The 107,082-nt window shown below is 37.0% G+C and overlaps 5 protein-coding genes across 5 annotated transcripts; 1 reads left to right on the top strand and 4 right to left on the bottom strand.

Annotated features, from left to right (window-relative positions):
* Positions 1-295: 295 nt before the first annotated feature.
* jpt2 (Jupiter microtubule associated homolog 2) lies at positions 296-10,549 on the bottom strand. The gene is made up of 5 exons (XM_059348243.1): positions 10,375-10,549; positions 8,307-8,458; positions 7,580-7,731; positions 5,138-5,174; positions 296-3,556 (listed from the first exon to the last, which is right to left on the bottom strand). Exons 1-5 carry the CDS (start codon positions 10,425-10,427, stop codon positions 3,285-3,287), a joined length of 666 nt encoding a protein of 221 aa, XP_059204226.1. The 5' UTR covers positions 10,428-10,549; the 3' UTR covers positions 296-3,284.
* A 4,944-nt stretch (positions 10,550-15,493) lies between these two features.
* Positions 15,494-51,221, top strand: cramp1 (cramped chromatin regulator homolog 1). The gene is made up of 20 exons (XM_059348227.1): positions 15,494-15,687; positions 16,070-16,449; positions 19,350-19,555; positions 20,402-20,555; positions 22,335-22,418; positions 22,598-22,646; positions 24,819-24,904; positions 26,710-26,833; positions 27,999-28,080; positions 28,796-29,731; positions 31,281-31,458; positions 32,923-33,092; positions 33,417-33,491; positions 40,997-41,078; positions 41,324-41,434; positions 43,723-43,880; positions 45,075-45,261; positions 46,197-46,364; positions 47,400-47,545; positions 50,008-51,221. The coding sequence occupies exons 1-20, from the start codon at positions 15,638-15,640 to the stop codon at positions 50,119-50,121; spliced, it is 3,540 nt and encodes a 1,179-aa protein (XP_059204210.1). The 5' UTR covers positions 15,494-15,637; the 3' UTR covers positions 50,122-51,221.
* Positions 51,222-54,526: 3,305 nt separating this feature from the next.
* dhrs7b (dehydrogenase/reductase (SDR family) member 7B) lies at positions 54,527-60,728 on the bottom strand. The gene is made up of 6 exons (XM_059348257.1): positions 60,544-60,728; positions 59,455-59,573; positions 57,903-58,113; positions 56,647-56,739; positions 55,875-56,027; positions 54,527-55,534 (listed from the first exon to the last, which is right to left on the bottom strand). Exons 1-6 carry the CDS (start codon positions 60,695-60,697, stop codon positions 55,329-55,331), a joined length of 936 nt encoding a protein of 311 aa, XP_059204240.1. The 5' UTR covers positions 60,698-60,728; the 3' UTR covers positions 54,527-55,328.
* Positions 60,729-68,219: 7,491 nt separating this feature from the next.
* tmem11 (transmembrane protein 11) lies at positions 68,220-71,905 on the bottom strand. The gene is made up of 2 exons (XM_059348246.1): positions 71,777-71,905; positions 68,220-69,367 (listed from the first exon to the last, which is right to left on the bottom strand). The coding sequence occupies exons 1-2, from the start codon at positions 71,821-71,823 to the stop codon at positions 68,851-68,853; spliced, it is 564 nt and encodes a 187-aa protein (XP_059204229.1). The 5' UTR covers positions 71,824-71,905; the 3' UTR covers positions 68,220-68,850.
* A 5,458-nt stretch (positions 71,906-77,363) lies between these two features.
* On the bottom strand, positions 77,364-81,392 carry natd1 (protein NATD1). Its single transcript, XM_059348250.1, has 3 exons — positions 81,181-81,392; positions 79,057-79,175; positions 77,364-78,910 (listed from the first exon to the last, which is right to left on the bottom strand). Exons 1-3 carry the CDS (start codon positions 81,278-81,280, stop codon positions 78,794-78,796), a joined length of 336 nt encoding a protein of 111 aa, XP_059204233.1. The 5' UTR covers positions 81,281-81,392; the 3' UTR covers positions 77,364-78,793.
* Positions 81,393-107,082: the final 25,690 nt, after the last annotated feature.

Raw genomic sequence — 107,082 nt, 5'->3', positions numbered from 1 at the left:
AGCTGTGGAGATATAAATGTGGGCCATGTGTTTTGGCTCTGCCCTAAGATCGCGAAATTCTGGGAAGATGTTGATTTAGCTATAGGCAGAGTTTTGGGTTATGTTGTACCTATGTCTTGTACATTGTTGTATCTTGGTATCATGACGGGTAATGTTGTATTAAAAGACGACAGGTACATAATGAAAATTATGCTAGTAGCCTGCAAAAAGGCAATCACGAGAAGGTGGTACAAGACAGACCCACCAACACAAGATTGGATGAAAATAATGGACGAAATACACATTATGGAACAAATGACTCATAAAATAAGGATTCAAGAGGATCAATGCTGCCGGAAATGGGAGAAATGGACAGAATACATAAAAACGACAGGGCAAGGACTATCACAGTGACATTAATACAGGATCTAACTGTAGAAATATAATGATCCAACATGTTCCTTTTTTGATGTTAGTTTTTTTTGTTTTGTTTTATTTTACTTGTATGTATAATGTTCTACACTGCTTTAAGGGAGAAACAATAAAAAGAAAGTTATAAAAAAAAACAACTGTAAAATATAAGGAGAGTTAGTTTTGTGGGCTGCCTGGTATCACACTAATAGGGCCATTTCTGTGTCAGTGTATATTTACAGAACATGATTTCGTCTGCTCTTTCAGACTGTTGTTGTTGCTGACAAAATGAAAAACATTACCGCAGATTCCAAAGTGTATTGCAAAGCTAAAACTACATTGTCCTCCCGGGCATAAAGTGGCCATTTTGTCTCAGAACAAGCAGCTTGCACATAGTGCTGCCAACGGGCAAATCAGGACAAAAGCATCAGTGTCAGTGATTCAAGAATGAAGTCTAAAACTAGAGCAGACAAAACTTATTCTGTGAGTCACATTTACACGGATCCAAACAAACATTTAACAAGATATGCATGGCCTTTCCGTTTTTGAAAAGTAAAAATCAACCTAAATATTTAACTTTGATTAGTTATTATTAACGCTATAAAGCCAAGTGTATCATATTAGATACAGTAATTTTTGAGACCTCTACATCATCAAAAACCTGATGTATACATGTGTTGAAGATAAACAAACTGAGCAACAAATTGCACAAAAATACCAGATGTAGCAAAAATGATATGCAGGTTCCACGAGCGGATCATTCATTGCTGCATTAAAAAACTTCATATCAGCAGTATGATGTTGTGTTATATGGAAAAAATATGTATTTTGCATGTTTGAGGAAAAAGGAAAAGTTAAAAATGTTGTTGTTTGATGTTTTTGTTAGTTCAAGAAAAACAAACTGTGAGCAACAAATTGCACAAAAAGACCTGATGTATCAAATATGATACAAATTAGAATTCATATATGCAATTTATTTATTTTTAAAAATTCGTCATCAAGTTAATAAGCACTCGGTTTAAAAAAAATTTGAATTTTCTGGCAATTATTTCATGGTTCAGGCTTTATAGGGTTAAATGTCCAAAAATGTTACTGCTACATTTTTACAGGGTTCGTACACTTTTTTAGCAATGGTTTTCCATAACTTTTCAATGACTTCTCCATAACCTTTCAATGAATTTTCAAGACCAAAAAATTAATGCATTTCAGTCGGACCACTGTAGTCGGTGCCTCAAAATCAAACCATTTTTTGATAAAACCTGCTATGTTTTAATTGCAACTTGAATTCTTCTTAACACACATTTACATGGATTGAAGTTAAAAAAAATCGTCTGACTGAAATTTTATTTTTGCAGTGTTTGAAACATGTTCCAGGTTAGGTTACTTAACACCTGCTTAAGAAATACTAATGCATAAGAATTCGGCAGGCCTATTTTACACATTCTAAATATTAACTATAATAACTTTTCAAGGACCTAGAAATAGCATTTTCAATTTCCGTAACTTTTCCAGGTTTTTCATGACCGTACGAACCCTGTTTTTAAAAAAGTAGACAAAATAAGCAAACTTTAAATGCAAAACAACAGTTTTATTGCAATACACAGGAGTTTCTTCTTCTGCTGCGCTCATTGCCTGCCAGGCACATCAACACACGGGGGACAGGCTGGCACCAGAATACCCTGAATGTGCGTCATGAAGTGGGTGAAAAGGTGATTATCAATGAGCCGACCTGGACTCAGGTAGGCCACGCGCTTGTCCAGAGTTCACTTGTCTTCAGCCGTTTTAATTTAAAACATAAACAGAGGCCTACCCCAAGCAACAACAAAAAAAAGGCATGTTCTCAGATAAAGCAAGCAATGAGGACAAAGCAGAAAAGTACCTGCATAATATATCTGCATACAATCAAAATGGAATTTTCTTTAAAGGAAGCAGAAACATTTAGGTGTAAAAAAAAAAAAAATGCATTCATCTAGAAGTCAATTTTTGGCATCTTTCCTTAAAGAGTTTGTACTCCGACAGCAGCTCATTAATGTTAGCCATGTGTTGATATGAAGGGGTTATTAATGAGAAGGCAAGAAAGATCATATAAGGCTTTGATTATATAGTCGTTAGTTGTAGACCGACAGATGTAATATTCTGGAAAACTGATAAACAACGAGGTTTAAGTAGTAATCCAGCGAGGATTCGGCAATGCATAAAAAAAGGTGGCACTAAAGGAACTCCCTGAAACATTTTACATATTACGTTGGTGAGAAGATCTATTCACCCCCTCGTGATTGAAAGTCTACACATTAGAGTTTAAAACAAGCACTTTGAAGTTTGCGCAAAAAGAGTTTTACGCCGAAATTTTCTGTGACAGCAAATAATTTGACTCAAGGACTGTTGAAAGCTAAACTCACTCCGACGTCTGAACCATTGTTGAGATGCAAAAACCTTTTAAAGATAACAAACTTGTGCCTTAAACCAAACTATTTTACAAAAACACAGAAACAGTGAATAGAGTAACCGCAATATCTAGATTGAACAGTCAAGACAGTAAAAAGTGATTAGCTAGCCTGTTGATTGATTGATTGGTTGGTGATTGAATGACTGCAGGTTTCATTGAAGAAGAAGAAGAAGAAGAAGAAGAAATAGAAGAAGAAGAAGAAGAAGAAGAAGAAGAAGAAGAAGAATTGGACAAAGAGCAGGAAGCCAGAAATAGGGCTGAAAGTGCAAGAAGTTGAGGACAGCAGATTTGAATAGGAATCTGGTGCGAAGAACATAAATTCCTGCTCTGTGTTTAGATGTACAGGTGAAGTAACCGTGGGTAACCGTGGGGGGAGGGCCAGTGGAATGAGAGAAGATTAACAGGGGAGGTGTGGACACAAACAGAGAGGAGAGGTGTGCTCAGCTGATCAGTAGAATACCACACTAGACTTTCCTCCAGGGGGGTTGAGGACCCTGTTGTGAGAGCGAGGCTTGGGTCCCAGGTGAGGCTCGTGGTTCTTCAGCTCTCCCGTCTCAACTGTCTTATCAAGAGCTAAGGTAGCGGGGGCAGGGGGCTCGGGTTTAGGCTCGGGCTCTGGGGGGGCCGGGGCAGCAACAACAGGCTCCTCCTTGGCTGGCATGGGAGCAGGGGGAGGGGCTTCTTCCTTCACCTCAGGTGTGCTGACTTTGGCTTCAGGTGCTTGGATAGACAAAAAAAAGTGTCTTAAAGAAATGCCAGAACAGAATACTCTAAACCAGGGGTGTCAAATTTGGCCCGCAGTGTAATTTTATTTGGCCCGCGAGGCAATACCAAATTATTATCTTATTATTGTACTATAAAAGCTGACCCGCCGGTATTATATGGCGCATTTACAGCTAATACTACAAATCCCACAATGCCCTGCTGTTGTTTTGGCGCGTCAATCAGGACAGGACCCAGAAACGCTCCTCTGTGACAGTCGTCATAGCAACCTCAAGCTAGAGCTGTCTCCCAGCTACCCCTTCCCAAAAATGGAGAAAAGAAAGGCAGAAAACAGGAGCTCAGGTGGGAGGCAGAATATCTGTTTACTTATGTAAAAGACAGACCGTTTGTCTTGTATATGAAGCCAACGTGGCTATAACTAAGGAGTACAACATTAGACGATTAATAAAGTAATCAAGTAATCTTCTTCTTCTAGAAAAGAGGCATACGATTTTTTATTTAATAAATTAATGACATTGATGTGTTTTTTATTTGAAATTTGATGTTGCATGTCTGCACTATTTAGTTATATATTGTATGTTTTATTTATTTATTTATTGTAAGTGTTGCTGGTTCCATATTTAATGTTAAAGCAAAACATGTTTGGTATATATTGAAAGGTTTATTTGTTCAATGTTGGCCCGCGATTTTATTCAAGTTTTAAATTTTGGCCCATTGTGTATTTGAGTTTGACACCCCTGCTCTAAACAGTAGAAACGCCTGAAGTACATAATATAAGTCATCATATATACATCTTTCTAAAGTCACGGTTGAGCTCTTGAATGGAATGAGCCTGCGCTCTATACCTACGGAAAAACTGCCTTAAAGTAGCCATTGTGCACACTCTAAAGGTCTTGCTTTCTTTTCAAAATTTAAGGCAACATGTGGTATTGATTTGTTAATATAACCAAATAGGTGCAACACTCTAAATATACATTTTACTAACTTTCTCAACCCCTACATTTGACTTAATGTGGCCTCCATTTTCACTGCAATTCCTTGAACTCTACAGAAACAGCACAATCATAGCTAGCAGTTATAACAGTTATAAAACCATAAATAATAATAACAGAACCAACCAAGATTGCATTTATTTGATAAGTTAATTTACAAAATTTGGAATAAAATATAATATATTCAACGCCCACTACCCACTGTTACCAATATTGCAAAACAAATTAAAACAGGGTTTCCACCTGCTTTTCAAATTAACTATTTATATTTTTGCAACCTCTCTGTGGAAACAGCCTGCTCAGATGCTTTTCTGAACATCACTGACCAAATGACATGACAAGCAACATTTATGTACAATAAATTGCTTCTGATTTTAAATTTTAATATTTTGATTTGCTTACAATTGATTTATTCAACAGAAAGAAAAACCCGGCAGTGGGTCTTTGTGGGTTTCAGGGAGTTAACCAAAGAAAAGATCAAATTATATTCTATTTCCTTTGATCTGCATAACAAGAATCTTTGACAAAGATACAGTGCGTAGGATGATGCAATACATTGAACATTTTCCTTTATGTAACAACTCACCTGGTGGTTCAGGTTCAGGTCCGACACTTAGATTGTCCTGTAAAAAGATGAGATATTATAACTGTGTCATCAATGGAAAGACGTAAAAACAGGCCCTCTTCTTCATCCTACTGAAATAAGACGAGCTCAGACTACAGGAGTGTGGGGCTGATTTATCTCTGATTCTCCTCTACTGACAACCAGAGGAGAAATCTAGTCTGGTCAGAACTAATCAGGGCTGCCTCGATCATTTCAAACATGTTTGACAGGAGTTAAAATCTGGATGATTACGTCAGTACTTCCCACACGGGACCACAAGAGAGACAAGCCGAAGCAGCTGACAGTGTTGTCGAGCCATGCTAAACAGTCTAGCCCTTGAGGATAACATTAGCAGCTAGCAAGCTACTGTTGACAGATAATAAAACTGACAGTTAAACTCTCACTTACAATTTTGGTTGAACTAAAGACAATCCGGGTTGACTGCATCCCAACCGTTGTCTCATTCAGACTTGTTTAACCTTCCACTTTGGTTGTTCTTTCCGCACTGCAGAGCATTACTACAGCAAGTTGTTGCACCATTTTGTTTATATGTGCTTCCCCATGAGATCAAGTACGGAGGTGCACTGCTCCCTATGCTACATGATCTTAATATTATCCTGTAATGTGTAATGTGCCATCATTTTCAATTCTTGTACTGCATTAGGGCTGGGCAATATGGCCCTAAAAGAATATCACGATATTTCAGGCTATTTTTGCCATAACAATATTTTTGACGATATTACGAAATACTTAAAAAGACATAGAAATGATGGGTTTTTTTAGTCTGTATAAATAAATAAAAATATAAAATGTAGTGTGAAGTGCAAATCTCAACATTTGCCAAATAAATAAAAAAATGTCTGAGAAAATAATAAAAATAACCATTTAGGGGGTTTCGGGGGCATATTTTTATTGACATTTTGTAAAGGAGAATAAAGGTTCTTGTATGTTTTATTTAAGGCATCTTATTTTGAAAGTCTTCTTGTAAGTTCTGTGGTAGATTCTGTTAACACACTGTGCTCTTATTTTGAAAGCTGCATGCGTTTAGCGACAGAGAGTAAATAGCTTTTTGTGATTAAAATTTAATTGTTAGCTAATGTTAACCTTACGCCACTACATCAAGAAGTAGGAATGTTGCCAATATCATGATATGCATTTTTTTTTAACCATGAAAAAAATATACCGATATTATCGTGAACGATACAATATGGCACACCCCTATACTGCATGCTTTGAGAAGAGAGAAGATCTGTAAAATTCCTACTTGTGTGTGAAATGAAAATTCAATTCAATTCAATTCAAAATTGAATAGCTTTGTAAAAATCTTGTAGCCTAGGTGTGGCTCCTTTATGTGAAGCGTTAACCAGGCTACAAGGCCAGATCTCTCTTGAAAAGGTGATTTAAATCTCAATACTTTTTCCTGGTTAGAATTAAAATACTGGCTTCATGCTTGTAGTCAGTAGATCCTGTAATACGGCTGAACATGTTGGTCTGTGATCATAATCACATCACATCTATATAACAAGAGCACCAGGAAGAGGATAAAATGTGTCATAGCTAGCTAATGACTATTACACACGCTGTGAGAGGTTTGACCGAGTTCAGAAATTCAAAATCTGCCAATAATGCAGATTAATGTAGGTGTTTTGTTTGTTGCTTATATAGAAAATGTGTTAATTTTTTTGGCAACAATGACATGGTCTTTGTAGGCAACAGGGTGATAAATAAGGCATAGGATGACAACTGTTTACAAGTCATACTACCACACTTTAAAGCAGTCCATCATTTTCAACATTTGCTATGGCAAAATTATGATAAATTCCTGTGATACTGACAATTGTTCTTATCAGTCAGAAAATAGGGCTTTTTCAAATGAACCCGAGCACAGTAACTTGTAAAAAAAATCCAAAAATGTTTCTAAATTCCATTTCCCCAGCCATGATAAACACCTGAATATGTTTACATGCCTAGCCAGGACTGCAAGCAAACAGCTGTATGCAATACAAACACCAATCTCAACACTTTCACATAAAAAACTGTTTAACTTAACTGATTCCTAAGAGGGCTGCTTAGAATCTAATTGGGTCACTGCTGAGATTGTTGCAATAGACTCAGCAGTCTAAGCTTACAGTACCCTGGTTGCACAAACAGTATTGACCCACGGTGGGGGAGACCGATACACCAGGGTATGTGACACATCTGTCATGTGCTTTTACGTCTGACAAGATAAAAACAGTATCAAATATTGGATAAACAAGATAACTTTTGGACCCCAACTGTAAGGCGGTGAGTAGATTATTTTAATAGCTCACTACCTGGTGAGCTAGTCAGGGGTTAGGAAGAACAACATTAAAATAAAATAATAAATAAAATCAAAATACAATACAGTCAGAGTTGAGAATGACATTTAGCTGCATGGCCTACCTTTGGCTTATTTGGGTGGCTACGACTTGGGCTTTGGGTTGGTGCACTCTCTGCAGCACCGAATATGTTGCTGGTTGGTCCACCAGGAGGTGCGGGTTTCTGTTGCCGAGCTGGAGGTTCAGGTTCTCCAAATATCCCGCTGCTCTTCCCACCTGCATAAAGTATTGCCAAGATGCGTGTTCAGTTTTGAAGTAATGCCAGTGTCATTTCCACCCACTTCACTCTCTGTGACATTTTATTTTGAGTGCCTCGTGAACTGAACTGCCCATTCAATGGCCCTGCAGATTTATGACACTGTGGCAGAATGTACTCTATGGTTATTTATATGGGATTAGAAAAATATTTTGACAGCTGAATTGACCTTTTTCATGCCCTTTAGTATTATACTATGTGCGCAAGAAAATTATAGTGTCATGCATAGCAGCAATTCACTGACCATTAACGGATGCTAATGCCACAGTAAAATATAAGAAAGTCAGGGTGACTCAGCAGTCCCTGCCTGGACACTCAGACCATTTTTCAATAGTAGACCGGCCTGAAACCTTACTTTACTATACCAGCTACTCCACAAAACCTGGAGATGGATTATATTCAGGCACAGAGAACAGTGAAAGTGTTTATACTGGAATTATCACATCACAGTTAGAGTTTTTACACCCTGGACACTGACAGATGTTTTGACTGGCCTGCCTCTGCACATCCATTAACCCTTACAAGCTGGTCTGACCTGGGGGATTGGAGCGCCTGGGAACACTCTGGGACTCCTCTGGTGGAGCGAAAACTTTAGAGGCCATCTTATTAGGTCTTCTTGATGCTGCTGCGTCGTCTTCATAGCCTCCAAACAGGTTACTGGAGCCACCTCCAGGAGGCTGCAACACCCTGCAGGAGATAAAAAAACAAATTTTTGATCGTATCCAATTTATTCATGCAAGTCTCCCTTAAATCAATGAACCTGCGCAAGTGTGACCTGGCAAATGCAGATTTCAAATACAGATAGACGATTGTTTTTACTTGTTTCCTTGACGTTCATCTTACTACGCCATAACTGCTTGTGTATACTGTGTGTAATTATTGAAATTACTAGTTGTCAGAGGATGTTGACTGAACATTATTGTTTTTTCAGAGTGCCTTTGAGTCATACGAGGTTCCGGTTTACCAATTACTGTCATTTACCCACTCTAACACACAAAGGGGGCAAGTAGAAAACAGTAGGTAACCTGGCTATAAATATATTACAGTACAGTACAGTACAGGCGACAGCTTGAGCCAAAGCAGCTAAATGACAGGCTATCTGATTATATAGCGGGAATGGCGCCATACGTCTGAAAACTCTAACATTAGCTCGTTATAAATAAAGCCAGTGGCGGTTCTACACAGGGGCCAACAGGGGCCACTGCCCCTGTGAAGAAGCCCTTGGCCCCTGCTGTGGCCCCTGTGTCAAATTAATAATAAAATGATCAATTTATAACAATGAATAACGGAACAATTCTAACCTATTTTTTGTTCAAACAATATCTCATTGTACACAAAAGGAACCCAGAATGTGGACATTGTATAATAGTTTAATTGTGCAATAAAAGTTAAATATAAAGATCATTCTCACTGTACTGCACAAAAAAGTAATTGTGCACAAAAATGAGAAATGTCATTGTCGTACAAAAATAATTGATAATGTTGGTAAGTCTCATTGCTTCAATCAATGTAGTTCTTCCAAATATGAGACTTTTGGCTAAAATAAAGGTTTTGAATGCTTAACCCTATAAAGCCTGAACCGTGAAATAGTTGCCAGAAAATTCTAAATTTTCAAAACTGGAGTTTTTGTTGAACCAGCTAACATTTTTTTTAAATTCAATATCAATTTTCATATATGAATTTAATTTGGATCATATTTGATACATCAGGTCTTTTTGTGCAATTTTTTGCTCACAATTTGCTTTTCTTGAACTCACATAATCACATAAAACCTAATATTTTTAACCAAATAAAACTTTGACTTTCCTTTTAACATTTTCCTCAAACATACAAAATATTTTTCACCATATAAAACAACATCATACATCTGCTGATATGAAGTTTTCACGCAGCAATGACAGATCCACCAGTGGAACCAAAGCAAATCATTTTTGTTACATCTGGTATTTCTGTGAAATTTGTTGCTCAGTTTTTTTTAATCATCAATTCATGTATTCATCAGGAAAAAAATATCACACTGATGATGTAGAGGTCTCAAAAACGTATGTATCAAATATGATACACTTGGCTTTATAGGGTTAAATATAATTTTTGACGATTTTCAATGTGCCCCTCTGATTAAACACTGGCCCCCACAGTAAAACTGGTCTAGAACCGCCACTGAATAAAGCTGCATCTTCACACAGTGTTAAAAACCAACAACGTGTTTGCAATTAGCAGATATGACACAAGAGATGACGCTTCAGAGCATGAAAGAGGAAACTGGACGTCCTTTAAGAACAATGTGGCCACACAAAGAGCAGCAGCCTGCAGAGGCTTCACACTTCCGCAGCAGCAGACAACGCCTGCTCGGTTAGCTCACAAAGCTACTTCTTCTCTCTTTAAGACAATGCAAACCAAGCATGCTCTACTTAAAACATCGCTATCATTATGTCGAAAGGTATAAGCAAAAAAAAAAGTGCTGGTGCAACAGTTACTTATTGCTCCTGTCACATATAATGTTAACCTACATTGAGATACTGAGCGACTGCCCACACTCTATATAACACATTGTCGGCCATTTCTTACACACATAACCAAGCTAAACGACTGATATTCTTCACCTTGAACTTGGTTTCGCACCCTCCAACCCTTGAAACATGTTAGTCGAAGTCATAGTGGTTTTGTTTCGAGCCTTTTAAGTTTCCGAAGACAACTTCGTCACTTTGCCAACTGGACGAGCAGCGAGTTCCCCTGTCTGTGTGTCTGTGTGCGCGTGCCCAAACCAGAATCCTGTCTGCGCGTGCGCGTGCCCAGCCAAAGTCCGTAGTGACGAACTTCAGTCCACCAGCTGTGACGCAGAGGAATATGATTGGTCCGCTGCCAAGCTGCTGAGAGCTGAGGTGCGCTCGATTCAATCACCCCGTTAACTGCCCTAAAAAGTCTAACTGCAGTAACTACGCAAAGGGTGAAACTAAGAAAAACTGCTTTAAAGTTTTAACGTGTTTTAACTGGCCAGCCAAATTGATTATATGCAGATAAGTGATATGACCAGTGGTGGAAAAAGTATTCAGATCTCTTACTTAAGTAAAAGTACTAATACCACACTGCAGAATTACTCCACTACAAGTAAAAGTCCTGCATTCAGAACTTACTAAAGTAAAAGCACAAAAGTATCAGCATCAAAATGTACTTAAAGTATCAAAAGTAAAAGTACTCGTTATGCAGCATGGACCCACTCAGATTATTTTATATATTCCAAATATATTATTGGATTATTTGTATTGATGCATCTATGTAAGCAGGGCTCATTTTAACTACTTAATATATTGTTATGAGGTATCATTTAAAAACAAATGTCTAATCACTTTAAATTTATCATGTTTTATCATGTTAAATCTTGATCAAAAAAGTAACTAGTAACTAAAGCTGTCAGCTAAATGTAGTGGAGTAAAAAGTACAATATTTGCCTCAAAATGTAGTGAAATAGAAGTATAATGTTACATACGTGGAAATACTCAAGTAAAGTACAAGTACATCAAAATTGTACTTAAGTACAGTACTTGAGTAAATGTACTTAATTACTTTCCATCACTGGATATGACACTTATTTCTACATGTATTGATGATGTAATTTTTATGCTAAAAAATCATGACGATTTATTTGACCTTTGAACCCAAAGACATCGTTACTGCATTGCTGTAAAAGTTTCTAATAGTGATGCAAAAACAGAGTGGAGTAACAACAATGCTTTTGTCTTCTTAAAATTTAATATTTTGTTTTCAGTGAATAAACGTTTTAAAATTGATTTTGTTATCAGTGTATTTAAAAGTGTTTAACAACTCTATTCAAATATGTTCATATTTTAGACTTATTATAAAAAAATGTTATATTTTAGTCTTATAATATCTTACTTTTTTACTTAATCACTATCGAGATAATTTCCCTTTCAAATAAACTTAGAATTTCTATTATTTTTATGTTTAAATTAGTATATATATCCAAAGCAGACCGTGGTGAGTGCAATTACTGCTTGGTTTTGAGTTCGATTTTGTGGTTTTTACATAATTATTTCTCTGAAATAAAGCAAAATTGAAATTTTAAACTTTGTCACAAGATAAAACAGACATCAAGGGGTTCATTTTTAGTTATAACTCAATTCTGACCAAAAATGTAGTTACTGCAGTTAGGCTTTGTAGGGCAGCGTACCCCTCTAGAAAAGGTGCACTAAGTGTTCCAAGGCGTAAAAGCATTTCGAGACAAAAATGTTATTTGAAAACAAGTGTTTTGAAACCATTTCCTTTTGTTTTACAACTGCTGACATACATTTTATTGTGTACATGACTTATATCGTCACACTGTTAAAATAATCGCCTATGTAATTTTTTGTCAAAATTGTATTTTTTGCCTAAATAATCTCCTCATGACGCCGGCTACCTATGTGATTTTACCCCTTTAAGATAATAGCCTATGTCAAGTGTGTGACTTAAGCAGATTTATCATGCCTAAGTCAAAATAAAATGTGACTTAGGCAATTTTTTGAACATGCCTTTTGTGACTTAAGCAAGATATGGTATCACTTTATTTTGAAGGTGTCTACATAAGAGTGACATGAGCGTGTCATAAACATGACATGGGATTTGTCATGAACATTAATGACACTTTGAAGTAACAGAAATGCTCATGATACTTGTCATGTCATGTTTCTGACAGGCTTGTGTGACTCTTATGTAGACACCTTCAAAATAAAGTGTTACCATATCTTGCTTAAGTCACAAAGGCATGTTCAAAAAATTGCCTAAGTCATTTATTTCTCTTAGGTGACATAATTTACACACAGTGGTATTACTATGCCAATAGCCATCCTTTGTTACATCCTTTTTGAGTGAAATGATCAATAAATGTCATATGTTACATTTTGGTGAAGTTTTTTGTGTTTCCTGTTAAACTTGAAAGGTTAGGCGATTATTTTAACAGGGTGACGATATATAAAAATAAACAAATAACTCCGCCCTGTTGGTTTGTGACAGAAACTTTAAACAACCAAACCCGCGTACTGAACTCGATATATGGCGTTGTTTTGCAGTGGTGGAAGAAGTATTCAGATCCTTTACTTAAGTAAAAATACTAATACCACACTGTGAAATTACTCCACTACAAGTAAAAGTCCTGCATTCAAAACTTACTGAAGTAAAAGTACAAAAGTATCAGCATCAAAATGTACTTAAAGTGTCAAAAGTAAAAGTACTCGTTATGCAGAATGGACCCACTCAGATTGTTTTATATTGTACTAAACATATAAGATTATTTGTATTGATGCATTTATGTAAGAAGTGCTTTAATTTTGTAAAAAAGGGCTAGTTTGTAGTTTTCACTACAAAATATCCAGTTATGAGGTTTAATTAAAAAAATGTCAAATCACATTAAATGTATCATGTTTTATGTTAAATCTCGACTTGAAAAGTAACTAAAGCTGTCAGCTTAATGCAGTGGAGTAAAATGTACAATATTTGCCTCTAAATTTAGTGGAGTAGAAGTATAAAGTTACATAAAATGGAAATACTCAAGTAGAGTACAAGAACCTCAAAATTATACTTAAGTACAGTACTTGAGTAAATGTACTTAGTTACATTTCACCACTGTTGTTTTGTGGCACTGGGGCACAGATAAAGTAAGCTTAGTCTGAAATTTCAACTAAATTGAAGTGCAGACGCCATTGAATCAATAGCCCTTTGTACTGTATTGAATGTGCTCTCCAGTTGGCGCGTTATAACAACAGCTGTAAGAGAGTGTGATGTTGCCAGTCAAAAATATCAGATTGTTATTCAGCTAAACCGGGTGATTTTACGGCATAAGCCAGGACTTAATTCAAGCGCTTCCTTTGTATTCCGCCCATCGATTTGATCGTCAAAATGTCAATCACCCTGTGGGAGGGACTTATTTGTAAAGCGCTCAATACCTCCATTCCGGTGATCTAATCTTTTCGAAATAACACTTTATTTCTCAGCATAAAGATTAGATTTTTATTTTTTGATTTTTATTTTTTTTAATAAACTTTATTAAGGCAGTTGGGTGGGGTGTAATACAAAAAAAATACATCAGAACATCGCCAGGGGGTTTCAATAAATCATAAAGAGGTTGTCATACAAAAATATTATAAAAAATTACAAATATTCAGAGTTTTAGCAGCAAGATTAGATTGTTGAAGCGTCAAACTGGCTTTGAACGTTAAAAAAAACACATAATGGGAAACCTTTTAGGGCGAGACAGGAAGAGGATGGCGATTGGTCCATCGCAGGGTTTCTCTTATTAACGATTGGCGGAGCCGTCTGTCAATCAAAATCTAACCGTCGTCCTCGTGTATTCCTGACCAATCAGAGGATTTGTTTTCGAGTTGTAGTGGGCGTGGCTAACGCGTGTACGCTCCAACAGCAGGAACTGTCATCTGCAACAAGCTGCACGTCCGCCGTCAGCTAGCGATGCTAGCCTGCCACTCGACTGGAAATACCCCCAACAGGCATCCACGTCAGGTAATTTCTAAATATCGATCATTGTTATCACTCTAACAATCTGTCTGAGCTTCGGCGTGAAACAGTCATTATGTTCCAAGCAGTTTTTGCAACGATATGGCTTCTTTGACTGTATTAGCGTTAGCGTTAGCTAGCCAAAAACAGCAGCCATGCTAGGTACCACGTTATGAATGGAGACGACTCTTGTATGCATGTTGTACAGTTTATTACAACGAAGTTACCAACAACTATTAGTGCAAATAACTTGTATACTAGTAAGTGTTACAACAATCCACTTCTATAGTAATCTCAAGCTTATAGTATAATAATAGAGCAGGGGTTGGTCTACTATTATTATCACTAGGCTGCTAGGATTCTAACATTACAAGGGAAATATGTAATTTAACTGTGAAGTCATTGTGGTGCTGTAAAATTTAAGTTTTACCTAAAGCTACAGTGTAACCACATTGTGACGTTGAGTATTAGTAAAAGTGTAGTTACATTAACCTTTTTAACATTACAGTAACTGTAAGTTTTAAGATTGACTTGATATTGACAAACTTCACTAGTAATTTAGGGCTTTCACTGCTGTTAGATCAGTACTACTTTGAGGCCGGTGGATGTGAGATTTAGCGTTTAAATGACACGAAACAGAAATTCAAAGGCTGTTTTGAATGTATAGAGGGAGATTTCCCTTTATACTTCTCATGTCCAAATCATATTTCTTTGTGTAGCTTTTGTTGCTGTCATACATCTTTGCTGCCACACTTTCGATTATCCAGAAACAAATAGATTGGTGTATTACAATCATGAGAGCACAATATTATAAATGTACACGTTATAACACTATTTTACACCTGCAATATACATCAGGTCTTTATGTTCACCGGGCTCTCAAAGCCTGGTCCAGCCCGATTCTAAAGTATGATTATGTATTTGTATGAGGCGTGACCAATGTAAGCAAATACAGTATTGTCACAAAGTCTCACAATTGCAGGATGTATATGAAATAAATTGTTTTTGCAGACATAATTTCTGCAGGCGATGGTGACGTAGTGACAAGCAAAGTCCACTTGCGCACAGGTTAATAAAACTATCTAGGCTTATCAATTAAGATGAGCTGAGCTGACATATGCTACAATACATTCTTCTTCATCGCACAGGGTAAATGCTTCTTTAATGTCAGTGTTGTATAGTTTTATTTCTCTTTGTAAAGAAGCATAGAGAAATGTTGTTGCTGATAGAAAACGGTTGAACTGCGCAGAGAGTTCAGCTCAGTCGAAGCAGGAGCAAGGAGAGGGCAGAAAGCGGAGACATCGGTCTCGGTTTTATTATGCTCTATTTGATCACTATTTGCCAATCTAACCGTTCGGACTCATGGTGAAGAGAAAGAAGACGTCGCCTACTAGCGAAGAGCACGAAAATGGGTAAAATAATGTTTTAAATAAACACTTTATTTAGAGGTCGAATGCACCGAGGGGTTTCGTTGTCGTTTCTGCAGGGCGCTAAACTGAAAAGCGCTCGCATTTGAATTTAGTTGAAATTAAACCTAAAATATTAGCCATTTGAGCCAAAAGACACTTGGTAAAACACTACCGCCAGTTCCTAAACTGTTTTTGGTTGTTGAATATAATTGATCTCAAGACGTTAAATGCATATATTTGGTGTTGTTTTGTCGGGACTGGAGAGGGGATTTGAAACAAACAGCGGCGGCCATGTTGAGAGACAGTGAACGTCGTCTTTAGAAGTTAATTTTGCACACCGCTTTGCTCCTAATGTGACAAATTTCCCCTGAATGTGTTTTGGCAGCATGACACTGGGCTCCAGGGAGGGGATCGGTGTCGATGGGAGGAGGAATCCGTCCAGAAAGCCCGATGGTTGCGACGAGGAGGAGAGCGCAGAGCAGGCGAGCGAGGAGCGCAGTACAAAGGGAGACGACGGAGTGGAAATTCTTAATCCATCAAGCACGGCTCTCAGCCCGGCTCCAGCTCCGGGTCTCCCCGCTTCCCCGCCGAACCGAACCGGGCTGGGCTCAGCACCCCAGCACCCCCAGACCTTAGCGGAGTCCGCCCCTCCGTGTCACGACCAGCATCATTTTCTCCGATCAAGCGTTCGACCTCCGAGCAAACGGATCCGGAAGGATTCAATCGGCTCCACCATCAATGGACATGGCGGGGCAAAATCGAAAGGTACTGTATGTATATATACTGTGACCAGCTCAGATGGAAGTGTGCATGCCCTCAGTTGTCACTATGTTTACAGTTTGTTTATCAGTGATGGCTGAACTGATGCAGGTTCTGTTGCTGGATCCTCCCTCTGGGTAGGTTGTTGTACTCCGGGTTAGGATTTGGCTGCTCCAACCCAAGTTGCAACTCCAGCATGTGAACAATTTCTGTGAGAAGGAGGAGAGAGACAGAGCAGAAATTACATTTAAATTAAGATCCGACTATTTTCAGTGGTGATTTCTTTGGAAACTTGCTATTCTGAATTTAAAAACACAGGGTTGTTATGAAGCGAGTGTAGAAAAAATAAATAGCAGATTTAGGACTTCAGTATTTCTGCATGGAAATGGGAGCAGTTCTAAGGATGCACCATCAGACTTTTTCACTCCTGATACAACACCTGGGCTTTGTGTATCAGCCGATACTGAGTATCAATACTCGTGTTTGATCAATAAGCTGTGTGGTTCCACTGTGTGGAAATGAAAGTGATCATTCAGTTATGCGTGAGGCAGACCAGAAATTACATTTAAATTAAGATCCGACTATTTTCAGTTGCGATTTCTTGGAAACTTGCTATTCTGAATGTAAAAACACAGGGTTGTTATGAAGCGAGTGTAGAAAAAATAAATAGCAGATTTAGGACTTCAGTATTTCTGCATGCAGTTCTAGGGATGCACCATCAGACTTTTTCACTCCTGATACAACACCTGGGCTTTGTGTATCAGCCGATACTGATTATCAATACTAGTGTTTGATCAATAAGCTGTGTGGTTCAACTGTGTGGAAATGAAAGTGATCATTCAATTATGCGTGAGGCAACCTCAGGCTTAACTTAAACACTGCTTTGCTAACTTTGTAAAACAAAATGTAACAATTTCTGTGAGAAGGAGGAGAGAAGACAGACCAGAAATTACATTTAAATTAAGATCTGACTATTTTCCGTTGCGATTTCTTTGGAAACTTGCTATTCTGAATTTAAAAACACAGGGTTGTTATGACTGTTGTTATGAAGCGAGTGTAGAAAAAATAAAAAAAATAGCAGATTTACTTCAGTATTTCTGCATGGAAATGGGAGCAGTTCTAGGGATGCACCATCAGACTTTTTCACTCCTGATACAACACCTGGGCTTTGTGTGTCAGCCGATACTGAGAATCAATAGTAGTATTTGATCAATAAGCTGTGTGCCTCACTGTGTGGAAATGAAAGTGATCATTCAATTATGCGTGACTTAACTTAAACACTGCTTTCCTAACTTTGTAAAACAAAATGTAACAATTATTACATGGATGTAAATTTACTGAATTGCTATTTATTATTAAAATAATAAATAATCCAACAGCAGCTTTGGTTAAAATAATCTTAAATGGTCAGGATTTAAAATTTGAGTGTAAACCTTATGCAGCAACAAACTGGTCAAAACGTAAACTTTATTATATCATATATAAACAGAATTAAATTAAAGCCCTTTTGTTCTGTTTGAGTCAGTATCCGCTTGATATCAGTGTCAGTATCGATGCATCCCTAAACAGGAGAGGAGAGCAGGATTATTTTAGAAAGTTACTCGCATTTTTATTTTTATTTTTTTCCGCAAATGGAAAAAGAACAGAATGACCTCATTGGCCTAAACAATTTAATTGTTATTTAACTGATCCATCCAGTTGGCAAATTAACATTTTGTCTTTTTAAAAAGATCATGTACACTTCATTCATACATGTAACCAGAAACAATAGCGATGCAGCAAACAACAACGAAGGCCTCAGTGGAGCATTATCATTCTAGCAAATGTCAGATGCTGTCATTGGTGAACTGAAATAGTACTGTTCATCCCCTGAGCAAAAAACTAAACCCAGAGATAAGTTAAGGGTCTCAGGCTTCACTGACGGTGAAACAAACTAAAGGATTTGTGTCGTCGATCACTGATCACAAGTAATGATAAACACTAAATCAGTGAGGAAAGGTGAGGCAGTGGGGTGTTATTTAAACGTTGCTCCACCAAGCAGAAACCTGCATGTTTGTTCCTGAGATATTTATATTTCTTTTTCTCACAGTGAGGCGTAATTATTACTGATTTGTGTCAGTGTGTATAATGATGCTGCTCTGCAGTGACAGTAGTTTTTTCTCAAAAATGGCTTTATAAATGAATCGGGCTCGAATCGACAGATCATTAACAGTTTTGTATTGATGAGTTGGTGTGCTCTTACAAGTGTGATGATTTCTTTTGTTGTTGCTTGAAAGAAAAACGCTGATTGCTTCATCAGATTTATATTTAGTTTTCCGGAGTGTCAACCAGATGACCAAGGAAGCCCTACTTATTTTGATATGATGCTAAATTGGTGCATGTCTATTTTGAAAGAGACACATCTAGGTTAGTGCCTGTGACCCACACAGAGAGTTGTATTTGTAAATGAAACATCCATTTTGGCTGAAAATCTACATTTGGCCTAAAATAGTAGAGCGACTGCATGTTACTGCTTGTGTTAAAGCCTCTGGCATTGTGCTCAGGCATCAGAGCTCACCAGGAGTTGGTTTTGGACCGGTGTACTGTGGACCTGGCCATAGGGACTGATTGCTTTTCCTGCATCCCTGCCAGAGCTGAACCGCAGAAGGGGAAGCTCTGCAGGTTGTGCAGTGTAACAGCAGTGGGTGGCTTTGTGTGCATGAATTTTAACATCTCCCAAACCACAAGCTACAATCGAATTTTTGAAAAAATCTATTTTTCCATTCCATACAAACCAACCCAGGCGGTCAACCAAAAGAAGGAAAAAGGAAAAGTCCTTTTTTTTTTTTTATACTGACATTGAAGTTTCTTTCTGTGAATGTTTCATGACTGATGCATTTGTGGGCTCCTGTCTCTGTGTCATACAGGAGCAGAGAATGGCTCTTCTTCTTCCCACGGGACAGTGGGCCAGTCGGGGCCCCTGGCTGGCTCGGCGGGGGGAGTATCGAAGGCCTCAAAGGGCCAAGGCTCTGCTGAGAAAGAGGAGCAGGCTGGTAACCAGAAGAGGGCCCGTCGGCAGTGGGAGTCTTGGAGCACAGAGGACAAAAACAGCTTTTTTGAGGGTCTCTACGAGGTAAGGGGCTGAAACAAATGGATTGTAATAGGTTAAAAATGGACACTACCTAGGGGTGTGCCATGTCGTATCGTTCACGATAATATCGGTATATTTTTTTTATGGTTAAAAAAAATGCATATCACGATATTGGCAACATTCCTACTTCTTGATGTAGTGGTGAAAGTTGTTTTAATCACAAAAAGCTACTTACTCTCTGTCGCTAAACACATGCAGCTTTCAAAATAAGAGCACGGCGTGTTAACAGAATCCACCACAGAACTTACAAGAAGACTGTCAAAATAAGATGCCTTAAATAAAACATACAAGAACCTTTATTTTCCTTTACAAAATGTCATTCACATATGCCCCCGGAACCCCTAAAGAGTCAAGAGTACATTTTTTTGTATTTGGCAACTGTTGAGATTTGCACTTCACACTACATTTTAGATTTTTATTTATTTATACAGACTAAAAAAAAACATATTTTCTATATATTTTTAAGTATTTTGTAATATCGTCAAGAATATCGTTATCGCAAAAATAGCCTGAAATATCGTGATATTCTTTTAGGGCCGTATCGCCCAGCCCTAACACTACCTATATGACACAATTTTAGCTCAAAGTTTGGGCATACATTTTTGATATCTTAGGCTAGAGCCTACTTTTTTTTTTTTTCAAAAAACACATAACTTTTTGCTATGTTTATGCCTAGTGTCCTCACTACTCCAGCATTTCTGTATTTCTAAAACTCTAAATCTTTGTGAAACGCTGCTGACCCAAATTACGTTTGTCAACTTTTAAAAAGTAAACCTATTAGTGTGGTTGTAGCCTTATACTCATCCCTATTATTATTCTGGTCTGCAGCATGGGAAGGATTTTGAAGCTATCCAGAACAACATTGCAATGAAGTACAAGAAAAGAGGCAAGCCAGCGAACATGGTGAAGAACAAGGAGCAGGTGCGCCACTTTTACTACCGGACGTGGCACAAGATCTCCAAACATATCGACTTTGCCAACGGTGAGTTTTATCCCTTTATCACTGCCACACAAAACCAGCTGGGACCTCACTAAGTCTTAGAGAAAGTTGAAGGGTAAAATAGTGATTATTTCTTAAATGTTAGAGCTCCACATAACTTTTTTTTCACAATAATAAAGTACAACTTATACCAGACCTGGGCCCGCGTGAGGTTACCAAGAAATTAGAAATCAATATAACCGCAGTGCTTTTATTTTGAAAAAAAATAGCAAACATCATTAGCACTAGAGCTAACAAGCACTTTTACTATAGTTAAGACAACAAATATAGCCACTAATATATATGACAGAATAAAATAAACTTTAACAAACCTTGTGTCCTGTCAGTCAGCCACTATAGAAGCCTTTTTCATACTTTATATCAACTTTATATGAATTACTACGCACTCGTTATTATTTACCGTTCGTTTTTTCATTTAACCGTTCTACCGGTTATTTCCTGTCACTACCTTTCAAAATGAAAGCACCCGTTTTACACTGGACGGCACCTTTTCAAAATAAAAGCATCACAACATTGTAAAACACCTTGAAAATGTACAAACATGAAAAACAAGCTATATAATACAAAAACATAAATATGAACCTTGCTAAAGGTCATTTACAGTTGTGTTTAAAATAAATGGAAAAGTGATATAGTGATTGGAGTATTTACTACTTTTTACTGCTTTATTTGATTTACTCCACATTAACAGTCTTATCATAACATGTGTTCCTATCAGTAGCAGCTCAAAACCAGATAATTTACTGTATTTTATAAAGCGATTACATTAATATTGAGCAGAATTTAGTTCCGAGTTTTGGTCCGGCCCCTGCAACCTTCGTGGTATTGGTCATGTGGCCCCTTGGGAAAATTAATTGCCCACCCCTGACTTATACCATCTCATCTGGTGTCACTTATGTTACGTCCATTAGAAATGTCAAATTAGCTAAAATAGTGTGCGTTGTTCAGGGTTTGAAAACGGCTTTAATTTATTTAATTCACTCTGTTTGTCATCAGACTTCTCTCTGATTAGTCAAATGTATTGTATATTTCAGGTCAATGTTTTTTTTTTTTTTTTTTAACAATCTGTTTATTGGATTTTACATTTTTATAAAACAAACAAACAATACTGTTCCATACACCAGTAATTGCAAGTGAATACAACATACTACAGAACAGATACCAACCCCCCACCCCCCTCCCATAGGCACCTAGCCCCAAGAAATTGGCAAATATAGTTGAAAAGTAAAGATAAACAAACAAAGGAAAAACAAAAAAAGATGGGTTGTGATAAAAGAATAGATAAAATGATAAAATAAATAACAATAATAAAAATAAGTAAATTAATAAACAAATAAAAAAATAGATAAAATCAATAAGAAATAACAAATACCTAACTTATCATATATACATATTTAATTTTAAAAAATTGTAGTAAAAAAAACAGATAACAAAAAATAAGTAAATACAATTAAAGGGAAAACAAACAAACAAACAAACAAAGGCTCAGCTCATTTCAGTACTCAATTCACAGTCATCAGACATCTTGTGCTATTGACATAAGACAAAAAGGGATTCCAGGACTTCTCAAATGAGACCCCACACTGCTGTTTATAGCATTTTGTTATGCAGGGAGACCTTGTCCCAAAACATTAAAACCTCCAGATAAGCAACAAGCCCTCAGCGTCACAGTGCTGTTATCTTTACGTAGCATACATTACACATGCCTCCTGTCTCCATGGTTACAGCACTGTTGTGACTTATGCATCCTTTCTTTTTCAGCGTACGCCAGAGTGATGAAGAAATCTTCTCAAGAACTATACGGCCTCATCTGCTACGCCGAGCTACGCAAAAAAGTTGGCGGCTGTAAGTGAAGGCTGTACATGTGTCGCCTCTTTAAAGCTGTTTTGTGTGCAAGTGTTTTTCAGCTGTTAGTTTTTGGGACACAAGGGACGTGATTAACGCTGCTCCCTCCCTGTCATGGGGGACAGCTGCTCCTCAGGGACCACCGTGTCGTAAACAGCTCTGTGTTTTGTCTTTGACAGTAATGGATGATAAGAACGTGACGAAGCTGAATGAACTAATCCAGCAAGGGTAAGTCAGTAGTAACAATACATGACCCACTGTATTACATTTTTATGATGAATAAATGGCTCTTTGTACATGCACACCTTGGCTTGTCAGGTGTGTGGTTTATGGTTTTAAAGTCCCTGTGAAACGGAAATCGAAGCATATTGGTAACACTTTACAATAACCATCATTTATAAATGGTTAACAGATAGTTTATTAATGTTTAATCATCATTTATAAACCGTATATAGGCCATTTAGAATGGCAAATAGAAAATGTATTAATGTTGAACTATAATTTATAAATGCCAAATAGAAGGTATATTAATGTAAGTTGATAGTTTCTTTACCATAAACAAACAATTACATTATAATTCTTAGTTTATTAATAGTTTTGCACTCATTATAACATTTTTAACACCATATTAAGTATGTTAATGATTTCAAAATGATTCTTATACCTTTAAGAAATTGTTTGAAAACATTTAAAGATTAAATATGTATAGAATTTTGTAAATGATTAATGATTGGTCTATAAACCATCTATAAACATCACTTAGATGGTTATTGTAAAGTGTTACCAGCATATTTAGCTTCTGTGCTCTAACTTATTTCCCAGTGAAATGTGATATTTGAGTGGTTAACAGTTACAAGAGGGATTCTGGGCTGCTAAAAGTTGGCGGGCTTAGAGTTTAGCGCGATAGAGACACAGAGGACTATTTTGGCTCCACACACACCTTCTTCACCTGTTGTGAGATCACGAGGAAGAGATGACAGGGGAACTCAGCAGACTTTAAACTGGCTTTGCTTCGCATCAGCGTGGGTAGCACACGCAGTTAAACAGCACTTGGCCTTCAATGCCGTCAGCGCCTGTAGCTCCCTGCTCTTCCACAGTCAAATTCACAATAATCTGCTCTCCAAAGCCTCCCAGACCATAAAAAAGACCATAATAGACCTCAGCTACATTATTTTGGAGATCAAAAGTTTTTGATCACTGATGTCTTTGAGGCCTGAAACGCCTGTAAAACCTCTGGGCGATTTTAAAATAAGCCCCTAAAACCTGAAGTTTTTCTGGAAATTCAACAGAAGTGTCAACGCTTCTACTTTTAATAGTTTTTTCAGCCTCTGTAGCGGATAGAAATGAAATTCTAAAAGTATTTGAGAGCTTATACAAAACGAGTATCCGCTGTCCAGGCTTCAATGGGTTAACACACATCTCTTCCTCTCTTTGCTCTGTTAGCTACTACGACCCACATTTGGTAAAGTGTGGTGTTATATGACAGATATTGCTAGTCAGTTGCCCAAAGGTTTCATTTGATTGGATTCATTTTTGTAAATGCACTTGATTGCTGGATGACTTTTTAAACACTTACAACCACTTTACTTGGTTTTACAGGAAGAAAAAAGAATGTTCTATTTCTGATTTTTTTTAAACATACAGTACAGGCCAAAAGTTTGGACACACACCTTCTCATTCAATGCGTTTTTCTTTATTTTCATGACTATTTACATTGTAGATTCTCACTGAAGGCATCAAAACTATTAATGAACACATATGGAATTATGTACTGAACAAAAAAAGTGTGAAATAACTGAAAACATGTCTTGTATTTTAGATTCCTCAAAGTAACCACCCTTTGCTTACTAGAATATAAGACATGTTTTCAGTTATTTCACACTTTTTTGTTAAGTACATAATTCCACATGTGTTCATTAATAGTTTTGATGAATCTACAATGTAAATAGTCATGAAAATAAAGAAAACACATTGAATGAGAAGGTGTGTCCAAACTTTTGGCCTGTACTGTATATTTTGCATAATATCAAGAGATAATTGAATCGTTAACACAGGGATACATGATTCAAAATTTAGAAAATGTATTTTTAATTTCACTGGGACTTTTAGTACAACATCACATCTGCAAAAACACAGATAATCTTTCACTCTTTGTATGAGGTGATAAATATCAAATACAAGAATTCTACTACAGGAACAATTATAAGTACACCAATAATATCGCTGACTTTTTGACATTTTTCAAAACATTCTATAGTTTGGTATAATTGTACTTACTTCATGGCCTCTTTGTTGTCAAATGTTTTTTATTATTTTGTTGTTAATTGTGTAGCTGATTCTGTGATGTGTATATGATGTATTAAAGTGGAGATTTCACTGCTGTCCTGTTTGTTTGACCAGGGCCACCACCGTGCGCTCCAAAGGGAGGAACTTACGAATCAAAGCACCCATGTGCCGAGCACTGAAGAAACTCTGCGACCCAGATGGTGAGCATGTGATGACAGACACCCGACACACACTCTATACATACAAAGTAAACAAATGTCATCGCTGAAAATACAAACCGTGGCGCTGGTGAGGTGCAGGGTTTGTGGGGGCGGGGTTTTGGCAATAACAATGGCAGCGTGTGGGCTAGTGGCGTTTCCATGGTAACTCTGTGGGAGCAAAGTGAGGAGGAGGAGGGAGATGATGGAGATGACTGGTCCGACCGACTGGCACCTGCCCTTCTCCTCAATAACACACTTAGAGAAAACAACTGATTTAATAAGTGTTTATTTTTGGTTCTGTCTCAGTGCAAAAAATCTTGGCAAAGGGTCTCATGCTAGTATTTTTTTTTTTCCTCCTTAGTACCACTGAGTTTCTCTATTTCAGGGGTGTCAAACTCAAATACACAATGGGCCAAAATGTAAAACTTGAATAAAATCGCGGGCCAACATTGAACAAATAAACCTTTTAATATATACCAAACATGTTTTGCTTTAACATTAAATATGGAACCAGCAACGCTTATAAACATACAATATATAACTAAATAGTGCAGACATGCAAAATCAAATTTCAAATAAAAAACACATCAATGTCATTCATTTATTAAATAAAAATTAAATAAAAATCGTATGCCTCTTTTCTATTTGCATCCTTCTGATTTAAATATCAAAATAAACTTTTTCAACAGGTTAATAAATTCTGCCTTTCTTTTCGCCATTTTTGGGAAGGGGTAGCTGGGAGACAGCTCTAGCTTGAGGTTGCTATGACGACTGTCACAGAGGAGCGTCTCTGGGTCCTGTCCTGATTGACGCGCCAAAACAACAGCAGGGCATTGTGGGATTTGTAGTATTAGCGGTAAATGCACCGTATAATACCGGCGGGTCAGCTTTTGTAGTACAATAATAAGATAATAATTTGGTATTGCCTCGCGGGCCAAATAAAATTACACTGCGGGCCAAATTTGTCCCGTGGGCCAGAGTTTGACACCCCTGCTCTATTTGTTGGCTGCTAATCATTTGGGCATGAAAGAGAGCATATTCAACCCTTAATGAAACTTAATTGCATGGTCAGCTGTATTGTACTTTGCACGTGTTACTTTTTGCAGCTCTTTGGGTTCACTATTTTATTGTGCAGGTTTGGCATTTTCCTCTGGGCAGACTTTGATTTATATGACGCATAATACCTTTCATAAAACTCTTACTCTTACTTTAAAATCACCTGACCTTTTCTCCTCCAAGATCTTTGTTCTTTTTTTTTTTTTTTTTCATATATATCTTTATTGGGTTGTCAGGACATAATACATATTCAATCAGAAAAGACACACACACACATATACATGTATACATACACATACACATAAAACCAAACAAATAATAATAATACTAAATAAATAAATAAAATAAAAAGGGACATTTAGAGGAGATATACAGAATGCTTGGAAAAAACAAACAAAAAATAGCTATAACAATTTGTATATGTTCAATCCAATCCAATCCCCCTTTATTTGTATAGCACATTTAAACAACACAAACGTCTCCAAAGTGCTGTACATAAAATCAACAATAAAACAAACAATTCCATATACCAATCAGCAATAAATAATAAGTGTATAAATCTAAAATGATGCCATAAATAAAACGATAAACATAGTAAAATAAAAGATGTAGTTAAAAGTAGTAAAATAAGTAAAAGAAATAAAAGACACAGAGGACCACAAAACTCACGCATGTTGTGCCTAAAGATCTTTGTTCTTTGTATCTCATTCGATATCATCTGATCTCACTGTCTTCGTGTCCTCCTGCAGGAGTGAGTGACGAGGAGGACCAGAAGCCGGTGCGGCTTCCCCTGAAGGTGGCGGTGGAGCTTCAGCCACGGAGTAACCACTCCTGGGCCCGCGTCCAGAGCCTGGCCCACAACCCTCGCCTCAGGTCAGCCATGCATGTTGACCACGTTCATTATCACAAACGCAATCACAGGAGTAGTTAGCTTCAAATCAGACATTTGCATTTATTTCAGCAGTGATTGAGAAACGGTTTGCATGTAGTATTGCATTTAGTCCACTTATTACTGTCAAGTTGCAACACTCAAGAACAGTTTTTGTCCCTCTTTGCACCCGTAGAAAGCTCAACACTTGATCTGTGTAGTTCTTGCTACACTTTTCAGCAGCATAGCTCAATAATGCGTTGCCTATTGGTTAATGAATGCATCATCAAGCAGTTCATTAATGATACGCGTTTGCAATTGAATCACCAAAAGACTAACTGATTGACCATTAAGATCTGTCTAAAAACTTCTGTTTAGGGGTTAGCTTAAATCCAAAGTATATATGTATGGTATATTTTTGTAGCCTCAGAGCAGTTACCATTGCTCAGAACATTACACCTAACCACATATTATATAACTAAAGAGAAGGATGATATACTACTCAATGATATTATATTAACATACAACTCAAACTAAAACATATTTGGCCGTTAACAGATAGAGTACTGTTGCAGACCTAACCTTAGTAACTAATAAAAACCTGAGGAACATCATGTACAGACTGAGTGACCACAGTCTGCCAGTAGAGGAGGACAGACACAGACAGACCTGGCTGCCAGAGAGGACCGACTGCCGTCATTGTAATGAGGCCGCTGTAGAGACAGGATTACATTTACATTACAGAAACACCATCGAGGAATTATTTCCAAAAAAAAAAAAGTCTGACGGAGAGAAATCACCTGACGTCTGTAGGGAAAGAAACAAGTGTTACTGCTAAATATGTCACTTCCTGACACTAGGATGAACTTCTGATAAACATCCTTTAGTTGTATTACTTGTTTTATATTATTTTGTTTTATTACTTATTTTATTATCATTATTATTGTTATTGTTATTGTTATTCATTGAAATGTTTTGCTGTTCATTGTACTTCATAATACCCCCTTTGCAGCTTGTTTTTTTTTTATTGCCTGCATGTTCGAAATAAAGACAATCAATCAATAATTGTGCTTTGACAACACATAATAAATGTCATGCCAAAAGAGCCTTTTTGATTAGAACTGAACTGTAAATCAACAACAATCTCTTTTCTTGTCTTTTCTAACCCAGGATGGTTGTGGAGCTCCACAGGAAAGTCTCCAGTCTCATTGAGTATCTGAAGCAGAAGTGGGCGTACCACGACCAGCGGATTGTATCCTTTAAACCATCATATTGTTGGCAACTTTGTAGAGAACAATTTGCAATTATGCAACCATTTTTCTCCTATCAGAGTATGAAATATTAAAAATGTTATTAACAAGCTATTTCATCAGTTAATGGTCGTAGAAAGTAGAATCTCTCTGCATCCAGCTGCTAATACCATGCAACATTGTGCTGCACAGTACAACATTTTTTTTTTTTTTTTTTCTTCATTGTTTTTATTGCAGTTTTTGTTTCCATTCAACAAATCAAAATTGTCTACAAAACTAGACAAACAACAAAACAAACACAAAACATGACAGCTCTTACATAAAAGATGAACATATGGCATTATACACAAGGTGGTGGATCAGTTTTACATAACACAAATGACATTCAGGTGCACATCAGACCTTTTAATAGAGTGGAGGAATGGCCAGGTCCGATATAGTCCAAAAATGGGCGCCACACTCTGTAGAACTGATCTACACTGTGATGTATGACGTTGGTAAGATATTCTAAAGGGATCAGATCAAAAATTATTTTGCGCCAAGCACAGACAGAAGGAACCTTGTCACTGACCCATTGCAAAAGGATATTTTTCCTAGAAGCAAACGTTAGAATATACAACATTTTTATTCTTTTTTTGTGAGCAGTGGTATTGCCCTTCAGCTGAAAACATGCAAATTCTGTCAGTTAAATTAGATTCCTTGACACTGACGCTTCAGCTGAAGAGTCTGATGGAGAGGGAGGCTCTGGAGGGCCACCAGTCCAGCTCAGCCTCTCCCAGTAGATCCCAGCAGGAGGAGCTCTTTCTTTTCCCAGCTGAGAGCAGCACTTTGACCGCACTGCCCGGTGTGGCACGTGTCGTTCATTCCAAAGCCTCCTGCACTGTACACTGGTTAGAAAGTGGCAAGAGTCGGCCTAATGCCAAGGAACTGCCGGCTGCTCAGATTCTGGGTATCCACACGGCTCCACCTCTCCGGACCGGGGCTAAATCTGGACGGGGAGGCACTATCGGTACTGCCGGCGCTTCAGTGACTGTGTTGGGCGATAGTCGACGGACTGAGTCTCTCAACAACCCTGAACCTTCACAAGACGGTTCTCCAAAGGGAGAGGAGAGGAGACTTCAGTCAGATTGTGTCCCTGCTTCCTCTCAGCAGACTCTAATGGAAGAGGGGACTGAGACGGGACTGTCAGAAGGAGGGAAAACCTGTGTGAGTGTGGAGGCCAGTAGTGGTTCAACAGTAGCTAAAAGCGTGGAGAAGTTGTGCAGTGGTACAGAAAGCTCATCGGAGCAGTGCAATGAGGATCAGAACAGCAGCACCTCGTCCCCAGAGGCCAACCAGACCACTCCATCCAAACCTCCGATGAGCAGCTCAGAGGAGGGAACGTCTGCACCGGCAGCCAGAGAACGAGTGGTGGAGCAGATCAGAGGCGAGGGCTGGAGCGCCCGCGACGCGGAGAACGTCACCCTGGCGGAGCTCTACCTGATGTTTGGGAAGCCTGGCAAGCTGCAGCTGGAGTACGAGTGGCAGCCTGCTGCAGCTCTCAGCAACCAGGAAAACGGACAAGCCTTAGTGCAGCTCAAGCCCAGCAGGACAAACCGCGTTTTGCACTGCCTGCTCAAGCTGGTCGCCACTGAGGTCAATCCTAAACCTTTGGTAGGAATTAACTGTTACTTCTCAGTAGGGGTGTGCCATATCGTATCGTTCACGATAATATCGGTATATTTTTTTTATGGTTAAAAAAAATGCATATCATGATATTGGCAACATTCCTACTTCTTGATGTAGTGGTTTAAGTTGTTTTAATCACAAAAAGCTACTTACTCCCTGTAGCTAAACACATGCAGCTTTCAAAATAAGAGCACAGTGTGTTAATAGAATCCACCACAGAACTTACAAGAAGACAAAATAAGATGCCTTAAATAAAACATACAAGAACCTTTATTCTCCTTTACAAAATGTCATTAAAATATGCCCCCGGAACCCCTAAATGGTTATTTTTATTATTTTCTCATACTCAAGAGTCAAGAGTAAATTTTTTTGTATTTGGCAACTGTTGAGATTTGCACTTCACACTACATTTTAGATTTTAATTTATTTATACAGACTTAAAAAAAAATCATATTTTCTATATATTTTTAAGTATTTGGTAATATCGTCAAGAATATCGTTATCGCATAAATAGCCTGAAATATCGTGATAATCTTTTAGGGCCATATCGCCCACCCCTACTTCTCAGTGTTGTTGCTGGTTACCTGATGCTAATTTTAACTTGTGAACAAAACTTCTCAATGTTATTACAAATTGTAATTACACGTCGGCTGCCTTGGCTAAGTGTGATATTGACGAGCAGTGCAACTCTGCACCTTGTACCAATAAATTGAGAATATTAAAACTTTTATACATATTTAACCCATTGAAGCCTGGACAGCGGATACATCGTTTTGTAGTATTTGTATAAGCTCTCAAATACTTTTAGAATTTCATTTCTACCTGCTACAGAGGCTGAAAAATCGATTATTTAGTAGAAGCGTTGACACTTCTGTTGAATTTCCAGAAAAACTTCAGGTTTTAGGGGCTTATTTTAAAATCGCCCAGAGGTTTTAATAGGCGTTTCAGGCCTCAATGGGTTAAAATCTGCTAAAAAATGCACCGGAGAGGATGGCACGCTATGTGCACAATATCAGCGATTATGATGTAATAAGGGCCTAACTGTCAAACATATGCATAAGGTTGAAAACTTGTGGATCCAAATTTAACTTAAAATCAATATTGTTTTGTTGTGGTCTTAATCAAATACCACAGTGCCTCTGGAAGAAAAAGATACACAATTAAGTGTACAACATAATGTTGCATTTGTACAATGTCATCTTAAATGAACTGGGAATTGTCTTCTGCTACCTTTAACCCATTGAGGCCTGAAACGCCTGTAAAACCTCTGGCCGATTTTAAAATAAGCCCCTAAAACCTGAAGTTTTTCTGTAAATTCAACAGAAGTGTCAACGCCTAATAAATAATAGATTTTTCAGCCTCTGTAGCAGATAGAAATTAAATTCAAAAAGTATTTGAGAGCTTATACAAATACTACAAAACGACGTATAAGCTTTCCAGGCTTCAATGGGTTAAACTCAATTTAAATGGGAGAATTGCCTAGAAATGTACATGTGTAGAGGAAATGATGTCAGTAATGTGTCTTCTCTGCCAGGCTCCAGAGCTGTGCTCCACAGCCACATCACCCCTCAAGACGCATCAAGAGGAGCAGAACCAGGCGCTCACTCCTCCGGGGAAAGTTCCCATACCAGGTGTTCGCAGCCCCAGCTGTGGGCGGCAGCAGGCCTCGGTCCGAGGGGCCCGGCTACACCTGCCTAATGCTGGAGTCTCAGGTATTTGTGGATCTCTCTCACATACTCTAAACCAGGGGTGTCAAACTCTGGCCCACGAGGCAATACCAAATTATTATCTTATTATTGTACTATAAAAGCTGACCCGCCGGTATTATACGGCGCATTTACCGCTAATACTAAAAATCCCACAATGCCCTGCTGTTGTTTTGGCGCGTCAATCAGGACAGGACCCAGAAACGCTCCTCTGTGACAGTCGTCATAGCAACCTCAAGCTAGAGCTGTCTCCCAGCTACCCCTTCCCAAAAATGGAGAAAAGAAAGACAGAATTTATTAACCTGTTGAAAAAGTTTATTTTGATATTTAAATCAGAAGGATGCAAATAGAAAAGAGGCATACGATTTTTATTTAATTTTTATTTGATAAATTAATGACATTGATGTGTTTTTTATTTGAAATTTGATTTTGCATGTCTGCACTATTTAGTTATATATTGTATGTTTATAAGCGTTGCTGGTTCCATATTTAATGTTAAAACAAAACATGTTTGGTATATATTAAAAGGTTTATTTGCTCAATGTTGGCATGATTTTATTCAAGTTTTAAATTTTGGCCCATTGTGTATTTGAGTTTGACACCCCTGCTCTAAAGCCTCGGGTACTAAATGTACATTTAACTTCACTCTAGCTGATTCTCTATCAATATTGTAGCTGCAGAACTGGAACAGCAGCTACTTGGGTTTTTGTGTAACAAAGTCTGTTTGGCGTTGAAATTGATTTGAAATCAATAAGATGTTCATCCAGATGTTAACTGTAGTTGCTCATGTTTGTGTGTGTTTGGAACAAGGTTATAATAGTTTTGGATTTTTCATTAGTTTTAGTTTTAATTTCGTTGTGAATTTTTGTTTTCAAATTCAGTTAGTTTTAGTTAGTTTTTAGAGTGAGTTTTCTAGTTTTAGTTTAGTTTTTATTTTTTGAAAATGCTTAGTTTTAGTTTAGTTTTTATTAGTTTTAGTGTTAGTTTTTGTTTTTTTTGTAATGGGCTATGTGTTGGGTGCCAGATTCAAAGTGGTCATAATAAATTTTGCCTTTATTTCCTTTGGTTTATCATCTCAGCCCCAATAAGGTTATTAACTGTTTTGTATTTTGGTTCTAGTGTAAACATCCCAGTCTCAGTAAACATATTCACCATGTGTTGCATGTTCAAATAGAAACACTGAATTATGAATGAAAAAAGTTGACAAAAACCAAAACTAAGGACATTTTCACTATAATTTTAGTTAGTTTTGTAACCACACAATACAGTTTCAGTTAGTTATCGTTTTTTTAAAAACTCTAGTTTTTATTTTTATTTCAGTTAACGAAAATGTTTTTTCAATTCTAGTTTTCGTTATTTCCTTAGTTTTCGTTAACTATAATAACCTTGGTTTGGAAATGACACAAAGAATGTTCAGTTACCCCTGAAATAATTGCTGTCTTCATATGATAAGTCTTACTTGTTCCTCAGGTGGACGTAACCTCCCCCGCTCTCTGCTGGGCTCGACGGCGGGCAGCGACTCAGAGAGTGTGTTTGCCGTCCCCACCACGCTGCCCCCCAACAGCTCTCGGCACAACAGAATGTTTTCCCCCAACAAGGAAGCTGAGCGAGCCCTCAAACAGCAGCTCGACTCCATCAGTGTAAGACAAATTGTTTTTGTCATTATAACTTGTTGATGTTATACATTTGTTTTTTCTATTATCAGTTTATTACTTTCTAATAACTATGAAATTTTAGGTGGAGGCTTTAAATAAATAAGCCCATCTGGGTTTTCTGCCTCTCCCTGCACTTTACATTATATGTTATTTTTGTCATTTTATGTACAGTAATTCTAACTGTGCAAATAAAATAAAACCTAAAACAAAGCAAAGCAATAGTTTTCACACCAGTTCACAAAGACTATATGTATATGTTGTCAAGTGTTAATATTATTATGCTTTTCTTCCTTTTGCTTTTTTTAACAGATGCAGTCAGATCTTTTATTTTCAAGACAGAGAAAACCTCGAAACAGACAACTACGGAAACCCCTTGTAGTCCAGGTAAGAGAATAACACAAGGGTGTTACAGTGTCACAGTGAACTTTAGCACATCTCTGTTGCTTCGTACAGGAGTATAAACTGCATTGAATAAAAAGCTGCCTGTTGAACATGTAGTCTAAAACATTGCGGCTGAAAAATGTTTAGTTTTAGCTCTACCATTGCCACAATAATTACAAATGCTCCTTCAATCTGGTAGCCCTGTTGTAATGAAGATGCAAATACAAAGATCTGAATTTGAAAGAAGTTAAATGCTAACTAATATAGTCTAGACGGAATTGTCCAAAAAGTGAAAGTGAGGAGCATTTATGGGTACAAGTCAGGAACCGGCCTACTTTACTTATTTCAAGTGTGCTGGATAAAAAAAAATGGTTCCCAAGCGAAATTTTGAGTTTTTGACCTTCACATTTGCATATAAAAATGGCGGCCAAATTGCCCATCTTGCTCAGTCGTTGGACTATTCTTTTTAAGTAGGCAATCAAAGATGAGGAAATTAAGTTTCTAGATCTATAGTCTAGAGTCAAAGCAAGGATATAGTGGAGGCTCAGTGTCTTTATACACATATATATATATATATATATATACATATATATATATATATATATACTGTTTGATCCCCGAGAATGCCCTGAAAATAGGGACTTCTGGACCAGCTCTCCACTAAGGGGTTACGTTCCATACACTATGGATTTTATCACAATAAGTGGTACAGGAACTTTATAAGCTGGTGGCGAGGAGAATTCGCCTAGCCTCACTGCCTGATGCGGGCACCTGCCCTGCTTAAGCCGGAATAGCACCCGTGGGATAACCCATAAACCACAGATACCACGCCGGCCGCGCCCGTTTGACGGCAGCTCTCCTCTAAACGATCCTTGCACTTGGTGAATTGCTAGGATGGGTTTAGTTACTAGTTTAGTAATAAAAGCTCCAAGGACAAGTTCAATTTGTTGGCTAGAGTTAACCTGTAAGAACCTTTTTAAACACACAACCTTATAATACCAAAAGATTTAGAAACCTAATGTCCACTACTTCACTTTAAATGCAATTGAGAATTTATTGATAATATAGCAAGGTGCAAGCGTACAGCATATAACATTTCAAAAGTTGATTACAGATCAAATTCAAAAGAGTATAATAATAAAAATGATTATTGTATGATTTGTTTCTTACCCTAACCCTGACTTTCCTATGTTAAATGAGGCTGTAGCTGGGATTTGAAATCCATCCGATTTAGAGAGGAAAACGGGAAAAGTTGCCTGGCCAAGCAACTTGAATCGCACTGTCCGAAAGATGGTCTTCAGCCGAGGCAATCCACTTTGTCCAAAGTCAGAAAGGTCCTCGTCCGAAACCGCAATCCAAAAACAGCAAGAACAAAGAAAGAAAAATCCATTAATCCATCTTGACAAATGTTGGAGGTGGTTACCCTTCAAAACTTATCTCTCGTCCTCATCTGTCAAAATTGGAAATCTTCCTTCTTGATGTAAAACGTCCTGAAAACCGTCTTCTTCTTTTAGTTGTAAAAATCCAAGTCCTACCACTGATGTGGTCGATCGGGTGTAGTCCTCAAATCCAGAGAGTTGTAAAAGTCTTGCGGCTCCTCGTGAGGGATGCAGCAAGGGGTAACAACCGAATTTCCTTGAGCAGCAGTTTTTATACACCACCACTCCCTATCCTTAAGGGTTTCATATTACCATTCCCCAAATCATCGTCCTATTGGTTTAATTCTTCTTCTAACTATGATTCTGCTGTTGTCCGCTCGATCCTCCTCTCACGTCTCCGTCCTTTAAGCAAGTCTCAACATGCCTCAGTCCAGCTCCGCTCTTGTTTCAATTGCTCTTTTTCTAACGGCCTCGCCCTAACTGTCTCTTAGTTTAACACAATCATCAGAATTAATGTCACAGTCATATCATCTCTTAGGAACACCTCAGTTACCACACGTACTATTATACTGATTATTATTGTATTTTAACTCAACAGTTAAATCATTTAATCACATCAACATGTTAATATTATTCCACATAAAAATCATTACTTACTTCATATAGTTCAATCATTTCCACACCCATTATGTCAGATCAACAGTAGTCAATACAACGTCATGCATATAACAGATCATCATTGTTCATAATTAAATCACCTCAGTGTCACAGTGCCCTTGTGTATTACATCATGTTGGGAAAGTACTGATTTCTCCAGCTTGCTCTAATGCTGGTAAGTCCCTTGGTTTTCCAGTCTCATACCATTTTGTTGGTGTATGGCTAATAGGGATCTCAAATAACCTCCAGATTACTTGACACCCCCTCCTTGAGATCACTCGTAGCCTCTTTTGTCCTCGTCCAAGGAGATCTCGTCGTAGAGTGGAGTGGGTGGTGCTGCATTGAACAGAGAGTCGGTTTCACTTACTTCTTCAATGGTGATTACCCCGGCGTCTTCCGTAGGGTCGCCGGGATGTACATCAACAGCTGCGACAGCTGCTTCAGTGGTCCTGGCGTCGACAATTTTGGAACCCCCTGGACTCACGTCAGGACTCAGGACCATGGCGTCCGGGCTCTTGATCGTCACAGCTGGGCTCTCGATCATGGCCACGTCGTCTGGCTCCTCTCCCAGGTCCTGATGTGAATCCACACGTATTTCCGGCCATTGGTCCCCAGGGCGTGCGTCTTGTTCTGGGCCAACGGGGGGTTTCTCAGTCGCTTCTCCCTCATCGGAATCCTTGGCGTAGGAGAGGGGTAAGTCATCGAGGTGAGCAAGATCTGCCATGAAGGTGGACATATCGACTTCCGGCTGGCCGGGGTCAACTACAGAGGTTGAAGTATTCACTTCTCGCTCAAGCAAGGGCATGCTGAATTCCACCTCATGGAGGTCTATGAGTTGCTCAGGGTAATTCTCATAGTACCACACTTGGTCCACAGTCTGGGTCTTGGTGTTCACAATGGTTGGTTCCAGCGGCGTTGCTCTGGCATAGGGCAAAGGATCCAACTTTTGCCCTATGGCGATGATTGTGCCATTCAGGAGGTGTGTAGTGACCGCACGCTCCCCATCGTCGAACCTCCAGAACACAGTGTAGGTAGGGTAGTACACATGGCGAGAGGGATACCCACGTTTGCTGCCGCTCTCTCCTGCACGGATGGAATTCCACTCCATCTGGGCTCGGGCAATTAACTCCACCATTCTTTCGTCCGGCACCTCGGGTAGGCAGACGTTGTTAAGGGTGGTGACCACTCCTGTAGCATTCCCGAGAGGGAAACAGCGGTGTTGACACGGAGTACACCATAATGCAGAGCAGATCTCCCAAAGGTATCCGGCTGCTTCCACTGTAGTCTTACACTGGGCGCAGCGTACTTCTTCCGTTGTTGTAGAGTCGATTTTAGCGGTTATTGGACCGATGAAGGTATTCAGGATCTCTGCGGCTGATAGGGAGCCCGGTGACCCGAAGTCAGGAACCGCCTCGTCCCCTTCTCCGCTCTCTTGGCCTCTGTCGAGTGCCTGACTGAGGCGCTCGACTTCATCCCTCGGAGCGGCTTGAACGAGTGGTCTGCCCCCTCCTGGGGCTCGGGTGTCCTCATTGTTGGCTCCGAAGTCACTGAGACGATCCTCGCCTGAGTCTTGGCCCGCCTGTGAGTCTGAGTCCGAGCCGGACCTTTGGGCTCCGTCGTCTTCCTCCTGATCCGACTCCTCCGACCCTGAGCTCGCTTCAGAATTCGAGTTTGCGGCTGAACCTTGCTCTGCCAGCATGTCCTCGTCGGTCGCTCCCGGTTGGGTCGAATCAGGCTGCGTCTCCTCAACCTGTTCGTCCCCTGGGTAGTCTCCCAGTACGTCCTCTGGGTTGGGTGCACCTTCCCCGTCTGAGGCATCTCCGGTAACGCTGGTACCCTCTTCTATTGGATATTTTTTCCGCATCTGCTCTCCTAGCCTTTCCAATTCATGTACCTCCCTCACGTAGTCCCCATGCCAGCTTGTCGCACGTCCAGGGTGCACGTCCAGCACACAGGTCACCTTCAGGACCTTTGCCGTCAGTTTCACAATAGAATCGTACTTCTGTGATGGGCTTATTATGGTGGTTATTAGTCCCTGCTGCCAGCTTGACAGCACGCCAATCCACCATCTCAACCACTCTTTGACTTCTTTCTTAGTTGTCACTTTACGGGGATTTGGCAAAACAACTAGTGCTTGGCCACCCATAACCGTGTCCGCATAGAAACTCTTCTTGTTGCTTAGGTCCGTTTGCATTCGTTCCCCCAGCTGGCTCTCATCTCCCATCATGTGCTGGCGGATATGAGCCGCGATACTCGGGCTCCAAGTATCAAATCCATCCCCGAACATGTACACTCGGTGTGGGAGAATACCGCTTGGCTTGAGTACTTCATACTCACGTTTCTTTCGGCACTTCAAGGGACTTGCTTCTTCGTCAAGGTCCCTTAGGTCCACTAGTGGGTACGGTTCTCCCGCTGCGCCCGCCATCCTGCGACACTTTGGGCTTCTTTCGTCGTCTCGAGTCGTCTGTCTTTCAAAGCCTCCCTTAGCGCTTCGGGTAGGGATGAATTTCAGACTTTGGGTTATTCAGCGCCGCTCTCAGGGACTCGCTCCTCTGCTTTTGCGGTCGCTCCTTTCTCCGCTTCCCCGCCCAGGGGTCACTCACGGAGCTCTGGCTCTTCTTAAACAACAAAAAGATCACCAGGCAGTCCTGCTTGCCTGCAGACTGCTTCTTCGGCTCTCTGACAGATGTCCTTTCTGCCTCAAGCCTTTCTCTTTTCTCAGGGGTCGTTCCACACGAACAGCGGCGACTTGCTCCCGCTGGGGTTCTTCCGAGGGCACGACAATCTTCTTTTTGTCACGCCCCACGTTGGGCGCCACGTGTTTGATCCCCGAGAATGCCTTGAAAATAGGGACTTCTGGACCAGCTCTCCACTAAGGGGTTACGTTCCATACACTATGGATTTTATCACAATAAGTGGTACAGGAATTTTATAAGCTGGTGGCGAGGAGAATTCGCCTAGCCTCACTGCCTGATGCGGGCACCCTGCTTAAGCCGGAATAGCACCCGTGGGATAACCCATAAACCACAGATACCACGCCGGCCACGCCCGTTTGACGGCAGCTCTCCTCTAAACGATCCTTGCACTTGGTGAATTGCTAGGATAGGTTTAGTAGCTGAGAATAAAAGCTCCAAGGACCAGTTCAATTTGTTGGCTAGAGTTAACCTGTAAGAACCTTTTTAAACACACAACCTTATAATACCAAAAGATTTAGAAACCTAATGTTCACTACTTCACTTTAAATGCAATTGAGAATTTATTGATAATATAGCAAGGTGCAAGCGTACAGCATATAACATTTCAAAAGTTGATTACAGATCAAATTCAAAAGAGTATAATAATAAAAATGATTATTGTATGATTTGTCTTACCCTAACCCTAACTTTCCTATGTTAAATGAGGCTGTAGCTGGGATTTGAAATCCATCCGATTTAGAGAGGAAAACGGGAAAAGTTGCCTGGCCAAGCAACTTGAATCGCACTGTCCGAAAGACGGTCTTCAGCCGAGGCAATCCACTTTGTCCGAAGTCAGAAAGGTCCTCGTCCGAAACCGCAATCCAAAAACAGCAAGAACAAAGAAAGAAAAATCCATTAATCCATCTTGACAAATGTTGGAGGTGGTTACCCTTCAAAACTTATCTCTCGTCCTCATCTGTCAAAATTGGAAATCTTCCTTCTTGATGTAAAACGTCCTGAAAACCGTCTTCTTTTAGTTGTAAAAATCCAAGTCCTACCACTGATGTGGTTGATCGGGTGTAGTCCTCAAATCCAGAGAGTTGTAAAAGTCTTGCGGCTCCTCGTGAGGGATGCAGCAAGGGGTAACAATTGAGAATTTATTGATAATATAGCAAGGTGCAAGCGTACAGCATATAACATTTCAAAAGTTGATTACAGATCAAATTCAAAAGAGTATAATAATAAAAATGATTATTGTATGATTTGTCTTACCCTAACCCTGACTTTCCTATGTTAAATGAGGCTGTAGCTGGGATTTGAAATCCATCCGATTTAGAGAGGAAAACGGGAAAAGTTGCCTGGCCAAGCAACTTGAATCGCACTGTCCGAAAGACGGTCTTCAGCCGAGGCAATCCACTTTGTCCAAAGTCAGAAAGGTCCTCGTCCGAAACCGCAATCCAAAAACAGCAAGAACAAAGAAAGAAAAATCCATTAATCCATCTTGACAAATGTTGGAGGTGGTTACCCTTCAAAACATATCTCTCGTCCTCATCTGTCAAAATTGGAAATCTTCCTTCTTGATGTAAAACGTCCTGAAAACCGTCTTCTTCTTTTAGTTGTAAAAATCCAAGTCCTACCACCGATGTGGTCGATCGGGTGTAGTCCTCAAATCCAGAGAGTTGTAAAAGTCTTGCGGCTCCTCGTGAGGGATGCAGCAAGGGGTAACAACCGAATTTCCTTGAGCAGCAGTTTTTATACACCACCACTCCCTATCCTTAAGGGTTTCATATTACCATTCCCCAAATCATCGTCCTATTGGTTTAATTCTTCTTCTAACTATGATTCTCCTGTTGCCGGCCAGATTACTCCTCTCGATCCTCCTCTCACGTCTCCGTTCTTTAGGCATGTCTCAACATGCCTCAGTCCAGCTCCGCTCTTGTTTCAATTGCTCTTTTTCAACAGTAGTCAATACAACGTCATGCATATAACAGATCATCATTGTTAATAATTAAATCACCTCAGTGTCACAGTGCCCTTGTGTATTACATCATGTTGGGAAAGTACTGATTTCTCCAGCTCGCTCTAATGCTGGTAAGTCCCTTGGTTTTCCAGTCTCATACCATTTTGTTGGTGTATGGCTAATAGGGATATCAAATAACCTCCAGATTACTTGACAATACATATATTTGCAAAATACCAACTTTTAAGATGAAATTAAGCATTATTTGTGTCATTTTTTAAGGCCGACATAAATATTCAATCAATATCACTTTTAAATGTTCCAGTTGGTATTTTGCATATATATATATATATATATATATATATATATATATATATATATATATATATATATATATATATATATATATATATATATATATATATATACATATACATAAAAAAGACACTGAGCCTCCACTATATCCTTGCTCTGACCCTAGACTATAGACACAGAAACTTAATTTCCTCATCTTTGATTGCCTACTTACAAAAAAACTAAGGGGAAATGGTCCAACGACTGTGCAAGATGGGCAATTTGGTGGCCATTTGATACAAATTAGAAGGTCAAAAACTCAAATGTTCGTTTAGGAACCATTTTTTTGGACTCAGCACCCTTGAAATATCTAAGGTAGGCCGGTTCCCGACTTATACCCATAAATGCTCCTCACTTCTTATAGAAGGCCTTTTTTCTGAAATCCGTCTAGACTGATAGGGTTGGGGAATTGATTGAATACTTTTACTGTAGATTTCTTTATAGTGCCTCTCTGTGCTTTGTTAATAAACTGCTCTTTCACAGCGAACACTCCTGCCCCGAACTACAGGAGATACTCCTCAGCACGTCTGCTCCTTCTCCATCCTCTCCAACTCCTCCGCCACAGGTATTCTTCACACATCACATTCCTGCAGTAAAGTTTGATGTCAGCAGAGGATAGAAATGTTTAAAAGAGTTTACTTCCCTTATAACGTAGCATGATCTGTTAACTTTTAACCTATGTCGTACTTCCTGAAAGTATGTCCTAGAATAGGCTTGTTTATGCGTTACTACTGGTAACAAATTATAATGTGTCATTTCTATTTTCAACAGCAACTCTGCTAATCTCTCACTTCCTGTTTCTTCCCCCAGGAACTGGATCTTTCCGGCCAATCCACACTCGCCTGGCTCCTTCCTCCCGGCCCCTCCTGTCCAAAGCTTCCCCTGCAGCGTCCAGCTCTGCAGCAGCCAGCCAGCTCTCCAGTATGTACTGCTTTTATTATTTCATCTATATTTCTCCTCTTTCTGTTCCAGACTACATTGTAGGTGGAGGTTCATTTATATACAGTGGCGTGCAAAAGTATTCATACCCCTTGGATGTTTCACCCTTTTGTTGCTTTTACACATGAAATCATGGTCAACATAAAATTATAAATTAACAAATTTAGGTAACACTTTACAATAACCATCATTTATAAATGGTAAACAGATAGTTTATTAATGTTTAATCATCATTTATAAACTACGGAAGCCCTGAACCGCAAGTGAAGAATTTTTATTTTAAATGTTATCTTGTTATTTCGAGATCATATCTCGTTATTTGAAGATAATATCTCATTATTTCGAGATAATAAACATATGTAAAAAAAAAAAATAAGAATTAAAAAAAAAAAATCTTCCAAATTTTTTTTTTTCTTCAGATATTATCTCATTATTTCGAGATAATATCTCGTAATTACGAGATAATATCTCGTTATTTCGAGATAACACACCTATGTAAAAAAAAATAATTTTTTACATAGGTGTGTTAAAAAAAAAAAAATTTCTTCACTTGCGGTTCAGGGCTTCCGTAATAAACCATATATAGGCCTTTTAGAATGGTAAATACATAATTTATTCATGTTTAACTAACTAAATCATTTATAAATGACTAATAGATGGTATATTAATGTAAGTTTATAGTTAATTTACCATCAACAAACAATTAAATTATAATTAATAGTTTATTAATAGTTTTAGTTGCACTCATTATACCATTTTTAACACCATATTAAGTATGTTAACGATTTTGAAATGATTCATATACCTTTTAAGAAATTGGTTGAAAACATTTAACAATTAAATATGTATAGCACTTTGTAAATGTTAATTATTGGTTTATAAACCATCTATAAACATCACTTAGTTGGTTATTGTAAAGTGTTACCCAAATGTATATCAAATTATATTGACAATGATTTAATGTGTAAAAGCAACAAAAGGGTGAAACATCCAAGGGGTATGAATACTTTTGCACACCACTGTATGCTGCACTGTTAAAGCTTAGAGTATTAGTTAGTATTAGTTATTAGTAAAGAAAAGCAATAGCACATATAGATATGCTTTTTTCTTATTTTAAAATTCCCCTTTAATTGTGTTTTAATCACATATTTTATGACATGGCTCCTTCTCTAAAGGTGCTCAACAAAATAGAAAGACTACATAAAAAATAAACAAAATAAAACAATTTAAGAGAGTTCTACATTTTTTGACCTGTCAAATTAAAACTCCCAACATTAATCAATGGCTGATTTACAGCTTGTATACTATTCTGTCCCAGTAAAAGACGTTTTACACACCACCAACAATGTACTTAATAAATAGTTTTTCTTCTGTGTCAAATTAAGCTTACACTACTGGTCAAAAGTTTAAGAACACACCAACTTTTCCAGAATTGAATTGAAAATGATGCAGTTTAATGTCTCAGTGTACTCTGAAATGAATGCACATTTGCAACATTTAAAATTCTTTATTGAGCATGATAGTGTTTTGAAAGTAAAAAAAAGATTCAAAATCACATTTTATGTTGGACTAAAGGACTAAAAAAAGACACAAAATGACAAAAAAGACACATAAAGACACAAAATGACTAAAAAAAGACACAAAATGACCAAAAAAAGACACAAAATGACTTACAAAGACATGTAAAGAATTCAAAAATGGACAAAATAGCCCAAGACTCCATAGAGTTAAGTTGTTAACCCATTTCTTGTTCCCTGAAAAAGGCCTACTTGTATAATTCTGAAATGTACATTATTTTTCAGTTTTGGTTAAGCTTACCTTTTTTTATTTACCTCTGGCAGTTCACCACTTACCTTTGTACACTTTCAAGCTGTTCATTTGACTTGAACTGCTTGAATTTCAATAAAAAACTGGAAAAATTGGGGTGTTCTAAAACTTTTGACCGGTAGTGTATGTAAATAAAGGTATTTTTGTGCAATACTGTGATTTTTTTAAAAATGTTATCCAAAATCCAGTGTGAGTTTATGAAATGATTGGGTTCTTTATTCTTTACTCCCACGTGATCTCTGGCAGTCGGTCACAAAAACTCTTTTGTGTTAAAGTAAAAAGACAAAAGAGCATTCTTCCACCTACTCTGAGTGTTTTCCCCTTCATGGTTTCAATTGTTATATTTAATCGCTGAAGCTTTATTTTCCAGTCCACTATCTTCACTTGCTCAGTCAATGTAAACATTTATCATCTTGTTTCTAAACTGTCTAATATTCTTTCAGGTGCCATTGACCTGGCAGCTAAGTCTGCAGGTATCATCCCTGCCAGTCCCCGTCGGGAGCTCGACTCTCCTGCTGTTGATGACTGCGAGCTGCTCGGCGCCACGCCCATTGTTGATGCTGAACCAGACTCTGAACTCCTGCAGGGCAACGCCCCGGAGGTCAGCAGCACACACACACACACACACAGGCTGATATCAACTGGGAGCTTTTTTTCAACAATATTTTTTATTGAAGTTTCAAGTGCATATCAAACTTTATTTCTAATATACAAACATTTTCATTTATATCCCCTCGAACATACACTACTGGTCAAAAGTTTTAGAACACACCAACTTTTCCATAATTTAATTGAAAATGATGCAGTTTAATGTCTCAGTGTACTCTGAAATTAATGCACATTTGCAACATTTAAAATTCTTTATTGAGCGTGATAGTGTTTTGAAATTAAAAAAAAGATTCAAAATCACATTTTATGTTGGACTAAAGGACTAAAAAAAGACACAAAATGACCAAAAAAAGACACTAAAAGTCACAAAATGACTTACAAAGACGACGAAAGAAAAGAATTCAAAATAGCCCAAGACTCCATAGAGTTAAGTTGTTAACCCATTTCTTGTTCCCTGAAAAAGGCCTACTTGTATAATTCTGAAATGTACATTATTTTTCAGTTTTGGTTAACCTCACCTTTTTTTATTTACCTCTGGCAGTTCACCACTTACCTCTGTACCATTTCAAGCTGTTCATTTGACGTGAACTGCTTGAATTTAAATAAAAAAATGTTAAAATTGGGGTGTTCTAAAACTTTTGACCGGTAGTGTACATTCATTCACACAGACAAAGAAAATGAGTAAATAAAATAGACAGTGACAACAAACATCAAACTAATGCATCAACTGGGAGCTTGGCTTCACTTGATGTCTGCATGTTTATGCTAAACAGCTATTGCACAAATCTCAGTTCTTATATTTGAAAATGATCAAAACTGGTTTCTAATTTCATACCGCTGCATCCATGGTGGAATGTAACTAAGTACATTTACTCCAGTTCTGTACTTAAGTACAATTTAGATTTACATGTCCTTTACTTGAGTATTTCCATTTGTGTAACTTGTGGAGCTTCTACTCCATCACAGATATAGTACTTTTTACTCAACTACATTTAGGCAATCAATTCAAAATGATTATGCATTGTTATAAATTAAATCACAAATCAGCATATTAAGTAGTTACGTTTAACCCTATTTTGAGAACATTAAAATGCTGCTTACATAAATGCATCTTTGAAGGAAATAAAAAGTTAGATTTTCTAATAAAACAGCCCACATTAAGAGTTACTATTTGTTCTTTTCACAGAATGGTCAGCCTCCTCCATCTCCTGGAGTACCGGGTGGAGGAGACTCTCTCCTCTCTCCGCCCAGCGTGGCCTCGCTGCTGGACATCTCCCTCCCCGGCCCCCCCGAAGAGGCTCTCGCCCCCGGAGAACCTCAGACACACATCAGTGACTCCATCATCGAGCTCGCCATCAACTCTGCCCACTATGGTGTGTGTGTGTGTGTGTGTGTGTTTCTATCCTCCATGCTAGCATTTACATGGAAACCTAACGAGGGCTGTATTAATTTCTTTAAAAATTACAAATTGTGCTCGGGTATTTAAGTATGTTATTAAAATAGGTTTGTTTTGGTGTTTTTACAGTGGAAGAAATCTTTTAACATCCAGGGTTATTCTAGCCTGGGTATACCCAGACTGCCTTGCGCGCTCAAATTTAATTTTGAACCTCCATCCAGTCTGGCAACCAGAGCTGTTTCTTAGCCCTGTTTTAGGATCCATTCACAGAGCGGGGAGGGACGGCAAGACGATGACGCGTACTAATCGGCACTTGGAAGCTTGTAGTTTTCTTACTGATCCAACATGGCTGCTGCAGACGCGAAACTCTCTTTAGCTGTAGATGGTGTTTTAAATAGTTTAGAGCGAAAGTTGAAAGGCGAAAGGTCTCTGGGGGCTCCGCTGTCCCCCGGCTCGTAGCCAGATCACCGGCGTTACGGTAGCGGGGCTAATAGCGCCGTGAGGCGCTAATAGCAGCTTGTTTATTGCCCATAAAATCAGTGGATGTGTGTGGCTGAATGACATGAGGGGGAATAAAGCGTGAAAATAAATAATCTTGCAGAAAGCGAGAACTGGAGAAGCAAAGCAGCAGCAACACTCTCTCACAGACACACACACAACAAACATCCATCTCTGTTGCTCTACTACGTCATCTGGTATAACTGATCTGATTGGCTAAGAGCTACCTACAGACGCTTTGATAGACATTCTAAGCGTCCAATAAACGGCTCCGGAGGATCGTAAACCACACCTCCTCTACGGAGAAATGAACGGCTGGTTGCCAGACTAGATCTCTTTTGAGATTAGTCTGGTGTTAGCCAGGCTAGGGTTATTCAACAAATGTGTGTAATTGAACTGCCTGTTGTGCTGCAGGCGAGGAGGCTGCTCTCTCTCCAGCCAAGCTGAGCAACACCGACGGCTCCAAGCTGCTGGCCTCGTCTCCCTCCGTCAGCCCGTCCAGAGGCTGGATCCCCTCGCCCAGCCACGACCCCCAGTGGTACCCCAGCGACTCCTCCGACTCCACACTGGGATGCCTCCTCTGTAAGTCTTTTTCTCTCAAATACACTTACACACATCACAGAACTTTTTTCTGGCTCTGCTGAACTCTAGATAAACCATACAACTTAAAAGTCAGACAAATTGTGACTGTGGATTAGCAGCAGTCTATGTTTCTGCCTGTCACACACTGAGTGACACACAGCTGTTGGTTGTTTTGTTTTTTGTTTGTTTTATTTTATTTTTTCTTCTTTTTTTTGCTGGGACACTTAGATTGTATGAATTATACAGTACAGGCCAAAAGTTTGGACACACCTTCTCATTCAATGCGTTATCTTTATTTTCATGACTATTTACATTGTAGATTCTCACTGAAGGCATCAAAACTATGAATGAACACATATGGAATTATGTACTTAACAAAAAAAGTGTGAAATAACTGAAAACATGTCTTGTATTTTAGATTCCTCAAAGTAACCACCCTTTGCTTACTAGAATATAAGACATGTTTTCAGTTATTTCACACTTTTTTGTTAAGTACATAATTCCACATGTGTTCATTAATAGTTTTGATGAATCTACAATGTAAATAGTCATGAAAATAAAGAAAAACGCATTGAATGAGAAGGTGTGTCCAAACTTTTGGTCTGTACTGTATATTGATTGTAAATATTGTTCAATGATTGTAAATATTGCTTTCTTTTATTGTTATTAGTTTTTCTTTTCTTTTAAAATGAATAATAGAATTATAATAATTTATTGTAAATATTGCTTTCCTTATCTTGTTATCTTTTTTTCTGATGCTTGCTTTGGCAATATATACATTGTTACGTCATGCCAATAAAGCCAATTGAATTGAATCAAATTACTGAAGGAACTTATAAAGTTACACATTTTATGTTTAGTAAATTTACACAAAGAACTCTTTGTGCCTCCAAACTTTCCTTCTCTCTTGTTAATGCACTAACGGTGACGCAGCTGCAGACTTCCTCTTGCAGCGATGTCCCATAAAGACGACTTTGTCCACACTCTTCATGTGTGCTGTCAGTTTTACTCACTGTCTGTCTCTCGTCCTTCCAGCCAGCATGGTGTCTCCTGATAAGGGCAAGCGCACCACCCTAACCCCCTCGGGCCCCTCCAGCGGCACGGCTCTGCTCGGTCCTAGCCTCCTGGACTGCAACTCCCATGATTCCTTTCAGTCCCGTGGCCTTCCTGATGTGGCGGAGGTAAGTTGGGCCCTTTTGCAATTAACCCATTGAGGCCTAAAATGCCTGTAAAACCTCTGGGCGATTTTAAAATAATCCCCTAAAACCTGAAGTTTTTCTGGAAATTCAACAGAAGTGTCAACTCTTCTACTAAATAATAGATTTTTCAGCCTCTGTAGCAGATAGAAATGAAATTCAAAAAGTATTTGAGAGCTTATACAAATACTACAAAACAATGTATCCGCTTTCTAGGCTTCAATGGGTTAAAGCTGCCTTCAGATGATTAGAAATTTGCTCTTCACTCACAGTGAAGTATACAAAAAGTCGCTACCTTTTAACAAACCTGGTAGCCTCATCTTCCTGCTGACATCTCACTGTGCGTTACTTTTGCGTTACATTTTTTCATATATATCTTTATTGGGTTGTCAGGACATAATACATATTCAATCAGAAAAGGTACAATTCACCCATTTTTCCCCCTTTTAGAACAACCCCCCGCCCCCCGAACCAGAGAGTTACATTCACATAAAATAAGCAAAAAACAATAAATAGTAATGATAATGAGAAAATACAACTCTCTCCCCCTCAAAGAAAAACAGGAGGGGTGAACAGTAGCCAAATAAACAATAATAAAAAACGAAAAATAAAAGTAAAAATATACATACATACATACATACATACATATATACATATATACATACACATAAAACCAAACAAATAATAATAATACTAAATAAATAAATAAAATAAAAAGGGACATTTAGAGGAGATATACAGAATGCTTGGAAAAAACAAACAAAATAGCTATAAAAATTTGTATATGTCGTGCCTAGAGTTTGACCACCAAATCAGTATACTAAAAACAATTACTGACCATTTAAAAGTTATATCAATTTATCTTAGTTAGAACCATCTATGTTAATCATCTAACGATGAAATAGACTGAATTAGGGAAAGAATGGGATTTCAAGTTTTATAAAAGTTGTCGGAGCACCCCCTAATTCTGTACTTGATTTTTTCTAAGTGTAGAAAACTGTGTGTTACTTTTGCTGGCAAGATCTTTTTTTTTTTTTTATTGTTGTGTTCGGGGTTGCAAGATGAGCATGGACAAAATTCAGGACAGGGGAGTTTGGGGTGGGCTCGCCTCCAGTACGTAACATTAGTGTCAACAAACAGTAAAGCCTTAATATTTCTTCTTCATTTTACCTGTCATAACGTTTTGCGACTTTAAATGTTTCTGAATAATCAAATATTCCAATTATTTCCAGGTTTATGTGAAAATATTAAAGATTTTCAACGTGGTGTCAGACTTTTTAAGACTCCTTTGAGCCAGACCAAGGGTATCGTTTCCCCAGTTCTCTACATAGAGAAACACTTTGCATAGCCATGCGTAGAGCAGTTTTACAGTTGGCAGCTTAAGGGATATGTCGTCTCCTACAGATGAGCAGTTTTGCATTTATTCCTTTACTTCGGTTGCAAACATTTCATTTGCCTGTCTAAAAATGTGCTTCCTTGTAAATGGTATGACATTGCAAATCACTTGGAGGATTAATATCACTCTTATGTAAATATGAAGCTGCAGTCAGTAACAGCTTAACAGCTAGTCTGTCTTTGTGCAATGGTAACAAAACCCTTCAGACTTTTCCTTTTAAATTGCAGAGATCCCTTAGCCTGGGTATACCCAGACTGCCTTGCGCGCTCGAATTTAATTTCGAACCTCCATCCAGTCTGGCAACCAGAGAGGTTTCTTAGCCCTGTTTTAGGGATCCAATCACAGAGCGGGGAGGGACGGCAAGACGATGACGCGTACTACTCGGCACTTGGAAGCTTGTAGTTTTCTTACGGATCCAACATGGCTGCTGCAGACGCGAAACTCTCTTTAGCTGTAGATGGTGTTTTAAATAGTTTAGAGCGAAAGTTGAAAGGCGAAAGGTCTCTCAGCGGCTCCGCTGTCCCCCGGCTCGTAGCCAGATCACCGGTAGCGCCGGCGGTCTCGCCGGTGATCTGGCTCCGAGCCGGGGGACAGCGGAGCCCCCAGAGACCAGCAGCAGCTTGTTTATTGCCCATAAAATCAGTGGATGTGTGTGGCTGAATGACATGAGGGGGAATAAAGCGTGAAAATAAATAATCTTGCAGAAAGCGAGAACTGGAGAAGCAAAGCAGCAAGCAACACTCTCTCACAGACACACACACAACAAACATCCATCTCTGTTGCTCTACTACGTCATCTGGTATAACTGATCTGATTGGCTAAGAGCTACCTACAGACGCTTTGATAGACATTCTAAGCGCCCAATAAACGGCTCTGGAGGATCGTAAACCACACCTCCTCTACGGAGAAATGCATTGTTGGTTGCCAGACTAGACCTCATTTGAGATTAGTCTGGTGTTAGCCAGGCTAGAGATCCCTAGAAAAAAAGTGTTTTTTCCCCTTGCTGTTGTCATTACTGTTGTAAAGTGAAAGCTGTGTGGTTGTGCTGCAGATGGACTCTCAGCTTGCTTGTATGATGAGTGAGAGCAGCGTGGACTACATCGCTCGCTTCAACGACCTGGCTCAGGAGCTGGCTGTGACCGAGCCCTCCATCCCACCACCCTGAGGAGACCCCCGGCCGTCTGGAGGACACGAGTCTGACGCTCTGGACTGCCGCCATGCTGTCCCTTCCTTGGAGAGAAAAGATGGCTGTGGAGAAAGACTGACGCCCTCCTCTAAAGCCACCCCTGCCCTTTTTGTAAAAGTGCAATAATACCAGTGAACCTTGACCTTTGTTCAAAGCGAGTTTGAAACTCGTCGGTTTTCACTGAACTATTCTTTAAGTTGAAATGCCCTTTAAAAACAAACACTTTAGAAAAACAAATGCGTTTACAAAACACAACCTCATGTACAGGAAAATACTATGCCATATCTGAACAAAATATTTTCACTGATCTTTTATGTCTCTTCCTGCTCTTTGTGTGTTTGTTTGTCTGTCTTCTACTCTCTCAGATTAACCCCACAAAATGTGTAAATCCGCCAAATGTGCAGTTCAGATCCCAGCCGGTTGGCAAACGGCCGCCGGAGGCTGAATTTGAAAGAAATGGCAGTGAGAAAGTGGTTGAATGTGGTGAGATTCTTGTTTCTATTCAGTTGCAAAAGTAGAGCACAACACAGCAGGGCAGGTACAAGTCAAACCCTTTGCTACTGCCCTCTATTTCACATGCTCTGGATCCGTTCAGGTTTTTATTTGGTTTGCATTTTAGGAACATAGCCTGCCATGTGTGTTGGGAATCAAACGGTCATATGTCACATACAGAATGGCAGCTTTTGTTTGGTTGACGTCTTTTGAAGTTTGTGCTGAAATCACAGTTCAGTGTCCATCGGCAGTCGCTTCATGCAGTTATCATTTCAAATATATGGTGAGATGATAATACTGATTGCAACTGTCTTCAGACTTGTTTGTTGTTGTTGTTTTTTTTTATCTTGTCACAGTAGTTGAGAGCATTTTAACTCAACTTTGCTGGTAAATAACGTTTTTTATTTACTTCAGACAAAAAAGTGAGTTGAGGTGTTTTCAGTCAAGACTGAACAGAGAAGATAGTGGAAGGGATAGTTTGGATTTATTGAGGAACTTTAGCTATAGTCAGTGTGTTACCGACAGTAGATGGTTGTCAGCGTCCCAATAGTCTAGATGGAATTGTCCAAAAAGTGAAAGTGAGGAGCATTTATGGGTAAAAGTCGGGAACCGGCCTACTTTACTTATTTCAAGGGTGCTGAATAAAAAAAAATGGTTCCCAAGCGAAATTTTGAGTTTTTGACTCTCATTTGCATATCAAAATGGCGGCCAAATTGGCCATCTTGCACAGTCGGTGGACCATTTTCCCCAAGTTTTTTAGATGAGGAAATTAAGTTTCTAGATCTATAGTCTAGTAGTGGTATTTTGCATATATATATATATATATATATATATATATATAAAAGGCACTGAGCCTCCACTATATCCTTGCTCTGACCCTAGACTATAGATCCAGAAACTTAATTTCCTCATCTTTGATTGCCTACTTACAAAAAAACTAAGGGGAAATGGTCCAATGACTGTGCAAGATGGGCAATTTGGTGGCCATTTGATACAAATTAGAAGGTCAAAAACTCAAAATTTTGCTTGGGAACCATTTTTTTTGGACTCAGCACCCTTGAGATCTGTAAGGTAGGCCGGTTCCCGACTTCTACCCATAAATGCTCCTCACTTCTTATAGAAGGCCTTTATTCTGAAATCCGTCTAGACTACATAGATAATCAGGCAGAAACACTGACAGAACCACAGCAATGTGCTGCTGTGGGCGGGGCATCAGAAAAACATATTTTAGCCATCTGACCACAAGGTAAAGCATTGAAAATATTAGAAATATAGCCTCAACTTAAATTAATATTGATTTTTTTTTTCCAAAGATGGTAAAAAAAAATTACATTTTGCAGCTGACAGTACATTTCTTTACTTTTGTGCCTGTCTGCTGACCACCACCTACTGTTGATAATATTTTGGATAAGTACCTCATCCAACCCTACATCCAACCTATCCCTTTGACCCATAATGTGACCAACCATGTGTTCACTTTCACTGAACAGACTGAAATTACAAATGCCGTGGGAACTATTGAGAGTTCCCAGCAGTGTTACACTCCGTTTCAGCTCCACAAGTGCGAGCAGTCAGAAGTATCTAACGAAATCAAACACTAAAGCCATTGTGGATGCTCCACTTATTACGTTTTTTTTATAAGTTGTGCAGTCGTTCTTTAATCACTAGTAAACCCTTCGGTAACACTTTCTATGAAGACTACATCTATAGTGCATTATGAGCGCATTCATAGTGAATTATAATGCTCATTATAATCAATCATAATGCATTATGACTGCACTCATAAACACATATAAAGCTTCATGATGCACTATATCAACAGTTATAAATATAGCTTATAATGACTTATAAATCCAAGTGTCTTATGAGTGCTCTTGACTGGTTATAAACTACAGGCTGACTGGCTTATAATACATTACAACTACTCATACCCCTCTATACACACACCTCAACAATCAATTGTTATAAGGACTCATAGGATGCCATAAGTATAAATAAATGATCAATGTATGCTTTAAGTAAAGTGAGGTTCATATAGACGCATCTATAATGCAGTATAGCTAGTCATGATTACTTAACGCCAACAATGAAACATCATGACTAGCTATACTGCATTATAGATGCGTCTATATGAACCTCACTTTACTTAAAGCATACATTGATCATTTATTTATACTTATGGCATCCTATGAGTCCTTATAACAACTGATTGTTGAGGTGTGTGTATAGAGGGGTATGAGTAGTTGTAATGTATTATAAGCCTCATCAGTCAGCCTGTAGTTTATAACCAGTCAAGAGCACTCATAAGACACTTGGATTTATAAGTCATTATAAGCTATATTTATAACTGTTGATATAGTGCATCATGAAGCTTTATATGTGTTTATGAGTGCAGTCATAATGCATTATGATTGATTATAATGAGTATTATAATTCACTATGAATGCGCTCATAATGCACTATAGATGTTGTGCTCAAAACATTAACTCTCCATTCACTAGTGATGTACCAGATGCTGAAAAAACACTATGGCTAACGTTAACATGATTCTTAACATGTTAAAGGTCAATGGATGCTTTTAAGTGCTACTCTTACTTTCCCCATGTGATTTTACCACCACGATGCATGATTTTTCAATTAACCAGCAGCATCAATATGCAGTATTGTGAGCATTTTGTCTCATCAACATGTTTAACTTCATCTCTGACTGTAAATTGTAGGAGAGCTCTTGTTGTCATTCCACCAATGGGATTTAAAATGTTTGTCTCCTTCGAGCACCTTGAGGGCTTCGACTCTATAGTGGAAAAGCTCTTATTGTTTATTCATTTGTGAAAAGGCTTCATCTTCTCACACTAGATACAATGAAGATGGTTCTTAATGAGGAATAAACAGCAGGTTTGTCTTTCAATCGGGCAAGTTTTTTTTGTTTTGTTTTGAAGGATTTATTTGTACAAATGTCAATTCCAGTATTCACTGCGCTTTTGTAACATAACGTAAATTGTTATTTGGATTATTTATTGTTAACATTTCAGAAAGTGTTTTTTGTTTTTGTTTAACTTAATAAGATGACATCTAAAAAGGAAAAACCTGTTTAAAGTTTTCAGTTTGTAAAAGGTGTTTTTATTCTGTGTATAAAGATAGTTATAAAAACCTGCATCTTTTTGTGTTCATTGTGTGAACTTTTTGATTTAAAAAAAAAAAAAACTTTTAATGCAAATGTTTACAAGGGTAGTATGTAGCCTTTGGGTTTTATCAGGGTTATTCCTGTTATGCAGCAACATTTCTGCCTCAAAACAAAAAAAAGAAAAGTGGATTTTGTGTTTCGGAAAAAATATTGGCAAACAAATGATCCTGATGGTGCCCCAGTTTATACTAAGGTAGCCTGAACTCTATGAGAGATCTATGAACACAACTTGAGAACTATCAAATGTTTTTATTAATAATAAAAACATTTTTAATAATTAAGCCTAACAGATTTAAAACATGAAGGGGAACAAACTGTCCTTTTAGTTAACTTCCAGTAAATAATTGTCTCAAATTAATGTCGACAGGATGAGAAAATTACTTCAGGAGCACATGATAAATTATGAAGATGGTGAGAAATAACTTAGTTCTTCATAATATGTCTATAATAAGAGAATTTAACAAGGCCTATGAAATAATTCAAGAATATTTTAGACACTGCTACTATAGAAGTACAGTAGTGTTCGATATAATAGCAGTCCAATGTGACTAACCAGATTAATCCAGGTTTTTAGTATATTTTTTATTGCTACATGGCAAACAAGTTACCAGTAGGTGCAGTAGATTCTCAGAAAACCAACAAGACCCAACATTAGTGATATGCAGATCTTAAGGCTGTGCAATTGGGCAATTAGTTGACAGGGGTGTGTTAACAAAAATATAGCAGTGTGGCATTCAATCAGTGAGGTCATCAATTTTGTGAAAAAGCAGGTGTGAATCAGGTGGCCTCTATTTAAGGATGAAGCAGCACTTGTTGAACATGCATTTCTCTTTGAAAGCCTGAGGAAAATGGGTCGTTAAGACATTGTTCAGAAGAACAGCTTACTTTGATTAAAAAGTTGATTGGAGAGGGGAAAACTTATAAAGAGGTGCAAACAATTATAGGCTGTTCAGCTAAACAGCAAAACGAAACGAAATCCTGCGATTTGATAGATAAAGATGTTCTTGTTAACTTGTTTCTGCTGTTGAAATGAACAACAGAAACAGACAGGACAGTAGACATACTCTGACTTGCAAAATATTATTTCCAAAATGTGACAGAATTACAAATTGAATGTGCTTACAAACAGAAAACAGCTTGAGCTTTTTATTTGTTTACCAAATTCATGTTCAAGGAGTCAATTTGCAAAACAGCATTACAGCTTTTCAGCACAGCTTTGAGTCCCTTTGTCAGTAATAGACATTTCATGTTTAAACAGTGATTTTGAGAGCCACGTTAATGTCTGAAACAGCCGATCAACACACCTTGCTAATCTGGTCAACCATAGATTTTAGTCAAAACAATGAAAAACACTCACCATAGGTCCTGTTACAACACACAGTACAGGTTTCTGGTTCGTTTGGAACTAGAGAGCTGCATTTGTTGCCTATCAGGCCTCCATGTGAAGCATTCACTCTCATGTTCTGGTCCATGTGCCTCTAACATGCTCTGTGAGCCTTTTGCTCCTGCTTTACTCCTCTTTAGGTTTCTGCTCCTTGCGAGCGCGAGACGACATGAGTTTGAAGAAGAGTGCCGGCCACAGAGTGCGGAGGTAAATGGCCACATTGGGCAGAGGTCCCGCCAAAACAACGTCTTTGCTCCTGTGACGGACGGCCTTCAGGACCGCCTGAGCCACGTCGCTGGGGTCCCGACCCATTGCTGTGGTTTTATCCAAAACTGATTCAAAAAAACAAAAAAACAGAAACATCAGTGACTACTTTTATGTTTTATCTCACTATCCTACTTCACCTTTAAAAAGACCATTTGTATACCAGCTTAATCCCCCCCGTGTATCCTTAAATTCTCAAAGAAAACTTTGCTTTTCTCACATGCCTCCAAAGTGAACAAAGAATACAAAAACTGAGAAAACTCTTGATGACTTCATGGATTCCAGGTTTAACAACAGGATGCTCCACTCATCATAAGATGCAAATGATCATTTTAGGAGTGAAGTATTCCCTCAATGTCTTTTCATATCTACATGGATATTTGTCACACTGTTACTTCACTGCCTCACCTCCGTACTTGGAGCCGTCCCCGGTGACGGCGTTGAGCGACAGGCTGGTTCTGATGTACCCGGGACTGATGACGGTAACTGGGATCCCGTATCGCTCCACCTCGGCCCGTAAACAGTCAAAGTAAGCCTGGGTGGCGTGCTTCGAGGCGGCATCTGACCAAAGTGTGTACAAACCAGAGTACTGCTTCAGATTCATCAAACTCTTGTGTTTGCTTTAATTAACCCTTTGATGCACAACATGGGTCTAAAGTGACCCGACTGAGTTTTTAATTTTCTATATCTTCGCAATAAATTAATTTCATCATTCAGTATTCCAGGTTTTCCTCAATCAATTTGTTTTTCATTATCATACATCCTAATTTTTTGTTTTTCATTTCTTACTTTTTGAATAAAAACCCATTTTGTATCACTACGCTTCTAAAACAACATGGGTCAAAAATGTCATTATGGGGGTATTGTGTGTGTATAATTTGAAGGAAAAATGAATTTAATCAATTTTGGAATCAGGCTGAAACATAAAAAAAAATGTGGAAAAAGTGAAGCGCTGTGAAAACCTTCAAGATACACTGTATGTGTGACAAAATTATACATAAACACGTTAAATATATTAAATATATGAGTGTGGAAAGTAACTATTTGAAACAAATTACTATTATTATAGTATTAAGTGATTTAATTTTAATACAAATTTGGATAAATGAGTCATTTTTGACCCATGTTATACTTTAGAAGTGTTGTGCATCAAAGGGTTAAATAAGTTAAGATGACTTACAGGCTGATCTGTACGGGATGGCCATCTTGCCCTGGACGCTGCTGATTACAACAACATGGCCGCTGCGCCGACGGACCATGGAGGGCAGCAGAGCTGTGGAGGGAGAAACAAAGAGAGAATAATGTAGAATATTGAGCTTTCCTCTCCACGGAAATCTGAAAGTGTCCGAGTTATATTTATGCCACAACCACTTCCCTTCCTTACTTTAATTCACAATCCTTTAAATCAGCTATTCTCAACCTTGGGGTCGGGACCCCAATTGGGGTCGCGAGATGATTTCTGGGGGTCGCCAAATCATTTTGGAAGTCAGCTCTGTCTCCACTGTGTTAAAGTGTGAATGTGTTTTAGTCTTTTTGGTCACTTAATGTCTTTTTTGGTCATTTTGTGTCTTTTTTGTGTCTTTTTTTAGTCATTTTGTACCTTTTTTTGATCATTTTGTGGTCAATTTGTTTCTTTTTTTGATAATTTTGTGGTAATTTTGTGTCTTTTTTAGTCATTTTGTGTCTTTTTTATCATTTTGTGGTCAATTTGTGTCTTTTTTGGTCATTTTGTTTCCTTTTGTGGTCAATTTGTGTCTTTTTTAGTCATTTTGTACCTTTTTTTTATCATTTTGTGGTCGATTTGTGTCTTTTTTAGTCATTTTGTACCTTTTTTTGATCATTTTGTGGTCAATTTGTGTCTTTTTTAGTCATTTTGTGTCTTTTTTTGATCATTTTGTGTCTTTTTTAGTCATTTTGTGTCTTTTTTTACCATTTTGTGGTCAATTTGTGTCTTTTTGGAAATTTTGTTTCTTTTTTGGGTCATTTTGTGTCTTTTTTGATCATTTTGTGGTCAATTTGTGTCTTTTTTTATCATTTTGTGGTCAATTTGTGTCTTTTTTGGTCATTTTGTTTACATTTTTTTGGTCATTTTCTGTCTTTTTTTAGTCATTTTGTGTCTTTTTGGAAATTTTGTTTCTTTTTTGGGTCATTTTGGGTCTTTTTTGATCATTTTGTGGTCAATTTGCGTCTTTTTTGGTCATTTTGTTTCCTTTTTTTGGTCATTTTGTTTCTTTTTTGGGTGATCTGAACAGTCCATGTGAGATTGTGTTCAGTGAGCGGGGGTCGCGGACAACATGCATGTTAAATTGGGGGTCGCGACTCAAAAAGGTTGAGAACTCCTGCTTTAAATAACTTCTCTCTGGTTTGGCTCCCTTGTGTATCTATATACCGCATCAGGAATACTCAGATCTGGCAACCAAAGCGATTCTCACTAACCTTGAGTAAGAGCAATGGGCCCAAAGTAATTTGTTTCCATAACATCGCGCTGAACTGAAATGTGGGTATCCAGTATGTTGCCGCGGTAACTTATTCCAGCGTTATTGATGAGGACGTCCACTTGGCCGTAACATTTCAAGATCTCTTCTGCAGCTCTGCCCACTGTGTCCGTGTCAGCCAGGTCAAAGATTACAGTGCTGGGAGTGTAAGTCTGGTGGTACAACAAAACAGAACATTTATCACGTTTTTCATTTATTAATTAACAAATTCACAACAAAAACTACAAAAGCAATTGTTATCAATGACAATCTAAGCCTACGGTTCCCCCAAGATTGTCAATTAAATACATATATTCATTGTTGTTTATTATTACTGTTTTTAATTGTTTATTGTAAGGTAACCTTGAGAGTCCTGAAAGGCGCGTATAAATAAAATGCATTATTATTATTATATCAAAAAAAGTAAATTACACAGGAAAAAAACTAAATCATTCAAATAAACATAAAATAGTGCAAGTTAAAATACAGGGATACATTTAAGTAAAATAAAGTAATAAACATTTGTGGTAGACAGAAACTGGTAAACGGTTTCAGATAATTATATGATTCTAAGAGCTTCAATAATGGCTGATATGTTGAGAAAACTCGTTTTCTCTTTTCATGGAGATTAGTGGCCGATGTCCATAATGAAAGCTTGTAAAACAAAAAAAAAACATTATCCTAACATTAAGTACCTTAAATTGTTTTTATATTTTGAGAGACAGTGATGAGTAATAGAAGATATACAGTCATATAGTGATATTAGAGACAGATCAGGGAAATAAATCTGAGGTCATCAGTGGCTTTAACGGTCTCAAAACCTGACACTACAAGGTGTAAGTGAGTGTGTGTGTGTGTGTGTGTGTGTGTGTGTGTGTGTGTGTGTGTGTGTACCAAGGTTATAATAGTTTTGGATTTTTCATTAGTTTTAGTTTTGATTTCGTTGTGAATTTTTGTTTTCAAATTCAGTTAGTTTTAGTTAGTTTTTAGAGTGAGTTTCCTAGTTTTGGTTTAGTTTTTATTTTTTGAAAATGCTTAGTTTTAGTTTAGTTTTTATTAGTTTTAGTTTTAGTTTTAGTTTTTTTGTAATGGGCTATGTGTTGGGTGCCAGATTCAAATAGATCATAATAAATTTTGCCTTTATTTCCTTTGGTTTATCATCTCAGCCCCAATAAGGTTATTAACTCTTACAGTTCTGGGTGTTTTGAATTTTGGTTCTAGTGTAAACATCCCAGTCTCAGTAAACATATTCACCATGTGTTGCATGTTCAAATAGAAACACTGAATTATGAATGAAAAAAGTTGACAAAAACGAAAACTAAGGACATTTTCACTATAATTTTAGTTAGTTTTAGTTAGTTTTGTAAACACAAAATACAGTTTCAGTTAGTTATCGTTTTTTTTTTAAAACTCTAGTTTTTATTTTATTTCAGTTAACGAAAATGTTTTTTCAATTCTAGTTTTCGTTATTTCGTTAGTTTTCGTTAACTATAATAACCTTGGTGTGTACACACCTGCCGCTGTAAGCCTGTTGAACCTGCTGTCAGCTCCTGGACCACCTGCTGCAGGCGGCCTGCATCTCGTCCACACAGCACAAGCCGTGCACCTGCAGCATGGAAAACCCGTGCACACTCTACAACCAAAAAAAAAAATACACACCTCTTGTTCATGGGAAATATCAAACCAAGGCAGGAATTTCGCAGAAAAGATCTACACTACTGGTCAAAAGTTTTAGAACACTCCAACTTTTCCAGAATTTTATTGAAAATGATGCAGTTTAATGTCTCAGTGTACTCTGAAATTAATGCATATAACAAATAAACAATTGAAGTTAAAAAAAATAAATCGTAGAATCAATTTAGAAAGGAAAATGTATTCTAAACTTTTGACTCATTGAAGTAGCACCTCTGTTGCAGAAGTTCCCTTAAATGTGGAGCAACTTGTAGGTTGTAAGTGATCAAGAAAAGTTGGGACACCTGTAGGAATTGGTAGCAACTTAGCAACTTTCAAGGCTTGATCAACCTCCGTTGCTGCAGAACTGCTTTAAGTTGTTAACCCATTTCTTGTTCCCTGAAAAAGGCCTTTTTGTATCATTCTGAAATGTACATTATTTGTCAGTTTTGGTTAACCAAATACAAATTCTTTATTGAGCATGATAGTGTTTTGAAAGCAAAAAAAAGGATTCAAAATCACATTTTATGTTGGACTAAAGGACTAAAAAGACACAAAATGACCAAAAAAAGACACAAAATGACAAAAAAAAAAGACACAAAATGACTTACAAAGACATGAAAATAATTAAAAAATGGACAAAATAGCCCAAGACTCCATAGAGTTAAGTTGTTAATCCATTTCTTGTTCCCTGAAAAAGGCCTACTTGTATAATTCTGAAATGTACATTATTTTTCAGTTTTGGTTAAGCTTACCTTTTTTTATTTACCTCTGGCAGTTCACCACTTACCTTTGTACCCTTTCAAGCTGTTCATTTGACTTGAACTGCTTGAATTTCAATTAAAAAACTGGAAAAATTGTGGTGTTCTAAAACTTTTGACTGGTAGTGTACATGTAAGCAGAAAAGAGGAAGTAATGATGTGGAGGTTGACCTTTCCCCAGTCCAGAGCTGGCCCCTGTGATGACCACCACAGCGTCCTGTAGAGCAGCTCCTGGTCTGAGGCGGAGGAGGATCCGATAAAGCAGCAAGATCCCCGCACTCGCTAAAATCAGCTGGAGCACGCCTCCTCCCATGATGCGCTCCATGTCTGACAATCACCCTGCTGCTCCACACCAGCTACCTGCACACACAAGATTTAAAAAATTGAGTGAGTTAGATAGATAGATAGATAGATAGTTAGATAGTTAGATAGATAGATAGATAGATAGATAGATAGATAGATAGATAGATAGATAGACAGACAGATTACTTTATTCATCCCCGAAGGGAAATTCGGTTCTCACAGCAGTCCGGTATTCAAGTACAATAAAATACAATAGAATAAGATACTGAGGTAGCATAAATAAAAACAACAATAGAAAAAAACACAGAATAGAACAAAGACACTTAAGAAGTTAAAAAAAAGAACATCAGTTGGTAGGATGGTTGGCAAGATGATGATAATTATACTGGTGATATGATGCAACAATGCTATAGTGACTAGACGGTATATAATAATAATAATAGTACAGTATATATTATATAATATGTAATAATAAATAAATAGTAACAATATAAAATAAAATAAAATAATTATGAATAATTATAAATAAAATAATATATATATAATATATAAATATATAATAATAGTAATGGTAATAATAATAATAAATAAGGCCGGTATAATAATATTAGCAGTATATTACAGTATATAGTAATAATAATAATAGTAATGTCAGCAACAGTATATATAATAATATATATATATATATATATATATATATATATATATATATATATATATATATAATAACAGTAGTAGTAATAATATTAATAACATAGCAAAGTGTCGTGCGTAGATTTAGTGCATTTCAGTAATGTTGGCTCTGGCAGAGGGAGATGAGTTATTTAGTCTTATTGCAGAAGGAAGGAGGAGGAGTTAGGAAGAGTTTTTTTCCAATATTCCAATATTTAAATCCACTGCTCTTGTACAGAGTCCAAAAGTCTGTTTAAGGCAAAACATTTTCACCCAATAAATCCTCTGTCAGATGTCAAATGAAGCACCACTGCTAATATTCAAAACACTGACTTCATTTCATACCAAGCAATAGGACTTCTGTGATCTATCAATAATAATAAATATTTTATTCGTTCATCTACTATTAGCAGTTTAATGTAGAGTTAGCTAAACTTCAGACTAGGTAATCAATTTCAAGACATGACACTGGCAACTTGTTTTATATGATACAAGTTGTATCACGTTTCATATAAAACTAATAGTATATGGGTGGTTGACGTGAAAAGTGAAAAACAGAATAATTCAAAAAATATATGTCAAATGACATACAATTATATTCCCTTATATGTGAATAATTCAAAACTGAATGTGTCCATTTCTAATTCTTCATATATTTAGCATATTATTCACTTTTTGGTGTGGTAGTCCTAAAATGTGTCCACCGGTGCAACAAAATAAAGAATGTCATTATTTAATTCAGAGAATGTTGGACAGATAAGATAGATAATCCCAAGGCATATTAGTCATGAATATTTTTATCAATTTACATTATTTTCAATGATCAATCAATGTAAATTGATAAAAATATTCAGATCAATACTTAAACTGTGTTGTACCAAAGGACTACCTTAAGACGACCAGTTCCAACACTGCATGGGAATAGTAATATTATGAAAATATTTGAGACAGAAGTGATCTTGTGTCCAGAGATTCTTCTGTCCTTCCTGGTTCTGGAAGGACCCCTCTCAGTAACGGGGTGGTCACATTAATGCCTGTTTTATATCGACATAATGGCGTTGCTCCAGGAGGACAAAATGTAATGTGTCATAATAACTCTACATAGGGACCTTAACACTTATATCCTCTAGATTCATTAAGTAAACACTCGTATGACATGCATTCAAGTATTTTAATGTATTTGGATTAATTTTTCATTAAATTACAGTTGTTTTAAGATAAGTAATGCTACCTAGGACAGTTGCACCGGTGGACAAATGTCATGTTCAAAACAGAATATTTGCATAGTTGAAGAACGATGTTTGCAGATGGATTAGATGTAGAAGAATGAACTGCATATTAAAACATTAATTTTAATGAAATATTGTCAAATTTTAGTAATATTTGTCACTGGGAACACAAAAGTTGAGCGTCAGGTCAACCACCCATATACACAATCAAATACATTTCATAATAAAAAAGATTCCTTGATCCTGTGGAAGTCTTTGGTTCATAAACCAATGCCAAATTTGGATTTTGAAACATGAATAACAACCCCAAAAAACACTTTAAACAAGCCACAGAGTGACCTTGACATGTGTGTTCTGTAAGCTCTCCAGCCCCGTGCCAAGGGATCGGGAATGTTTTAATGTCCGGTGCATTTAGTTAAGCCCCTCCACTTGTCCAGTCTCCAAAGCACAGCACAAACAACCTGCATGGCAACAGTGACAAGTACTACCACATAATGAGCACAAGCATTCACTCAGGTGGAATGATCAAACTTTTGAGCATCACAACTTTCTTTTACAGAAGGAAACCCAACGTGAAGTAGTCCCCTCGTACCATAGCGAGCAGAAAGACATTTTAATAATGTAATTTCCCTTAATCCATGCTGATTTTAGGTAATTTTAACATTTAAAATGATACACTGGAAATAAACAGTATGTAGAGTTTGAATATATATATCCTATGCAGTGGTGGGAGAAATATTCAGATCTCTTACTTAAGTAAAAGTACTACTACCACACTGTGAAATTACTCCACTACAAGTAAAAGTCCTGCATTCAAAACTTACTGAAGAAAAAGTAAAAAATTATCAGCATCAAAATGTACTTAAAGTATCAAAAATAAAAGTACACGTTATGCAGAATGGACCCACTCAGAGTGTTTTATATATATCAAGTATATTATTGGATTAATATTATGATGTATTTATGTAAGCAGCACAAGTAATCAAATGTAATTTGATCAAGTTAGGGATCGTTTTAACTATTTAATATACTGTTACAAGGTTTAATTAAAAAACAACAAGTCAAATCACTTTAAATGTATTTTTTTATGTTAAATCTCGACCGGTAAAGTAACTAAAGCTGTCAGCTAAATGTAGTGGAGTAAAAAGTACAATATTTGCCTCTAAAATGTAGTGGAGTAGAAGTATAAAGTTACATAAAATGGAAATACTTAAGTAAAGTACAAGTAAGTCAAAATTGTACTTAAGTAGAGTACTTGAGTAAATGTACTTTGTGTACAGTATCCCTCCTTCTGTCTCTTCTTGCAGCTGTACATTTTCCTGATTGTGAACACAGTGACTCAAGGACATGAACTTTATATTTACACCACACATTTCCAAGATTATATCCTCTGATTTGACTATATTTTAGGGCCCCATGCTGCAAACTCTGCACATGTATAAGAAAAAATCAGCTCTTTTTGAAATCACTTGAACAACTGAAACTAAAATCATAGTATGTGTTTTAAAAACGTTTGCTAATTTAATGCATGAATTTGCACATTTAGTTCAGCATATTTGATGTATTAACAATGGTGATACTGTCCACTTGTCCACACAATAGAAAGCAGGTGAAATGTTAGAACAAAACACCAGTGGTGGAAGAAGTATTCAGATCCCGTACTTAAGTAAAAGTACTAATACAACACTATGAAATTACTCCACTACAAGTAAAAGTCCTGCATTCAAAACTTACTGAAGTAAAAGTAAAAAAGTATCAGCATCAAAATGTACTTAAAGTATCAAAAGTAAAAGTACTTGTTATGCCGAATGGACCCACTCAGATTGTTTTATATATTCTAAATATATTATTACATTATTTGTATTGATGATTTTATGTAAGCAGGCCGGGTTTTAATTCTGTAAAGATATGGCTCATTTAAGTACTTAATATACTGTTATAAGATTTAATAAAATAAAAAAAGTCTAATCACCTTAAATTGATCATATGTTTTATGTTGAATCTCGACCTGAAAAGTAACTAAAGCTGTCAGCTAAATGTAGTGGAGTAAAAAGCACAATATTTGCCTCAAAATGTAGTGGAGTAGTACATATATTTAGAGAAAATAGAAACACTCAAGTAAAGTACAAGTACCTCAAAATTGTACTTAAGTACAGTACTTGAGTAAATGTACTTAGTTACTTTCCACCACTGCAAAACACTCACAGAAGAGAAAAAGTCAACCAGCCTGGCAGTGCAGGCTAGCTAACGGATAAAAGGCTAGTAGAGCTAATGCTAACGTTAGCTAACTTCCACATTGTAAACAAAGATGAACTAGCTGCTGTGTTAGTGAGTCGTTATACAATTATACAGTAGCTCACCTCAGTTGTTGTCCTGCTATTCAAAGCACCAGCGTGAGCATAGAGCGTGAGCATGAAAGTCGGTACACCACTTCCGGGTTCGTCTGACGTAGTCTTCAGGGGCTACCGGGTGTTCCCGCGAGGCATTGTGGGAGTTGAAGTTTGGTACACTAGTACCTCAAGGTCCCATTTCTGTCTGCTAAACATAATTTTTTGTCCAGCAGATCATAAGCAGCCACATAATCCTATCATACTTTATTTCTAACCCAGAAGATTTTGATAACCGGATCTAGTTAAAGTATTTGTGAATGTATTTTTAGTAAGTGAACACCCTCCATCACTGCAAACAATCAGCTGTCTGTGAGTGAGTCTTTGGATATACAGATAGTCTACAGCAGCTAACCTCAACCTTGGGGTCCCGACCCTAATTGGGGTCGCGAGATGATTTTCGGGGGTCGCCAAATCATTTTGGAAATCAGCTCTGTGTTAAAATGTTCATGTGTTTTAGTCCTTTGGTCATTTAATGCCTTTTTTTGTCATTTTGTGTCTTTTTTTGGTCATTTTGTGTCTTTTTTTATCCTTTTGTGGTCAGTCTGTGTCTTTTTTGGTAATTCTGTCTTTTTTTGGTCATTTTGTGTCTTTTTTGGTCAATTTGTGTCTTTTTTTTTGGTCATTTTGTGTCTTTTTTTTATCCTTTTGTGGTCAGTTTGTGTCTTTTTTGGTAATTCTGTCTTTTTTTTGTCATTTTGCGTCTTTTTTGGTCAATTTGTGTCTTTTTGTGGTCATTTTGTGGTCAATTTGAGTCCTTTTTTGTTTAATTTCATGTATTTTTGGGTCATTTTGTGTCTTTTTTTATCCTTTTGTGGTCAGTTTGTGTCTTTTTTGGTAATTTTGTGTCTTTTTTTTGGTCATTTTGTGGTCAATTTGTGTCTTTTTGTGGTCAATTTGAGTCCTTTTTTGTTTAATTTTATGTATTTTTGGGTCATTTTGTGTCTTTTTTTTTAATCTGAACTGTGCATGTGAAATTCTGTTCAGTGAGTGGGGGTCGCAGACAACATGCATGTTAAATTGGGGGTCGCGACTCAAAAAGGTTGAGAACTACTGGTCTACAGTAAGTCTAAAAGTGGAGCCCAGGGAGCCCCATGAGTCCGAGGCCCTCTGCTAGGAGGTCCTGAAAAGTTTTTAGATTCATTTATTTTAGTCAACACTACTTACATTTATTTTTCGGGTATCAGAGTTCAACACATATTTACATTTTTAATAATCTATAATAGTTCTTATTACACCCTCATCTAACAAAAGTATACCTATAGAACTGTAATATCTGCAAATATGTTTATAATATATTTCTAATACATTTATCTAATGCTGTTCATCACATAACTAAGACTATAGAAGTTGTATTTTAAATTAGAGTATATCAAATTGTTCCAAGGGACATACAAGACAGAGTCCCTGGTATATTCTCTCAGGGGTCCTTGGCTTAGAAGGGTAAGAAACTCTGCATATTAAGAGAAACAGATTTTTTTCTTTGGCTAATAAGTAATAAAGAAACAAATTCTGGGTAACAACTGGAGAATGTCCTAGTTCTGATGACAACTGTCAGAGGAATACTTGTATTTTATGATGTCTAGGCAAGGTTATAATAGTTTTGGATTTGTCATTCGTTTTAGTTTTAATTTTGTCAATTTTTGTTTTTATATTCAGTTAGTTTTAGTTAGTTTTTAGAGTGATTTTGCTATTTTTGATTAGTTTTATTTTTTGGAAAATGCTTAGTTTTAGTTTAGTTTTTATTAGTTGTAGTTGTTTTGTAATGGGGTATTTGTTGGGTGCCAGATTCAATAAGGTCACAATAAATGTTTCCTTTATTTTCTTTGTCTTATCCATCTCGGCCCCAATAAGTTTATTAAGTCATAAAACCAGATAGATGAAATAGATTTCATATCAACCAAGTTTAGTTAGTTTTGTAACCACAAAATACAGTTTCAGTTAGTTATCGTTTTTTAAAAACTTTCGTGCTTATTTTTATTTCAGTTAACGAAAATGTTTTTTCAATTCTAGTTTTCGTTATTTCTCGTTAACTATAATAACCTTGTGTCTAGGACATCCTTTTATCAGCAGAGCCAGCAGTGCTGCCTTCAAACGGTCAACATGCAGACGCTACATCAAGCAGCCTCTCAGGCCTGTCAGCTGACAGATAATTAGCTTGCTCTGGCCACAAATCAGTAAACTAATGAGTTTGTGTCAGGCCATTTTCTGAGCACTCATCCTTCTGCTTCAGGTCTGCTCACCACATAAACATAAATGTACGGGGAGTGGAATTATTTTTGGAAGGTTTTAGATTTATTCTTTCAGCTGCAAAGTTTGCAAAGTGAATCTTCTCCAGGTTAAAACTGAAAGCCTGTGTCCGTCCGTCTTTTTTCTGAGGTGCAGCTTCAGTTTCACTGTTCACATTTATAAAGAATCTTAAGGTTTCCCTATGTAAGCACCATTTACTGAGTTTAATAATCAAAACAAAAGCATCATATTTTAAGCCCCAGCACACCATACGACAATAAGAACACAACTACCAGTGTCAACAGCTACATGAACAGCTGAAGTCCTTTTAAATGAGTGAAATACACATTATAGAGTCCCTGTTCATTTCAGAATTTTTGACACACTATTGTAAATCAAAAGCAAGACTTTAAAATGTTTATGATAGATGCTACCAATCTCAGCTGTCTGTTGACATAATGTGATCACACTACTTACTGAAACACCACCAGTTTTCAAACCGTGAAGTAATTTACAATTTATTTGATACATTGTTTGATGGACCTTTGAGGGATTTACACAAAATTCTTTAAGAGGACTTTTTATGAACAGGTTTTAATTTGCTCCAATCCTGCTGGTAAAGTCGACAATCCTTATTCTGCTTGTAGAGGACATTTAAATAAAATGTATTTTTAATGTGGCCCTTAAAAGAATACGATCACTCTTAATATTCAGCAAATCCACACCTGAGCTCAATTGTTGCAAGTCTCTTGTACATCACAGCTCATACTTTTACCCCCTCCTTGGATCCCAAAGTTTAAAACTGCTCATCTAGTCAGCAACTCATAACAAGCACCACTGAATAAGTATATACAATAAAGTATGAATTTATAATTTGCTGTGCAATGGTGTCAAATCAGTTTATATTTTCATTTCATTTATGAGGGGTTGATGTCAATGTAATATACATTATTAAAAGCACGAGTGAAATGTGACTTTTCAAAAGTTAGTGTTTGCTTTTTGTTTCCAAAGAGGACATTGAGCCACATCATAGTCACATAAGATCTTTTTTTTTGCACTCTTTTAAACAAGAATATCTACATGAACAAGACACAATCTCAAATAAGTTGCAGCTATTTGCTCTTTTCTGGACATCATGTAGAATTCATTTAATGAAAAAAGTAAAATAAAGTACAGAAAAGTTAGTTTGAAATATCCTAATGTTTAATGAAAGGGTGATGTACTGATCAGCAAGAAAGGGGTACAGTAAAACTACGAGGGAAAGGGGGAAAGAGCTCGGTACTCAAAACATGTCGGTCCGTTTCAACTGCAATACAATTCAATTCAGATGAACCGCTGCCGTACCCTTGTGCACTTGCTTGTGTGTCAAGGATGCAGGTGGAGGGCGCGGGGAGGAGGCGCAAGGGTACTACGGAGATACGTGTGCTGTTGATGTCACATAGAAGTAAAGAAAAAGGTAAGGGAAAAAACAATTCCTTCTAGTTTTAACTATATCCCTCTGATCAAAGTTCAAAATGGAAGCACCCACCACGTGTGGAGCTAACTGCTGGGCCTGATCAAGACTTCCACTTTTCTTACATCTGGGGGTGGATAGGTTCCGTTTTTTTGTTTGTTTTTTCCTTTTTTCTCTTGGTTCTTAAACCCTCTTCAGAGTGCACTCATACCGCATAGAGTTCGTAGATCTTCTTGGCGCAATACGCCAGGGCAGCCAGTGCTATCGTATTATGGAGTCTCTTTCTGTGGACGTCATCCCTGCGTACCAATACCACGGGCGTCGAGGAGGTGAGTGTATGCAGGGGCAGCCGCGAGAGTTTTTGGCTGTCGTATTCCACCTGGTACTTGCAGCAGGGGTCAAATTGCCATGAAATCCCGTAGAGGGCGGCGCACGCCACGCTGAGGGCCCCAGCGGGCAACGCCACATAGCGCGAGTATTCAACAGGCAGTGAAAGTGGCGTCAGGAGGCAAGCGGCGCCTGACAACACGGCCGTCTTGTGCAGGCAGTTGCCCACGGCAATCCAACGGGCCGTTTCATCTCCGATGCGTGTGGGCTCAATGACAATGTATTTATACTGGGCCTCCAGTGCCTGCTCCAGCTCATATTCAAACTGGTCCTGCGCATTCTCCCCGTTGTAGATCTCGTGCACAATGTAGCAATCTGTCGCCGCCATCACTCCCCTGTTCAAAAACAGAAAAACCAGCAAGGAACAGTGAGAGAAAGGATAGAAAGTAGAGAAACAGGCTCAATACATCAAAAAACGGTTGCCTACATTTGTACACCAAGCTGACCATTTATCATGGAAAATTTTGTTTGAATACAAGTTGTGTAGAATAGCTCGGAATAATATATTTCCATCTGGTTATTTTTTCCCAAATCCTTTTCCAAAACTAATATATATATATATATATATAAATATATAGTAACTATATATATATATAGAGAGAGAGAGTAACTAAGATGTCATTTGTAACATGCAAATGACATATAAGGGCATACATGTTACCTTCTATTGGAAAATGTTGATGTAGAATTAGTGACTCATTGTTGGATTTTATTTGACAATAGAAATAAATACTGGATATGGGCTTGAAAAAAAAAATTACCATAGTGGTCATTGATCAAAGGGGGTTCAAGAACATTTGACAGAAAATAACAAACCGGAAAGAACTGGAAGTACAATTTAATGTTAATGTTTTACACCCTGTACTGACCATGCAGTTACAATCCCCATGACCAATAACTTTACAGCATTTAGTTAAAATGGTACATTCAATGAAACGTTGATGTCTATGATCTCCAGGAAATAGTATTGTGTGAGTGAGTTTGAGCACATTTTTAAAGCATCAAAAAGCCAACTTCAATTTGAATTCTTGAATGCGTCCAATATAATATACAGACATAACTGACCATTTGGACATCAATTATTTCGAATGTGTACACTTGGATTGCAAAAGTAATTTAGTTTTATATTCAGTTCACATCAGTTCATGAAATTAACTTTTTTTCCTGAACCTAAATGCTGTCAATAAAACAGTGTCTGAGTGACATTAAAAGTGTGAAATATGAAATGACAAAAGTTGTGAATCTATAACCAACAACTGTTTTACATTTAATCTTGAGAAATATATAGCAAGCGTTAATTAAGAGTACTTTATTAATCCCACAATGGGGAAATTCAACCTCTGAATTTAACCCATCCTTTTTTTTTTTACACACAAGTGAACACACCATGCAAGGAGCAGTGGGCAGCACATTACTGCGCCCGGGGAGCTGTGGAGGGGGGGGGGTTAGGTGCCTTGCTCAAGGGCACTTCAGTCCTAGACCTGTCAATACCGGGATTCGAACCAGCGACTCTCCAGTTACAAGCCCGATTCCTAACCTCTAAGCCTCTTGATCTACTAATATTTCTGTAATATTAGACATTTTCCCGGTTGTTTATTAATTATCTTATATAGGCTGGATTCAGTCTAAACATTTATACAGTTATGGTCTAAACATAGTGGAATTAACTTGTTATATAACCGTTGTGGGCAGGTTTTTGAAATTTTTGCACATAAACTCCCCCTAATGTCCATAAAATCCCCAGAAAAACCATACAGACAGGTGTCCTACACCTTTTCCAAAGTCAAATTCAAGAACTTTCAGCATTTTCATGGTGCACTTTTCCAGCACCTAACAGCTGTGGTAAATTACATATTTACATATAGTTCATATGGTATACTGATTATTTTCAGTTGATTGATCTACTAATATTTCTGTAATATTAGACATTACATATAGTTCATATGGTATACTGATTATTTTCAGTTGATTGATCTACTAATATTTCTGTAATATTAGACATTACATATAGTTCATATGGTATACTGATTATTTTCAGTTGATTGATCTACTAATATTTCTGTAATATTAGACATTTTCCCGGTTGTTTATTAATTATCTTTGAATATGACAAGCACATTATGAATGGATCAATGTCAACACTCCCGAGGCCTTTCAGTACATGTTGACACCCTGATAGATATCAGGCTCTTCTTGGCTTCAAAGGGACATTTGCAAAAAATAGTATTGGATTCGAGCGAAAAGCATGTGAGGATGACAAAGCAGGGGACACAGTGTACCTGAGCCTTGGTTAGCTAGCTAAGTGGCTCGCATGGTAAAAAGTTGCAGGACTGGCAGGCTAAGTTGAGGACCGTTTTACTTTAAAACAGGTCGACAAACACAGCGGACAGCACTGTTAGCTCTGCCGCAGCTGTGGAGCATGTGAGAGGAGGAATAAAACACCAGCGTCCGCACCCACGGACGGTAAAAACTCAACTTTTCCCACGGTTAATCGACTGCTGTGAAATAACCAAAACATCACATGAGCAGCTAGTTTGTTTCCCTGCTAACGTTAGCTAGCTGTTACACGTTAGCCCGCTAACGTTAGCTAACCCTGGGATAAAATTCCGACTTGTCGCGTTGGCATTTCACTTTAACTCCCAAACCTTACGCATGTGAATTATTATTATGAATGGCAACATCGACAAAACGATGAATCACATTAAAACATTTTGGTTTAATAGCTAAGATGTGGAGTAACTGACCTCTCCCTGCTTACTGGGACACCGCGCCTCCTTCCCAGCGACGCCATGTTGGAGATACAACCGTGATTGCAGTTGACGTATGAGAGCGCGTAGCCTTCTGGGTAATGTAGTAGTGCCAACGCAGTCGACGCATCCTGTACACCCGAATGCGGACTATAGGGACTACTATTCCCATGATGCCATAAAGCAACAGTACCTGCCTTTACGTATTTTATAATAGCGGAGAAGTTTGAGAGGTCAGACCATATTCTAAATAAATCTAACACAAACAAGCGGAGGTATGTCTGTTTAAAATAATAATAATAATAACAAGAAGAAGAAGAAGAACAATAATACTCATACTAATAATAATAATAATAATTATTATTATTATTATTATTATTATTATTATTATATTCCAAAAATGGTGAGTTTTTGAATATGATAAAGCCCCCAAATAAGCGATTCATTTGCCAGAAAAATAATAATAAACGGACCAATTTCAATAGGGTCCTCGCAACGTTAGTGCTCGGTCCCTAATAATAATAATAATAATAATAATAATAATAACAAGAAGAAGAAGAAGAACAATAATAATACTCATACTAATAATAATAATAATAATAATAATAATAATAATAATAATAATAATAATAATAATAATTATATTCCAAAAATGGTGAGTTTTTGAATATGATAAAGCCCCCAAATAAGCGATTCATTTGCCAGAAAAATAATAATAAACGGACCAATTTCAATAGGGTCCTCGCAACGTTAGTGCTCGGTCCCTAATAATAATAATAATAATAATGTGTTTACAATAAAATAAATACAGGACCTATTTAGATATTTAAATTGTTAATGTGCTAGTAGACTTCATGCATTGGTTACAACATACTGTTTATAGTAAGTTATGTAGGGTCCCAACCATCTGGTTTTGTGATAGTATTTTTATCTTTGCAGACTTGTGGGTACTCACCCATATTGTGCTCTCTCGTGCTATGTGACTGTGTCCCCGTGCTTGACTACGGGGTCTGGGCTCCCTGTCCGCTGCTGTAACCTGAGGCGCTCTGGATGTAACAACCATAATGGCTGCGTGCAGGAATGTGAGATCAGCTGAAACCTAAACGCTGGGCCCGTGACAACAATTGTAACAGCTTTAAAAATCAAAGGGGCTAAAATGACGCATGCGAGACGAATCAAAACAAATCCAACCAAAACAAAAAAATCGGATGATTGATGTTTAATCCATTGTTGTTCGACATGCAATGTCCCCTCCAGAACCTCTAATATTCAACCATCAATAATTATTTTATCTAATGTAGGTTGTATTTGGATATAATGGGGGTTTTGTGACCTAGGTAAATTGTGAAGCTATTAAAGTGTTAATTAATAATAATGAATGGACATTGTGCCATAATAATAGGACTCTAAGTAGGCTTCCTTACATGCTTGATCAGTTCCTTATGTGTGTTTACTTCATGGATCCTAAAATTCCTGATTTAAATTGCATTTTAAGCGACTTTGAGTACCTTTAAAAGCGCTATATAAATTTAATGTATTATTATTATTATTATTATTATTATTTTCATACTTCAGAGTACATTTCATTCAGGCCAAGACATGTTTATATTCCTCAAAGTTACATATCAAAAGACACTGATATAAAAATGCACAGCTATTATCTCAATTTTTGTTGGCTCCAAACCAGTCAAATATATAGGCTGGATTCAGTCTAAACATTTATACAGTTATGGTCTAAACATAGTGGAATTAACTTGTTATATAACCGCTGTGGGCAGGTTTTGGGGATTTTTGCACATAAACTCCCCCTAATGTCCATAAAATCCCCAGAAAAACCATACAGACAGGTGTCCTACACCTTTTCCAAAGTCAAATTCAAGAACTTTCAGCATTTTCATGGTGCACTTTTCCAGCACCTAACAGCTGTGGTGTTAGCACCTAACAGCTGTGATTACATATTTACATGTAGTTAATATGGTATACTGATTATTTCACTTCATCAGATTAAATTATGATACTGTGTTCTAGAAACCCCAAATTATGCTTCATGAAAGCATGCTAAAGAAGGGCGACAAATTACAGTAAAACACAACAAAGTTTCATGATTCAAAATGTTTCACCTGCTTGTAATTAGACTTTGCATTGTATATAACCTTAACCCATGAGAACCCAGACCCAGTTATCCATAAAGGAAAGTTATGGGGGATATATCACAGACCAAGTGAACCACGCAGAACATATTCATGATGTGGGTTTTTTTGGTAATTCTGTGTCTTTTTTTTAGTAATTTTGTGGGGTTTTTGTGTCTTTTTTAAGTAATTTAGTGTTTTTTCAGTAATTTTGTGTCTTTTTTTTGGTCATTTTGTGTCTTTTTTAAGTAATTTAGTGTTTTTTCTGTAATTTTGTGTCTTTTTTGGTCATTTTGTGTCTCTTTTTTAGTAATTTTGTGTCTTTTTTGTGTCTTTTTTAAGTAATTTAGTTTTTTCCTGTCATTTTGTGTCCTTTTTTTTAGTAATTTTGTGTTTTTTTGGTCATTTTGTGTCTTTTTAAGTCATTTTGTCTGTCTTTTTTAAGTAATTTAGATTTTTTGGTCATTTTGATACTGCCTCCAGCGGCCCCCAAGTAATTTGAGTTTGAGACCCCTGTTCTAGAATATTTAAAGTGTTTGTTACATGGGTGTCACCGTGGGTTCTTATGGGTTGAAGTGTTTTCAAGGGTTTCCAGCACCCATGGGTGCAGGAGCATGTACAGAGGACACGACCTCAGTGTCCTCAAGGTTGCAGGACTAGGTCACTTTCAATGACACTAATATTTGGTCATTCAAGAGCATTTTGGACATCATGAAGTTTATACACGTTGTTTTGAGTTTATAGGAAGATACCGGAGCTACTACATTTAACTGAAAGCTGGATCTTTGAAGAACTAGGACACATTCTGTTAATGTGAGTCCAGAAGACTCAGGGTGTCTCAGATAGATTTATTTGAACAGCTGCACTTTCATATGAGAGATAAGCCAGCAGATTTCTTTCCATCTCTTCTATTTGAAAAAGTGTTTGCTCCTGCATCGTTAAGGGAACACAATGTTACACTGACTTCATGCCATTTTTTGACAATGTCACTAGATGGCGCCAAAGACACACATTTTAAAATTCTTCAGTAAGAACAATATTATACCATACAATATTATATTGACATGTTGTCAAACCATGTCCATGCTGTCAGTTTTATAAATACTAGAAAAAATAACTGTCTCTAATGGGAGACAATGGAGATATTTTCTAAATCCCATACATCACCATAAAACTTCCCTAGTTTTTTATTTACATTAAGACAATATTTTTTTGCATTACAAGTTTTCTAAAATTGTGTTTAGATATGCAAATTAGGCAGGAAATAATTTAATTTGCTCCATATCTTGAAGAGGTTCATTAGGCCTACTGATATACTTTTTACACTGTTTCTCTATACAAGGCCAATATAGCAAAATAGTTTCTTGTACCTGACAAGTTTCGGCTAAAATAAAAAAAATAATCAAAAAAAAAAAAATTGCTCCAATTTGCATATATATCCAGGACAGAAATCTGAACATTGCGTACAGCAAATTTCAAAGTTATTTTATTTTATTGATACAGTATATTAGATTCAAAGTTATTTTACTGAAGGGGATTGGGATGCCTCCTGTTATAATTTTTATGAATCAGAAAATATTATCAATATTTGTCATGTTTTAGGAACAAAATGTTCTATAAATCAGGGTATGAAAGATATAGAAAAAACCCTCTGTAAAAACCTTCAGAATATAGTTAGTATAGGAATAAAACTGGTAAGTTTGATGTCTATAAGTGGAGCTGAAGTTATGATTTATGGCTGACAGCATGAGAAAAAAAAACTTACTTTGAGAAAACGATCTTTAAAGATTTCATACATTCCTAATGAAAAGGACTATTTGAAGACAAAATATTGACTAATTCATAGCCACAACGATATAGAACATGTAAAACACATAATACAAATTGCAATTAGTGAATTTAGGAGAAATCTACAGATGTAAATTAATTCAAAATAGTAAAGTTTACACCTGAATATCGGTTTTAGATGTTTTCTTTCCACTATTCTGACATGTAATCGGAGAAAAATAGCCCAAAACCTCAAAATTGACCAGTGCATGAAAAACAATGCCTACATGACTAAAAGCTAATTTGAGACCGTTACAACAAACAGCTCAGTTGCATCTTGATTAAAATGATATTGCAGTGTATAATCTTTTTAAATTTGGCTATATCTGCATTTTTCCTAGTTTGGTCATAAATACAGAGACTTGATTATGTGATGGGTATTGTTTTATTTGTAGACAACAAGAATGGAAAAAAAGTCTCAAGCACAAAACCAAATAACAAGAAAAGGTACATTTTTGGAAGAGCCACCTGCTCAAAACTGTTAAATCAGACATTTGTTTTCTTTCAAGAAAACACACAAATATAAACATAAACACACACAAAACAATTGAAATAATACCATGGCCTATCAATAGGTGTGTGACACCAAAAGGAACGTTTTACAAAGGGAAAGTGGTTTCCTGCAATTACCTCTGAGTGATTAAAGCAGTTAAAGAGAGTCTGCCTGTTGTGTGTCCTGCCAGAGTGTGTTGAGTAACCTGAGGGATTTTTTCCTCAACACTTAAGATTGTCAACAGCAAAAACTCCTGAAAAAGGGAAACCACAGTAAACCTTTTTTTTTCTTTCGGTAAAAACTGTCTTCAATGATGACCTTTACAATTTTCACATCAGCTGGTGAAAGAAGCCTTGTGGGTGCAAGAGAAACAAAGAAAGGAAAAAAAACAGCTGTGTAAGCTTCGGCCATCCAGTGTGTTTTTCCTGAACGACAGAACAAATGTAAATGTAAATGCCCTGAATATAAACAGTGCTGTTTTTCAAAATGCTGGTTTGAGCAGAGATATGAATCCATATCCACACGAAGTGTCTGACAAGCTTTTATCTGACACAATTTATCACAAGAGTCTGTAATATTCAAAAGGAGCAGTGTGTAGGATCCCTTTCCAAGTATTAGAGAACCTACAGTGGTCTTCAAACAATGTTCAAGGCCCTCTTTGGAGTTTGTTTTGCCATTCTGGGTGACTGTCAGGATTTGCACAGCCTTTGGAGAGTAAAATTCAAGCACTTTTCAAGTACCTAAACCAAACCAAAAGTTTTAGAACACTCCAACTTTTCCAGAATTGTATTGAAAATGATGCAGTTTAATGTCTCAGTGTACTCTGAATTAATGCATATAACAAATAAACAATTGAAGTTATAAAATAAATCATAGAATGAGTTTAGAAAGGAAAATGTATTCTAAACTGTTGACTCATGGAAGTAGCACCTTAACAGATAGAACAGCTGAACACTCAATGGAAATCAAATATTCTTCAGAAAGTTCTTCCCAACTCTGTTGCAGAAGTTCCCTTAAATGTGGAGCAACTTGTAGGTTGTAAGTGATCAAGAAAAGTTGGGACACCTGTAGGAATTGGTACTTTCAAGGCTTGATCAACCTCTGTTGCTGCAGAACTGCTTTAAGTTGTTAACCCATTTCTTGTTCCCTGAAAAAGGCCTACTTGTATAATTCTGAAATGTACATTATTTTTCAGTTTTGGTTAAGCTTACCTTTTTTTATTTACCTCTGGCAGTTCACCACTTACCTTTGTACCCTTTCAAGCTGTTCATTGGACTTGAACTGCTTGAATTTCAATAAAAAACTGGAAAAATGTTGGTGTTCTAAAACTTTTGACCGGTAGTGTACATTGTCACTTTGTTTATTTTACCAGCTGTTCATATTAAGTTTGATGTCCGCCATGTCAGTCTAGCTCTGGTCTGGAGCTCACTTTTTTTAAACGAACCCTATACCTTTAAGGACAAGGATTCGCTCCACACACAGATATGAAGGGTCCATTGTTGGCTAATGAAAACACAATGATTATTAGTTTCAGGTGATGGTACATCAATGAAAACAGAATAATAATTGTTATATTGCATATCTGCCAACAGATCCCCCCAAATCCTACACACTGGTCCTTTAACATGTACAGTATTTTGTCTCCAGAGTTTGACTCAGTTTGTGTTCTTTGGTTTACAAATCCCTGCACCTTTGACTGATTAATTTATTACTCCAATGATGAGCAGTACATTTCTGTGACTGGGAAGAGTTGGAGTGGATGGAGTAACACTGGATTCAATTTGACAGTTTGGGAAAATAAATGTCCACAAAATGCAGATCATATTTTTTTAAAAACAACCCATTTCCCTACTAATATATGCCTTTAACTCTTTTCAACTAGGTAGAAAACTACCTTTTTTTTTGAATAGCTGGATGTTTCAAAGATAGGTTTAGCATTCACAGTCCACCAAATTAGCATTTCAGCCTTTAGAAACACTATTTCTAAAGAGAGGAGTGAAAAGTAAAATGAAAAAAAAAACAATAATAACAAAAACAAAGCCAAAGAATATCAAAAGGAGGTTGAAATATAAAAGTCATCACCGTTTGAGTGTCAGTGAAGCCACCATTGCTTCCATCCAAAGTGTCATGGAGGAAGACAGCTGGGGCGGCCATCGTGTAGCGCTGCTCACAACCAGTGAGTCCGGAGGAGGACAGGACAGGACAGGAAATATGCAACACAAGATTTGACTCACATCTGTTTTCACTACAGATATAACCCTTTCTTCCAGTCAGTGATGGACACGCATCCTGAAGGTTTCTGCCTGAGGAAACAGGCTTCAGCTTTGGTTAGTTTGTTTGTTTTTTAAGTAGTGACCAGCTGATTCACTTCCTGTTTCTGGTGAGTGTGTAACCTTGTGTTACTGACCCATAGATGCAACGTTCAGCTCACGGATGTCTCTGCCATGAGATTAGTTGTTTACCAATGCCTGGAAAAGGTCCTCTGTTGTATGTCAGCCTGTAACTCCAAAGCATGATGCCACACAGTATTTATCCTCTGGGAGTCTCTTTGTCCTTCATGTAGGGTCATTGATAAATATGTTCAAAGTACTGAGGCTGAGGGTTTTCTTTGACATATTTCTGAATGTACCAGCAGGTCAGGTGGGCTTTCAGATCCTCTTCCACCACAAAATCCATGGCTGCCTGCCATTACAGAAGCAGAAAATGTTGGATTTGGACACTTTGGTCATTGATTGTATTATGTGAGTACTCATTGATATTCAGTTCTATTCAACTATGTGAGCCTGAGTACGCTTCCCAGATACAGTATAAGTCTTTAGGAGTTTTACCTTGGCCAGGTGCTTGGCTATTCCTCTCCCTCTGTAAGCATCGGGAACTTCAGTGTGTTGCAAGTCCACTGTCTTCTTCCCGACATATTCATACAGAAGAACTGCACGATCATGAGATCCTGAGGGATGACAGAAGTCTTAGTTCTTGTTACAAAAAAAAAGTATGGTCATTTGTAGTTTTTAGCATGACAAAATAAGGTCCAGATAAATAAAAAAACCCTCCAAACTTGTGTTTTGTGTGTATTACAATCTTATGCTACATTAACTATAAAGGTTTGGCATTTAACCCATTGACGCCTAAAACTTCCTGTAAAACCTCTGGGTGATTTTAAAATAAGCCCCTAAAACCTGAAGTTTTTCTGGAAATTCAACAGAAGTGTCAACGCTTCTACTAAATAATAGATTTTTCAGCCTCTGTAGCAGATACAAATTAAATTCAAAAAGTATTTGAGAGCTTATACAAATACTACAAAACGACGTATCCGCTTTCCAGGCTTCAATGGGTTAAATTTGTGTAAGAAAGCTGTAGCAGCTTGCACTCTACATATAATACTGCATGATGGCTGATTAATAAGACAAGGCGTGCAGCATATGACCCAGCTGGCTTTTAACCACCTCAAAACAAGAGGTCACTTCTTTGATACCATGTGATGTGGTGCAGAAGGCAATAGGCCATAGAACAGTTCACATTGCTTAGTTGGGTACAGACAATGCTTGTGTAAAATGATCATGTAGCTGGGTAGAGAGACAGACATATGATTAAGATCTTCCTTCAGGGAACAATGGCTTCCACTTTTTTCCCCTGTAAAAACAACTCACACACATAAACTCATAGATCATCAGAAATAATTTACATAAAAAAATAAAGAAAATGGACCTGGACACACATTAATGCCCAGCTTTTTAGTTTGGCATATACTAAAAAATACAAAGCCAAAAACAAAGGGAATTAATGCAAAATTAAGCAACATTTTATCAGAAACCCAATATAAACTTGTGTTAATCCAATTCTGAAGCAAACACAATCTTTGTTGCAAAAATATTTCCTAACCTACCATTCTGAATTAAGTATTGTGGTGCTGCAGACACAACCCGACCTGTCGAATTGTATTCTAAGGACTTGTGAAAAGTTATTATAGGCAGTGGTGGAAAAAGTATTCAGATCTCTTACTTAAGTAAAAGTACTGATACAACACTGTGAAATTACTCCACTACAAGTAAAAGTCCTGCATTCAAAACTTACTGAAGTAAAAGTACAGAAGTATCAGCATCAAAATGTACTTAAAGTATCAAAAGTAAAAGTACTTCTTATGCAGAATGGACCCACTTGGATTGTTTTATATATTCTAAAAATATATTGTTGGGTTATTATTTTTGATGCATTTATGTACGGACCGCTTTAATTTTCCCAAGGTAGGGCTCATTTTTACTACTTAATATACTCTTATGATGTTCAATTTAAAACATGTTAACATGTTAGCAAACATTTCATATTAATCATGTTTTTATGTTAAATCTTGAACTGAAAAGTAACTAAAACTGGCTGCTAAATATAGTGGAGTAAAAAGTACAATATTTGCCTCTAAATGTAGTGAAGTAGAAGTATAAAGTAACATAAAATGGAAATACTCAAATAAAGTACAAATATCTCAAAATTGTACTTAAGTACAGTACTTGAGTAAATGTACTTAGTTACATTCCACCACTGATTATAGGCCTGAGGGAACTTCACTTGGAGAAATGATTAATGTTCAGGAATCTCTAATAAACTGTCCTCAGTGAGTGAATACTTAAAGGTTGCATATTTGTTTACAGGAATGGCATGAAGAAAATATTTCCCGACAAAAAAAAACAAGCTAGTGAAGTTACAAGTCAAGGAAGTCAGCAGCTTCAACCAAGAGGCACAGTCGTCTGTGTCGTCCCTGACACGAAATAATGTGTGAAATTCACGAAATAAAGTCGTGACATCCAGACTGTGTGGAATAAATAACGCCTGTGTGTGTGAAATGGCAGCTGGAGTTATCAATAAGGACACGACGACGATGTTGGCAGCAAGAAAAGCTACAGCAACCTCTGAGCTAGCATTAGCCAGCTAGCATGCTAATGTTTACATCTTGAACTCACCGTTCAGTCTGATCACAAACTGCCGGCGCTTTTTATCGTGCTCCACCTGGATCTGAGAGCTGCTGGCGTCGAAGACATTAGCCTGAGCTGCCTGTGCCATAGTAGCCGCTACAGCTGCCGATCACTGCGATGCTACTCTGCAGCGCTGCTAACCAGAAATGGCTTCATGAAATGATGATGAACGCTCAAAGCAAAACACCTCAGCCAACGAAATCAGCTGTGGGGTCACGTGACGAGCAGCCAATCAGCGCCGGCGCTGCCAGAGAGGAGAAAACAATGCAGACAGATGTAAGACACGAACATGTTAACCCCAATTAAATAAATCAAAGAGCTCTATTTAACCCTCCTGTCGTCCTCCCGGGTCAAATTGACCCAATCTGTTTTGACTATTCCTTCTTTCCTCCCTCCTCCTGCCTTCCTCTCTTCTTTCCTCCTTCCTTCCTTCTTTCCTTCCTCCTCTATCCTCCTTCCTTCTTTCCTTCGTCCTCTATCCTCCTTTCTTTCTTTCCTTCCTTTCCTCCCTCCTTCCCTTCTTTTCTTTCCTCCTTCCGCTATCTCCTTTACTTTCTCTCTTCTTTCCTTCCTCCTGATTTCCTCTCCTTTCCTCCTTCCTTCCTTCTTTCATCCTTCCCGCCTCCATTCCTTCCTCTATCCTCCTTTCTTCTTCCCCCCCTTTCCTTCCCTTCTTTCTTTCTTTCTTTCTTTCTTTCTTTCCTTCCTCCCTCCTTTTCTTCCTCCTTCCTTCTTTATTTTTTCCTTCCTTTCTTCTCCTCCTCCCCTTTCTTTCCTCCATCCTCCTTCCTTTCTCTCTCCTTTCCATTCTTTCTCCTTTTCCTCCTCTCTTCTTTCCTTCCTCCATCCTTCTTTCTTTCCTTCCTTCTTTCCTCCATCCTTTTTTACTTCCCTTTGCGTCCTTCCCTCTTCTTCCTTCCTTGACCCGAGGACAACAGGAGGGTTAACATAATCAATGGTGGAAAGTAACTAAGTACATTTACTCAAGTACTGTACTTAACCCTATAAAGCCTGAACCATGAAACAATTGCCAGAAAATTCAGTTTTTTTTAAAACTGGAGTGTTTATTGAACCTGCTGATAAATAAAAAAAAAATATATATATATATATATATGATTTTGCATGTATGAATTCTAATTTGTATCATATTTGATACATCAGGTCTTTTTGTACAATTTGTTTCTCACAGTTTGTTTTTCTTGAACTAACAAACACATATAAAACCTAATATTTTTAACCAATTAAAACTTTGATTTTCATTTTAACATTTTTCTTAAACATACAAAATATTTTTTTTTCATATAATACAACATCAAACATCTGCTGATATGAATTTTTCATGCAGCAATGATGGATCCACCAGTGGAACCAGCAGATTGCCATCTAAAAATACATGATGTATTTCTTTGAGTTGTTGGAGAGATTTCTCAATTTTACTCTAAATAAACCTAATTATGTCAGTTAAACCTTTACTTAGTTTACCTAAATAAGAAAAATACTTTATGTTGCTATATGTAAGGCATAATGTATGAAATGCAAAAAAATGACAATTGACAAATTTTCAAATTAGTTATCATTAATACCTGATGATGTAGAGGTCTCAAAAACATGTGAATCAAATATGATACATTTGGCTTTATAGGGTTAAGTACAATTTCGAGGAACTTGTACTTTACTTGAGTATTTCCATTTTATGTAACTTTATACTTCTACTCCACTACATTTTGAGGCAAATATTGTACTTTTTACTCCACTACATTTAGCTGACAGCTTTAGTTACTTTACAGGTTAAGATTTAACACAAAAAACACGATACATTTAAAGTGATTAGACATTTTTTTAATTAAACCTCATAACAGAATATTAAGTAGTCAATATGAGCCCTACCTTGAGAAAATTAAAACGCTGTATACATAAATGCATCATTAATGATAATCTAATATAATATTTGGAATATATAAAATAATCTGAGCGGCTCCATTCTGCATAACGAATACTTTTACTTTGATACTTTAAGTACATTTTGATGCTGATACTTTTGTACTTTTACTTCAGTAAGTTTTGAATGCAGGACTTTTACTTGTAGTGGAGTAATTTCACAGTGTGGTATAAGTACTTTTACTTAAGTAAGAGATCTGGATACTTTTTCCACCTCTGTATATCATCACCCTGTTAAAATAATCGCCTAACTCATTTTTTCAAGTTTTGCAGGAAACACAAAAAACTTCACCTCAAGTGTAACATATGACATTTATTGATCATTTCACTCAAAAAGGATGGCTATTGGCATAGTAATAACACTGTGTGTAAATGATGTAACTTAAGAGAAATATATGACTTAGGCAATTTTTTGAACATGCCTTTGTGACTTAAGCAAGATATGGTAACACTTTATTTTGAAGGTGTCTACATAAGAGTGACACAAGCCTGTCAGAAACATGACATGACAAGTATCATGAGCAGCAATGTTACTTCAAAGTGTCATTATGTTCATGACACATCCCATGTCATGTTTCTGACAGGCTCATGTCACTCTTATGTAGACGCCTTCAAAATAAAGTGTAACCATATCTTGCTTAAGTCACAAAGGCATGTTCAAAAAATTGCCTAAGTCATTTACTTCTCTTAAGTTACATAATTTACACACAGTGTTATTTCTATGCCAATAGCCATCCTTTGTTACATCCTTTTTGAGTGAAATGATCAATAAATGTCATATGTTACACTTTAGGCGTCTACATAAGAGTGACATGAGCGTGGCATAAACATGACATGGGATGTGTCATGAACATTAATGACACTTTGAAGTAACATTAATGCTCATGATACTTGTCATGTCATGTTTCTGACAGGCTTGTGTGACTCTTATGTAGACACCTTCAAAATAAAGTGTTACCATATCTTGCTTAAGTCACAAAGGCATGTTCCAAAAATTGCCTAAGTCACATTTTATTTTGACTTAGGCATAATAAATCTGCTTAAAGGGGTAAAATCACATGATCTGATCAACTGAGGATGTAGGCGATTTTACCATAGGTGGCAATGAGGAGATGATTTAGGCAAAAATAACAATTTTGACAAAAAATGACTTAGGCGATTATTTTAACAGTGTGACGACATAGTACTTATACAACCAACAAACAAATTTCTTGATGTAAAGAAACTGATAGGGAATGTGAATTTTGTTGAATTGAAGAGAAAACAATTATATTACACATCATAAGTCTGGGGAAAAAAACATTTTTGTCACACAAACCATGCACGCAATTAAATGAGAATCCAAATATGTTTTACTGTATTATGAAAAAAAAGTAAAATATTGTCAATTTGTTCATCTAAATGAGTAAATTTCATATCCATGAATCTAAATTCTCCAAAACTCGCCCATCATTAATACCATTCAGGAATAAATTTAAAATGCTTGATGAATCTATCGAAACTATAATTATATATTAAACTATAGATAATGAAAAACGCATAACCACATAATGATTAATGCATACATATATCCACTAAAATAGAATGATTATTTAGAGAAATTTGCGCCTATATGTCGTTTACCCTTGGCAACTACTTAAGTTTATTTTCATTTCTTTATCAGGTTATTTATGCTCCCCAACATGCTTTAATTAACAAATACATTTAAAGTGTGATAAAGTCTTTCATTCTTGTGCTTGATTCAAAGAAATAAAAAATAAAAAAATCTTCAGAATAGATGTCATGTGTAAGACATACACAAAAATATAACATATATATACTAATATAATGTAACACACTCATTTTGCAACACTTGAAGAGGTATTTCAGTGCTCTTTTTTAAAAATGATTTTATACTTGAAAAGTATACTTATTTTTTTACGTCCTTAATAATCTTCTGAACATGATTGTCCATGGTTTTTTTTTTTCAAACTTTATTGCACAATACTATAATTACAAATTCAATCAAGAATATCCACTATGCATTCCCCAAAAAAATACAAAGAACAAAAAACAAAAACAAAATTCTGCAAGGCAAAGAGTTAAATAAACAACAAAACTATCATCTCAGTAAGTCAAGTGGACACAGACATAAACTCCAATAGAGATATAAAAGTATAAAAATAAACTATGACATTAGAAAATAAAATAAATAATAAATACAGGCAACAATACGGACAGATCCTCTTCAGCGCTGAGACAACCCCTCTCACCACACTTCATCCAGCCAATCATCAAGAAACTTTGATAAATCATTGCAAAGTTTTTGTATTGGTCCATATTTTTCATGATTGTCCATGGATGCCTCCAGGCGTGTGAGACTAGTATTGTGGAACTGTTTCCAGCAGTTTAAACAGTGCTTTTATCCAGCCTTTGTTGTTTTTGACAGGTCAGGTGAGGTCACAGCTCACAGATTCACAGTGACAGCTGTGTGTCGCTGCGTGTCCTTAGCAGAACAGATGACTAACCCTGCTCGCTTAGAGAACTTAAGAGTTCATGTGTTTCCCTCCACTAGTGTTGTGGATTCTACTATTGATGTGCACAGAAAAAAGAGATGTGTCAAAAAACAACACACGTGGTTGTGTTGATATAATTTTGACACATATTGTGTAGATTTTAGCACACAATGTGTTATTTTTCTTTTCTTTTTTTCCCCATGCCTCTGGATAGATTGACATAATACATGTGTTATCTGATGGGGGGAGAAAAAACAAAAAAACTGGTTACACTTTACAATAACCATCATTTATAAATGGTAAACAGATAGTTTGTTAATGTTTGATCATCATTTATAAACCGTATATAGGCCATTTAGAATGGTAAATACATAATTTATTAATGTTTAACTAACTACATTATTTATAAATGACAAATAGATGGTATATTAATGCAAGTTTATAGTTACTTTACCATTAACAAACAATTCAATTATAATTCATAGTTTATTCATATTTTTAGTTGCACTCATTTTAACATTTTTAACACCATATTTAGTATGTTAATTATTTTTGAAATGATTCATAAACCTTTAAGAAATTGGTTGAAACATTTTTAAGATTAAATATGTATAGCACTTTGTAAATGGTTAATAATTGATTTATAAACCATCTATAAACATTATTTAGTTGGTTAATGTAAAGTGTTACCAAAAAACTTGATAAAAATGTATATGATAGTATATTAAATAGCCTTAAAAAGAATAACAAATAATAATTATATATTAAATAGAATATATCAAGTTTAAAAGTTTAACGGCCATTTTTTTTGTCATCCAATGGATTCAGTCGTGGTTAACACATTAAGTAGTAGTTTTTTGGTAATTTTCAGTTACACATTATCAACATATAATGAGTTAAAATGACACAGTTTGTGTGTTAAAATGGCTCAAACATTTATTGTGTTAAATTTGACACAACATGTGTAGTCCATAAGCACAAAACTCACTACATGTGTTAAAATTCTGCACAACATGTGTCATTTTTAACACATTTCTTTTTGCAGTGTGCATTGTGATATAAACTTCACAGGCATTTGCAGTATTTATACATGTAGCAGGTATGTCAAGATCACTAAAAATTACAGTGAAGTAATCCTGTTAAGCTGTTGGCTTAATCCTACAAAAGCCTAATGGAGTTTGTGAACTTGGTGTGGAATTGTATGTGTGTGTCGGTCAATGTGTTTCTTCGGGACACTGTTGAATAGACCTGATTGTGAGGAGGAGCGCTCCTCTTTTACAGATGGAATTTAACATCAGCCAGAAGTTCTCACGTTAATCTCAATAGTCTCATTCAGTATTTTTTTTTTTTATTGTCAAAATGATGTCCAAGGCGCCCAGGTAAGTCCTCATTATCTATAAACATACATGGAGTGTCCTCATATGGCATCTGAAATATCGAAAACATGAGTAGCATTATAATGAGAAGGAACAGCGAGCATGTTCAGTTATTTAAGGAGAAAAGTTTTCACGATTCACCTGTTCAGTTTCTACATTTGTATGTTGATTTTATATTATTTTTTAAATATGTATTCTATTTAAGTTGTATTATTCTATTGTTATTACCTTAATTTGTTTTTTCTCCATGGTGGATCAATAAAGGAATATCTTATCTTATCTTATCTTATCTTGTATATTATCTTTTGTAATATACATGGTAATTGTATTTATGTTTATAATGTTTATATATATATATATATATATATATATATATATAGTAATTTACAATATACATGGATAGGTATTCACAATGTAATATAAATTGTTTATAGTTTTATATGCCATTTTATTCCATATTTTACCGTATAAATAAAACGTTTTTCCATTAAAAGAAACGCTGTTTTGCCATACAATTGACAAGAAAATACTTTATTAATGCCGCATAAATTAAAGATTTATTACAGTATATTTTTGTTAGATATATGGCGTTTAAAACAACAGTAAGAACAAGTATTTTTTACAAAAAATAAAAGTAAATTACAGTGATGGCTTATATATTAGCCTACAGTATATTGCCAGTGTATTTTACAGTGGAGTAATGTATTTATTTATTTATTTTAGGTATTCACAATGTAATATAAATTGTTTATAGTATATGTATATATATAATTATTTATAATATTTGTGACTATATTGATTATTCATATATGTATATACTGACCCGTTAAGGGGTAGGACTAGATACTTTTTTTTACTTCTTCCTACCTCCTTTTTGCAGAAAGTGTCTGTTTTTTCAATTATTTTGCTTTTTTGTTTTGTTTTTTATTTATTCATCTGTTAATATTTAAACTTGTTTTTTTTATTGCTTGCATGTTCGAAATAAAGACAATCAATCAATCAATCAATCTTATCTTGTTCCAAATTCCAAGAAAAATACACTTGTTTTTTCGAAAAGTGCAGAAGGACAGGATGATTTAACTGCCTTAATCTTTTCTGTACCAGGTGGCATGAGACCCTGGTGAAGTCTAAGATCAGCAAACCTGCACAGAAGACAGGAGGGAAGGTGAGTCTCACAAAAAACAAGATGGCCATAATGCAAACTCAAGGTCCACAATCCAACGGGTGACATCATGGTGGCTATTTCTGCTTATTTTATACAGTCCATGATACTTATCAACTAAGTTAACACATTTATTTTCAGTTCAGGAGAAAATCATCAGTACATTTTATTTAAAGAAGCCATTAAAACCCACTTAATATTCTTTATTCTAGGTATTATTCCATCCGAAATTGAGAAGGAAGGTGATAAATATCTGTATACAGTGATTGATACGTATAGCTGCATTAAAACAGATCACACGAAATTGGTTGGACGTTAATGCACCATGCATCAACAAATGGAAAATAACAGTAGATGAGATTAAGGAAATGGAAAGAATCACCTACAAGTTAAGAAACAGAGAAGAAGAATTTAAAAGAAACTGGAGTAAATTTTGAGTTTATAATTGTTTTTGTTTTTTTGGTTGTTTTGTTTTTTTCTTCTCTTTCTTTTCCTCAATGAAACAATTCATTGAATAAGCAAACAATTTATTTACTTATTTATTTATTCTTTTGGCATTGCCTCTTGTAAAAAATGCATAAATGTGGCAGGATGAATTGAATAGGTGATGAAGCTGTTAATATTTGTAATTTCATAACCTTCAATAAAGTAATAAAAAAAAATAAGTTAACACATTATGACAACAAATAAACTCAGAAATGGAGAACATTTTCAGAATTTTGTTTCATTTTGGGGAGAAAAAAGGGCAGAATCTGCTGAATTTGACCCTAATTTTCCAGTATTGACAAAAAAATGAATTCATTTTAAAATGTTTTATTCAATATCTTGTCTCTGTGGGTGAATTACAGCAATTTAATGGTTACTCCTCCTTTCTCCAGCTGTATGCCAACTGTGAATATAAAAAAGTGTGTTAAACTTATTATTGGACTATTTTATTAACGTTCTTTATTGTTCATTTAACACGGACACCATTTCCTCACACCGGATGCATATTTTTGCTAGACGTGCATATATTTGGTTTTATTTATGTCGCCATTAATGTCCAAAGATCCGGTCTGTGCATTTACAACCTGCATAAGCCGCTAAGTCAGGATCTTGGAGCCTCCGCTAATTGATTTCTCCGTCCTGTGGTCGGGCCACAGATTGATCGCCTCTGCAGTTGGTGAGGTTGCATCTCTAGAGACTGGAACAAACCGCCTGCGTCTAATGGCTTTCCAGTGCTCAAGTGTGATTAAGTTCAAGTGTGTGTGTGTGTGTGTCCATGATCACAGTGTTGGTCAGATGGTACTTAAGCAAATTAAGAGCTCTTTTGAGGATTAAAAGGTTCTCTTCAGTGGTGATTGGATTGTATGTGTCAGAGAGTCCATGTTTGGATGACTGGGGGAGCTGCAGGTGCAATGTTTGACTTTTAAATATTATAATCCTCAAAAACTGAAAACCAGACACAACTTTGTGATTACAAGGCTGACTGTAAAAAATGTCTGTAGATTTTACGGTGAAAAAATGCTAAACCATGACAGTAAAAGACCGTAAAATTATAAATAGTTTAATTCAGTTTCAGTAACAATGAAACACTGTAAATGTATATATCAGCCCAAACAGTATTTTTACAGTTAAAATAAATAAATAAATAAATACATTACTCCACTGTAAAATACACTGGCAATATACTGTAGGCTAATATATAAGCCATCACTGTAATTTTTGCTTTTATTTTTTGTAAAAAATACTTGTTCTTACTGTTGTTTTAAACGCCATATATCTAACAAAAATATACTGTAATAAATCTTTAATTTATGCGGCATTAATAAAGTATTTTCTTGTCAATTGTATGGCAAAACAGCGTTTCTTTTAATGGAAAAACGTTTTATTTATAAAACTTATCTTAACTTATCTTAAACATGAAATCAACAGTGCTAATATCATTTTACCGTAATATTAGAACAAGTTGCACCGTATTTATTACGGTAAAGTTCTGGCAACCACAGCTGCCGGTTTTTTACCGTAAAAACTACTTTTTTTTTTACAGTGTGACAATCACTGCTCTTTTTCTCCTTTTCTCCCTGCCAAAGCAACCAGCAGCTTCAACTGCACCAAGTGGCAGTAAACAGGCTGACAGCAGTTCGTCCAAAACCAGCTGTGGGAAAAGTAAAAGCCTCCCCAGAGCTGGTGATTCAGCTGCTGGGGTCAGTAAAACCGTTAGCAGTTTGAAGAGAGGCAGCATTGGCCACCAAGGCCACCAGGGCACCAAACATGGATCCCGTACATCCAGACCGTCTCTCCGCCTCTGCAGCAGCCGGAGCTTCTCCTCCCTCAACACCTCCTCTCTCACTGCTGCTTCCTTCATGAGGAGCAGCCGCTCCCTCAGCAGGCTCGACCAAAGACCCACCGGAGACGGTAAGTTAATTAATATTCATTATTTTACAGAATATTTATTCAATTACAGTAAAGAAAAAACAGACTTTAAGTGTATAGAAATGTAAATGTATTCATTTTCCCCTTTCATCATACCAAGATGTTGTTGAATTAAAAAGAATAATAAAAATCACTAAAGAAGCTTCTTAAATTGATTAATACAGAGGTGTCAAACTCTGGCCCGCGGGCCAAATTTGGCCCGCAGTATAATCATATTTGGCCCAGAAAGGCAATAACAAATTATTATTATTATACAGCGCAAATAATACTACAAATCCCAGAATGCTCTGCTGGTGTTTTGGCTTGAACACAGTAGATCAGTGTGGAGCAAACTGAGCAACAATTAAAGTGTCTTTATGCACTTTTTCTTGCTAGTCCAAGGCTTGAATGGCTGCACATTCATTGAAGGATATTATTATTAGTCATTTGGTTTATTATTGTTATTTTATTCTCACATTTATTTTTAGCCTGTGGAAAAAGATTACCGTTAAATTTAAATTTAAAGAAGGCCGCATAAAAAATAAAGGGACATACGATTTTTATTTGAATTTTATTTGAGAAATGAATGCCATTGATGTGTTTGTTTGTTTTATTTGATATTCGATTTTGCATGTTTGCAATATTACGTTATATCAAGCTTTGCTTGTTCCATTTCGTTTGAACTTGTTTAGGTCAATTTTTTCAATAAATATCAATGTTGGCCCGCGACTTTGTCCAAGTTTTAAATTTTGGCCCACTGTGTATTTGAGTTTGACACCCCTGGTTTAATATAAAGCTGTTGTTTCTGTGCTGTTGTCTCGGAAACAGATTCAGGATGTGCAGATTCACAACCCACAGAAAAGAAAATCATCAATTCTGGCCAGCTGTCCTCCTCTGAGGAGGAACTCAGGTTTGTTGTTTTTAATTAAAAACAAAATAATTTCCTTTTGAAAGCCTTTGGATTCTTCATTTTATGATTGTTGTTCATTTTGTGATATATATTTCAAATTAAATATAATTACAGCTGCATTTCTGTTTTTATCATTAAAGGGAAAACAAAGAGCAGTCTCATGGTGATGAAGCTGAAAAAATGAAAACAAGCAGCGAGCCACCGGAGTCTTCCTCCTCTTTAGATTCTACCTCTGCATGCCACCATCACTCCAACAGAGTAAAGAAACAGGTACTGTTATTATTACTCATTTAAAAATTAAATTAACTGTTAACTGCTGCTGTCTATACCAATCAGCATACATATTGTACATTCTGATCACAGCAGTGTCAACCACTGTATGGCGGGGCTACATTGAATATTTCATTTTGTCTTTTCTTGCCCTGCTTATCAAAAATATTGCTGACCTAAAAGCCAAATCCACATCAGTTTGTTTTCAGATCCGATAACGTCAGTATGGAGTGTGACAGGCAGTAAACTGAATGACTGGAGGGATTGTCCAGTCTAGTTTGTTGCTGGTTACTGAAGACAAAACAGGGTTTTTTTGCTTATTTGACAGGGACAGTGCACTACGGTGGCCCTGAAGTGCAAATCACAACGGCAAATCAGAAAACAGAACAAAAAATCAAAAAACACAACAAAAAATCAAAAACACAACGACAAATCAGAAAACAAAACGGCAAATCAAAAACACAACGACAAATCAGAAAACAAAACGGCAAATCAAAAACACAACGACAAATCAGAAAACAAAACGGCAAATCAAAAACACAACGACAAATCAGAAAACAAAACGGCAAATCAAAAACACAACGACAAATCAGAAAACAAAACGGCAAATCAAAAACACAACGACAAATCAGAAAACAAAACGGCAAATCAAAAAACACGACAAATCAAAAAACACAACGACAAATCAGAAAACACGACAAATCAAAAAACACAACGACAAATCAAAAAACAAAACGACAACGACGTTGTATTTTCTGATTTGTCGTTGTGATTTGCACTTCAGGGCCACCGTAGTGCACAGCTGCTTATTTATTTCTGTCGTGTATAGTATTTAACACAATTTGAAGACAGTACATATTCCCTTTACAACAACAGCAACAAGATTTCACAACATTACAACATGTTCCAACATGGTCTCACAGGAATCCGCGAAATAGCCACGGATTTGCGTAACTCAAAATCCGTGGAATAGCCACGGAATCACTCAAATTTCCGTGAAACTGACACGGATTTCACTACAATGCAAGTTAATGACAGTCGTAACCCGGTTCCCTATGGCAGTGATTCCCAACCGCTGTTCCGCGGCACACAAGTGTGCCGTAAGAAATCAATATCTATCAATATCAAATCCAGCGACTCCGTCTTAACGAGCGCTAACGAGGTCGGCCGGCTCGTTAACAAGAGCCTCTTGTTAACGAGCCGGCCGACCTGTTAGCGGCAGTTAGCTACAGTTAGCTCTGTAGCAGTACAGTGTGTATGTGCTAACAGGCTAACAGTTAGCTCTGTAGCAGTACAGTGTGTATGTGCTAACAGGCTAACAGTTAGCTCTGCAGCAGTACAGTGTGTATGTGCTAACAGGCTAACAGTTAGCTCTGTAGCAGTACAGTGTGTATGTGCTGCTGCTGCAGGAGGTGTTCACTTAGATCTCTGTTTGTTTACAACAAGCAGCGGAGTGAGCGGTGTCAGTGGGGTGAAAAGACGAGTGAAAACCTCTAACCTGTTAATGAAGGCCCTTTTGGTGACTTTCAATGTATAAAAATGTAAATGTATTAATTTTCCCCTTTCATCATACCAAGATGTTGTTGAATTAAAAAGAATAATAAATATCACTAAAGAAGCTTCTTAAATTGTTTAATATAAAGCTGTTGTTTCTTTTTTTTTTCCTCAATATTTTTATTAGGAGGTAAGACACATTAGAACAGGAACCAATGTTATAATTACATGGAGTATCACATCACATCCGCATCACAATTGAAAATATAAACATATGGATACAATAGAAATACTGTGCATCATGAAGAATGAAGAGCAAGACATACAGTCTGCCTCCTGGGATGTTTTCTTATTTTATATTTATGGCCCAATAGGAACATGATTGGGTGACTAACAAACAATGTATAAATCAAAAAATAATAATTAAAAAGAAAAAGTAAAAAATAAGGTGAAAATAAATAAGTAATAATAATAAATAAATAAGTAACTGAGGATTCTTGTATGTAATAATTAAATAAGTGTTTTAGCTACAGGGTGTAGACAAAATACAAGGGAAGCCAAAAGACAGGAGAAAAGAGAAAATAAACAAATAAATAAATAATAATAATAGTGATAAAGATAAGAAGAAAAACAAAGAGAGGAGGTGGGGGTCCATCAATCAGTAGGTATAGAGTGAAGGCCCTTTTGGTGACTTCGAGATTATATTTAATTTTTCTGTCTCCAAAAGTGATTAATTGCCTCCTGTGAAATTTCTCCGACTGTCACAGCTGCCATAGCGCCCGTCACCGAATGTTGACAGTTTGTCCGAGTGAGTGGAGGGGGCGGGGCTTAGCCATAGGTGAACTGGGGTCCGGACCCCAAGGTTGAGAATAGTACTTATTGCTTTTCTTTGCAAATTGGTTATTTTTGTGTGCAAAATGGCAGCAAATCCCCAATATTTGTGAAATAATGACTCTAATGTTTAAGAAGAGAAGATGATTTGTTAAAAAAAAGAGTCTCAGCTGCAGTTCTGCCCTCTTTTCTGGTGCAGGAGCTGAAACGCTCGTCACTCCCTCGCTACTGCCGGCTCGAGTGCAGAGACACTGAGGCCTCTGCTGTTGTGAGTCTGATCATGACACATTCTCACAAAAGTTATGTTGAAAAAAAACATCATACACTCAAAAAAATAACTTGTTCCCAGAACGAAATAAAATTATGGAAATAATTTCCACCTAAATAAAATGCTTTAATTTAGCGAGAAACAGTTTTGTTGAGTGAACAAAATGTAAATATGTTGGGTCAGCATGATGTGTTTGCGTTACTGTTAATTAATTACCAGGTAACTAGATTTAACTAGATTTGTAAGGGTAATTGTAACATACTAACGTGATTTTCTTGGGCCATTTCAACTTGTATGATATTATTAAGATTTACTTTATTTAATAGGGTAGTTACAACTACTTTTTAAAATAGTGAAGTACATGAATTAATTGTGCTGAGCCAACAAAACAAAGTTAAGTTGAAGTGGTTTAGCCTAAAAGATTACCTTTATCATATGAAAATGAACATAATAGTAATTATTCAGGAAATAAATAATTTTTAAACAGAGTATTAGGCAATTTAATTAGGTTGTTTTAACATAAAGTATTCTATTACATTTTAAAGTGTTGCATTTTATGTTAAAACTACATGTTTTAAAACTGTTCAACCATAAAACATCATTTTATTTAGTAGAAGCTACATGTTAGACTAAGGAGAAGGTAACAGACACCCAGTTTGATTTTTTTGAGTGTATTAAACTAATAATTGATGATGTCAGTCAATAAAATAATCAATGAAACGAGTGTATTATTGCTAGTTATGAGTATGACACAGAATTTCTTTGGGATGGCGTTAAAAAGATGCTTTGCTTCTTCTTCAGCCTGACATACTCAACTTTAAGAAGGGATGGATGATGAAGCAGGACGCTTCTGGACAGGTGAATTTATTGATTCACTGTCACTTAAATTTTAAGAAACAGCGGCATGATTACAGGTGTGACGAGCTTATAATCCTGTGCACTGTCTTGTTGTGCTTATAGTGGCAGAAACACTGGTTTGTCCTGACCGAGCAAATCCTGAGGTTCTACAAAGACTCAGTAGCTGAGGAGGTTTTCTGCTATATTCTCATTTAATTAGCCCCAGACATATGACACTCTACTCAATATTTACTGTGAGTGAATGTCTGAATGTGGTATAGATATTTAAGTTGTCTTGTTCCCTGGTTGTTTATTTCAGGCAGCTGATGTGGACGGTGAGATAAGCTTGTCCACATGTTTTGACATCAAAGACTACCCAGCTCAGAAGAACTGTGGTTTTCAAATTCATGTGAGTTCAATAGCTGCTCAAATTGAAATCAATTAATAATTCATACATTTCAAAGAGTCTGATTGTATTGCACCCACATGGCTCTATAAGCATTTAGAGCAATAGAATAAAGTTATTCCGTTGTTACACAGGTAGGCGAACCTGGTCTCACAGGAATCCGTGAAATAGCCACGGATTTCACTACAATGCAAGTTAATGACAGTCATATCCCGTGGCTATTGGTTTGTTCCACGTCACGTGACTTTCAAGGTCCCAGCGGTCAGAACAAAAAACATGGCGGACAGTTCTCTCATTTTTAGTGAAAAAATCAATATCTTGACTTAGTTTCTGCATAAAAATGGATTTTGATCACATTTCTAGCGATAAATATATGTTTTATTTTCTAAATATTCACTCAGTGAATGTACATAATCACTTTGTATGTTGGAATAGCCACGGGATATGACTGTCATTAACTTGCATTGTAGTGAAATCCGTGTCAGTTTCACAGAAATTTGAGTGATTCCGTGGCTATTCCACGGATTTTGAGTTAAGCAAATCCGTGGCTATTTCATGGATTCCTGTGAGACCATGTTGGGTAGGCAGGCCATAGTATATGTGGCAGAATCTGATGAAGATCAATTTTCGTTCCAGCTCAAAAAAATCACTTCCATATCAGTAACAATGAATATTTACCCTCTAAAATCAGTATCTGTCCCGGTCTCAAATATTCTATCAGTATCTCTTAGCGTCACTTTTGGAGTGAAGCTGCTGCTTGGAGGGGGGAAATTAGACCAGCAGCTCATTTGCTCATTTTGGTTTTTCTACAGTCTGCAGAGACAGTTTGGTTTAGTGAGAAAAAAAAATTCAGGTGCAGAAATGTGGACATTGCATGGATGAACTTTGTGGACTCACATTATAGAGGCTCTGCTGCTTTGCACTGGTGCCAAGGTTGATTTTGTCTGTGTTATCAAATGTTTCTGTTTTTTAACTTATGGTCTTAAAAATCTGGAACAGGGATCCACATAAATCTGTGCAATCTCAGCTGGATTTAACTTGATCTGAGTGCAAAGGTGCTTATTTATTTAAACTTACTTTTTCATGGAGATATGTGTCTCTTATTGTTCTTTTCTGGTGCTAATTGAGATGTAATATGCTTTTCTGCATGTCAGTTGCTTAATTCTTGTCATTTCCTAGCTCTGATGTTTTAGGAAAAGGTGACAGAATAGCTGACGTAACATTTGAAAAAAGGAAGTTTGGTGAAAGTGAGATTTTCAGTTTATCAATCGCCATAGAAAAAAATAAACTGTTGTTATTTTTTATTCTCATATGTAAAACATAGTGGAATCCTTTTTCTTTTGTCATTTTTATTTGTCATTCTTTTTTTTTATAAAATCAATTGAAGTTTTAAATCGGGCATGGTGTTAAAAAAAAAGTTGGTTACACTTTACAATAACAACTAAATAATGTTTATAGATGGTTTATAGACCAGTTATTAACCATTCACAAAGCTATGTATAGCTAAAAGTGCTATACATATTTAATCATTTAATCTTTTTCAACCAATTTCTTAAAGGTATATGAATCATTTTAAAATCATTAACATACTTAATATGGTGTTCAAATGTTCAAATGAGTGCAACTAAAACTATTAATGAACTATTAATTATAATTACATTTTTGGTAATGGTAAAGTAACTTTAAACTTACATTAATATACCATCTATTTGCCATTTATAAATTATGTAGTTAGTTAAACATGAATAAATTATGTCTTTACCATTCTAAATTGTCTATATACGGTTTATAAATGATGATTAAACATTAATAAACTATCTGTTTATCATTTATAAATTATGGTTATTGTAAAGTGTTACCAAAAAAATTGGAGATCTTATTTTTAGACCACATCACCAAGCCGTTTAATGTGTTTAATTTACAATATTTCTCTTTCCACAGACCAAAGATGGAGTGTACACACTCTGTGCTATGACCTCTGGGATGAGACACAACTGGGTCCAAGCAGTGTTGAAGAATGTGAGGCCCAGCCCGACACCTGACGTCACAAGGTGAATAAAGCTGCTCAAAGTGCTGCATAATTTAGCAGTTTACACTCTGAAGCCGTTTTATGGCTGTTAATGGATTTATCATACACTGTAAAAAATAATCGGTTTAATTTACAGTAAAATACTGGCAGCTGTGGTTGCAAGAAGTTCACCGTAAAAAATACACTTAGTGGGTTTTCTACACTAAATTTAAATGTAAATATCAGCAAAAAACTGTAATTTAGACTGAATATTCTTGTTATTTTTTAGGGTAATTGTGTCATTCATTCACACATCATGGCATTTCTCCATTAACTTTATTTGAAAATGTTATATTTTTACAGCAAAACTGTGTGTTTCCTACAGTTTATGACAGTAAAAGTAAGTTTTGTGCTATTCTTTGATTTATGGCAGGGGTCTCAAACTCAAATTACTAAAAAAAGACACAAAATTACCAAAAAAAGGCACAGAATTATTTTAAAAAGACACATAATTACCAAAAAAAGACACAGAATTACCAAAAAAGACACATAATTACAAAAAAAAAGACACAAAATTATTTTGAAAAGACACAAAATTATTATAAAAGGACACACAATTATTTTAAAAAGACACAAAATTACCCAAAAAAGTAATTAAAGGGACCTTCCATACACAACACAGTAAAGTGACATTGATATAAAACTCACATCAAAGAGTTTGAGACCCATGATTTACGGTAATTAAAAGTATCTACAATGGTGATATACAATTTTTAATTTTACGCCCTACTTCTGATGTAATTTGACAGTGTTTTACTGTAATTTCGACAAACATTTTTTACAGTGGAGACGGTCTAAATAAGTTTCTTCATTCCTTGCAGCTCACTTTCAGAGCCAAAGACTCAACAGAGATCACAGCATCCAGACTTACAGTCGACTCTGGAGAAATCTGAACACCCAGACAGATTTTTTCAAGAGCACAACAGCAGGCAGTGTGCAGGAGTAACACATCAGCAGCAGGAAGAGCAGGAGCTCAAACTGCAGCCAGAGACGGAGCGGAGCTCTGCTGATGGAAGCTCTGCGACTTGCATGAACTCCTCCTCTCATCTGTCCTCCCACGTCTCACCCTGCGCCTCCTCTGCTCCGTCTCCCATCAGTCCTCCCCGGCAGGTGGAGGAGGGTGAAGGTGCTTCCTGTCTTCAGAGTACGCTTGTTGTTTCAACCACACAGACTGGTGAGTCACAGAACAAACTCAGGCAAACAAGAAAAATGTTATCATAGAGTTTTTACTAGTAATTGATTTTTAAATGAAAGGTTTGCTTTCTGTGCACTAGGTGGGGCAGAAGCATCATCGTGTGTCGAAGGAGCTGAAAGTGACACTTTTTCCACCGCAACAATGATGTCAAATGAGTCTTTTGATGCACATTCAAATACGCAGAGTGAAACTGAGCAGCAAGCATCAATAAATACCAGCTGTGAGTTCATGAAAGTGCAGGATCAACTGCCCCGTGAGCAACAAACTGGGCAACTTGTCAAAGAGGTGAGATTTGTGTGTGTGTGTAATTCAAAACACAATTTGATTAAAGTCACCTGAATACATAAAAAACCCATTTATACCTGTTTTCTTTCTGTTTCTTTACAGCTTGAACAAACACAGAAGGAGCTGTCTCGACTGCAGCAGTTAAACAGGAATCTGCAGGAAGAGCTGCAGCAAGAGAGAGACAGGGCTCATCTACAGGTAGAAGACATAGATAGATAGATAGATAGATAGATAGATAGATAGATAGATAGATAGATAGATAGATAGATAGATAGATAGATAGATAGATAGATAGATAGATAGATAGATAGATAGATAGATAGACTTTATTTATCCCAAGCTGGGAAATGACAGTGTAGCAGCACAATTACACACAGAGACAATGACAACACAATTAAATAAAAAGAACAACCTAGGCATACTTCAAGCAATAAAATATAAAAATACAATAAAATACAATAAAAAATAAAGTGTCTAAAGAAGGAGTATGTATTAAGGAGTAGAATAGAATTCCAGTGCAGAATAAATATGAATATACAGTATAAAAATGTTGGTGCTATGAAACAAATAAGGTGCAATGAACAGTGTGCATAAAAAAAAAAGACACTCAAATATATAAAATCATTCACTATTTTAGTGAGTTTGAAGGTGATGCAATCATGCACTTGGCCAAATTATAACAATCCAGTATAAATAATGTAGTAACAAAACAGGAAAAGTATACATGGTCTATATTCAAATATCAGCATGAAAAGCACAGTTGGTCCTAATAAACTCACTGTTGTCCTGCAGAATGGTCTCCTTTCCAACTCCAACTCTTCAGAACAAGTTTTGGCTTTACAGCGACTGCAGAAGATGAATCAAGACCTCCGCTTGGAGCTGGAGGTTTCAAAGCGGAGCCAGGAGGAAGCGAGGGAAGTTGAACTCAGACGAAGAGTAGATCTCTTAGCCCAGCAAGCTCAGTTACTGGTCACTGGTGACGCCACAGCACTCGCACAAGCCCATCTAGAGATCGACCGCCGGCGGTTCCAGGAGCAGCAGGTGGAGTGGGAGCGCTGTGTGGCCTCTCTCAAGGCCCAGCTTAGCGCCAGCGAGGAGCAGAAGAGAGAGGCTGTGCTGCGCTTCACACAGCTGCAGCAGGAGTTACAGAGTTACCACAGTCTCCAGCAGGAGGCTGATCACTTACACAAACATCTCCAAGAGGTGACGACTCAGCTTCAGGCCAACGAGGAGGCGCAGACTCAAAAAGAGGCGCGCCTGCAGAAACACCTCACGCTACTTCAGGACAGTCAGGAAAGAGAACGGAGGAGCCTGGCCACCAGTTTGGCACAGGCAGAGCAGCATGCACAAGACCTTCAGGGGAGACTGGATAAGGCTGAAGAGCAGGTGGAGAGCCTGAGTAAGACACAGACCTGGACCAGGGACATCGAGGAGGCTCAACAACAGCTTCAAGAGGAGCTGGCGTGCACCATATCTGCTGTGCAGAAACTTCAAGAGGAGAGAGAGCAGCTGGAGCGCCGCTGTCAGGAGCTGCAGAACCAGTTATGTGAAGCAGACGGGGAGGTGAGCAGGCTGCAAAGCCGCTTGAAGACGGAAGAGACGCACTATTACAACCTTGAGCACTCTTACGAGAGAGCTAGTGAGGATCTGCAACTGGCTTTAGGGAAAATGCAGGAAAAGGAGACTGAAATGCAGGAGATACGAGAAGGCTACGAGAGACTCCTGGACAGGAAGGAGCAAGAGCTGAGTGAGGTGTTGCTGAAGATGGAAGTGTTAGGAAACAGCCTGGAGGAGACTGAAGTCAGGCTGAATGAGGTATTGAAAAGTTGCACCTGTGCTTCTTCCTCAGAGAAGCACAATGACAGCAGGCTAAAGGCAGCAGACAGCAGCTCAAATGTGGCTGAACATGCAGGAGAGGACCCAGAAAGGTTCATGTCTGTGATCCAGACTCTTGAAACCAAGCTTTATGCAACAGAGGAGAAGCTAAGGGATATCATGCAGAGACTAGAGGAGCACCAGAGTCACATCGGCTGCCAGGACCCTCATCTTTGCTCCCAGCTCACCCGGAGTCGAGCCACGGCTCAGCACCTCAGTCTGCTGCTCCACAGTCAGGCCAAGCAGAGCCAGCGATTCGCTCAGGAGTCAGAAAACCGATGCAGGATGTTGGTAGGTAGGTTTCAAGTCGCGCTGAACATCATACAAGCCTGCAGAGACAGGCTCCGAGCCACTCCCATTAATATAACAGACTTTGAGAAGCAGCTAGCCACGGTGGCCGCCTGCCTTCACCAAGGAGAGAAAGACGCAGAGAAGCAGCAGCATGAATCACGCAGCGCCAGCAAAGGAGAGGACAAGATCCTCAATGATGAGGCAATAGCTGGGGCTGGAAGTGCTGATAGTAATCCAACTGCTACGCTAGCCTCAGACAGTGACATGGAAAGTGTCGGGAAGTGTTTAATGAAGGAGGTATTTGTAGTAGAGAAAATGATATCCGTCCTTCAGACTCCAAGTGGCGTCAGGCAACTATCCTCAGCACCAACAGAGGATGAGGGGGGGTTTGCACAGAGGTACAAAAGCATAATCTCCCAAAGAATAGCCTTAAAAACAGAAAGAAGGAGCGGGAGAGCAGACTGTGACAACCCTGTAGAGGGGGCCATCGCTTCAATCTGTGCTGAAGCAGAGCTCATCTATTCTGCTTTAAAATTCCAGCAGCAATATGAGAGCACGACTCTAGCAACTAATCAACAAGTGGAGCGCCACAGGAAGAGTCTGGCAGATATTAACCCCCCAGAGTTGGCTCCTTATGAGGAGCAAGTGCAGGGAGAGGGATCAGGAGCAGCTGCAAAACCAGATGAAAAGGATGAATGTGACGTGCAAAGGGTCAAGAAGGCGGAGAAAGAACCAGACTGGCTAGAGAGACTGATATCCCGGCTGCAAAGGAGGGCTAAATTCTTACACCAACTCTGCCAGGAGATTTCTGATGACAATGGAGTGGAGTTTAGTGTTGAAGATAACTGGGAAAATGCTTCTGCAGCTGATTTGAATTGGATGCAAGAGCAGGCAAAGATTATTTATTTGTCAGACAGACTGCACTCGGATTTAGAGCAGCAGCAAAGTGAGGTGCTGCAGGACAAACTGCAAGCTTTGTGCGAAGAGCAGGATATCACACTAAAGGATGAGCAGGAGGCCTTTGATCACACATTATGTCAACTGCAGGAGGACAACAGAGCATTAAGAGAAGAGCTGGAGTGTGCGGAGCAAAAGATAATATCTGTAGAAACCGGGAACCAGAGACTCCTGGAAGACATCAGGAAAATTGAGGATTTTCATGAGGAACGGATGAAAAAACTGGAAACTGAGTTTCAAGAGAAGATAAGAAATCTGCAGCAGATCCATGAAGAGGAGATGAAACATTTGCATGGTTATTACACCAAGTCTTTCAAAGACAAACAGACCAAAACCTGCACAGAAGCACCTGGTTTCACTGAAAGTACCTGCTCCCAACCAGACCAGACTGTGATGGAGAGAAAAACCATGCTGGCAGGTGAAGCCGTGAGAGAGGCAGAGCAGAAAGATGTGAGAACACTTCAGGTAACAAAGCAACCTGGTCTCACAGGAATCCGTGAAATAGCCACGGATTTGCTTAACTCAAAATCCGTGGAATAGCCACGGAATCACTCAAATTTCCGTGAAACTGACACGGATTTTGCTACAATGCAAGTTAATGACAGTCATATCCTGTGGCTATTCCAACATACAAAGTGATTATGTACATTCACTGAGTGAATATTTAGAAAATAAAACATATATTTCTTGCTAGAAATGTGATCAAAATCCATTTTTATGCAAAAACTAAGTCAAAATATTGATTTGTTCACTAAAAATGAGAGAACTGTCCGCCATGTTTTTTGTTCTGACCGCCCGGACCTTGAAAGTCACGTGACTTGGAACAAACCAATAGGAACAAATATCCATGGAATAGCCACGGGATATGACTGTCATTAACTTGCATTGTAGCGAAATCCGTGTCAGTTTCACGGAAATTTGAGTGATTCCGTGGCTATTCCACGGATTCCTGTGAGACCAGGTTCTAACAAAGACCCTAATTCTTACAATGATCATTGTGTAGCATTATCATATTGTTTGCTCATTTTTGTCGCTGCACATTTCTAAATGTCAATATAGACGTCCTGTGATCACGATTTTGCTGCTATGGAGGAGAAGTACAGGCAGCTGATAGGAGATCTCCAGCAGCAGCATCAGCAGGAGGTGGCAGCGCTCCTAAAGGAGAAAGATAAGCTGCTGCAGGAAGAGACAGCTGCCACACTTGCAGGTAAACATCTTTCAGCAAGACTTGTGTGTTTGTTAACCCATTGAAGCCTGGAAAGCGGATACGTCGTTTTGTAGTATTTGTATAAGCTCTCAAATACTTTTTGAATTTCATTTCTATCTGCTACAGAGGCTGAAAAATCTATTATTTAGTAGAAGCGTTGACACTTCTGTTGAATTTCCAGAAAAACTTCAGGTTTAAGGGGCTTATTTTAAAATCGCCCAGAGGTTTTACAGGCGTTTTAGGCGTCAATGGGTTAAGTCAATTTTGTTTAATTCCTGTAATAACATGGGAACCAACAGTTGAACTCTATTAGTTGATCGAATGTAAAGACGAGCAATTCATGAGATGAGCAAAAATACTTTACAGGAGTTACTTTACAAAAAGCTTTCCAGTTTAAAAAGCGGTACAAACACATGGTTTTCACAAGGTACAGGGAGGAAGAAGGGCTTTAACAACCGGCTGTTTTCATAAATGATAAATTATTCATGTATTTGTTTATGTAATCTATTTATTTTCAAAAAAAAAAATTTTTTTTGTAAATATGTATGTTTAGGGGAAAAAAAAAAATTTTTAATTGAGTAGTGGAGAAGGTGTACACTGTAAAAAATGTCTGTAGATTTTACGGTGAAAAACTGCTAAACCGTGACAGTAAAATACCGTAAAATGATAAATTAGTTAATTCAGTTTCAGTAACAATGAAACACTGTAAATATATATATCAGCCAAAACTGTTTTTCTTTTCAAATACATAACTCCACTGTAAAATACACTGGCACCTTGTTTGTAAAAAAATATATTGTAATATATTTACAAGCCATCACTATAATTTTTGCATTTATTTTTTGTAAAAATACTTTTCTCACTTTTAAATGTACTAAACACCATATCTCTAACAGAAATATACTGTGATATTTAATGTTAAAATCTTTGTATTATGCGGCATTTATAATTATAATTAGTATTAGTATTTTCTTGTCAATTATATAGCAGAACAGAGTTTCTTTTGATTGAAAAACTTTTTCTTTTTTACAGTAAAATATGGAATAAAATGGCAATCTTAAACATGAAATCAACAATGCAATCATTTTACCGTAATATTAGAAAAAGTTGCACCGTATTTATTACAGTAAATTTCTGGCAACCACAGCTGCCGGGTTTTTACCGTAAAAACAACAGGTTTTTTTTTACAGTGTAGGTTTAAATAAGCATATGCTTCATCCTACTCCTTTTCGGACATGTTGCGTTCACATTACAGCTTTTGTTTTGACTATTGCTTTTTTTTGTTTTTTTTTGTTTTGATTATTCTCATTGGATGTATTTGTTTTTTGTGTTTACTTTGTTGTGTTACACGCACATGTTCGAAATAAAAGCTGAACTGAACTGAACTTTTGCCCATCAAGCAAAGTTAGTTGAAGATTAACAGAAATGCTGTTTCTCTCAGATAGCAATAGTGAATAATTATGCAAACTTTCATATCTTTCTACAGCCATTGTAGCGATGAGGAGGGCTCATAAACGGGAGCTGGAGAAAAGCCGACAGAGTCAGCACATGAAGGAGAACGCTGACATCACACAGCTGCACAATGAATATGAGTGAGTGACTCCTGGTCATTTCACCGTGTTTGCACCACATTTCACAAACTCACTTGAGAGAATTTCTTTAAATTTGACACAAATGTCCAATTAGACTCATAGATTACATTTTGGAGGTCAAAGGTCAAGGTCCCTGTGACCTCATATATATATATATATATATATATATATATATATATATATATATATATATATATATACTACTGGTCAAAAGTTTTAGAACACCCCAATTTTTCCAGTTTTTTATTGAAATTCAATCAGTTCAAGTCAAATGAACAGCTTGAAAGGGTCCAAAGGTAAGTGGTGAACTGCCAGAGGTAAATAAAAAAAGGTAAGCTTAACCAAAACTGGAAAATAATGTACATTTCAGAATTACACAAGTAGGCCTTTTTCAGGGAACAAGAAATGGGTTAACAACTTAACTCTATGGGGTCTCGGGCTATTTTGTCCATTTTTGAATTCTTTTCATGTCTTTGTAAGTCATTTTGTGTCTTTTTTGGTCATTTTGTGTCTTTTTTTAGTCATTTTGTGTCTTTTTTTGGTCATTTTGTGTCTTTTTTTAGTCCTTTAGTCCAACATAAAATGTGATTTTGAATCTTTTTTTAACTTTCAAAACACTATCATGCTCAATAAAGAATTTTAAATGTTGCAAATGTGCATTCATTTCAGAGTACACTGAGACATTAAACTGCATCATTTTCAATTAAATGCTGGAAAAGTTGGTGTGTTCTAAAACTTTTGACCAGTAGTATATATATATATATATATATATATATATATATATTATGATGATATATATTATATCTCAAGAACTCCTTGAAGGAAATTATTCAAATTTGCCACGGGCATCCACTGGGCTGATTCTTGTGACCTCAAGAATTGGCCATAACTCAAAAATTCATACATTAATCATGGCAAATTGGACACATAAGCACTTTTTCTACATACTCTTTTTGCCATTGCAGGAAGGAGATCCAGCTGATGCAGAAGGAGCTTGAGCTGTTGTCAGTGCAGCACACTCAGAAATGCCTGGAGAGCTCTGAGCTGAGCCAGGAGCTGCATGGAGAGAGACAGGCCTTGATGCAGTACCAAAAAGAAAACCAGGAGCTCAAAAAGAAGCAGGTACGAGCATTTTATTTTCACAAGGCAGTACCATATTCTTCATTTGTATTTGTTTAACCCTTTGATGCATAACATATAAACAAAAAAACATATAAATACCTTCTAATGTGCAACATGGGTAAAAAATGTCCCTCATTCATTTCATTTCATGCTGGCTGTGTGTTTGAATATCTTTTTTAATTATAACAGAGCATTATATCTATTTTTTCCTTTCATACTTTATGAAGAAACATAGTTTTTGTATTATTACATCAAGTTTACACACATGGGTCGAAAATGACCTTGTACATTAGAAGCGTAGTGATACAAAAAGTGATTCACTAAATTAACAATTTGAGTATATGTGTAACTATGTTTGTCTTATTTTGAAGGTTTAACTTTAAAAGAGTTGTTAGAACCACCAGATTACATTAGAAAATCTCATATTTTAACTTTTGAGACTTATTAGAGCCAGCAAATAATAATTTCCATTGGAAAAAAAACACCAATTTAACAAAATAGGATAGTTAATATTTGTGTCTTCTTTGGTGACAACATATAAACACCTTCTAATGTACAACATGGGTCAAAAATCACCTTGTGCATTAGAAGCATAGTGATACAAAAAGGGCTTTTATTCAAAAAGTAAGAAATGGAAAGAAAAAGTTAGGATTTTTGATGATCAAAAACAAGTTTTTTGAGGAAAACCTGCAATACTGAATGATGAAATTACTTTATTGCAAAGATATAGAACATAAAAACTTAGTCGGGTCACTTTATAACCATGTTGTGCATCAAAGGGTTAAGACATCCACATCTTGATAACATAAGCAGTGAATGTGTATTTCTAAAACCATTATTAAAATGTACCATCTGTCTCTTTGTCTTCCCTTTAAGAGAGAGATGGATGAAATGTCTCAGCTACATTTCTCACTAAA

Source organism: Centropristis striata, chromosome 13 (genome assembly GCF_030273125.1).
Source record: "Centropristis striata isolate RG_2023a ecotype Rhode Island chromosome 13, C.striata_1.0, whole genome shotgun sequence".
NCBI classification, from domain to species: domain Eukaryota; kingdom Metazoa; phylum Chordata; class Actinopteri; order Perciformes; family Serranidae; genus Centropristis; species Centropristis striata.
This window is presented reverse-complemented; position numbering and strand designations above follow the sequence as displayed.

What these genes read in the sequence shown, in the direction of transcription:
- tmem11 (XM_059348246.1), bottom strand. Translation starts at nt 71,823, where the DNA reads ATGGCGTCGCTGGGAAGGAGGCGCGGTGTCCCAGTAAGCAGGGAGAG. An exon ending in GTCCCAGTAAGCAGGGAGAG is followed by an intron (nt 69,368 to 71,776) that starts GTCAGTTACTCC and finishes GTTTTTGAACAG; the next exon opens with GGGAGTGATGGCGGCGACAG.
- cramp1 (XM_059348227.1), top strand. Translation starts at nt 15,638, where the DNA reads ATGGTGAAGAGAAAGAAGACGTCGCCTACTAGCGAAGAGCACGAAAAT. An exon ending in AATGAACTAATCCAGCAAGG is followed by an intron (nt 22,647 to 24,818) that starts GTAAGTCAGTAG and finishes TTGTTTGACCAG; the next exon opens with GGCCACCACCGTGCGCTCCA. An exon ending in AGGTCAATCCTAAACCTTTG is followed by an intron (nt 29,732 to 31,280) that starts GTAGGAATTAAC and finishes CTTCTCTGCCAG; the next exon opens with GCTCCAGAGCTGTGCTCCAC.
- natd1 (XM_059348250.1), bottom strand. Translation starts at nt 81,280, where the DNA reads ATGGCACAGGCAGCTCAGGCTAATGTCTTCGACGCCAGCAGCTCTCAG. An exon ending in GTTTGTGATCAGACTGAACG is followed by an intron (nt 79,176 to 81,180) that starts GTGAGTTCAAGA and finishes GTCATCCCTCAG; the next exon opens with GATCTCATGATCGTGCAGTT. An exon ending in TAGCCAAGCACCTGGCCAAG is followed by an intron (nt 78,911 to 79,056) that starts GTAAAACTCCTA and finishes CTGTAATGGCAG; the next exon opens with GCAGCCATGGATTTTGTGGT.
- dhrs7b (XM_059348257.1), bottom strand. Translation starts at nt 60,697, where the DNA reads ATGGAGCGCATCATGGGAGGAGGCGTGCTCCAGCTGATTTTAGCGAGT. An exon ending in CAGCTCTGGACTGGGGAAAG is followed by an intron (nt 59,574 to 60,543) that starts GTCAACCTCCAC and finishes TTTTGGTTGTAG; the next exon opens with AGTGTGCACGGGTTTTCCAT. An exon ending in CAACAGGCTTACAGCGGCAG is followed by an intron (nt 58,114 to 59,454) that starts GTGTGTACACAC and finishes TTGTACCACCAG; the next exon opens with ACTTACACTCCCAGCACTGT.
- jpt2 (XM_059348243.1), bottom strand. Translation starts at nt 10,427, where the DNA reads ATGACTTCGACTAACATGTTTCAAGGGTTGGAGGGTGCGAAACCAAGT. An exon ending in GGTGCGAAACCAAGTTCAAG is followed by an intron (nt 8,459 to 10,374) that starts GTGAAGAATATC and finishes TATCTCCTGCAG; the next exon opens with GGTGTTGCAGCCTCCTGGAG. An exon ending in CAGGCGCTCCAATCCCCCAG is followed by an intron (nt 7,732 to 8,306) that starts GTCAGACCAGCT and finishes TACTTTATGCAG; the next exon opens with GTGGGAAGAGCAGCGGGATA.